This window comes from Erigeron canadensis, chromosome 7, assembly GCF_010389155.1.
Source record: "Erigeron canadensis isolate Cc75 chromosome 7, C_canadensis_v1, whole genome shotgun sequence".
Classification (NCBI taxonomy): Eukaryota; Viridiplantae; Streptophyta; class Magnoliopsida; order Asterales; family Asteraceae; genus Erigeron; species Erigeron canadensis.
The window spans coordinates 5,217,985-5,361,304 of NC_057767.1; the positions used below are offsets into that span (position 1 = coordinate 5,217,985).

At 33.7% G+C, this 143,320-nt stretch overlaps 14 protein-coding genes and 4 long non-coding RNA genes across 25 annotated transcripts; 9 read left to right on the forward strand and 9 right to left on the reverse strand.

The window, feature by feature from the left end:
• Window positions 1–8,147: 8,147 nt before the first annotated feature.
• LOC122607047 lies at window positions 8,148–15,484 on the reverse strand. 3 transcript variants are annotated; one of them, XR_006325015.1, is made up of 6 exons: window positions 15,303–15,484; window positions 14,446–14,728; window positions 13,355–13,510; window positions 10,457–10,552; window positions 9,393–9,543; window positions 8,148–9,082 (listed from the first exon to the last, which is right to left on the reverse strand). It is a non-coding gene; the product is annotated as an uncharacterized LOC122607047 (long non-coding RNA). The 3 variants fall into 3 exon arrangements; XR_006325013.1 differs by having other exon boundaries at window positions 13,355–13,520; window positions 15,303–15,483; XR_006325014.1 differs by having other exon boundaries at window positions 13,355–13,520; window positions 14,446–14,596; window positions 15,303–15,481.
• LOC122607045 (cytochrome P450 Tp4149-like) lies at window positions 8,181–9,921 on the forward strand. The gene is made up of 2 exons (XM_043779967.1): window positions 8,181–9,093; window positions 9,228–9,921. Exons 1-2 carry the CDS (start codon window positions 8,194–8,196, stop codon window positions 9,834–9,836), a joined length of 1,509 nt encoding a protein of 502 aa, XP_043635902.1. The 5' UTR covers window positions 8,181–8,193; the 3' UTR covers window positions 9,837–9,921.
• LOC122607046 (cytochrome P450 Tp4149-like) lies at window positions 13,231–14,974 on the forward strand. The gene is made up of 2 exons (XM_043779968.1): window positions 13,231–14,142; window positions 14,281–14,974. Exons 1-2 carry the CDS (start codon window positions 13,246–13,248, stop codon window positions 14,887–14,889), a joined length of 1,506 nt encoding a protein of 501 aa, XP_043635903.1. The 5' UTR covers window positions 13,231–13,245; the 3' UTR covers window positions 14,890–14,974.
• A 12,293-nt stretch (window positions 15,485–27,777) lies between the features above and the next one.
• LOC122608592 (cytochrome P450 Tp4149-like) lies at window positions 27,778–29,367 on the forward strand. The gene is made up of 2 exons (XM_043781688.1): window positions 27,778–28,677; window positions 28,759–29,367. Exons 1-2 carry the CDS (start codon window positions 27,778–27,780, stop codon window positions 29,365–29,367), a joined length of 1,509 nt encoding a protein of 502 aa, XP_043637623.1.
• A 4,547-nt stretch (window positions 29,368–33,914) lies between these two features.
• LOC122606605 lies at window positions 33,915–35,638 on the reverse strand. Its single transcript, XR_006324957.1, has 3 exons — window positions 35,586–35,638; window positions 35,392–35,503; window positions 33,915–34,195 (listed from the first exon to the last, which is right to left on the reverse strand). It is a non-coding gene; the product is annotated as an uncharacterized LOC122606605 (long non-coding RNA).
• A 2,459-nt stretch (window positions 35,639–38,097) lies between these two features.
• On the reverse strand, window positions 38,098–40,855 carry LOC122608612. Of its 6 annotated transcripts, XR_006325274.1 has the most exons (8): window positions 40,678–40,855; window positions 40,097–40,211; window positions 39,686–39,901; window positions 39,548–39,603; window positions 39,385–39,462; window positions 38,907–39,193; window positions 38,682–38,836; window positions 38,098–38,541 (listed from the first exon to the last, which is right to left on the reverse strand). It is a non-coding gene; the product is annotated as an uncharacterized LOC122608612 (long non-coding RNA). The 6 variants fall into 6 exon arrangements; XR_006325271.1 differs by having other exon boundaries at window positions 38,907–39,462; window positions 40,688–40,855; XR_006325270.1 differs by having other exon boundaries at window positions 38,907–39,462.
• Window positions 40,856–42,902: 2,047 nt separating this feature from the next.
• Window positions 42,903–45,177, reverse strand: LOC122608816 (transcription factor MYB8-like). The gene is made up of 3 exons (XM_043781898.1): window positions 45,069–45,177; window positions 43,962–44,091; window positions 42,903–43,542 (listed from the first exon to the last, which is right to left on the reverse strand). Exons 1-3 carry the CDS (start codon window positions 45,175–45,177, stop codon window positions 42,903–42,905), a joined length of 879 nt encoding a protein of 292 aa, XP_043637833.1.
• A 6,292-nt stretch (window positions 45,178–51,469) lies between these two features.
• Window positions 51,470–52,381, reverse strand: LOC122608817. The gene is made up of 2 exons (XM_043781899.1): window positions 52,018–52,381; window positions 51,470–51,852 (listed from the first exon to the last, which is right to left on the reverse strand). Exons 1-2 carry the CDS (start codon window positions 52,379–52,381, stop codon window positions 51,470–51,472), a joined length of 747 nt encoding a protein of 248 aa, XP_043637834.1.
• A 1,752-nt stretch (window positions 52,382–54,133) lies between these two features.
• On the reverse strand, window positions 54,134–60,958 carry LOC122607489 (ATP-dependent Clp protease ATP-binding subunit ClpA homolog CD4B, chloroplastic-like). The gene is made up of 10 exons (XM_043780468.1): window positions 60,826–60,958; window positions 59,536–60,117; window positions 58,976–59,091; window positions 58,734–58,856; window positions 58,462–58,647; window positions 57,099–57,314; window positions 56,792–57,009; window positions 56,519–56,594; window positions 56,352–56,441; window positions 54,134–55,484 (listed from the first exon to the last, which is right to left on the reverse strand). The coding sequence occupies exons 2-10, from the start codon at window positions 60,098–60,100 to the stop codon at window positions 54,300–54,302; spliced, it is 2,775 nt and encodes a 924-aa protein (XP_043636403.1). The 5' UTR covers window positions 60,101–60,117; window positions 60,826–60,958; the 3' UTR covers window positions 54,134–54,299.
• A 1,398-nt stretch (window positions 60,959–62,356) lies between these two features.
• On the reverse strand, window positions 62,357–68,392 carry LOC122608301 (ATP-dependent Clp protease ATP-binding subunit ClpA homolog CD4B, chloroplastic). The gene is made up of 10 exons (XM_043781390.1): window positions 68,289–68,392; window positions 66,651–67,232; window positions 66,403–66,518; window positions 66,164–66,286; window positions 65,893–66,078; window positions 64,978–65,193; window positions 64,671–64,888; window positions 64,401–64,476; window positions 64,237–64,326; window positions 62,357–63,749 (listed from the first exon to the last, which is right to left on the reverse strand). The coding sequence occupies exons 2-10, from the start codon at window positions 67,213–67,215 to the stop codon at window positions 62,565–62,567; spliced, it is 2,775 nt and encodes a 924-aa protein (XP_043637325.1). The 5' UTR covers window positions 67,216–67,232; window positions 68,289–68,392; the 3' UTR covers window positions 62,357–62,564.
• Window positions 68,393–71,795: 3,403 nt separating this feature from the next.
• Window positions 71,796–80,105, forward strand: LOC122608818 (AP-1 complex subunit mu-2-like). The gene is made up of 11 exons (XM_043781900.1): window positions 71,796–71,918; window positions 72,498–72,644; window positions 72,864–72,926; window positions 73,010–73,186; window positions 73,272–73,375; window positions 73,528–73,635; window positions 73,728–73,824; window positions 73,983–74,080; window positions 79,285–79,426; window positions 79,511–79,633; window positions 79,989–80,105. The coding sequence occupies exons 1-11, from the start codon at window positions 71,796–71,798 to the stop codon at window positions 80,085–80,087; spliced, it is 1,281 nt and encodes a 426-aa protein (XP_043637835.1). The 3' UTR covers window positions 80,088–80,105.
• Window positions 80,106–82,195: 2,090 nt separating this feature from the next.
• Window positions 82,196–88,111, forward strand: LOC122607564 (angiogenic factor with G patch and FHA domains 1). Its single transcript, XM_043780570.1, has 9 exons — window positions 82,196–82,384; window positions 83,320–83,425; window positions 83,523–83,685; window positions 83,798–83,855; window positions 83,943–84,058; window positions 84,144–84,227; window positions 85,972–86,444; window positions 87,057–87,278; window positions 87,633–88,111. Exons 1-9 carry the CDS (start codon window positions 82,281–82,283, stop codon window positions 87,744–87,746), a joined length of 1,440 nt encoding a protein of 479 aa, XP_043636505.1. The 5' UTR covers window positions 82,196–82,280; the 3' UTR covers window positions 87,747–88,111.
• Window positions 88,112–91,061: 2,950 nt separating this feature from the next.
• Window positions 91,062–99,004, forward strand: LOC122607004 (FKBP12-interacting protein of 37 kDa). The gene is made up of 14 exons (XM_043779920.1): window positions 91,062–91,172; window positions 91,262–91,313; window positions 91,416–91,477; window positions 92,665–92,732; window positions 92,858–92,894; window positions 93,337–93,424; window positions 93,559–93,623; window positions 94,104–94,181; window positions 94,948–94,995; window positions 95,558–95,611; window positions 95,907–96,068; window positions 96,864–96,933; window positions 97,554–97,609; window positions 98,655–99,004. The coding sequence occupies exons 1-14, from the start codon at window positions 91,146–91,148 to the stop codon at window positions 98,823–98,825; spliced, it is 1,038 nt and encodes a 345-aa protein (XP_043635855.1). The 5' UTR covers window positions 91,062–91,145; the 3' UTR covers window positions 98,826–99,004.
• A 1,624-nt stretch (window positions 99,005–100,628) lies between these two features.
• Window positions 100,629–102,886, forward strand: LOC122608320 (cytochrome P450 Tp4149-like). The gene is made up of 2 exons (XM_043781416.1): window positions 100,629–101,572; window positions 102,116–102,886. The coding sequence occupies exons 1-2, from the start codon at window positions 100,649–100,651 to the stop codon at window positions 102,725–102,727; spliced, it is 1,536 nt and encodes a 511-aa protein (XP_043637351.1). The 5' UTR covers window positions 100,629–100,648; the 3' UTR covers window positions 102,728–102,886.
• A 6,758-nt stretch (window positions 102,887–109,644) lies between these two features.
• LOC122607092 lies at window positions 109,645–113,410 on the reverse strand. The gene is made up of 7 exons (XM_043780012.1): window positions 113,128–113,410; window positions 112,949–113,035; window positions 112,615–112,827; window positions 112,068–112,232; window positions 111,921–111,974; window positions 111,561–111,707; window positions 109,645–110,266 (listed from the first exon to the last, which is right to left on the reverse strand). Exons 1-7 carry the CDS (start codon window positions 113,383–113,385, stop codon window positions 109,889–109,891), a joined length of 1,302 nt encoding a protein of 433 aa, XP_043635947.1. The 5' UTR covers window positions 113,386–113,410; the 3' UTR covers window positions 109,645–109,888.
• A 10,225-nt stretch (window positions 113,411–123,635) lies between these two features.
• Window positions 123,636–125,517, forward strand: LOC122608271 (plant UBX domain-containing protein 10-like). Its single transcript, XM_043781357.1, has 4 exons — window positions 123,636–124,329; window positions 124,623–124,796; window positions 124,884–124,952; window positions 125,028–125,517. Exons 1-4 carry the CDS (start codon window positions 123,766–123,768, stop codon window positions 125,256–125,258), a joined length of 1,038 nt encoding a protein of 345 aa, XP_043637292.1. The 5' UTR covers window positions 123,636–123,765; the 3' UTR covers window positions 125,259–125,517.
• Window positions 125,518–126,044: 527 nt separating this feature from the next.
• LOC122608721 (ankyrin repeat-containing protein ITN1-like) lies at window positions 126,045–131,908 on the reverse strand. Its single transcript, XM_043781814.1, has 4 exons — window positions 131,684–131,908; window positions 128,211–128,342; window positions 127,255–127,871; window positions 126,045–126,675 (listed from the first exon to the last, which is right to left on the reverse strand). Exons 1-4 carry the CDS (start codon window positions 131,814–131,816, stop codon window positions 126,058–126,060), a joined length of 1,500 nt encoding a protein of 499 aa, XP_043637749.1. The 5' UTR covers window positions 131,817–131,908; the 3' UTR covers window positions 126,045–126,057.
• LOC122608722 lies at window positions 129,068–130,626 on the forward strand. Its single transcript, XR_006325309.1, has 3 exons — window positions 129,068–129,113; window positions 129,793–129,856; window positions 130,511–130,626. It is a non-coding gene; the product is annotated as an uncharacterized LOC122608722 (long non-coding RNA).
• Window positions 131,909–143,320: the final 11,412 nt, after the last annotated feature.

Genomic DNA, 143,320 nt, shown 5'->3' on the forward strand with positions numbered 1-143,320 from the left:
TTTTCATCCATATTTCATTAACTGCAAAAACTCATATTTTCTCAAAACTCAATTTATCACATAACCTTATAAATTTCATAATCAAATGCATCCTATAACTTAATGACAACTAGGTTAACTAAGGAATTGGGGAAAACTAACCATAATTCAATTTCTAGCAAAAACCCCCAAATTGGTTCATTCATGAACCCTAATTTTCCAAGAAAGATAAAAACTAATTTAAGGCAATTCAATACCTCAAGATTCAATGAGCTAAATCAAGACTTAAATTGAAAATCCTATTTTCCCTTTTCTTCTTTGAAGTTTTTGGCCACCACCACACAAAACCCACAAACCCTAGCTTTTCAATCTTGTTGGATAAGAACTGATGGTGATGAATATTATGATTTTTATTCTTGAATTAGAGAGGATGAGGCTTGGTTTTGGAAAAGTTAAGAAGAATGCATGAAAATGAAGGAGAAGAAGAAGAAAAAGTGTAATGGAATATGACTCAAAAGAAAAGGAGGGCTGACACTCTTTGAAGATGCCACTATCCGCTAAAGTTCCAACTAAATTAACCCCAAAACCAAATATAAAATACTAGGAAATTAATTTAATATCAAAACTATAAAAGGGTTAATTTTTTTTATCTTAAAATCTTTGGGGTGTTACAAACCTGTTTTAAAAAATTAAAATATCATCATTTTAAAACCTCCAAATTTATTGCCGTTAACATAGTTGTTTGACAACCAACTTTTACCAAACTATTATTTAGAATCTTTATTATTTAAAGAAAATATATTTCAATTAGTAATAACAAATTATATCACAAATATATATATATATATATATATAGAGAGAGAGAGAGAGAATGAAGTATGTGGCTGTTAGACACTCAAGCTTGGGTGTAGAACCCCTTACATACTAATTTTTTAATATATTTATAAATGCTTGGCCCCCATGCTATTTATGGTTTAAAAAACAAGATGTGAGAGTTTCTACACCCAAGTTTGGGTGCCTAACAACCATATAAACCCTAACCTCATATATATATAACTATATATATATATTATATGAAATGGAATATATCTATATTACATTATAAATCATTTAATTCTTTCTATTTTTTCAACTAAGTGATTAATAACCCCAAAATGTCTTTTCCATTTTATTTACTATTTTAAGATCTCCATTTGAAATACTAAGAATATTTAGTTAAAACACCTATAATACTCTTAGTAACTTAATTTACAACATCAACTCTTAACTCTTAAATAATTACAATACTCTCATTTACATAACTACTTTTACATTAATAATCATACCGTTACCAGTGTCTCTGTTGCCACCCCGAACCACCACCACCTCCGTCACTATACCACTTCATTGCGCGGAATATGACTAGTTTATTTAATACAAAAAGTTATATCTTTATATTATTAAGGATTGAATCATGAACAGTAACGAGATGAATAGTAACCGCTTACGTGACAAGTTACTATTTGTTCACCACATATCCTAAACCACTAATCGAAATTTGTCATATCCCATTTTGTTCGAGGTTTCAAACATGAGTTACTTATTGGTTATTTTCACACTTTTTTTCTTTTTTGTTTCCAACCAATAAATTGCAACTTTTTCGTCATCATATCTCGAACCATTGTGTGCCACTATTTAGTTTTTCCCACACTATTTTTTTTATTTTATTAAAAGCTTTCATTTTAAATTATTTTATTTAATTCATTTTTGATTTTTGGTTTATTGCACGTATAAAATATATGTATTCGTTAATATAAATTTTTAGAATCGTTTATGGTTTTGACTTTAAGCAAACATGTATTTCATATGTTAAAATTTTTAATTAACATATATAGCGACACATCATCAATAACAAAGCCTAATCACAATAACTAAAATCCCGTAATGCACAGAAGTAACCTAATATGGTTTTGTCCTTAAATTAATATATTTGAAATAAACTTATTAATAGTATAATCATACTAATACGACGGTTGAGAGTTCAAGACAGTTATAGTATAATTTTCAATGGAATAGTTGAAGCCCTGCGTTATTTGATATAATGTTACTAATATTAAAGAACTACAAACAATTAACCTATCATTAAAATATATTTATATATACATATATATTACGGTTCATGGACATCTGCTAAACTAGGTGGCTAGGTGGTAGCGGCAATTTGTGGAAGCGTTTACGTACATGGGCATAGATTAAAAAAACCCAAATTTTTTCAAATACTATTAATCTAATTCAAAATAAAAAATAAAATTGTCATGTCTCAGATACTTATGACTTTAAAAAAAACACAAAAAATAACATGAAGTATTAATCTGATTAATTATTTAAAATATTAAGATTTTCATGTCTCAAAACTATTACTCTCAAAAAATACAAAGAATATAAAGTTATAAAAAGATAAAAATGTTTTTAAAAAACAAAATATATAAACCATATGTTATTTTTATAAAGTATAAAATTTAAGGGTAAAATTTTATAAAAGTTATAAAAAAAATCTAAAATTTTCCTCAAAGTATAAAAGTACAATAAGAATAGAAAATATTTATAAAAAACCTAAACATAAAAGTAAGAAAACAATAAATAATAATTCAATCAAATATAAAACTATAAGGTTATATATATAAATTTTAGAGGAGTAAAATGAAACTTTGAGATATTAAAACAAAAATAAAGTAGTAAAATTTTAAAAAGGTTGTCCGGATATAAGAGTACAATAAGAATAGAAAATATTTATAAAAAACCTAAACATAAAATTAGGACAACAATAAATAATAATTCAATAAGTATAAACTATAAGGTTATATATATATATATATATATATATATCCTAGAGGAGGTGAAATGAAACTTTGAGATATTAAAAAAAATAAAAAATAAATAGTAAAAATTTAAAAAGATTGTGCAGAATGAAACATGTGTTCATTTAATAGGTGGGAAATCTCACCATTCTATTCAACTCAAAATATTTATATTTTGTTTGCTTTATGTTATAGATTTATACTTTAGGTGCATATAAATACAGAATGGGACATGTTCACATTCCATTCTAATATTTATAGAAGGTAATAGGACTGCAAATAAAACATTTGATCAAGTGGCTTCAGCTAATGGAATGACAAGTATTTATTTCCGTAGACTTCAACCTATTCTCTTTTATTTATCTTTTTCGCTCCCTTGATACCATGAAACAAAACTCTTACGGATGCTAGTTTTATCATTTTGTGGAAAGCTTGATTCATACACAAAGTATTAGTAAAAGTAAAAGTAAAAGTAACTCACAATACCGTCTACGGTGTATGGGGGAGGTTGAGATGTAAAGAGTCTTACTTCGATCTACCAAAGGTAGAGTAGCTGCTTCTAGGTTCTACTAAAGGTTGAAAAAGACCTTCAACCTCGCTGGATATGAGGATCGAACACATAATCTCTGTCTCCAGAGACAGAGACTCCAGGGACTCCAACCATTGATCCAATCAGGTTAGTTACTTATAAATATCAATGTTTCATAAACTATCACTTGCTATATAACTTAACGTAAATGTATATGATATAACTAATGTACGTATGGCATCAATAACCGGAATATATACCCTCTACATGACTACATCAAATTTAAGAGTTGAATCAGTGTATTGAATTGTACGTATTATCGTATATCCACGATATCTCACTTATATTAAACCACGTACGTCAATTTTTATGTTTATATTTGAATGACAACTTGTATCGCTTATAAAAAGGGGTGTTGCAATGTATGACATAGGTACATCATAGGTAATAAAAAATACATCATGACCTAAGTGATTTCTTTTTGAAAAGTAATGACGTTCCACCTAGACCATTAATACCATATAGGTTTTTTTGGCAAACTGTCAGTACTTTTATAAAACCCAATAATATTCAACTGATGTTTACAATAAACAAAAAATCCCTATAAATAGATCCTATAACCACTAAAATAGAAAACAAAATAAATAAAAGATAAACACTAATTAAAAAAAGATTCAATAATTAAGGAAATAGATTTATTCAAATCTTTTGATAATCATCCCGCATTAGAAGCCTTAGCTGAAATAATAAGCACGAATAATATGCTATCATATCCCTTCTTAAATTAGAGGAGATATCCACCAGCAATATGGGTTATCCCATTTCCTCTCTTCCAAGTCATACTTACACTATAAATAGGGGAAGAATGAGAAGGAATTAACAAGACTATCAAGGATCAACCACACATAATACACACAACCTAATGTACCAATTATTCATGACGTACAAGAGGAAAATCTTACCGAAAAGGGAATCGCCAAAAAATCCCAAAACACCCCACAAAACCTCATCGAATTTCTATCCATCTCATTCTTCTCAGATTGGTTGTATAAACAATTACCGAAAAGGCTTCGTGCAGTCTGCGTGTAGTATTCGGCATCTTCCTGGGTATTGATGGTCTAAGTGGATACGTCATCAAAAACCATTGCAAGAAAGGTAACCAAAATATAACTATAAAATGCTTGTTATGGTTCAATTTCTATGACTCTTACATAATAAAGTTAATTACTTAATAAGTACATAACATTTATGCGATATTGTTGGCTTGATATTTTTCCTTTCTATATTACGCGGATCATACCCAACGTTTCTTAAACTCCACTCCGACCATACGGGAACCAAACACCGTTTGATGGCCGTTAAAATCCCCCCACGTGACTTGCACGTGAGGGGTAAAAATACTTTTTTGTGTTTCTAAATTATTTAAATGGTACCTAACGTTTGTACAATATTGTTGGTTTCATACCTAATGTTTAGTTATTAATTTTTTTTGTATTGTTTTGTATTTTTTAATTTTGAAAGATAAATTTCGCTTTAAGCTTCGTGTCGCGATAGATTTAACATAAATTGTTTTTTTTCCAACGACATTAAATATTAATTAAACAAATAAAATGCAAGTGAGAAACTAGCTTATACAATCCGAGCCAAATTAAACCGATTGGGAGATATTCGCCCCACTTATGTAACTTAGTGAGTAGAAAGGCACGTGACTTTTCTCAGTCAGTCTCTATAGTACCAAATATTATCAGCATTCAAATCCTTGTTTGTTGATAAACCAACATAGTATACGTTGTTTTAACCGGGTTCGCGCTAAAAAGTTCATTCGAAACAGAATCGTCTCCTCCAAGATTCAATACTGGTAGTCCAAGATTAGCATTTTATTTGTTTAGTTATTAATTAATGACGTTTAAAAAGAATAAACAACGTATGTCAGACTTTCTAATGTCGAATCACGACACAAAGCTTTAAGGGGATGTAACACCATGTGCCATGCATGTCATCAGTGGCGGATCCAGTGTAGAATGAGGGGGTCACCACCCCACCCTCAACTCATTTTTATTGGTGCTTTTTTTTTTCCTCTGGCGACGACGTTCATTTGTGTAGCAGCAGGGGAGGTTTTAATTGCAGGTATCTAGTCTAGGTAGAAGATAAGAACAACACATAATTCATCCATTTAGGTCCTTTTTTTATATCTAAATTTTCAATTTAGTCCCTAAAACTTTGAACTTGTTATTTATCACCTATAATGTTTTATATATGTTGGAAGAAAGATTTCTTATAAAGGGGTATCATACGTACAGCGGGCTGTACGTATGTTGGGTACATCCACGTTAAAAATCAGGGGACATTTTTGATACATATATAAATTTAAGGGTCAAATATAAAATCAGGGGGAATTTTTGTGTGTGTATCATTTTTCCTTCTTAAAACCCCTTATAAGTTAAAGGTTTCTTAATTCAACAATCTAAGATTATAGATTGCATAACAAATTAAACTATATTTTCACGTTTATTTTTGACAAATATATCATACAAAAATTTTATATATAAGAATACTATATGTATATCAATATATCTTGTGATCTTACTATATTTTTACATATCTATAATATATTATAAAAAGAATAGCCTTTTTTATTTTTGGTAATGTTAAAAATATGTAATATTTTCACTTGGCACCCTTTAAAATACTTTTACATACACTTCCTCCTTAACATTAATGATTAAATTACAATATCAATCCTTTATGTTTTAAAATATGTCCATTAACCATTACATCAATTATATACACAGCTCAACGTCGCTCCATCACCAACCGTCGCCCAACTATCACACCGTCGCCCCCACGACTACCGCTGCATCGCGCGGGTACCGTGCTATATAATACAATCATTATAAGGATGTGACGATTACTTCAACTAGATTATAACCCCTTAAAACTAAAGTGTTGTTTGTATGATATTAAACAAGGTAAACTTTTTCCGCCTCTGCATGTTCAACAAGAAACTTATGACCCATCATATTTATAAGTTTATATATTTCCTATATAGATTACATAAATTTGAAGAAATATAATAACAAAATAAGAAAAATTGTGCCCCCTTATATATAAATGTCTGGATCCGCCATTACATGTCATGGATGCTTTTGGTCATTTTACATTTTATAAAGATTATAGAAAAACTATATAATAAGTTGCTGTCATATAACCTTTTCTAAAATTGTATAATCTTAATTTAGCCCGTCAATGAAGAATACTGAGTTGATATTATCGTTTTGATATTTTATTAGACAAAACAATAAATAATAATGGCCACATTTGAATAATATAAGTTACATGAACAGGAGAAGTTAGAAAAAGAATGGAAAAATGAATTTCAATTTATATCTTTTGAACCTAGACGATAGTTAGAAGTTAAAACAAGAGTGTTGAAAGGGAATCTGGACTATTGTAATTTGTAGTCCATATTGCACTAACTGACTTAGCCAGCAATAGCCCATTAGATAACTGGGCCCAAGGTCTGAAGTTCTTCGATTTAATATATATTTGTCTTTCTTACTTTCCCAACGCTTCATAAAAAGAAAAAAAAAATACTCATCTATTGGTTGGATTTGGATCAGGGAGCCCTTGCCTCTACAGACGGAGGTTATGAGCTCGATCGTCATGCCCACCAAGACTGAAAATCCTTTTCTACCTTTGGTAGAACCTGTAAACAGTCTCTCTACCTTTTGGTAGGGGTAAAACTGTCTAAATTTCAACCAACCCCATACACCATCAAAGACGGTATTAGGACCTAAAACCAATGAAAAACGGCATTAGAAATAACTTTTACTTTTTTTTCCATCTATTAATAAACTAAAACAAGTTTTAAGCCTCTAATACATGACATGTGACAATATGACATTGCATTTAATTTATATTTATATCGTCTCATCGCATGGCTCATTTTGAGTTATGGGTCATAGGGTGGGCATTTTTATCTGATAGCTAAAAGAAGTAAGCAAGTCTGTAGCTGCTACAACCACAAACAAAAGATGGGATGACCTTATATATGGGGAAATGTTACTTTAGGAAACCAAAAAAAGAGTAATATTCTCTTGATGCATTTAGCGGAAAAGATTGACCACTAAGTCCTTGTCAGCGAGTCAATCGATTGGATGTTGTTCGCTTGTGAATTTATTCGCTTGATGATATACATTAGCAGAGTCCGTCCAGATGGTCCAATGAATCACTTGTCCAATCTTTGGATTAACATATAATACAAGAGATAATTTTATCTTTTTTTTTTAATCCTTAGTTAAGATGTCTTAATCTAGTTGCGGAGGTATTACCATTGCTCAAATAGGACCCATATGATGCAACTCTATATGTGTAGGTACTGTGATTAACCCACCTAATTTGACTTATATGTGTTTGTGAATAGACAGAATTGTGACGTTAAAAAAAAAAAAAACCCTAGTGGGTAATGAGTACAACTGGTAAGCACACGCCGGCATGCCCGTTGATTTGTTCAAGTAATTTTGTTTGCCTCAGAAAAATAATCAAACGAAAAACGTCTTTATGGGAAAAATTAATATTAGATATTGTTCGACTATTCATGTGAGTTGTATGACAATGATTCCATGTGTTGATAGCATCTAGCAAATTATTTATAATTATATGTGTATATTTATGAAACACTAAATAAGCTAGATACAAGACGTGTATTATATTATATTATATATGTGTATATATATATATATACACAGGTCCACATCAAATATATAGGTCCAAGTTTGTGGTTGCAGTAAACATAATAACACTTACTAATTTGCCATTTAATAGAATTGCAGAAAGAAGCTTGTAGCAATGTTTCTATACACAGAAATATCTCCTTTTATTTTTTCAATTTCTGTTTTTTTGATTTGGATATCATTCAAGTGGATTAGTTCCAAGTCTAAAAACAAAAGAAACTTACCACCATCCCCGTGGAAGCTCCCATTCATTGGAAATCTCCACCAGCTAGGAGGGAGCCTCCATCTGTCTCTCTTGGACTTGGCCAAGAAACATGGTCCACTTATGATGATTCATCTTGGTAGCGTGCCGATGCTTGTAGCCTCGTCTGCAGAAGTAGCTGAAAAAATCTTGAAAACCCATGATTTAGTCTTTTGCAGTAGACCCCATTTAAAAATCCCTAACGCAATTTTCTATGGTTCCAAGGATATAGCATTTTCTCCATATGGAGAGTATTGGAGACAGTTGAGAAGCATTGCAGTACTCCACCTTCTAAGTAATAAACGAGTTCTATCATTTAAAAAAGTCAGGGACGAAGAAACGGCTTTGATGATGAAAGAAATTGGAGAAAGTTGTGGTTCTATAGTTAATTTAAGTGAGCTGATAGTTTCGTTTACAAATAATGTGATTTGTAGGGTGGCCTTGGGTAAAACGTATCATGGCTTAAAGTTTAAGAACTTGCTGGCACGAATGATGGGTCTATTAGGAGTTCTTAGCATTGGGAGTTATATTCCATTGTTGTCATGGGTTGATCGTTTGAGTGCTTTAAATTACAGAACAAACGAAGTTTGTAGAGAGTTGGATGAGTTTCTTGAGGGTGTGATTGAAGAACATATAACTCAAAGAAGGGAGACAAATGATTCAGTTTGCGGAAGCGATGAAGGTCAAGATTTAGTAGACATCTTGCTTGATGTCCAGAAAGAAAATGCAGGTGGCTTCATCGTTGATAAAGATTCCATCAAAGCTGTCATATTGGTAAGATGTACTACTGTCATTCATCAACTACAATTTGTTTTGGAAAATTGTATAATATTACAGCATTTATGTGGGCAAAAATTTCTTCAAACAAAATATATAAAGCGCCCTTCAATATTTTATATTTCTTGTAGGACATTTTTGCTGCTGGAACTGATACAACATCCACTAATATAGAGTGGGTTGTTAGCGAGCTAGTAAGACATCCACGAGTGATGAGAAAATTACAACAAGAAGTAACAGATGTAGCAAATGGAAGATCTATGATTTCTGAGGAGGATTTAGACAAAATGAAGTACCTTAAGGCTGTCATCAAAGAGACGCTTCGGTTCCATCTTCCACTCCCACTACTTGTTCAGCGAGAAACCACTCAAGATGTGAAACTTATGGGGTATGATATTGCAGCACGTACACCGGTGGTTGTAAATGCTTGGGCGATAGCAAGAGATCCTGCAGTGTGGAAAGAACCAGATGATTTCAAGCCTGAAAGGTTCTTGAACAGTTTTATTGACTATAAAGGGCTCCATTATGAGTTCATTCCATTTGGCGCTGGCCGGAGAGGGTGTCCGGGCATTCAATTTGCTATAGTAGTTAATGAGCTTGCTTTAGCAAATTTGGTATACAAATATGACTTGGCATTGCCAAATGGAAAAGGAGGGGAAGAATTGGACATGAGTGAGATGTTTGGGATTACCGTGCATAAGAAATCCCCTTTGCTACTTGTGGCGACTCCTAGATTTTAGTCGTTACATGTAATTTAATGCTTTAAGAAGCTAAACATCTCTAATCCTCTATCAATACTAAATATCTTTATCTTATGTATTTGTATATGTTGTTGGCAAAAAAAACATGGAATAATTTTACTTAAAATGCATATATATCATCTCTAAGAATTTAACCTTGTGTGAATGCGGAAAAAAATAATTGTTAGATTAATGAACCCTTATATGTGAATCAGAACAACACCAGCCAAGGACCCTTAAAACTTTAAATGAAGGAGACAAGATAATCGCACTATAAACTCGGTTGTAAAGTACACTCAGAAGGAATCCCTTCCAATGCCCCTAGTAGGTGATCGGATGATATTAACCGTGTCAGTTGTATGAAGTATATACAAGAAGAATATGGCAGGACATTAACCCTTCATTCACAAAATAGCACTCGCTTTTTAAGATACTTCACATTATCTTACATCTTTCTACATAGAGGGGGAATTCATCTAACCCAATTTATATATAACTCTAAATTACATACATGTTTCACTAGCACTAAAATTTACCAATCAACCTGAACAAGATATAGTCGACTTATAGGATAATGATAGGAATAGATAACTTGTAAATATACGAGTTAGATACATGACCTTAGAATGTCCGCGTCAGTTCGGGTTGTCCTTCCCACAAACACTCAGCATGTCTCATCAATTTCCCATACATCCTTTCTACAAACATTTTTTTACCTACATTAATAACATATTCATCATTCAAATACCCAATTAATATATACATACAAACTAATACACAAACACACACACACACACACACACACACACACACACACATATATATATAACACAAACTAAAACTTAAATTTTCCAAAACACAAAGAAAATTTGATAAACAAAAAATAAATTCCATTCCCAATAGATCAAGCCGAGGTAGTAGACCAAATCGTCTAAGTAGCACTTCTGCTATTCAATCATATTCTCTTTATATTTTGTCTCTGGTCAGAGAGTGTTGACAAATCAGTCACTGACCCAAGGCTTCGACAAGAAAACAGCTGGAAAGAGAATCTAGAAGAAAGCACTCAAGCATCTGCGTATGACTTAACATGCTCTTGATGGTTGGGTATGATCAAGTCTTAAATGCTCTTGTTGGCTTCCCACCACAGGGTTAATGTTAAAGACTTGACTACATACATTAATTGACACGTAGTCTCCACTCGAGCATAAATGGGAAATTTTGCCTATAATTCTACAAGAAGAGTAGTGGGAGGGGGGAGTGAGAGAGAATAGGATTTAGATCTATTTCCATCTAAGCCGTCCTTTCCTTTGTACCCTACGGACTCACCAGGGACCCGCATCAGCGAGGGGTCATGGAGTCCAGGCGAGTCCTATAAATGTGTTCAAGTACTTGTCTAGGGTACCTTATTTGTCATTCAAATAGGTGTAGCTTAAGTATCGAGTGTCGAACTAAATCGATCACCACAACTGACCTTGTAATTGGTTGATTTTTTAATCAATATAGAATTAACCATTATAAAGAATATTTAAATGTTGTGCTTTGAATGTTTATTTCTGTTTTTGTTTATTTTACTTGGTTAACACAAATTCGGGAATGAACAATGCATCTTAGGCATTCGTGTAGTTTAGGAGTAACAGAGAAATAGTTTGTCATTCTAAAAAATAAATATTTCCACCTTCAAGCCTAAAACCCAAATAACCCAAAATATCGTCGATTCGGCCCCCAAACACTGATGATTAATACCGAGCAAGCATTATACAAGCTGTTATAGACACATGATGAGCAAAAATGACAGAAAAACGAGCAATTTGATTGCTACTGCACACCAATCAAACTAAGTAAAACCGATGTACACTTAGCTGAACAATGAGAATAAACTAAAACAAAATCTATGAAGCCTCTAGATCACTGTCCAATATTGACAAAAATTCCGGCAACTATATGTAGCCAAACTAAGAACCAAACTGGCAACAATCAATACTAAAATAGAACTTATTTATCAAAACCGAACTAAACACCCTTCAAGCACAACACAACCAGCAAAATAAAGTAACTCAAGATAATCAAAATTAGAATTAGGCACTCGATCAGCTACCTCTCAGCTACATTCAACATCTCATTAACCTCAAGCATATTCAGTTGGCATGCAATCACAATGCCAAGCTTACAGAACAGCTTTTTAGCAAACTAATTCAGCCAAAACAAAATTTCAACAAGGAAACTAACACATTCAGCAGAAGTAATCTGCTAACACAGATTTGTAATCAACTTAAAAAGAAATCACAGCTGAAATATGAACCGAAAATCAAACTAGCAATTCTTACAAACCGAGATGTATATATGATATAAACAATTCAGCATCAATCAAGCATAAGTAATCAGATTATTTAAGCATGAAAAAGTCACTTTAATAGCTAATTACAACTGAAATTCAAAAAAGGTATTACCGGATTATAGAAACAATTAAGAGGAGGAACAAAATGAAAAATGAACACAAATCGAGATTGAATCTTCTGCTCCAGTAACTTTTCCACTCTAAAATCTACTTGAGAAACATCGTAATCTATAGTTATGGAGGAAAATGAGTGCCGAGCAAAACCACAGCCAAAATCACTCGAATTGAACCAAAATTCAGGATAAATGGAGGATTTGTGCTCTCAGTGTGTTTTATTTAGGCAGTTTCAGATGAGTTCTTTATTTGTCAATTGAGCCCATTTTCTATTATATGGAATTGGGAGGGTATTTATACAGGTAGATAATATTACATGAAAAGTCTAAACTACCCATCCAACTTTTATAAATGCAATTGCTAAAACATTTACGTTTTTTTTTTTCCTGCTGACAAAACTAACTAAAATCTACTTAATTAAGATATTACAGGAGATAAGTATTTCTGGGTTTCTTTGATAATCCTTAGTTAAGGTGTCTTAATCCGGTTCAGGAGGTACTATTATAGTATATTTGTATACAAGTACCAGTACTTTACTCTAATTAGTTCAATCAGGACCCATAAAATGTGTAGGCTTTCAATATTGGATGATGCAACTCTATATGTTTAAACATTGTGATTTACCTATTTAGGTGTTGACTTATATTTGATGATGCAACTCTCTATATACTTTTATTGTCTAAGTATTGCAATTTTCCCCATTATTGAGGTGTTGACTTATATGTGTTAGCTTCTGAATAGTCGGCCTCCATGCCGGCCTCCACACATAATTGCATCTATCAAGTTATAGATTAATTGTAATTATATGTATTTAAAACTGTTTAATACACATCATACACTTTTTAAAAATCAGTAAATAAGCTAGATACAAGACATATGAAATTTATATATATATAGGTTCAACAGGAGTTGGAACCACACATACCAGTCTTATATCTGAAGAAAGATCAGATTGTAACGATGTTTCCATTCATACAGCAATCCCCTTTTGTTTTTTCAATTTCAGTCTTATTGATTTGGATATTGTTTAAACAGATTGTTTCTATGTCTAGAAACAAAGAAAACTTACCACCATCTCCGTGGAAGCTCCCATTCATTGGAAATCTCCACCAGCTAGGAGCAATCCTCCATCACTCTCTCTTGGACTTGGCCAAGAAACATGGTCCACTTATGCTGATTCATCTTGGTAGCGTGCCGATGCTTGTAGCCTCGTCTGCAGAAGTAGCTGAAAAAATCTTGAAAACCCATGATTTAGTCTTTTGCAGTAGACCGCAATTAAAAATCCCTAATGCATTTACCTACGGTTCCAAGGATATAGCATTTTCTCCATACGGAGAATACTGGAGACAGTTCAGAAGCATTGCAGTGCTCCACCTTTTGAGTAATAAACGAGTTTTGTCGTTTCAAAAAGTCAGAGAAGAAGAGATGGCTTTGATGATAAAAGAGATTGGAGAAAGTTGTGGTTCCGTATTTAATTTAAGTGAGCTGGTAGTTTCGTCTACAAATAATGTAATTTGTAGGGTGGCCTTGGGTAAAACATATCGTGACTCAAAGTTTAAGAACTTGTTGTCACGAATGATGCATCTCTTTGGAGTTCATAGCATTGGGAGTTATATTCCGTTGTTGTCATGGGTGGATCATTTAAGTGGTTTAAATCACAAAATAAAGGAAGTTTCTAAAGAGTTAGATGAGTTTTTGGAGAGTGTTATTGAAGAACATATAACTCAGAGAAGAGAGACAAATGGTTCTGTTAGGAGTGATGAAGGTCAAGATTTAGTAGACATCTTGCTTGATGTCCAGAAAGAACATGCAGGTGGCTTCATCATTGACAATGATTCTATCAAAGCTGTCATCTTGGTAAGACGTACTATTTTTCCATACATTAATCACAACGTGTTTGGAAATTTTATAATGTCATAATATATGTATGTGCATAAGTATGTCCTAACAATATTTTATTCATATATATTTAAAGCCCACTTATAATTATTGTAGGACATGTTTGTTGCGGGAACTGATACAACATCTACAAATATAGAGTGGGCAGTTAGTGAGCTAATAAGGCATCCTAGAGTGATGAAAAAACTACAACAAGAAGTAACAGAAATAGCAAATGGAAAATCCATGATTACTGAGAGGGATTTAGAAAAAATGAAGTACCTCAAGGCTGTCATCAAAGAGACGCTCCGGTTGCATCTTTCGGTCCCGCTACTTATTCAGCGAGAAACCACTCAAGATGTCAAACTTATGGGGTTTGACATTGCAGCACGTACAATGGTGGTTGTAAATGCTTGGGCGATAGCAAAAGATCCTGCAGTGTGGGAAGAACCAGATAATTTCAAACCTGAGAGGTTCTTGAACAGTCCAATTGACTATAAAGGGCTCCATCATGAGTTCATTCCATTTGGTGCTGGCCGCAGAGGATGTCCGGGCATTCAATTTGCTATAGTGGTTAATGAACTTGCTTTAGCAAATTTAGTATACAAATATGACTTGGCAGTGCCTAATGGAAAAGGAGGGGAAGAATTGGACATGAGTGAGATGTTTGGGATTCCCGTGCATAAGAAGTCCCCTTTGCTACTAGTGGCAACTCCTAGATTTTAGTCGTTACATGTAATTTGGTTATGCTATTGGTAAAACATGTAATAATTTGAACCTACGTGAATGCGGAAAAATCTTCGTTGGATGACACCACGGACCCTTAAGACTTTAAATGAAGGTACCATAAAACCACTATAAACTCGGTCGTAAAGTACACTCAAAAGGAATCCCTCACAAAGCCCCCACTAGGTGATCGGATGATATATATCATCCTTGTCAAAAGTATGAAGTATATAAATAAAAACCATTTTCACCAATCATCACAAGATCATTATCACCAATTGATATAATCAAAATCATCAACCAACTAAAGTTCCATCAAAGAATCTTGCCTATAACTATTAAATACAGTAAACTATTGCTACTAGGAACATAACAAGCTAATTACATATAAGGTGAATTAAGTAAATGATTACCCAAGTAATTAATTGCAGCCATAACAGCTCCAAGTGGGTAACTCCGGTGGTGGTGAATGACTCCGGCGACGGTGTGCTGGTGACCAAAATCGCTCATTTTCCCCGTAATAAATCCAAATATCCCCCCCTTCTTTTTTTCTCCCTTAAATGGATGTAGATTAAGATTAATTTATGTAAATGAAGATGGAGATTTATATATATATAAATAAAGATAAAGATGACGTTCCTAAAGAAGGGTGAGGGTGAGTGTTTCTGTGTTTGATGTATGTAAAAACCCAAAAAGCCATTGGAGTTTAAACAACTATGACTAAATGGTTATGTAACCAACTACTTGATTAGCTATCTAATGTAACCACCTTTGTTTTTTGAGTTATGTCATGTAAGTTACCGGCTACTTCAAGTTTCCATCCGGTTAAGCCAAAAATAAAGTTAGGGATAATGACACCGGAGTGTAACCAGCTATGAAAAAAAGGTTATGTTGTGTAACCAACTATGACCAAAGTTTATGTAATGTAATGAACTACTCGACTAGCTATGTAGTGTAACCACATTTGTAATTCCACTAACAAAAATAAAGTTATATAATTATTCATTTCTTTTGCTTCTTTTATCTTTTTCATTTCATCACACCGACTAGGGACTATGCAACTCAAACCAAAATGAGAATCTAAACCCAAATATATTAACCCACCTGATTTATCATATCATCATCAATATATATATCTTCTTCTATCAATCACGATATATATCTATATCTATATAAATTTCTCCTTCTCCGTCATAGACAAATGGTTTCACCATGCCGATTCATTCTATAATATTAATCATCACACTATACCATGATCAAATACCTCAATAGGTTTTGTTTTATTGGATTCCACAACTATTGTTAAAGATCCGAATGGCAATGGCTCAACTAAGGATGCAAAAGCTCAAAAAAAGTCTGATCATGCCGCCGGAATCTGCTAATGTTCTTCACTGTTGCTGGAATCTGATGTTGTTCTTCACTATCGACGGAATCTGGTGTTGTTCTGTAACACCCCAAGAATTTTAAGGTAAAAGAAATTAACCCCTTTTTATAGTTTTGACATTAAATTAATTTCCTAGTATTTTATTATGAATATGGGGTTTATTTAGTTGAAACTTTGGCGGATAACGGGTAATAATACCCACAAATTTTAGTTGGGTCGTGGCAAGCCAGGAAGGTGCCAGCCAACTTCTTTTTCCTTGATTCACACTTCCACCTTGTTCTTCAATATTTTCTTCATGCAATTCTTCTAGTTCATTTCAAAAATTAAGGCAATTCTCTCTTTAATTCAAGAATAAGAACATCCATATTAATCATCACCATCAAGTAATCTTCAATTAAGAATTCAAAAGCTAGAGTTTGTGGGTTTGGTGGTGGTGGCCGAAAATTGAGAGGAAAAAGGGAAAGAAATTGTGGCTTGAAAACCCTAATCTATTGTCTTCCATTGTTGAGGTATTGATTTCCCCTAAATTTAGTTTCTTCTTTCTTTTGAATTTAGGGCTCATGAATGAACCAAATTGGGGGTTTTGCTAGAAATTGAATTATGGTTAATTTTCCCCAATTCCTTAGTTAACCTAGTTGTCATTGAGTTATATGATGTGTTTGATTATGAAATTGATAAGTCCTATGTGATAATTTGAGTTTGTGAGAAAAGATGAAATTTTGCTATTTATTGGAATATGGATGAAAATGGTAGGATGAACTACCTAATGTTGATTTTAAAGATGAAGGTAGCTCAATGACAAATGGGTTGGGTTTTGGGTTTAGAAAAGGCTAGTGATTGAGTATTACTATGTTGAGTTAGTCAAGTGTGAATGAAGGCTTATGCATTTTTATGATATGATCATAGGTTGAGCTTGTGAGCATTAGCGTTTTAGCATTATTGTCCTTGTTGCGGAGGAGGTGAGTATATTTGCATAACTTTATGTATATGTTGGATCAATTGATCACACATGTTGAAGCCTTTTGTCCATGGTGGTGTCGACCACCATGTTGAAGTTTATTTGTCCATGTGTGGTAATTGATGCGTCGTTAGCCCTTGTGGGGCATAGTAGTTGTTGAGGCCTAAGAATCTACAGGGCCTAAGAACCCCGATAGTTGATCTATTGAGGCCTAAGAACCTCCGGTGGCCTAAGAACCCCGATAGATGATCATGATTATGTGTTTAGCTTATATGGATCCATATATGTGTTGTTAGTGTGCAAGGTGAATATGTAAATGTGACATGACGATGCCATAGGTTACATGTGAAAGTCCTTGTACTTTGCCCTCCTTCGTATCCATAGATGTATGCAAGTATATTCACTAAGCATTCGCTTACGTTTTAGTTGTTTCCTTTTTATAGGCGGTTCCGGAAGAAGGAACTAAGAACTTGTTGATTTGAAGTTGAAATTGCTTTTGGAAGACTTGGAGGTATTGCCATTCGTGGAAGAATGGTATTTTGTGTAGACACTTAGATATCCCACCTCATTATGGCTCTTGACACTCTTGAATGTTTTGCTAATCGTGTTTTTGGTAAATTTTTGGAATTATGGTCATGTTGGGTCTTATGGTTTCAAGAGTAAGTATGGTTGTTTTGTTTAAATTGTAACTTGGGTAAACGACCCACTTGGTTGTGTTTACGGATGTTGTTTCAAATAAATATCATAACTATGCTTGTAAATGGGTCAAATCCTTGTTTGAACTCAAAAATGTTGTAATATGAGGTTTGGTTTTGAGTTTGAGAAGTTACAAGTTGAGTCAAGTATCAAATTGGGTCATTTTGTTGTTCAGCACCAAATATGTGGCACGTACAGAAAGTAATGTGGCACATTTAAGGCTCTGTTCGGATTTGGGGTCTTTTGTGCGGCACACACACTTTAAGTGTGGTACATGGAAACTGAAAGTCAGGATATGTGGCACATGAAATTATGCATGTGGCACATATTTGCTTCTGATCTGATTTTAACTCAAAGATGTGGCACATGCAGATATGTGTGTGGCACACCTGGGTAAAAAAAAAAAAACCTTAAAATCGAGTCGTGTCGTTTCATGTTCTTCACTGTTGCCATTCATTATCTACTCGATAAATATCCATCTATTAATCTTGCCATTTACACAAATTTGATTTCTCAATAGAACCTACAAATCTTCAAACTTAAACTGATTGAAAAGATAGGTCGCTTGACGCCGAAATCTTCAAAATATAAAACGCCACCACCATGATCAATGTGGTGTATTTGATAGAGAAAATAGGTGTATATATATAATATATATAATTATTTATATATAAATGATTAGAATATATATATATTCTTAATATATGTGACACGTGACCCTTTTGTTTAATAAAAAGGAATAAAAATGAAAGTGATAATCGACAACTTGTTTTCCATCCGGTTGCTTACATTACATAACCCAAGAAACAAAGGTGTTACGCTACATAGCTAATCGAGTAGACAAATGAGAATGTAGTTGGTTACATTACATAACATTTTGGTCATAGTTGGTTACACTCCGGTGCCATTATCCCATAAAAATAAAAGTGGTAACCGACAACTTGTTTTGTATCCGGTTACTTACATTGCATAACCCAAAAAAAAAAGTTGGTTACACTACATAGCTAGTCGAGTAGTTGGTTATAGTACATAACCTTTTGGTCATAGTACATAACCTTTTGGTCATAGTTGGTTACACTCTCATGCCATTATCCCACAAAAATAAAGTTATAGAATTATTCATTTCTTTCGCTTCTTTAATCTTCTTCATTTCATCACACGGACTATCAAACACAACCCAAAATGAGAATGTAAAACCAAATATATTAACCTACCCAATTTATCATATCATCGTCAATCAATATATCTTCTTCTATCTATCACTATATATCTATATCTATATCTATATAAATCTCTCATTCGTCGTCGTAGACAAATGGTTTCACCAAGCCAATTCATTCTATAATATTAATCACCGCACTATACCATGATCAGATACCTCAATGGGTTTGCTTTATTGGATTCCACAACTATTGTTAAAGATCTGAATGGCAATGGCTCAACAAAGGATGTAAAAGCTCAAAAAAAAAAGTCTGATCATGTCGCCAGAATCTGTTGCTGTTATTTACTATCGCCGAAATTTGCTTATGTTCTTCAAAAATGAAAATGATAACCGACAACTTGTTTTTCATCCGGTTGGTTACATTACATAATCCAACAAACAAAGGTCTCTACATTACATAGCTAGTTGAATAGCTGGTTACATTACATAACTTTTTGGTCATAGTTGGTTACACTCCGGTGCCATTATCCCATAAAAATAAAAGTGGTAACCGGCAACTTGTTTTGTATCTGGTTCCTTACATTGCATAACCCAAAAAACAAAGTTGGTTACACTACATAGCTAGTCGAGTAGTTGGTTACATTACATAACCTTTTGGTCATAGTTGGTTACATTCCCGTGCCATTATCACTTTTGCACCAAAAAGACTTGCCCAAAATCTTAAACTAAGCAAAGGGAAGGATTGTTATTATTAAGGTTTTTATTCAAAATTCTTAATTGAGTAAATTACAATTTTGGTCCTTGTCGTAGGCCAAAAATTACGGTATTTATCCCTAAGTTTCATAAATTACCATTTTAGTCTAAATAAGTTTGCTCTGTTTACGATTTTGGTCCAAAATGCAAACGGACGTTAACTTACCAATCACGTGACTTGCACATGATGGGTATTTTAGTCTTTCATCAACACATGGACCAAACCGTAATTAACTCTATTAGTCTTTTAGTTTGCAGTTAATTTCGCTTTTGGTCCTTGTGTTGACGAAAGGACTAAAATACATATCATGTGCAGGTCATGTCATGGGTAAGTTAACATCCGTTTGCATTTTGTATCAAAATCGTTGACGGAACAAACTTAATTGGACTAAAATGGTACTTTATAAAACCTAAGATTGAAAACCGTAGATTTTGGCCCCCGACAAGTACCAAAACTATAATTTACTCTTTTTAATTTAAGGTATCTATTTAGGGATAAAAATTTTTAATAAAAATAATATTGTTAGTTTTTAATGTCAGATCTCAACTAAGTTTCATGTTAGCTTGCCACATCATTATAAAACCTGACGTAGATATACACCTGACAATGTAGTATATCTGTAATACACACACTATAGATATATTCTCTTACGAAACTTGAAAGCATGGATTCTAATAATTATTTCTGGATTCTGGTTATTGGGGAAGAGATGTTGGTTTCGGTCATGGAAAAGTCGAGGCGAAGGCCGGAGGCGTATTATGCTCACCGGAACTTCGCAGAGGATATGTGGCGGAGATGTGGAGAGGTAGGATTGGAGTGTTATAATGACCAAGTAGACAAGTAGTTAACTAAGGATTACGTGAGACGTGATTTGAGACCTAAGGGATTTGAGATTTCAAGAGGAAATATCGTTGTTACAACTCGGTTGATGTTAATCGTTGGGATTCTTACTCAGCAACAACACTCATTTTGAAATTTATTTTTGTAAATTTTATGGTTTTTCTTCTCATGATTTGGGTTTTTATTTTTATTTTTATAATTTAGGATTTTTCCCTTATTTTTAATTGCTCTTGTGAATTTATCTTGATAAGTGGTTTTTGATAATGATCATGTCGCACTCATATACTATTAAGTACGATTGATTTATGATTTTGACTAGTGGTTTTGGGGTTTTAAACAGAACTAAGAACCATGGACCAAAAGTGTTCCCAGACCAAACATATTCGGACTAAAACTGTAATTTATTAAACTTAAGAACGAAACTTGCAAGCTAGGTACCACGATAAGGACGATTTCTGTAGTTAATTCTATAATAAAAGATTTACCCACACCCAACTAACAAGATTGAGGGTTAATTACAAAAATGGTATCTGATAAAAATCTACCATATTGCACAAATCATAACTAGGTTTATTAATTACGTCCGTTATACCCAAACTTACCATTTTCCCACTCCGACCATACCTGGACCAAACGTCTGTTACCCGTGTTGTTAAATGCCCCCACTTGCCGTCCATGTAAGGGGTATTTTCGTCATTTGCCATGCTCTGTTTGAATTACAGGTCTAAAATTTGTAATTTTCACTATAGTTTAGATATCATCTATGTAATTTACCCTTATTATTAATATTTTACTTTATAAAGTATATTTTATCAATTAGTATTATTATAATCAATAAAAAAATTTTATTGTCAATCATACCCCTAAGACCCCTTTTATGTCACCACCATATTAGCGTACTAGATTTTAGACCCGTGTTAAATACATGGGTTTACAAAATTATCAATATGAGAATTAGTATATAAAACAAAAAAAATACTATAACATTTAAGAATGAAAAAATATATTTAAAAAAAAATTGAGATATTCAAATGTAAATACTGAATGTTAAATCATAAATATTAGTTTGTATTGATACAAATGTTAGTGCAAATTAATTATTTTTAAATCGGGTTAAAGTGAAAATTGCTGATGAAAAAACCAAAAAATGTAAATTAATTTAGACTTGTGTTATTTTAAGTTATTTTGATCAATAAACCATTAGATGAGTTGTTTTTTAATATATATAAAGATAAAAATAAAGATAAAGATAAAAGATATTAAGACTTCAAAAGTAATCATATTATTACTTTTTTAAAAGTTTTCCTTAGTAATTAAAATGACATATAAAAAAACAACTTCATAATAATAAACCTTAAGTAACCATAAGATATCATTTATAATATTGTAAAATAAGAATGTAATACATTATATGTAACAATAAAGATGATTTTTTAATATTCAAAAATTTCATAAGTATACCAGAGTTTACAATCTATATTTTTGCCCGTGTAAAATACAGGTGATATTTTTGACATTTTTAAGATAAGATAAACTTCTACATATGTAAATATAAATTTTAAAAATAGTAGGTAAAATCAAATTAAAAAAATATTAATCTAAAACATTGAACATATATATTGTATTTCATCTTTTGTAATATGTTATAATATATGTTTATATTTTTTTATTTGACATTTGTTGATTATAATCACCGTAAGCTACTCCGATTTAACTCGAAATATCGCAACGTAAAGTTGTCCGTGATTAAAAAATGCATTTAAGTTTATCAGTATCAAAAATAACATTAATCTCATATTTATGATTGCTCAATTATAATGCTAAAATAGAGAATAATAGAAAATAAATTAATTTGATTAAAAAAGGAGAATGATATTGCTACAACAATATTTGGTCATCTAAAACAACTGCATTATACAGTTGTACACTGTATAATAGAATTTGTACTATTGTTGTAGATAGTTAATTATTGTTGTAGAAATATCACTAAAAAAATGGAGAAGTCCCTATGTTAACCGAATATAAAGGGTCGTTTATGCTAATAATATATATATATATATATATATATATTATGGAATTTGAGATTAAGTAAGATTCATATTTAGACACCCCAAACTCAAAGTGTAACACCCCGAGCTAGGCTCAGAATATTACTGAAAAGATATAGCGTATGCATGGGATTATCGTAGAACATAAACTATATGAATAAAAGGAATTCGGTGAAACAAACATCAACAAACAAGTACATAATGCGTTAACACAAAATAAGGGGCAAATGAATCCTAGATTCATGCAAGTCCAATCCAAGTTCTAGCACATGCATCAATCAACCATCACCACTTGGATTCACTTGATTACCTGAAAAGTGCACTAAACAAAGTCAACACTAGGTTGGTGAGATCGTAACAATGGTTCACAAGGAGCCATCGTCAATAATCACGATAAGTATAAATAAGGTAAGCAATGGCTTACAAGTAGCCTCTAATAGGCCCAATATCAACCAAAATAGGTGAACTTATAGTAAACCTCATCACATAACAAGCTGATATTGTATCAACAATAATGAGGGATGCGTGTCATACATATGCATAAGTGTTGTTAATATCAAAGAATATGCGGAACAATAAGAATGTATGAAGTAAACATGCATGAGAAGTTGCCAAGCAATGTATGAGTGTATAATATGTGTGTCTCCCACGTCATCAATGTAACAATTAAAATAAGTTTGCGTGTGTACCACACAAAATAAAGTATGCTTGCAAGTGTACCACACAATTAAAGTATGTTTGTGTGTATCTCCGCACAACTAAATAAGTATGATTGCGTGTATCTCCACACTTGCTTGTATCTCCGTACAAATAAATAAGTGTGCTTTTGTGTATCAACGCACAAATAAGTAAGTATGCTTGTGTGTATCTCTGCACAAATAAATAAGTATGCTTGCGTGTATCTCCGCACAAATAAATAAGTACATGCGTAACCAAATCCATCCACAAGTCCATCGATCATCAACCATCAAACCAACCAAAACTATACGTACATACACTTAGGAGGATTCTACTTTCAACGAGTAGTAGATGCTTATATATAGGGTCACTCGCAACCTTTCCACCACATCTAAAACTCTTTGAAGGCATAACCGACTTCCATATATGTATGACTATCCTAATATAATCACAATATCACAATCATATGCGCCATCAGACAATCAATCAAAACCGTCCATCAATCAAACAATCAATCAAAACCATCCATCAATCAACAATCAATCAGTCAATCAATTAAGAAGTCGTCAATCAAATCAACCAAACAATCAAACAAGCACGTATGTGTACACTTTTCAGCCCAAATCTCAATTGATTAGGGAGCTACGAAACTCACCTGTGACGAGCAATGACAAGCCCAAGATGAAAGGAATTAGAACCGACGTCCACGATAGCTGAAACATCATGCACGTATCACATTAATCTTAAATCATAGCAAGAGGTAAGGTCCTATAAATATTGACCTAACATTACTATAAAAGCTTTATTATGTCCATTTTATAATGCTTTGATCTAACCGGGGTGAAATCATTACATTTTGTTTCACAATGACTAGTCGGGACATGACCACTATTGCTTAATCAAAACTTTTGAATTGTTAGACTATGTTTTGGACTCAAAGGCATATATCATTAGAAAGTAGACTCAATTACACATTCATGGCTGCTGGAATCGTCAAAAACGAACTTATGGTTGAAAAGATATTGACATTTGAAAATGACTTTCCTGCAAAGTATCACGACGCGATAAATTGACTTCACGACACGATATTTTGATAATATCGGCACGATTTTTTGACCTGAACACAATTTTCCAAGTTTGGCCTTAAATCGACCCACCAAACGTCAAAATCAAAGTTTCAAACTTTAATACAACATAATTCAAGTATAAACAAGTGTAAAAATCAACTTTTAAAGAAAACCCACTTCCTAAATCTCAAGATGGAAACCAAAACCCGTTTTTAAGCAAAAACAACAATTTTACACTCGAATCAACCTCAAATCGTTTAGATCTATTACAAGGAAGTATTCTACTGGTTAAGGGGTAATTTTGAGTTAAAGATCACTTACCAATTCGTTCCAAAGCTCGAAATCCGGTTTTGGAGCTCTTGAGGATGAAGAACACTTCCTCAAACCAAAAAGCTTGAAGTTTTGAAGGGAAGGATTATTGTTTAACTAATTTCTTACATTTTAGAAGTTACCCATAGCCTTAGATCCTAAATTTAAAGAAGAAAAGAGGGAGAAAATGAGGGTGAGGGTATTCTTGGATTATAAAGAGAAGGAAGAGAGAAAGAGTAAGTAGAGAGAGAAGAGAGTGTGATAAATGAGGGGAAGAAAGGAGGGAGGGAAGGTTTTGTTCCTCACTAACACTCTTGCATTCACTTCCGGCTTCTTCTGGAAGACGATTCGTTTACTTAAAACTTTTGACTAGAGATTCATTCAAATACTTCGTCGACAAAATCAAACATATTTTGGAATTACTCTTCTAATGACTATTCACATGCTTACCTTTTCATTATAAAAGTTTATTTACTTCAATTTAACAAATTTCCATTTTACGAGTTCACTAGTGTTGAGCGATTAAAGTGGCGGGTGTTACACAAAGATTTACATATAATTCGGCTATACTCAGGGCCGGCCCTGATGCCGGGCGAAAAGGACGACAGCCCGTAGCATCAAAAAAATCGAAAATCTTGAGGGCAACAAAATCTTTTCAGTCGAAGTTATGTAATATTAGGTTTTTTAGGCATCAAAGCCTTGGTATATATTGTTCATTTAAACATAGTTTAAAGGCTAATATTGAAGCAGGAAAAAAAAAGTTTATGAGTTTTAATGGCGGAAACGTATTGCAGGCGTGAGGAACTGAGGAAGACAACTAGACAAACCAACATGATGCTTTTTTTTCTTTCATTTTTTAATTGAAACCCTATACTTTTGAATTTGTTAAATCTAACCCTTCAAACTAAAAAGCTTTTCCATTTTAAACACACAATGTTATATGTTTCAGTGTGTTCTTAAATGAACTTAAAATATGTTGTCATCTTTATTTTTATTTTTTTTTATAACTAGCACGTTACCCGCTCAATGCGGCGGTGATCGTGACGGCGACGATGTGGTGGCAGGTGCGACGGTATGTGACAGATGAGGCGTCGATTGATGTAGATTATTGATATAAAGGGTTAATGGAGATATTTTAAAAGATAAAGGATTAATAGTGTAACGTAATCATTAATGTTAAGGGGTAGTGTAACTGAAAATATCTGAGTGCTAAGTGAAAATATTATATATTTTAAGGGTAGTAGATTAAAATATTACATGGAAGGGCATTTTAGATATTTCCCCATGTAACTTTTAACATGGAGTATTTTCTTTAATAAGTTGTATAGATAAAGCATAAACTAGGTGCCTTAGTGCTAATCATAAAATAAAATCGAAGCATCACTTTTACACATTGTAAATATAATATTGCTCAGATCCTAAATTTTCTAATTAACTCTATAAAATTATTTTAAGATTTTTGTTTAGTTAATTTGATATTCACATTCAAAAAATAATTACTTACACATACAAATCATAATAAAAAATATATTTATTAAAAAATCATACTCCATGCATGTAAAACTCCATTAAACTTATTTTGTGAAAACCCTTAAAGTTATAGAACTCCGATAAGATATTTCAAATAAAAAACGAATAACGGATTAAAAAAATGGTGTCTAAATTATTTTAGAGTTTGAAATTTTGTAAGATATAGTAATATATCAACATAATATGACTATCTAATTAATTTGTAATTATAACTCGGCTTGATTATCGACCCATTTTGGTTTTATTTTTGTATGTGCATATTCTGGCTATCATGCCCTGAGCATTAGATAACTTAGGATCGACTCTGGCTATACTCTATAATATTTAATTTACTTTGTTAACTAATTAATAGATGATGACATCATCAAAGGCTAATTTGAATAAACAGAGAGCTATATATTTCATATTTGATGACGCAACTGATATGTTTAAGCATCGCAATGTTATATTGAAGTGTTGACTTATATGTTTTTGTGAATTAGTAGACAGAATCATGACGTTCATAAAACATAGAAAATGTTGCATAGGTGATAGGTTTATAGTCATCATCCACGCCAGCTACGTACGATGTTGATTAATTCTAAATAGAAGTAATTTGTTTACGTTGAAAATAAAAGAATCAAACAAACGAATAAAGTCTATATAGGAAAGATTAAACATTGGATATTGTTCAATTATTTGTTTGACAAATTAATGATTCCATACGTAAATAGCATCTATCAAATTAAGAGTTAATTATAATTATGTATTTAAAAAAATGATAATCATGTATTTAAAAATGTTTGATACACATCATACTCTCTTGATGAAATAATTTAATAATCAGAAAGTAAACCACTTGGTTAAACCCCAGTGGCCAGAGGTGTTTCACTAAACCTGCTATGCGGGGCTCCGGGGGAGTTTACTCCAAGGTCTCGAGTTCGAGCCTTGGTAGGTTCTCCTCGACGGTATTTTCCAATAAAGAATGTGGTATGGTAAGAAAGACTATTTAAAATCCGCTTAGTGCGGGACCCTTTCGTTTTACGATTAGCACACATCATACGCGTCTAAGATAAAATTCACTTGTAAAAAAAAATAAAATCATAAAGTAAGTTTGATACAAGACACATGGAAATTCATATAAAGATTACACATCCATGTTAAAAAATTACATTTTTGGGATATGTCAATGGACCAATATATCCTTAATGAATTATATGGTCATTTATCTTCTAAAATATTCTCACTAACACTTTACATCAATTATCTACGCCACTCAACAGCCGTTTCCACCACAAATAGTCGCCCCTCCCCCCCCCCTCCCCCCCTCCACACCACACCGCCGCCGACACGCCCACCGCTGCATTGTGCGGGTACCGTGTTGATTCTATATATATATATATAGGTCGCGGTTCCAATGCACAAAACACTAACCATTCTTGCCATACAAAAGAATTGAAGGTAGAAAGATCAGCTTGTAGCAATGTTTCTATTCATACAACAATCCCCTTTTGTTTTTTCAATTTCCGTTTTATTGATTTGGATATTGTATAAATGGATTATTTCCAAGCCTAGAAACAAAAATAACTTACCACCATCTCCATGGAAGCTCCCTGTCATTGGAAATCTCCATCAGCTAGGCACGAGCCTCCATCGCTCTCTCTTGGAGTTGTCCAAGAAACATGGTCCACTTATGATGATTCATATTGGTAGCATGCCAATGCTTGTAGCCTCTTCTGCAAAAGTAGCTGAAAAAATCTTGAAAACCCATGATTTAGTCTTTTGCAGCAGACCCCAATTAAAAATCCCTAATGCATTTACCTACGGTTCCAAGGATATAGCATTTTCTCCATACGGAGAGTATTGGAGACAGATTAGGAGCATTGCAGTGCTCCACCTTTTGAGTAATAAACGAGTTATGTCATATCGAAAAGTCAGGGAAGAAGAGACGGCTCTCATGATTAAAGAGATTGGAGAAAGTCGTGGTTCTGTAGTTGATGTAAGTGAGCTGATAGTTTCGTTTACAAATAACGTAATTTGTAGGGTGGCCTTGGGTAAAACATATCCTGGCTTAAAGTTTAAAAACTTGCTGTCACGGATGATGAGTCTGTTAGGAGTTCTTAGCATGGAAAGTTATATTCCATCGTTGTCATGGGTGGATCGTTTGAGTGGTTTAAATCGAAGAATAAATGAAGTTTCTGAAGAGTTAGATGAGTTCTTTGAGGCTGTTATTGAAGAACATCTAATTCAGAGAAGAGAGACGAACGATTCTTTTTGTGGGAGTGATGAAGGTAAAGATTTAGTGAACATCTTGCTTGATGTCCAGGTAGAAAATGCAGGTGGCTTCATCGTTGACAAAGAATCCATCAAAGCTGTCATCTTGGTAAGACAACTATATATCCTGACAGTATTTTGTTTATATTTCAAGCCCCCTTAAAAAAACTTTATAAATCTTTAATTGTAGGACATTTTTGCTGCTGGAACTGATACAACCTCTACAAATATAGAGTGGGCAGTTAGCGAGCTAGTAAGGCATCCAAGAGTGATGAAAAAACTACAACAAGAAGTAACAGAAAAAGCAAATGGAAAATCCATGATTACCGAGGAGGATTTAGACAAAATGGAGTACCTTAAGGCAGTCATCAAAGAGAGCCTTAGGTTCCATGTTCCACTCCCACTACTTGTTCAACGAGAAACCACTCACGATGTCAAACTTATGGGGTATGACATTGCAGCTCGTACACTAGTGGCTATCAATGCTTGGGCGGTAGCAAGAGATCCCTCCGTTTGGACAGAACCAGAGGAATTTAAACCTGAGAGGTTCTTGAACAGTTCAATTGACTATAAAGGGCTCCATTACGATTTCATTCCATTTGGAGCTGGCCGAAGAGGGTGTCCCGGTATTCAGTTTGCTATAGTTGTTAATGAGCTTGCTTTAGCAAATTTGGTATACAAATATGACTTGGCATTGCCAGATGGAAAAGAAGGTGAAGAATTGGACATGAGTGAGGTGTTTGGGATTACCGTGCATAAAAAGTCCCCTTTGCTACTTGTGGCAACTCCTCGATTCTAATCGCTACTTGTAACTTGAAGCTTTATTGATGCTAATCATCTCTTTGTAAAATAGGACGCTATAATATATATCTTCGTACTGTATCTTTGTTTATGCTATACATTAGCAAAAAGTGAAATCAAGTACAATATTTGTCCTACAATCTTATAAACTCATCTATTGCAAGGACTAGAGGTGAAAAACTATGTTTAGCGTTTGATAATATATATACTAGGTATTGTAGAAACAACCGTCATGATTGAAGCCTCTTTTCCATTTTTCTCTTATAGGGTGACTCGTATCCAATTGTGATACCGGGGCTAAGTATCCCCGTTACCCTAATTTATATTCTTGAGAATTTGTATTCACTTGTTATTGTATTCGGGTGTATAGTTTACATTTGGTTATTGTACTCATATGACTATTGTTTAGGATCACAACAAAATTGTGGATTATCCGGTCTTATTATTCTTACATTTTTTTTTGTGGCATTACCAACTTGACTTGATTTTATATATAAGTGTCTAATAGTTGCCTAGACCTACTTCATTAAAGTTAAAATAAAAAGACAAAAGGAGAAAAAATAAAGAACGATAAATAGAACGATAAATGCATTAAGCTACATCATATTGTACCTTAAGCTGTATCACATTGGGGTTGGGAAGAGATGATTGTTGGGGTGGGTGCTAACGAGCCGAACTTTTTTCGAGCAACTCGAGCTCGACTCGATCGAGTCGAACTATTATCGAGCTCTAGCTTGATCTCGAGCCCTAAATTAAGGCTCGAAATAATTATCAAGTCGAGCTTTACATTGCTCGGCTCAAATACTTATCGAACTTTTCGAGATTTCCATATGTTATGTATATATTTATATATATAATTCTTAAATAGTAAATTTCTAATTCTACAATGGGCATTGTATATATTTTGTTATAAGTGATATATATTTTCGATCTTTTCGAGCCGAGCTCGAGTCATGTTTATACACACAAGCCAAACATGTTTATAGAACTGATTTTTTTACTAGCAGTTAGTTACCGTTACTAGCCATTAGAAATAGCCATTTCGGGTCCTTTTTGACCATTAGGAGCCGTTAGTTACGGTTTTTTTGACCATTTAATTATCATTTTGCCATCCTAGAACTTGTATATATATCTATGATTAGTTTCATTAGTTTTTACAATAAGATATCCATTCTATCTCTTACAAAAACACTATATTCAACATATATACACTATATATTCATAAATCTCTTACAAAATCACTATATTCCACATATATATTATATATATCACTAAATATACACTATATTATATATACACTATATATAATATATATATATATCAAATCTCTCACAAAATGGAGCCTAATTCCGCCTCACAAACGCTATCTACCGGTATTGGTTCCACAAGTGAGGGAACGGTGGTGGCTATATTACCAACTAAAAGAACGACGAGCGTGTTTGAACACTTTCAATTAGTTAAGTTGTCGAATGGTAATATTAACGCTCGGTGTAATTATTGTCACCATCTTTTTGTGAAAAATGCAAACTCGACATTAGGGAAACATTATAAACTTATTGTCCGGTGAGAAAAGCACAAGAAGTCGGTACCTCCTCACAAGGTCAACAAACCTTGGCAAATGATGGCACTATTTTTCATTATTCGACGAAGGCGGTTCGTGAGACATTTTCCCACCTTGTTATTCAAAAAGCTTGGCCATTCAACCATTTCGACGACGAGCGCGTATGAAAAATTGGGAAATCGCCAAAAAACTACTTATAACGGAATTTGAAAATTTAAATGGTAATTAAAATTTGATAACCAATATTTGGAGTGCTCCTGGTTTGCCACGACTTAGTGTTGAAAAATGCCACGACTTTGGTTTCGGGGGTTTATTATTCTACTAGTCATTTGCTGATTCATGAAACTTATGAGATTTATGAAAATTTGCTAGAATACGAGTGTATGGATGAAGGTTTCTATGAAGACCTGGTAAAAGCCATGAAAGAAAAATTGAAAATATATTTTATGGAAATGACCCCACTTTTTACTTGTGCCACCGCAATGAACCCCATTTTAAATGCTAGCGGCATTAAGGCACTTATTGAAAAAATAAGAAATAACTTGGAGTGTTGGGAAAATGATGTTAACTTTGCCATGAATGCAAAACATGACTTTAATAGGCTTTTAGAAAAATTGGTTCAAGTTTATGAAGATAATTATGGCACAAATTCTTCTACTACTCCTAGTCCTTTTGTTTCTACCAAAAAAAGCAAGGATTCAAAAATAAACCTATACAATATCGTTGTCCAAGCAACCACCAAACGACAAAGAAGTGGGTCTTCAAGTTCAAGCAAGAACAACGATTTGAATAGGTATACCGTAACAAACTTTTTGATAAGCCTTGGAGTTGATGCTTTCATGAATGTGGATGTATTGAGTTGGTGGAAGGAAAGGGAAAGTCAATTTCCCATTCTATCTATCATGGCACGTGATTTACTAAGCGCTCAAGCTTCAACGGTGGCTAGTGAATCCGCATTTTCAACTAGTGGAAGAGTCTTGTCCATAAGAAGAACGAGACTTATATCGGCATCATTGGAGATGTGTATTTACTACAAAGACCACTTAGATGCCATAGAGTGTAGACAAGACGTATCAAGCCTTGAAGATACTTTGGACCTTAAAGAACATATTCACGAAGAAGTTGAGGAAGGTTCATCCATATCACTTTCCGATGAAGAAATTCAACTAGATGAAGCACAAGCTCAACAACAAGTAACCCAACTAGACTCCGATTGAAGATGAAGACTTTTATTAGTTGAAAAGTATGTATGTGTTTCAAGACATTGTATTTATTTCAAGACTTTGTATTTGTTTAAAAAAAACCATTTGAAGACCAACCAAGACAAATGAAGACAAATTTGAAGACAATGAAGATTGAAGACTATTTTATTTGTTTAAAAATTTGTATTTGTTTAAATATATGTTATTTGGTTGAAGACATTGAATTTTGTTGAAGATTAAGATGATATATAATAAAAGTATGCATTTTCGATGAAAACGAATGAACTATTGTGAATTATAGTCTATTTTTTTCATTTAATTTTAAGTGTTTTTTGTGAAATAACTAGTTTTTTGTGTCAATTCACTACATATTATCATTTGGAAGGTATCTTGGGTCTTAGTCTCGAGCCATTAGCAACCAATTGGCCCAAAATCGATTTACGACGAAAAAAAGTGGCCTTAACGACCGTTAAATGAAATATAGTGAACTATAGTCTATTTTTCACTTAATTTTACGTGTTTTTGTGAAATAACTTGGAGTTTTTTGTGTTAATTTACTAGATATTATCATTTGGAAGGTATCTTGGGTCCTAGTCTCCATCCATTAGCAATCATGAGTCTGAATTTACGATGAAAAAAAGACCTTTAACGGCAGTTAAAGTGATCCTAACAGAACTGAACTACTTTTGCATGCACTCGCTTACGGCCATTACAAGCCCTTTAACGCCCGTTAAGTATTGAAAAGAAAAAAAAACAATTAGGAACCGATTCCGGAACTGGTTCGGAACCGAACCGATTCGGAACCTATAGTTTCGGTTCCTACCGGTTCGGGATTTTCCATGCAAGAATCGGTTCCTAACCGGTTCCGGTTCTAGTCAAAATCGATGTGTCTTGCGTTGACCAGAACAGGTTCCGGACCGGTTTTTGAGGGACCGAATTTTGCCCACGTCTAACTAAATGAGAATTGTTTAATACTAGTATCTGGATTCAAATGAGGTGATCCATGTCAACAATGATCCTAACTCCTTTAATTGTCCTATTTTGACTTATTAAGTCTTTTTCTTTTGACTTTGACCGTAAATATCTTTGTTTGTGTTATATGTTAGTTGATGAAAGTTGTATCAATGAAATGTACATTAAAAACTTAATCAATTAATATATGTTATATCAAGTGTTATATAAAACAAACAAAAACACTTACGGTCAAAGTTGAAAAAAAAAGACTCAAAATGTCAAATTAGGACACTTAATATGGGACGGGGGGAGTAGTTGAGAACGCAAAAGTAGAAAAGCTGTGAAAATCGAAAGAGAAAAAAACTCAAACGGCATTCGATATGGCGAAATCCAAGTAGTGATGCGGGGTATAAGATGAACCAATAAAAGAGAATACAAAATCAAAAAAAATATGGAAGAAACCAAGAAAAAATGGAAAAAAAGAAAAACTCAAACAAATCCGATATAGCAAAATCTGATATGGCAAAATCCGAATAATGATTCGGGTAAAATGGACCAATAGAACAGTGACACCGTGGCTTTTCATCACCACGCCCTCTAATGATAGTTAGACTTATAGTTGGAAACTAATTAAGTTTACGATAAAATTAATTAATTAACAACGTGCAATATATTATTATATTATATTTTATATTTTATAAGATATATATTAAATTTAAAAGATTAAGATTATACTAAATGGTACACGTGTCGATTAAAAGTTGTGCCATGTGCAATCACTATACAATCCTGTTTTAGTTTATTAGTAGATGTATATATATACGACTGAACTATATATCTATCTCTACCTTTACCTTCAAGATGCGAGTGATGCTGAGAGTGGCGGTAACCAGAAGTGGTCATGGTTGCTGGTTGGAACTTGGGAACACTTATGGTAGTGGTTTGTAAACAATGCAAGAGAAATCCATGACCAACATGGTATATGTAAAACGAGTTGTAGGTTGAAATTCGCAAAACTGTAAGATATCCATAACCAACCATTGAACATGATCTTCACTAAACCGGCTATTTGGTGTAACCGGTTCAACCGCCAAAAACGGTAGGTATCCCTAGCCCGATAGACAAAAAAAAATCAATGTTAGTTAAACCGGTCGAACGGCCAGAGCCCAGTTCAAATGTTCGACCAGTGTATGTAACTCTAGTTTTACTATTGATGTCCTTTTTAGGATAATTGTTAAATGTATTTTATTATTAACTAGATAGGTCACACGGACATTGCCCCGAGAGATATTACGTTTATCTATATAGTAGCCTATAAAATTAATAGGATTTTTTAGACATTTATTGTTTGCGATACTATGTAAAGACTGACAAAAAAAAAACACCCCAAATCAATTTATTTAGAGAAGAAAAGGATTATTTTATACAATGTCACAGGGATTACAAAATGTTAGTGATTTGTCATTGAATTGTAGTTGTCATCCAACATAAAAGTGGAAAAAGTCGTACATAGTATAAGTAGACTTTATTAAGTTAGAAATAATGTTTGATGTTAGTTACAAAAATATATCATTAATCAATATGTCAATTTAGAAACCTATATAGCATTTAACAATCGTTATAAGCCATTAGAGAAAAAGAACGTCATTTGCAGCATTTTTGTAACTCACATTAAACATTCGAACAGAGCTTAACGATCGTTAGTTGAAGAGGACCATTATTGTAAGAATATTAGACCATAAGGTCATATGTTAACGATCGTTAGTTGAAGAGTACTATTAATGTAAGAATATTAGACCATAAGGTCATATGTAAAAAAAAAAGGAAGAAATGAAGTAAAAAAAATAATAATAAACGCAAACCGATCCATGCTTTTTAGTATATATAATAATGTATTTTTCTTTTTATTATTGAAAAAAAAAACTGAATATGACCCAAGAGTGGGACAATAGTTATTAATTTTATATAAGCAGCCATTTGGGGCGGATAGGGTAATGAAAAAAATCTGGATTTGGGTCAAAAGAGGTCAGGCCAGGTCGACCCGTTATAATCTTATTGAAATAAATAAGTAGCTTAGTTATTAAATATGCTTATAAGAGGTCAGAAAAACACTTTGGGTTAATTTCACCCATTTAACATGCTCATTTGCTGAACCTGTTTCTGTTTTAGATACGTTTTTAAAGTGAACCCACCCAACCCTATTCAAATAAAGATCTAACCAAAATCGACCCACTTTCTAGTAAAAGGATAGAAATTGTATGCTCAGCCGCCCTATGTCCTTATAAAAGTGGTAAGCAATACTTACTCGTTTATGGAGATAGATGGCTAAATCTTTTGAGATGGCATACATTTGGCATGTGGTGTGTCAGAAATACTTGTTTCCTTCCTCACCAAACTTCTCGTGACATCTCACTCCTCTTGAAAAAAAAAAAAAGAAAGTCAATGCTTGAACCCATGATAGATTAAAAAGCAAGAAAGTTATGGCTTAGAGCACCGCACCAGACTTCATGCATCCAATTGGCAAACTTGAGCCAAAATCTTATACCGAGCAGCAAATACCTAACACAAGCAGATACCTAGCAGATAATGAACTGAGAAATAACTGAGCAACAGTACTGGGCTAAGACACACTGAGCAAATATGACTTGGCATTGCCAAATGGAGAAGCAACGGAAGATTTGGACATCAGAGAGATCTTTGGGATTACCGTGTATAAGAAGTCCCCTTTGCTACTTGGAGCAACTTCTAGATTCTAGTCGTTACATGATTAATTTTGTTATGAGATAAGTATCCTGGAATGTAACAAACTTTGGACGAACGTCTATAGTAGAAAATAACTAAAGTTTTGTGTATTGTATGTAAACAACTTTAAAAAATATTTATTATATATAAGAAAACATACGTGGCAACCATATAGAGGTGCCACTTGTCTGATTTTAATTGGTTGAATACATTTTCTTACATACAATAAACATTATTTTCGAGTTGTATACATACAATACACACAACCTTAGTTATTTCTTACTATAGACATTCGTTCAAAGTTACTTAAATTACAAGATACTTATCCCTTTTGTTATTTGTTTTAACACAGTATATCTTAATCTTCTATGAATTCATTTGGTTATAGACACTATTAGTTTGAGTAAAAAATAAATCCAAGCTTATATGGTTAGTTTGCTATACCATATATACCTTTAATTTATGTTCCTTTTTTTATGCCTACAAGTTGTTTACATATCGTTCGTTACATGAATTTATATTCACATTTTCTTCTTTCTTCAGTTTTCTAAATCTATCTCAAAATCAAGCCACACACGAGACAAACAACTCAACTGCAACACATGATCAAGCCCACCATTCAACTAAGATTGGCTACGTTGAGGTTCAAGAACACTGCTAATGTGAGGAGTTTTTTGGATTCTTGGAAGCTGACAATTGGTGTTATGCTTCAGGATGTCCATGAGTGCAATCAAGATTGAAGAGCTAGTGAGCTACTACTTAATAGTTTTGTTAGCTGATTTGTAGTTTGTACGTTAGTGGTTTTGCTAGATAATAGCTTGATAATATATATATGGTATGGTATATATGAATTGATATTGTATCCAACCATATCCCTTGTACAGAACACTTTATTTATTTGTTGTGATATACTACTCATCAGGGTAACCTTTACCCAAATAAATACATATCCATATCTATATATTTTAATTCAAACATAAAATCTAAATAAAATATTTTTATATACAAATATACCGAAGCTCTCTATTTAAACAATATATATATATAGGGGTGAGATATTTTGAGACCACCTCCTATTTTAGGACCAACTAGGATCATTGATTTTTGTACACCATCATCATCTACTACGATATACAAGACTTTTTTGTAAAACACTAAGACTTTCCGGCGACGGGCCCACCAGAAAATCATGTGTAAGTTACACACGCCACCATCATCATCTACTAAGATATACAAAACTTTTTTGTAAAAACACTAAGACTTTCTAGCCTACAAAAAAATCATGTGTAAGTAACTTACACATGTGTAAGTTAACTTACACATGATTTTCTGGTGGGCCCGTCGCCGGAAAGTCTTAGTGTTTTTACAAAAAAGTTTTGTATATCGTAATAGATGATGGTGGTGTGTAACTTACGAAAATCAATGGTCCTTTTTTGGATTTTTTTTAGTTAGTCTCAAATTACCTTTCCCCTATATATATATATATATATATATAATATTGTGGCTTCGAAATGTAATGAACTAAACACGAATGTTTATAAAAGATTATGCTTGATTATAGTGATTAATAAAGGAATTAACTAACTATGTGAAATGTGTGTTGCTTGTGTTTGGAAGGTTACAAGAGGGTGAGAGAAAGAAAGTGATATGAAAAGGATACCACAATTTGGCAAAGTTGAAATACCAAGCAAAATAGGCTCGGTTATTTAACAAAAATAACAACATACTAATATTAAAAACATTGGCCCGGTTTTCACTTTAAACACAAATTCACCGAGAAGATTATGCTCAGCCTTTGGCTAGTTTAAAAACCGAGCAAAGTAGTTGCAGTGTTTGATTGAGCAAAAAACTTATACCGAGCAGCAAATACTTAACACAAGCAGATACCTAGCAGAATGGTAATGAACCGAGTAAATAACTGAGCAACAGTACTGGGCTAAGACATACGCTAAGTGGCAGGCAGACAATCAATTCCGAGCCAAACTAATACTGATCAAAATTGGTTCGGTATATATGTAAAAATGACTTGAACTCTGAAAGCTTGTAACCTAGCAATACTAACAGAGCAAAAAGATACTTCTAACTGAGCAAAAACTAAGCAGGGAAAACACTAGCAACATGCATTTTCATTCAGACATTTAATCTAACGAATTGTGTGCAAACGATATTTCCAACTCAATTCAACTAAACATTATATTCATACGTCATCATTTTCATCTTAATTCAACAAACAAGCAGTTTTCTCAACTAATTTAGCAAAAGAATATCATTTCGAGAACCCAAATCACAAAACTAATTGAATTTTCAGCAATTAAATTCACAAAGCAATGGTGTTTTGAGTGAATTAATCAATATAAACGAGTGGAAACACTTTCTCAATGGAACTGATATAAAATCACAGCTTAGGGCTGAAGAGAATAGTACCGAAATTGACCTCGAAAAGATTTGAAATCAACTTTAATGGAGGATAACAACTTTCGAACCAAACACAGCCTCTGTTTAACCAGATTCCACTCCAAAAAACCTAATAATCTGGCCTTTAATCATCCCCATAGCTCTGATCCCAATGGCCTATAACCCATTCTTGCTTAAACACCATGAAATTTTTAGGTTGAAATCTTCCCTCCTTTTATCCCTATGGAGGAAAACCGGATCCCGATCCACCTGGCCAACTTCTCCGCAGCTTCCAAGTTGTACTCTTGTTTCTACCAATCTTCTCTTACCATCAAAATAAAAACACCAAGGTCATTAAAACGAACAAAACCGCACAATAGATTAATAATAGTCAACAAATTAAACTCAAATAAACTTGAATAAAAAAAACTAATGAATTGTTGAAACCCAATTAGTTACCCGGCTGAGATGATGTATCATAATTCATAAACCCGGCTGACAAACTCGAGACATATACAAAGTGGCTTTGGAGCAACAATTGGTGGTTCTCTTTGTATGAGTAAAGAGATGCTGGGCATAGAGAGTGGCGTATTGACTATTGACCCATGGAACACCTGCAAGTAAAATAAGTTAATTAAAAATCAGCAGGTATCAAGATATAAATTAATGGACATAAAAATTTACCCTGGCTGTCAAGGATCATCTCAAGCTGAAACCTTGTAATACATGACCCAAGAAAACCCAACCTTCATGCCTCTGCTATGACCATCTATGTGTAAGGTTATTTATAATGCATGACATCAGTGTGAAAGGACAGGGATATCCACCACATCTATGCTCTCAAAAGTAAGCAACCCACACGTTTTACACCATTTCCATTCTCATTACCAAAGAATGTCACATAATCGGAAGGAATCTTTATAAAACTAGCAACTAAATAGCATATCATACGAAATGACTAAGATTCGCACCTATCGACCAAAAAGCAGATGTGTCAAAATGGGTGTCATAGGCCGCTTGGCAACAGGTAAATATGGGTTCGTGACAAGATAGGTAATTATCTAGTAAATATCAAAACGGGTGCGCCAAGTTGACCCTGGTCTCTTACTTTCAAAAGATAGATTGTGACGTTTAATTTATTTAAGAAGTGACAAAGTTCAACCTGACATGAAGTGGACAAGTTCAATTTGTCAATTCTTCTAGCGATCAAACACTACCCCAGAACCTATCATGAAGTTTTCTATTAAAAAAAAAACAAAATAAACATTAGTTGCATTTTCCGTAGTAATTATGTATATAGCACCAGGCTGATGATGGTTACTTACGGCCAACGATGTTTACATCCTAACTTTTGACAATTTTCAAATACTGATCCTCCCTCCTAAGTGACAAATAGTAATAGTAATCCCGTAATAGAATTAGAACCAAGACAAATTCAAATTAGATAATATAAATTAGATTACCTTGTCGCCAGGAAAAGTAACCAATAAATAGCCTGACTTAAATTGTCATGGTCGTTGACATCAACGGAAATCAAGGAATTCAAACTCTTTGGCTGCCTTCATTTGTAGTTACCAGCCAATGGTCAACTATTAGCAAAAAGAGAGCGTCGATGTGTACTCACATTTTGAAGCTTTCCAACCCAAATATTCTTCCCGTGATCCAACACTACTCGATAACTGATCATGTTGAAAATGTGTTATGTTAAAGTTATGAAAAGCGATATCTTTCAGGACCAATGTTTGGTTCATATTCATACCCAAATAGTTACCAGTATCTCCTAAACAAATTGGATATGAATATGAACCAAACATTGGTCCCGAAAGATATCGCTTTTCATAACTTTAACATAACACATTTTCCACATCAATTACCTGATTTTGATAAAACATCCAAGTAGGGAAGAAACTAATGGAAGGATGCATTCAATACTGAACATTTAGTAGATGCCGAGAATGTCCTACAGAACTCGGTCCGTCAAATATATACCTGTCCACATGCATTTTTTTAGATTAAATGAAGAAGATAAATTATAACAATAGCAGGTAGAAACTTCATTAAGAACCAAGAAGATTATGCTCAGTTTTCAGCTTGTTTAAAAACCAAGCAAATTAGTTACAATATTTGATCAAGCAGCAGATACCTAAAAATACTAAGCAACATGCATTTTTCATTCAGACATTTAATCAAACAACTTGTGTGCAAACAAACACTATATTCATACGTCATCATTATCATCTTAATTCAACAAACAAGCAGTTTTCCTCAACTAATTCAACAAAACGATGTCGTTTCGACATCTCGAATCACAAAACTAACTAAACTTTCAAAAATTAAATTTCACATACAAGCAATGTTGTTTTTGTGAATTAATCAATATAAACAAATAGAAACACTTTCTCAATGAAAATAATATAAAATCGCAGAATAATATTAGGGTTGAAAAGAATAGTACCGAAATTGACCTTGAAAAGATCTTAAAAAACTTTAATTTGGTCAATAATCATCTCCATAGATCTGATCCTAATTGTAGGATCGAAATTATATTGAATTTAAGCTTGATTATGGTAATTAATTGAGGAATTAGGTCACTATGTGAAATATGTGTTGTGTGTGTTTGGACGGTTACCAGAGGTGAGAGAGCAAAAGTGATACGAGTATGAGAAGTGGGTGTTTATAGTTTATACTTATTGAAATATAAAACTTGACAATTATACCCCTTGTAAATACAAAATGTTTCACATCAATCACTATAATATATTGTTTCGAACAGTTATTGATTAAATAATCGTCATGGATATGGTTTGATAACTTTGATTCTTGGATCATTCGTTGACATAGAGAAGTTACCTATTGGTTAGTTTAACCATTAGTTGGTATCAATGTATGGGACTTTTGTTGAGATTATTTTCATTATCGGGAGGAAAACCCATCAAATAAAGCCCAAAATTCAAATCCATTGACTCTTGTTAACTTGTGATGCTAGAACACAATTAATACGAGTATATGTTTTGGGCACTCACTTACTATAAGGAAAAAATAATAGAAGTGAGAGAGTGAGGCAAACAGAATGAGATTTTTATCAGCTTGTTTTTACATACAATAGCTCAGAAAAGTTTCGATCCCCGGAGATTGAACCGTTGGATCATCCTCATTGTAGGTATTCCGCATTTGTGTTTATCGTTGTGGTTTTTATTTCCCATCAAATTAATCCTTTCTCAAATGTTATGAAGAGAATCTTTACCGTTTTCATAATCAGAAAAACCTGAATTAAAAAAGGGTCACTAAGACAAGAACTAGGTAAGCGAACAAGGAGAGGCTAGAAAAGGCAGGGCGGGGACCTATAAAGCCACCCAGCAAACCAGAGAGGACATGGGAACCAAAATAATTACAGTAGTGAGGTTCTTGAGTTACAACACCACTCCACGAACAACACCACCAAGGAAAGAAAACCCCAACTATCTCAACCCATCAATTTGAACCAGGATTAAGTTAGCAGGTCACAAATCAATTTTTCCCAAGAGAAATGAATATCCTGCATCTTTTCGAAAGCAAAGAAAAGACAAACACTGGATTCGACAGAAAACATGTTGGTTTGCATTGCAATGGCTTGTAACTCTTCAATCTTTAGCCAACCTTTTCATGTTCTGTCGGGTGGTGGTCCAACGCTTCATTTTCAAGAATATCTTTCTGTACATATTCACCAACAATCATTATGAGATTACAAAACAAATAAACAATACTAGTCTACAAGTCTGATCAGCTTTCCTTTACCGTCATTGAGGGAACTTATAGTCGATTAATCATTAATTAGTCATAAGCCTTATATCATAGAAGGGTCAAACATTGCATAGAATGTCATAGAATCATTCAGTTCTAAGTAAAATACTACATTCTGGCGGATGCATCATACCGGCCTTACAGTCTAACTGCATAAAATATGTCTAATGCAAAATCATTATAAATTTATAATGAGGTAAACAGATTTGTGACTTACAACATACAGAACAACTGCTGGGTTAATCTTGATTTTGGAGTCGGTTTGGGTCATGACAACAGGCTGGAAGCAGGTTTAGCATTAACGGGTCAATGAAAGAAGTGGTCAAATTGACCAGCTCAATGGGATTTAAGGTGTGATCATGGGGTCATGGTGGTTTGTTTAGTCTGAGTTTAAGGGCAGGTTCAGTTTCTGTTATCTTGATCTTCCTTCTGGTAAATTGTAATCCTATTTAAGGCATGTTTTTTTTTCAATCAGAACCAATTAGTGAGTTTGAGTCTAATCCAGCAATAACTACTTGTATTTCATAATGACCAACAATCATGAGATAAAAATAACAAGTATCACCACGAGTATATATTTATTCTATGTCGAAGTATAACCCTCAAAGAAAATGTCACTCACACCCTTAAACCAAACAATCAAACACAAACTGTTTACTCTATAGCAAGATCAAATTACTAAGAAGGAAAACCCGCAAACACAATATAAATACTCAATGCCCATAGACACGAGTCTTTTATTCTTGATGTCAACATAGTAGTAAAGCTTGACCCTATTGCACATATGCCACTCTGTGTTTGGTAACTGTTACCATAACTCAAACTCTTATGTGTTCCTTGGTCATATATATTCGATCTATTAGTAAAAAATATTCAGGTATTCTCCTGGATGATCTTGTATTAGCAACTCCATTTGGCAGACATTGAAGTCTTCTGCATTAAAAAAACATGTTCCTCCGGCAATTCTTGCCATTGATCACTTCCATTCCACACGTCATACCTGTTACTGTCGTTATTTGTTTGAAATTCTGTATAATGATTGTGGTTCATGTGTGAATTGCTAGTAGAACTTGAACTCTCTCTTGACTCGTCTTTTACAAATGTATCCATGATCATTCTCGGTGTCAAATTATCAGAAAAGGTGATACTTGAAGACGTTTCACAGTTCATGTTTTGGTATTGAGCTAAATTATTGCAATCAAAGAGAATAGGATTGATACCCATCTCATGTTTTTCTAATAACAAGTTATCTGTCATGATATTTTCTGATGATGTCAAACAACCATTCTCGTTTTGATTAAAATCTTGCAAAAATTCAGCCGGCATGGCCATTGATGATGGTAACGAATGTGGACAAATATCTGGTTGTCCGTATGCAAAACTAGTGTTATTGTCATTAACTTCGTTAGGGACATTAAGTCGTTGGTGGGTCTTTGGATCAACCCCTTGTTTGGTCAACATCTTCTTCATATATGAGTTCCAGAAATTCTTGATCTCGTTATCTGTTCTTCCGGGCAAATTTGCTGCAATCTTAGCCCACCTGAAATGAAGAACTCAATATTAGGATATCATAATGTCAAAAACCAAGACAGAAATCGTTGACTGTAAAAAACAATTATCTACATTTTTTGGGTCAAGTTAGAAGTGGCCTATCTGTGTTTTGGCCAAAGACCAGGAAACTTATGTAGAGAGAATAAAATCCCAGTGTTTTTAGGTTAAAACGTTGCCACCGATTCATTGTATTACAGTTATAGCGGTTCAACAATAAATCACAAAAGACTATTTTAATTTGTGACAAAGTTTTCGTCAACTACTTGGTATCGAATTGAATGCCTTATTATATGAAGAACGAAACAGGACATGGGTTCAACACGTCAATATATTGCACGAGATCTTTAATCAGACGCCAAAAATCAGAAAAAAACATTCGTGTTCATGATCACTGATCAGCCATTATACCTATTGCCAAGAATTTGATGAAGAGTAAGTATGATATCTTGTTCCTGTTGGGAGAAGACACCTCTTTTGAGATCAGGTCTCAAGTAGTTAACCCACCGCAGTCTACAACTCTTTCCACACCTCTGTAGCCCTGTCGTTAATTCGAAATAAAAAACAACCAAAACTTAGTGATATACTAATTTACATCATTTTGAAGATTTCTTTTCGCTTCGAGACTATAGAAACCATACATATTTACCGTGAAACACCCAACTCTACTTTTTAAACCCCATTGAAGGGATACAAGACACATAGAAAATACATTACACACGCATACATATTGATACATTTCATATACATCTATAAGTATACAATGATATAGATTTGTGATTCCTTCCTAGCTTTCATGCAAAAAAGTGTAATATTTATAATAAAATGGAATTTAACCTCCTATATATGTAGAAAATAGCCTCCCAAAAGGCAAGAGTGCTCGTTGGTCGGTTTGAACTTTGAAGCGACCTGCATCGCTTTCGTGCTTTGTACATGGGTACGTCAGTTTAGCGACAAGTAAAGGAAAGAGCTATGTGGGTCCACCCTCAATCCAACCGTTTTGGAGAAAAATCAGCACCAACTATCTAGGGTTGGGTTGGGGAGGCTTGGAAGAAAAAAGGGTATATGCATAAAATCTAGTGAGTGTTAATTCTTACTTTAACTTCGAAATTTAATGTTAAGCATTATAGATTGGCAAATTAAAAACAATTTAGACATTAACAACACAAATGATCGAAGCGTTTAATTATTAACTTTTTGATGCATAAATTTCTTGAGAATCACAAAAAACAATTGATACATCTATTAAAGATGTTTTTGTATTTAACATAAAAGCATCCAATGAGTAAATCTTCTTCTTTTTTTTCAACAATTGTGACATATTGCATCAATGTGATATTTAAGCTATAAAAGTGCAAATTACATTAAGTAGCTGATTATCATTATAGAACTCTAATTTTTTAAGTGTTCTTACCATTTACTATAGTAAAAACATTTTTTACCTAATTACAACAGTATATTTTATATTTTTATATTTATAATTGGAAACGTAGAAAATGAGAAAAAGGGGGAGATCACCAGCAAGTTGAGGAACAGAACTCCAGGAGCCAACACCAAATTTAGTAATGTAGGTGTAGAGCTTTTCATCTTCTTCAGGAGACCATAGCCCTTTCTTTATTTTCTTCATCACCTTATTGTGATTAACATGACAACAATAATGATTAATCATTTTTGGTTTTTGTTTCTGTGAGAAGTTTTTTGCTTAGCAGGTACTTAACTACTTAAGTGCCATTCTTATAACCCAGATCATATATATACACATTGGAGAATGTTACTGTAAGTAACTAAGTGTACAAATGTTATTACTCGTATAATTATATCAACTTAAAACCAGCAAAGGTTTAATGAGTGGTTAACATCTTTGTGTCTAGGGATAGAGGTTGGGTTCTATCATCATGTCTTGCAATACTGGAGATCATATTTTTTTTATCTTAAATAAAACTTGAAGGCAACCTATTTACATCAGGTAAGGTTGTTGTGTACATTTCAACCTCCCGGTACACCGTCGAGAGATTGAGACCAATCTCATGGAAAACAGCATTTGGTGTTTACTTTACTTCCAAAGTATATCAACCTAAATTATCCATTTTACATTATTCATTACTATAACTAGTGGATTTGGGCCCCGTGCTACGGGCTTCGGTTATCATGTTGATATGGTATCATTATGTTAGTGTATTCGTTGAATTTACAACACTCTATTTAAAATCTCATTCTGTCATGGATATAAAAATATATAATTATTTAAAAGTATTGTCACAAAAGCTTTGAAAAATTTAGAGCATCGAAAACATATATGCAAGAAAACCAAAAGAAAAAAAAATGAAAACACAAATGCTTTTGCAATATCGAGCACATATATTACTATATAAAGTATATCAACCTAAAACCAACAAGGTTTGATAAAGTGGTTAACATCTTTATGTCTAGAGACAGAGGCCAGGGGTTTAATCCCCATGCCTGCAATGCAAGCGGTCATTTTCTATCTTTGATAGAATCTGAAATCAGCCCCTTTACACCGTCATAGTAAGGGTAAGGTTATCTACATCTCAACATCCTCATACACCGTTAAGATATTTGGGATCCAAACCCGAGGAAGACGGCATTGGGTGTTTACTTTAATTCCAAAGTATATCAACCTAAACTATCCATTTACATTATTCATTACTATAAACTAGTGGGTTTGGGCCCCGCAGTGTGGGCTTCAGTTATCGTGTTGATATGATATCGTTATGTTAACTAGTGTATTTGCGTTGAACCGGTAACAAATTGTCATATATATATAAAAAAAAAAGATAATTATTTAAGAGCATTACCACAAAAGCTTTGAAAAATCTAAAGCCTAGAATACATATATGCAAGAAAAATCAAAAACCAAAAGTAAAAAAAAAAATATATATATGCGAAAACCACAAATGCTTTTGCAATATCAAACACATACATTTAATTTTTGGAAATAAACCAAAAATCAAAAAAGGAGGGAAAACAAAATGGTGAATAAAGTTTAAATATATTACTTAAAAACATAAAAGCAAAAAAAAAAAAAAAAAAAAAAAAAACTATGAAGAAAACTAAGGCCATGTTTGTTTTCTTTAAGAGATTTGCATCTAAATCTGAATATCAATTCTGAATATTAAAAGATGGTTTAAACGTCTGAAATCTGAATAAATATAGTTGTTTGTTTTTCTAAAAACATCCGAATACTCATAAGTATCTATTTTACCATTTTATTCGTTCGAATGTTAACATAAATACACCATTACTTAAATAAGTAATAAATAAATGTGATAAAGTTATATATTTTACAGTTACTAAATTAGTTCACAAAGCCAATGATGACTAGTCCAACTAGTCAGAGGCACTCCCAGGTTTTACCCAAGGTCTTGAGTTTGATCCTTAGGGATGACAAGTTTCGAGGGGTTTTCCTCCCAATACTTGTAACGGCCTATAGTCAATATCTCGTTGTCTAGGGTACGTGCAAGACTTCACCATTATACGGTGAGGTTTCCCTGATGTCGTGTACCGATTGAATGTTCGAAAAAAAAATTAGTTCACAGAACTCATAAGAATTATACATTTAATAATTTAAATAATCTTTGAAGGAATGCAAAACCGTTTGATTATATCCCACAAAAGTACAAAACCATGTTTTCTATTTCACAATCTCTCTTTTACATCTACAAGACTTCAACGTTTCATCCATTCAACTTTAAATCTTCTGTTTTTTATCATTTTAAATAATCATCCATTCAAAACAAAGGTTAAAATCGTGGGTGGTTGGTGGGTATTGATCGACACAGAAGACAACGGAGAACGACAATAATGGATGAAACCGGTTGTGAGGACCCAAGATGATTGGTGGTGATTCGTCTAACCCGAATGGTGATTGTAGAATACAACCGCAAGCTATGTGAATCTGACGTAGGGGTAAAGGTTGTGATCAGAAACCTGCAAATGGTGTTTTTTCGAGCAGATCTGTAATTGATGGTTGTGACTTGTGTAATTGAAGAATAGAGTGGTGGTAGTGCCGGCTCAAGGCTTTTTGGGGCTTTGAACGAGACTAATTTTGAGGGCCTCCTTTTCAAGTCTAAAACGACTATTTTGGTGGTTCTACACGAAATCAATTTTGAAATTTTCATCAACAATTTTAATCCACATGACTAACAAAATCACTAATTAGGTGAGCATAACACATGAGAGCATATAAGTCTTTTAAACTAAAGCCAATTTGTTATCGATGCTTTCAAGTGTCATACGCAATCACTAATCAATAAATTAAAACTACCCACCACACATATATACATACGCGTAAAAATCTTGTATGAATGTACAAACAAAGCCCACATGAGAAATCAATAGAAATAGAAAATATTCAACAATTATAACATATAAAATGTCTTTCAAAATTAAAAAAAAAATTACAAAATAGATAGAGTCAAATAATCTCATAATGTTTTATAATACACAACATACTTATTTATAAAATCACTAAATCAAAAACAATAAGTAATATATACATAATGACAATAAAAAGACAATTAAAAACCTTTAAACATACTCATAGTCAGTAGTATATATATAATGATAGAAGAGTTGTTTAGGAAGAAAAAAAAAATCAAAAATCATTGATAAAAAAAAACATATAGAAATATTATTATTGTATGAGTTTTTTTTGCCCCAAATTATGAATGGGAGTGGAGCGAAGATATCTTAATTTTATTTAATAAGAGTGAAGAGTAATTATAATAAGCCCAAGGCCTAAATACATCTCTTTCAAATTTTGGGGCCTCAATTAAATGGGGGCCTTAAACACTTGCCTAACCCCCCATACTAATTGAGCCAGCTCTGAGTGGTGGTGTGCGTGGAAGAGAGAAAGGATAGGTCTGAGTATTCTCAGACTTTTTTTATTCTCTTAGCGAATTGGAAGTTTTCAGATCTAAAACATCTGAATTTAAAAGAAAAAACAAACACCTCTGGATATGCAAACCTCTGACCGAATCAGAGGTAAGAGGTTATTAAGAGTTTTTTAAGAAAAACAAACATGGCCTAAGAAAAACCGAGAGAAGTCAAGCTCAAACGTCATCTGATATGGCAAAATCTGAGTAGTGATGCGAGGTGTAAGATGGACCAACAGAGCAATGACACGCCCAATATATTAGTCGAGAACACAAGAGCAAAAAAACTGTGTGAAAAAACTTTATCACAAATACAGTAATAGATCTGGATATTTTTGTTTTGCAAGAGTGATATATATTACAGTGATATTATTATTAATATTATTATTATCAAAACAATAGATCGATCTGGAGATTCTTCTTTTAAAGAGAGATTGTATCTTGTAAAAGTAGAAGTATTAATGAATATTTGTAGTGTGTAAAGAAGAAAAGGGCGTGAGGGTGAAAGAGAGGAGGGGATTTGGGGAAAAGTTGGTTGCTGAATGGTTAAGAAAGACTTTGAAGGTGGGATGGTTCAGCATCATTTGGATTTTCGTTCAACATGGTTTCTTATTCAGATGGGCATTCTTATTCAGATGGGCAAACTAAACACTTTGAATGTTGACCGATTCAGCACTCAGTACTAAATGGTGTCATTCAGTTGCAATCAAACACACCCTTAGTATTTGAACTTTGAGTTATTATTATATAATTTTTATTACATTAACACCCTTATAGCTAGATTTGTAAATCGACCTTTATATCTTTCATATTAGTTGTTTAACAATATAAACTGAGAATTTTTTTAATTTACTTTAATTATTAATTAATATGTTAATAAATTAGGTCTCAAAATTTAATCTTGTTTAATATGACTAAAAACCTTGACTGCTAACGTGTCAAAAGTTCTACGTAGTTCGTTCCAACCATATAACTTTGTTATCTTCAAATTCATCAAACTTCATAATTAGTTTGAATTGAATTAGATATACCGTGTCAAAAGTTATACGGATACAACTATATGACAAAGAATTGTAATTAAATCGCCAACATGATGTGTTGAAATAGTTCATATCCCCAAAAAGTATATCTTGTCGGCGTGTAAAAGGTTTATGGTCGTCCCATGAAACTTCATATCATCTTTTCTGTTGTTTTTCGCTTTTTGTCTTTTTAAATCTTAATCAATTCTGTTTTTTTACATTTTTTTTAAAATATAAAATTTTCTTACAAATTCCCTTTACTGATCATGTTACATTGTTACCTATCCTCTTTAGAAACACGTCATTGTCTAGGCAAAACTACAAAGGAAAGGATTATTTGCACAAGGATTATTTGGTAAGGTATGATGATAAGTTATAGTAAGATATCAATGACTCATTGTTAAGGTATTTACATTTTGAGTTTCTCATAAAAAAAATTGAGTATCACTCTTACAATTTGTGCTGTATCTGGTGTATTCGTTGTACGTATTTTTGGAAACCTTGGGTCCATACGCATTCAAGTAAAACTATGATAGTTTGTCAATAAATATAACACTAAAAATAACAATGTATTCAATAACCTAAACATGGACACTTTATGTTATATTCTAATGTACGTATGTCATCAACTCTATAACTATAGTCATTGTTTGGTAACCTTTCTCAAAAAGAGTGGTATTTATTATAAGCTAATAGTATATCTGTGAGATGCGGCAGCGATGACCGTAACGAAAGTGGTGTTGCGGCGTCGACGACGGATAGTGGTGGCGGGGACGACGGGACGGGTAGTGGTGATGGTGGTGTGATTATTAATATAAAACTAATTGATGTAAGAGATTGCTAGTAGTTATTTATTCTAGGACTCAAGAAGTTTATGTCGTAAATTATTTTATTAAGAATATATATTATAAGTGGAGATGTGTAATGGATTGAATGAGAAAGGAGGGACAAAAATCGATATATCAGTAGTTATTCTGCGTAAAGGGGAGGAAATATGAAAGAGTATAGATAATAGTAGAATGAAGGAGTAAAAACTTAGAAGAAAAGAAAGAGTGCTATTAATCTATTTACACCTCTCATGTGTTTAATTGGCTTGGTAATAAAGTATTTGACAAGATAAACGCCACTAAATTTAGAGGTGATATATGTGGGTCATCATATTACTTCATTGACTTAGAGTCTTAGACATATGATTTCTTCCTTGATTGTTGGTAAATTATCATTTTGGGTTTTTTTTTTTTAAGCTTTCATAGAGTCAAAGAACCACCCTACTGCCGCCAAAACATACTGGAGTATAACTAATTATTATCCCTCTTTTGTCTCTTAGCTCATGATTCCGTTCATTTTCATTGGACGACATATATACACTATTGATCAAACACCTGAAATCATAACTTTGAGAGAGTATTTATTAGGAATAAGGCAACCCTACCGTTTTTATTAGCTCACATCAGCTTTTCTTTCTCTTTAAATTATCTCTTCCTCAACTTTTATTTATTTTTATTCTATACTTATTTTAAAATAAAATAAACTTACTTTTTTTATAAAAAAACATTACATTAATAAAATAAAATAAACTTAATTTTATTTATATAAAAAAAAACATTACATCTAAAAAACACAAAAACAACACGATACATAAATAAATAAAAAAAGAAAGTTTTACATTATTATTAAAAAAAAACAAACTTCAACGTTGACGATGGTGTTCCGGTAAGTTCCAAATGTGTTCGACTAGAGTGCCTCGAAAACGGCTGTGAGTCGCTCGATCACGTAATTCCCCCATCATACGTAACTGTGTTCCAACTCATTCGTCCCAAGTACGAACTGGTCTCTCGGGTGGAATTAACTCCAAATCGAGCGGACTAATTGCACGATTGTTATAATCAACGACCATGTTGTGCAAAATCGCACAAGCGTACATCATACGTTTAATTTCTTGATAGCGCTTGAACTTTGTGGTTTTGGCGTCCATGAGACACTTAAAAGACTTCACAAGTGTCGGTCATTCAGGATAAATACCGTCGGCTAGATAATACATCTTTGTAAAGTGCTCACCATTAGCGGTAAAGTTGACCACAGGAGCTCTATCTTCAAGGAGTTGGTCGAACAAGTCAGATTCATTGAGTACGTTGATGTCGTTGTTCGAACCAGTGGGTCCAAAGTAAGCATGCCAAATCCACAAATCATATGAAGCAACCGCTTCAAGCATAATCGTCGGGTGTCCTTTGTCGCCACAAGTGTGTTGGCCTTGCCATGCAGTGGGGCAGTTTCTCCATGGCCAGTGCATACAATCAATGCTTCCGAGCACACCCCGGAAACCATGCACCTCCAAATGATTCGCGGTCACTCGATCAACATCTTCTTGTGTCGGTTTTCTCAGGTACTCTGCGTGATACAACTAAATAATACACTTACAAAAGTTGTTCAACGCTTCGTATGACATTTGTCGACTCATTTCCAAGTACTCAACTAATTGGTCGGCGTTGGCACTGTACGCCAGCTGGCGTATAGCGGATGTACATTTTTGAAAAATGTTTAAAGTGGGAGTACCCACAACATCGAAACCAGGATTGTGAAAGTATTGAAAGTGTTTTAGTAATGGTTGTATGGAGTTAAAGGTTTGTATGTCTTTAACTATACTAATAAACATTTCCTTAGGCATTCGAAAACGCCTTCGAAAATAATCAGGAGGATAGACGGGCTCCGGGGCAAAGTAATGATTAAATAAACGGGTTGCCACTTCGGCATAGTTTCTGGCTATGTACCTTCTTGGTGCTCTTGGTATGTTCACCCGTGCAGAACTTTCGGTTTCTCTTTCTTCATCTTCCAAAAACGTAACAAATGTGTTCAAAATTTCTGGATCAATTGTATACCTACGAATGTATGATGTTGAATTTTTGTCAGAACTTGACATTTTTTGTTTTAAATTTGTAGGTGTGTGTTTTTTTATAATGAAATGGAGTGGATGATAGAAGAGTATATGTGGGTGTTGTTTGAAAGATATGTGTTTTTGAAAGAGTTGAATAGTATTGTTTAAATAAGGGTGGTAAAGAAAGAAAAAAAAGAGAGAGAAGGAAAGAACCGTTACATTCAATTTTGAAAAAGAAAATGCTTTTTTTTTAGTTAACGTTGCATGCGGCCTCACAAGTCTCGTTCTTACTCGGCGCTACAAGAAAGTGGGGAACAAGGAAAAGACCACGCCGAGCTCACTGCCAATGCAAGAAGAGCATGAGCATCCCATGCCAAGCAACCAACGTCGGGGTTTGCTATGGCCTTATGGTCAATTGAGATTGGGGGACCCATGCGTTTTACTTTTTCTTTTTTTTATTTTATTTATTTATTATCTATATCTATACTATCTAATAAAACAAACCAGCCTTTTTTTTTCATTAAACTTTCTGTCTTTGAAAAACCAAAAATACTATTCTCCTTTAATCACTAATTTAAACATCTCAATCTAATATACCTATATTACCCTTAATGAAATAGTTTACAATATAGATCCTCCAAGACTTAAAATAAGTACAATACCACCTTTAACATCAATTATTTTTACATTCACCACCATCGTCGCCCCCATCACCGTCCCACTGCCGTCCCCACCACCGTCACCACCACCACATCCGCCATCACTACCCCCACCGCCGCCGCATTGCGCGGACATAAGTCTAGTTTTTCTAATGGTAAACAAATTTATTCTTAGTTCTAAATTACACGTATATCTAAGATGGAAACCAAATTTGATTAGAAAAACTTCCAATAATCCACTCCTATCAATGTAGAAGTGAGACTCAAATCCTGATAGAAATACCCCAAGGTTAAAGTCCTTCCTCACGAATCAGCAACCTCATTTGTCTTCTTTTAATTTATTTTTTTTTTAATCAAAATGTTTCCATTATTTCCAACTCGTCACGAAAGGATGAATTTTATTCGGAGATGAGCAAAAACATCAAGTTTGTGCTACCTTAGAGTGACTTTTTAAGAAAAAATCTCATAAACATGTTAACCTTAATATTTGGGTGAGCAGTGAGCTAGTCATTTCTTTCATGTCTCTCGCCTCTCGACCCCATACATATACCACTGCCCCAAGGTGAAAGATGTAGAATCGGAAATTGAGTCTTATTTTTTATTAGTTGTCGTAGTAAAAACCGAAAAGTGATGTCATGCGAATGTAGATATTCAATGTCATATTGTCATTGGATCAACGGTCCCTTGATTTTCTTTTCACTTTCTTTTTTCCTTAAATTATTAAGATATAACGCCTCTTTTTTTTAATTATTAAGATATAACGCCTCTTTTTTTTAATTATAAGTTAACAGTGATTCTAAGTACTATAAAATCCTTCTAAATGATACCCTTTTTTTATTTTAACGACTGCACATCATTCATATGTCGAATTACTCTTCACATGGTTAGTCGGCAGTCTCCTACGTCTGTAGTCTCCTACTACATCCAAACCTACCTAGGTATACTTTAACCACTTAGAGAATTAATTGGGCCAAATTTGCGTTAGGCAAGATTTGAACGCCCATCTAAGGTTCTGATTGAATTTGATATGAAAGATGGTTCATGATAAGTAATAACTAATGTAATACCCGATGTATATATACATTTAAATATACAAATACAGTAGTTTTAGAAAGAAAAACCGGGAACCAGATACATATACTTTAACACATGTTTTTATTACTACAATTGCAACATAAAAATCCTTAATTCTAAACCCTAGTAGGTCCAACAATGGATATGCAAATTCAGCTTACGAAAATTTGGAATTTAAAGCATATCACATTACATTATAATACAAACAACATACTTTTTGACCAAAAGTTTTACACTTCAATTGGCTCTGGCAAAGCCTCTGGTGGGGGCGCACCACTGCTACCATTGAGGACCGTCACATTTCCATCGGCATCAACATCAACAATCACAGAGTCCCCCTCTTTAATTTCGCGTGCAAGCATCTTTTCTGCCATACTGTCTTCAAGAAGCCTCATGATGGCTCTTCTTAATGGCCTAGCACCATAGCTCGGGTTGTAACCTTCGTCAACCACCCTGTCCCTAAACCTCTCGGTCACTTGAAGTTCGATTTCTTTGATTTTTAGCCTCTCGAAAACTTCCTTCAACATGATATCAGCAATTTCTTTAACTTCCAACTTGGTTAACTGCCTAAACACAATCATTTCGTCTAATCTGTTCAAGAACTCAGGTCTGAAATACTGTTTTAGTTCTTCCGTCACCAAGCTCTTGATTCTGTTGTAGCTGCTGTCTTTCTCATCATAGTCAAGGTCAAACCCGATTCTACGCCCACCTTTTTCAATAACACTGCTACCGACATTCGATGTCATGATTAAAAGAGTGTTTTTAAAGTCAACGGTTCGTCCTTTGCTGTCAGTCAACCTTCCATCTTCGAGAATTTGAAGCATCATGTTGAAGACATCAGGGTGAGCTTTTTCGATTTCATCAAAGAGGACGACGGTGTAAGGGCGTCGTCGAACCGCCTCAGTTAATTGACCACCTTCGGTGTAGCCAACGTAACCTGGAGGTGAACCAATGAGTTTCGAGACGGTGTGTCGTTCCATAAACTCGCTCATATCGAGCCGGATCATGGCTTCTTCTGAACCAAAGTAGTAGGCAGCTAGGGATTTAGCGAGTTCGGATTTCCCAACACCAGTGGGTCCAGAAAAAATGAAGCTGGCGATGGGGCGGTTGGGGTTTTTCAAACCTACTCGGGCTCGGCGGATGGCTCTGCTTATGGCTATAACTGCTTCATCTTGACCAATGATTCTTTTGTGGAGAGTTTCTTCCATTTTGAGGAGGCGATCAGATTCATCAGCAGATACTTTGTCTACTGGTATGCCAGTCCAGGAAGAAACAATATGCTGAATGTCCACCTCTGTTACGGTGGGACCTTCCTCCCCTGCTTCAGTTTCTGCCTTGCTCATCTCCTTGGTTTTATCCACGAGTGCTGATATCTGAGTCTTTAGATCCATTTCTCTATCCCGCAACTCACCAGCCTGTACACATCATAAAATGAACACTCCAAACTAGAGGTGGCAATATCAAACATACACTAACAATATAGGTCGATTTGGGTTGTGTTTTACCACAAAAGGGTTAAACACGTCAAATCAGATGTTTAGCCTAAAGGGAGGGGTGAAAAGGTAAAAATCTCTTACCAGCTAATTTTTTAAGGCACTCAACTTCCTGAATCAGTTTAATTTAACTAGCCTTGTACCCGTGCTATGCGGCGGAGCATAGGAAAAAACGTTGGTTAATTAGCGGTACCCGCGCGATTTCCGGATCACCGTACCTATGGCTATGTGTGTATTAGACGGCGGAGACGACGGCGGTTTTGGGGGGAGGTGGCTATGTGTGTTTTAGAGGGAGGCGGTTCTGAGGGGATGTATGGGTGTGTTTTTTGGTATAATATGTGAGTAGCTTTAGGAGAAGGGAGACAAATTGGGCGTAAGGTTTTCAAAAGGGTATTTTTGATATTTCAGGATTAAAGTGTTTGGTGGTAGTGTAAATTAAAAGGGTAAAATAAGAAATTTGTAGAGTGTTTAATTTGGAGAGGAGTAGTTTGTTTATATAGGGAGTATAGATGATATAGATTATTACTGTGATACTACTGCTCCTCTAATCCATAATTAACACTTCATATATAGACCATAAACAATTAGCCTGTAAAGTGTTGAACCAACCCAGCCCATCCAATTTTACTTAGAATTGATTATTGAAAATTCACTTGCCAGAAAGTCTTTATAGGGCCCTCCAACCCAACCTGGCTCATTTTAAACCATACTAAATGATGGCAAATTTGACCCAAACCCATGTTGATCCCACTCGAACCACCCATCCTCCACCCCAAAAGATATAGGTACCTTCTCGAAATCTTGTCCCCGAACTGCTTCATTCTTCTCTTTAGTTATCTGCCTAAGCTCTTTCTCAAGTTCTCTGGCTTCCTCTGGGAGCTACAGGCCATAGATCATTAATGCAAGGCCTAACAAAAGCTAAAGAGAGTAGAAGAATAACATAAGAAAACACCTACTTGTGCATGACGAAGTCGAACTCGAGAGCCAGCTTCATCTACCAAATCAATCGCTTTATCTGGAAGGAATCGGTCACTGTTCGTATATACAGAAAATCAATAGATGAATATCCAAAATGAAAACAATAAATTCAGCCTAAAAATGGGTCAAACTCGTCGAAAGTTGCCCGCTGTATTATTTTAAAAGCATACAAGAATACAAACTTTTCAATTAATTTATTCAAAGGACTTTTGAGCCTGTCTCTTGTGACCCATACTAAAAACTCCATGTACCTTATGTACTGGTATGATAATTGCGCTGCAGCGACTAATGCTTCGTCGGTGTAACGGAGCTTATGATGAATCTCATATCGTTCACGAAGTCCTTTCAAAATTAGTATTGTTTCCTCAACTGTTGGTTCCGGTACCTTAACAGGTTGGAATCGTCTCTCTAATGCTGGGTCCTTCTCAATATGCTTACGGTATTCGTCAAGTGTTGTTGCACCAATGCACTATACCAATTACAATTGTAAATAGCCAAGAAAGTAAAAGGAGTATAGATGCCCATAGTACTACCATAATTGTGTCACTTGTAACTTACCTGCAATTCACCTCTAGCAAGAGCTGGCTTTAAAATGTTAGCAGCATCAATAGCTCCCTCTGCAGCTCCGGCTCCAATGAGTGTATGGACTTCATCAATAAATAGAATAATCTCATCACTTTGTTTAATTTCCTCCATCAACTTTTTCAGTCTCTCCTCAAACTCTCCACGGTACTTCGTACCAGCCACAAGAAGACCCATATCTAGAGTTATCACCTGATAAAGCAGAGAAATAGCATAATATTGATTAGCAAGTTTCACCTTAGGTACTGATCTACGTGACTTGTATCTAATCAAAGTCATTAAAAAATGTAAATTAATGCAAAAATTTTATATTGGTAAACTCATATAAATACCATAACACCCTTTATACTTCCAGAAGTACCCTACACCAAAGCATATTTTCGACAAACTTTATATAAATTTGGCCATTTACCTATTAACATTGGAATTGGTGACCAGTGGTGGATACTGGTCACGCTTCCTCTGTAACGAATCAGATAGTTGAAATAAAAAGAGAAAATTCCATAAAAAGGTAACCTATTTCCATGAAATTCCTATTAAAGGTAACCTATTTTGTTTTCGTCTATTTAAAGGATCTTGTTTTCAAAAAATTCCTAATAAAGGGTATATCGTTAGTTTTTGACAGACGGAGCTCGTTAAGTGCCACGTCACCGATGCCACGTCATTAATTTTGATGACGTGGCACTTGACTTTGACCGACTCATATATATATATATCGAAATTAGGCCAGTCAAAGTCAAGTGCCACGCCATCAAAACTGATGACGTGACATCGGTGACGTGGCACTTAACGAGCTCCGTCTGTCAAAAACTAATGATATACCCTTTATTAGGAATTTTTTGAAAATAGGATCCTTTAAATAGACGAAAACAAAATAGGTTACCTTTAATAGGAATTTCGTGTAAATAGGTTACCTTTTTATGGAATAAACCCAAATAAAAAAGATCAGCTAAACAAAACACATCAAAAGTGCCCCAAAGTGTACTTCTAATACATCACACCTACCAACACTTCAATAAGAAAACTTAAGTACTGTTGTATTAGTAATAGTATAACTTATGAATCATATTAGAGAGATGGACCGATCAAGTACGTCAAAAGAATTTCCGAAAGAATCTGACCGGATCCAACCTGTTACCCTACCTGCCTATTCGCCACTTCTATCTTTACAACAAATACATACTAAGTGGGCCTTTTGGCAGTACAATCTTCTGGAAGTATGAAGCAGTTGTGGTTTTTAAAAATTTAGAGCATAATGCGCATCAGATTCCAGCTTGGGTTTATATGGTAAAATCAATGTCATAAACAGTAAAAAATAATGGAGTAATGTGGCAACCACCTTCTTCCCCTCTAATGTTTCTGGAACATCACCACTTGCAATTCTCTGGGCGAGGCCTTCTGCAATAGCGGTCTTCCCAACACCAGGTTCTCCAATAAGGCAGGGATTGTTTTTTGTACGCCGTCCCAAAATTTGAGTAACCCTTTCAATTTGTGGTTGCCTTCCCACAACAGGATCCAACTTACCCTAGATAAGTGAAGAGAACCAATAGTAAGCAACACATGCATGAGGAGTGAATGACTATGGACTCGTATAACTTGCAATAAACATACCTCCTCTGCTAGCTTTGTCAAGTTGGTACCATATTCCTCAAGTGTCGGCATTTTGTTGTTTGAGCTCCCACCACCTACTCCAGCACCCACAGCTTCTGCACTCTCACCAACCATTCTAATAACCTATTCAAACAATTGAAGATTTAGATCAAAGAAATAAAAAATAAGCAATAGTTTGGACAAGTGAATCACAGGTTTATACACAACCACAGATAAGTAATATACATAGCATTAGAACTTGCCTGTGTGCGGATGTTATTCGGGTCTGCACCCAAATTCTCAAGAACACGAGCAGCTACGCCTTCACCCTCACGAAGCAACCCAAGGAGCAAGTGCTCAGACCCGATATAATTATGACCTAAAACATTTGGTAAGATATTGGAATAAGTAAAGGTAACCAGTTGGGTCAGTCAACAAGTTGAATATCAGGTCAAAATGGGTTTGGTTGACATGTAGCACTTTAAATATGCATCTAAATGAACGGGCCGGGTTGAATTGACCCGCAATATTTATCCATTTTAAAACAAAAGTAACATTCATTATGCTTCTATAACAAATAATATATAGCTATAAAATCTTTTAAAAGCAGCGAATTAGAATTACTGTGATATTTTCTTTCTAAACAGACTCAATCCAATTGACCAACTCCCTTTTTAGCTAGATTTTGATATTTGGCCAACATAACCCAAGTGGACCAGTTCATTCGTATATCAGCCAACATTGACATCTTTTAAAATCACTTTCATGGAGCTAGTTATATTATGACAACAAATAAGTTTTTAAGAGAATGAAAGAGAGTTACCAAGTTGGCGTGCCTCCTCTAAAGAGAGTTCCAAAACACGCTTTGCACGAGGTGTAAATGGGATCTCAACAGCAACAAATCCACTGCCCCGACCAATAATCTTCTCTACCTCCACACGTGCATCTTTCAAATTGATTCCCATTGACTTCAGCACCTTTGCTGCGATTCCAGTGCCTTCACCAATTAGACCTAATAAGATCTGTTCAGTACCAACAAAGTTGTGACCAAGCCTTCTTGCCTCCTCTTGTGCAAGCATGATAACTTTGATAGCTTTCTCCGTAAAACGCTCAAACATGGCTCTTGGCACGATTCTCGAAGGCTTTGCTTTTCGAACACAGGTGGCGGCTGCAACCTTTGAATGGAAATCTTGGCCCCTTCTTACCAAGTTATCTAAAGCATTGGTTCCTCGTAAACCAGAGAAATTTGCCACTCTCATTGAAGGAGTTTGCACACTGTACATCATCTTGACTTCTCCATTTGTTCTACCAGATCTTTTTGAACGAACCTTGCTTTCACCAGTAACCGTCGAAGGAAAGCTGGTTGACTGAACCAGAGCCCCAGCCATGTTTACAATTAAATTTTCTGCAAACAATGCCTCGGTTAGTTGTATACCCTAATTATAACTAATATCACAAAGCCAAAATAAAAAAAGCATATAGACATACACCAGAAATAATAGTGGTAAAATAGAAATTCCGCAAAGACTAGCCAGCATTAACTGAAGTTTTTATAAAACTACGTGCTTTTGCCTACTAGACAATAACTTCGAGCTAGAATGTCTAGATACCACTACGAAAGCACGCAGCTTCCCACTAGAATGTCATAAAATCCCGAATCTTTCAAATTACACGTATAAATTACGATTTCCGCTTGCAGATAATCGGCAAGATAATCTATCACATCCTCATTTCAGAGAACAAAAAGAAAATTACTTAGCCTATTACTAACATTAAACCCGAAAACGGGGTTTTCATAAACAACACAACTATTTACACAATCAGACTTGAAAATTACTTAGCCTATCACTATCGGTTTAGACACTGATATATATATATATAAATATATATATAATATTTCCTAAAAAGGAGAATTCACTAATCATATTCTTAGAATAGTTAAATTAAAAGTCACAACAACAAACAACATATATTGAATAATTAAATTAAATACTATATCAATTAATGATAATCTTATCCATAAAGTTATCCATTTTAAACAGACATTCATCAAAACAATATCATAATCATCAAATTAATTAAGGTGGAAAAAAAAAAATAAAAAAAAGAGTACCTGAATTGGAGTAGCAATTTTGGGACAAGAATTATTATTAAAATATTAATTTAATATTTATGGAGAGAGGAAAGGAGAAAGAGAATAGATGTGGAAGAAAAAATGATGAGATGATATGTGTTTTAATATGATTTTGATTTTATGAATTTTTTTTGTGATCAAAATGTTGGTTGGACACGCTACTTAATTGGGTTCCATGGTTATAGCCATATCTATATCTATATCTATCTATATCTATCTATATATATATATATATGAATAAGGGAAAATGATCCGTACTGCAGACTTTACCTAAGCTTAGGTACCTTTGAATTTAATAAACATACATAACCCCCTGAATTTTATATAAACTCCCCTGAATTTTACATAATCACCCCTGCTTTACCTAAAATAGGCACTGCATGTTTTACCTAACTTTTCTCCAATGAATAATAATAAGATCGAAAATATTAGAAATAGATATTGTGATGTAACAATAATGTGATTTTTTTAATGTGTGGGTATATAAAGTTATAAACCATTCTACTTTGTAATTTGGTGAAAGCCTTAAGCCTTTAAATGATAGAATTATATTTTTAAGATTTTTTCTTTTATTACTTTTTTTTTCTTTAATAACTTTAGTTTTTATAAATATTATTTAAGAATAAGCTATAAAAAAATACATAGTTAATGTATAAGCACTTTGAGTATAAGTTTTCAAAATACATAGTTAAATGAAACTTTTTGAACCAAGAATATATTAACTATTAAGAGGCATCCGACAAGAGAAGTATATCCTTAGGTGAGCAATGAGTTAGACATTTCCTTCATGTGTCTCCAACTCTCGACCCCATATAGATATCATTGCCCCAAGGCGAAAGATGTAGAATCAGAAAATGAGTCTTCTTTTTATTTACTTGTCGTGGGAAAAAAACGGAAAGTGATGTCATGCACTCATGCACAGTAGTGGATATTCAATATCATTGGATCAACGGTTGCTTTTTTTTTCTATTATGCAAATGTTGGAGGGCATTTGCTACCACTTAGGTAAAAACTGGAGGTAACCCTCTCTACTTAGGATAAGGTTTATCTACATCTTAACTTCCCCATACAACATCGAGGTATTAGAGCTAAACCGCAGAAAGCAACACTGAGCAGTTTCTTTCTTTCTTTCTATTTTCTTTATAAAGATATAAGTCTACTTTTTTTTAATTATATGTTATGATACTGATTACTATAAAATCCTTTCACATCATACCTTTTTATTTTATTTTCTTTTAACGGATTCACATCATATTCATTCATGATGTCGAATTACTTCTCATCATGAATAGTCGGTAGTTTCCTACTACATCCAAAGTGAGTTGGTTGTTAAATTTGAGAATTACCACTTCAGAATTAACTGGGCCAAATTTGTGCTTGGCAAGATTTGAACCCCCAGCTAGGGTTCTAATTGAAATAATATGAAAGATGGTCCACAATAAGTAACTAATGTACTCGTAATACCTAATGTATATTTATACATTTAAATTTAAATATACAAATACAGTGGTTTTAGGAAGAAAAACCGGAAATTAGATACAAATACTTTAACACATGTTTTTATTACTACAATTACAACATAAAAATCCTTAATTCTAAACCCTAGTATCTGGTCGATCTCCAACAGTGGATATGCAAATTCATCGTACGAAAATTTGGAATTTAAAGCATATCACATTACATTATAATACAAACAACATACTTTTTAACCAAAAGTTTTACACTTCAATTGGCTCTGGTAAAGCCTCTGGTGGGGGGGCACCACTGCTACCATTGAGGACCGTCACATTTCCATCGGCATCAACATCAACAATCACCGAGTCACCCTCTTTAATTTCGCGTGCAAGCATCTTTTCCGCCATACTGTCTTCAAGAAGCCTCATGATGGCTCTTCTTAATGGCCTAGCACCATAGCTCGGGTTGTAACCTTCCTCAACCACCCTGTCCCTAAACCTCTCGGTCACTTGAAGCTCGATTTCTTTGATTCTTAGCCTCTCGAAAACCTCCTTCAACATAATATCAGCAATTTCCTTAACTTCTAACTTGGTTAACTGTCTGAACACGATCATTTCGTCTAATCTGTTCAAGAACTCGGGTCTGAAATACTGTTTTAGTTCTTCCGTCACCAAGCTCTTGATTCTGTTGTAGCTGCTGTCTTTCTCATCATAGTCAAGGTCAAACCCGATTCTACGCCCACCTTTTTCAATAACACTGCTACCGACATTCGATGTCATGATTAAAAGAGTGTTTTTAAAGTCAACGGTACGTCCTTTGCTGTCAGTCAACCTTCCATCTTCGAGAATTTGAAGCATCATGTTGAAGACATCGGGGTGAGCTTTTTCGATTTCGTCAAAGAGGACGACAGTGTAAGGGCGGCGTCGAACTGCCTCAGTTAATTGACCACCTTCAGTGTAGCCAACGTAACCTGGAGGTGAACCAATGAGTTTCGAGACAGTGTGTCGTTCCATAAACTCACTCATATCGAGCCGGATCATGGCTTCTTCTGAGCCAAAGTAGTAGGCAGCTAGGGATTTAGCGAGTTCAGATTTCCCAACACCAGTGGGCCCCGAAAAAATGAAGCTGGCGATGGGCCGGTTGGGATTTTTCAAACCTACTCGGGCTCGGCGGATGGCTCGGCTTATAGCTTTAACTGCTTCATCTTGACCAATGATTCTTTTGTGAAGAGTTTCTTCCATTTTGAGGAGGCGATCAGATTCATCAGCGGATACTTTGTCTACTGGTATGCCAGTCCAAGAAGAAACGATATGCTGAATGTCCACCTCTGTTACGGTGGGACCTTCCTCCCCTGCTTCGGTTTCTGCCTTGCTCATCTCTTTGTTTTTATCCACGAGTGCTGATATCTGAGTCTTTAGATCCATTTCTCTATCCCGCAACTCACCAGCCTGTACACATCATAAAATGACCATTCCAAACTAGAGGTGGCAATATCGAACATACACTAATAATATAGGTCGATTTGGGTTGTGCTTTACCACAAAAGGGTTAAACTGTCAAATCAGATGTTTAGCTTAAAGGGAGAGGTGAAAAGGTAAAAATCGCTGACCAGCTATTTTTTTAAGGCACTCAACTTCCTGAATCAGTTTTATTTAAAAATATAGATTACAATTGTGATACTACTGCTGTTCTAATCATAATTAACACTTTATATATAGACCAAAAAGAATTAGCCTGTAAAGTGTTGAAACAACCCAGCCCACCAATTTTACTTGGAATTGATTATTTGAAGATTCACTTGCCAGAAAGTCTTTATAGGGCCCTCCAAACCCAACCTGGTTCATTTTAAACTGTACTAAAAGATGACCCATTTGACCCAAACCCATTTTGACCCCACCTGAACCACCCATCCTCCACCCCAAAAGATATAGCTACCTTCTCGAAATCTTGTCCCCGAACTGCTTCATTCTTCTCTTTGGTTATCTGCCTAAGCTCTTTCTCAAGTTCTCTGGCTTCCTCTGGGAGCTACAGGCCATAGATCATTAATGCAAAGCCTATTAAAAGCTAAAGCAAGTAGAATGACATAAGAAAACACCTACTTGTGCATGACGAAGTCGAACTCGAGAGCCAGCTTCATCTACCAAATCAATCGCTTTATCTGGAAGGAATCGGTCACTGTACATATATACAGAAAGTCAATAGATGAACACTCAGATTGAAAACAATACATTCAGCCTAAAAATGGGTTTAATCGGGTCGAGGTTGCCCACTGTACTATTTTAAACCGTACAAAAATACAAACTCCTAATAACTTATTTGAAGGACTTTTGAGCCAGTCTCTTGTGACCCATACTAAAAACTCCATGTACCTGATGTACTGGTATGATAATTGCGCTGCAGCGACTAATGCTTCGTCGGTGTAACGGAGCTTATGGTGAATCTCATATCGTTCACGAAGTCCCTTCAAAATCAGTATTGTTTCCTCAACTGTTGGCTCCGGTACCTTAACAGGTTGGAATCGTCGCTCTAGTGCTGGGTCCTTCTCAATATGCTTACGGTATTCATCAAGTGTTGTTGCACCAATGCACTGTACCAATTACAATTGTAAATAGCCAAGAAAGTAAAAGGAGTATAGATGCACATAGTACCACCATTATTGTGTCACTTGCAACATACCTGCAATTCACCTCTAGCAAGAGCTGGCTTCAAAATGTTAGCAGCATCAATAGCTCCCTCTGCAGCTCCAGCTCCAATGAGTGTATGGACTTCATCAATAAATAGAATAATCTCATCACTTTGTTTAATTTCCTCCATCAACTTTTTTAGTCTCTCCTCGAACTCTCCACGGTACTTCGTACCAGCCACAAGAAGACCCATATCTAGAGTTATCACCTGATAAAGCAGAAAAAACAGCATAATATTGATTAGCAAGTTTCACCCTATACACCTTTGGTACTGATCTACGAGACTTTCTTAGAATCAAAGTCATTCAAAAATGTAAATTGATACAAAAATATATTTAGGTAAACTCATATGAATATCATAACACCCTTTATACTTCCAGAAGTACCCTACACCAAAGCATATTTTCAACAAACTATATATAAATTTGGCCATTTTACCCATTAACATTTGAACTGGTGACCCGTGGTGGATACTGGTCACGCTTCCTCTGTAACAAGTCAGATAGTTGAACTAAAAAAGTTCAGCTATTCAAATCACATCAAAAGTGCCCCAAAGTGTACTTCTAATACATTAAACCTACCAACACTTTATTAAGAAAACTTAGGTACTGTTGAATTAGTAATAGTATAAATTATGGATCATCTTCAAGAGATGCACCGATTAAATAAAAACTATCGTACGTCAAAGAGTGTCTGAAAGAATCTGACCGGATCCAACCTGTTACCCGACCTGCCTATTTGCCACAGATACATACTAAGTGGGCCTTTTGTCAGTTTCAATCTTCTGAAAGTATGAAGCAGTTGTGGGTTTTAAAAATTCAAAGCACATTGCACATCAGATTCCAGCTCGGGTTTATATGGTAAAATCAATGTCACATACAGTAAAAAATAATTAATTGGCACCCACCTTCTTCCCCTCTAATGTTTCTGGAACATCACCACTTGCAATTCTTTGGGCGAGGCCTTCTGCAATAGCCGTCTTTCCAACACCAGGTTCTCCGATAAGGCAGGGATTGTTTTTTGTACGCCGGCCCAAAATTTGAGTAACTCTTTCAATTTGCGGCTGCCTTCCTACAACAGGATCCAACTTACCCTAGATAATTGAAGAGAACCAATAGTAAGCAACACTTGCATGAGAAGTGGATGACTATGGACTCGTATAACTTGCAATAACATACCTCCTCTGCTAGCTTTGTCAAGTTGGTACCATATTCCTCGAGTGTCGGCATTTTGTTATTTGAGCTTCCACCACCTACACCAGCACCCACAGCTTCTGCACTCTCACCAACCATTCTAATAACCTATTCAAACAATTAAAGATTTAATTTAAAGAAATAAAAAAACAATAGTCTGGACAAGTGAACCACGTGTAGATACACAACCACAGATAAGTAATATACATAGCATTAGAACTTGCCTGTGTGCGGATGTTATTCGGGTCTGCACCCAAATTCTCAAGAACACGAGCAGCTACGCCTTCACCCTCACGAAGCAACCCAAGGAGCAAGTGCTCAGATCCGATATAATTATGACCTAAATCATTTGGAAGATATTGGAATAAGTAAAGGTAACCAAATGGGTCAGTCAACAAGTTGAATATCAGGTCAAAATGGGTTTGGTTGAAATGTAACACTTAATGAAAGAAAGAAAGAAAGAAAGAGTTACCGAGTTGACGTGCCTCCTCTAAAGAGAGTTCCAAAACACGCTTTGCACGAGGGGTAAATGGGATCTCAACAGCAACAAATCCACTGCCCCGACCAATAATCTTCTCTACCTCCACACGTGCATCTTTCAAATTGATTCCCATTGACTTCAGCACCTTTGCTGCAATTCCAGTGCCTTCACCAATTAGACCTAATAAGATCTGTTCAGTACCAACAAAGTTGTGACCAAGCCTTCTTGCCTCCTCTTGTGCAAGCATGATAACTTTGATAGCTTTCTCCGTAAAACGCTCAAACATGGCTTTTGGCACGATTCTCGAAGGCTTTGCTTTTCGAACAGAGGTGGCCGCTGCAACCTTTGAATGAAAATCTTGGCCCCTTCTTACCAAGTTATCTAAAGCATTGGTTCCTCGTAAACCAGAGAAATTTCCCACTCTCATTGAAGGAGTTTGTACACTGTACATCATCTTAACTTCTCCATTTGTTCTACCAGATCTCTTTGAACGAACCTTGCTTTCACCAGCAACCGTCGAAGGAAAGCTGGTTGACTGAACCAGAGCCCCAGCCATGATTACAATCAAATTTTCTGCAAACAATGGCTCCATTAGTTTTATACCCCTGATTATAACTAATATCACAAAGCCATTATAAAAAAGCATATATCAGAAATAAAAGTGGTCAAATAGAAATTTCGCAAAGAGTAGCCAGCATTAATTGAAGTTTTTTTAGACTGTGTTTTTGCCAGCTAGACAATAACTTCGAGCTAGAGGGAGTAATATAAATGCAAAAATGTATAGATACCACTACGAAAGCACGCAGCTTCCCACTAGAATGTCATAAAATCCCGAAACTGACAAATTGGGACTCTAAATTCTATAACATACTAGTACTTACACGGTTAAATCACGATTTCAGCTTGCAAATAATCAGCAAAATAATCTATCACATCCTCATTTCAGAGGAACACAAAGAAAATTACTTAGCCTATCACTTCCGGGCATCCTAATTCTCGTTTGTAATGACCTCAACGAGAGGAACTTACTTATATTTACACCGATTCCTAACATTAAACACAAAAATGGGCTATTCACAAACAACACAATTATTTACACAATTGGACTTGAACACACAACCTATCGGTTTACATATATACACACATATTATATATGTATACACACACATATTATATATATATATATAGGAGCTCAATTTACCTCACACCTGAAGCAAAAAATATCCTAAAAAGGAGAAATTTTTTTAATTTTTTTTTTAGAACAGCGTATTAGTTGGTTAGTGGCTCGAACCTAGCAGTGACATTCAAGGTGACAGTATGCTAGAGGTTGGAACCCGAAGGCATCCCTGGAGACCAAGGGTGCGATTACACGGCCAGCACGCGTCGGAAGAGGTAAATGCCCGAAATCATGGGAATTGAGATTCGATGAGAATTCACTAATCATATTCTTAGAATAGTTAAATTAAAAGTCACAACAACAAACAACATATATTGAATAATTAAATTAAATACTATATCAATTAATGATAATCTTATCCATAAAGTTATCCATTTTAAACAGACATTCATCAAAACAATATCATAATCATCAAATTAATTAACAAATTGATAAAGTGAAGAAAAGAGTACCTGAATTGGAGTTACAATTTTAGCACAAGAATTATTATTGAAATATTAATTTAATATTTATGGAGAGAGGAGAGGAGAAGAGATGTGGAAGGAAAAATGATGAGATGATATGTGATTTTATATGATTTGGTTTTATGAATTCTTTTTTTTTTTGTTCAAAATGTTGGTTTGTACACGCTACTTAATTGGGTTCCATGGATTGTCTTTTAGTAGGCAGGACATACGTAACTATACGGAATTAAGGTTACATACATCGAAAACTTCCAAATCCAATCCAAATTTAGTATCTTTGATTTCATTATTATTATATTATTATTACAGTATTATTGGACGATAAAGTTTTTATAGAAATTTTACCATTTTGCTAGTTATTAGAACTTTTATAGAAAATTTCATTTCTAAAAGCTTTGATCTAAACTAATATACACAATAAAGGACTAGACACATTCTTCCGGGATGCGGCACTGGGATTGTGATGGTAACGTGTGGTAACGGCAACAATGGGGCAACGGAGGTGGTTGCATTGGGCGGTATCGACGGGGACAGCGACGATGGTGGTGTTATTAGTAATGTAAAAGTAATTTATGTAAAATGGGTTATGTATTTATCAAACAAGTTGAAAAATTTATATTAAAAATTAATGGGTATTATAAGTATATTTTGTAGAAATATTTATAAATATTATATGCATTTTGCCATAATCTCTCTCTTTCCGAATGTGTATTCCCTATTTGTAGTGGTTAGATTTTTAAGAATTTCGTTGTTTGAATTTTTTATTTTTGGGTTATTATTGAGTCTCAAAAAATTTTGATTTCATCCTTCTTCTTTCACTGTTTATGCCCTCAAGTCATTTTTAATTTTTTTTATAAGTAGCAAAAGTTTTTTCTATTTGAAAATATATCACATGATATTTGATGGATTGTTTATTTGTTGGTTGTGTCATTTTAAGCCTCACATAGTTTTAGTGACATGTTTAGTTAAAGCTTATCATTTCATGTCATTGTAATATTTAACACCTTTATAATTAAGACGTAGCATATATTTTAGTCTCATTACGTGTTGATATGTAAAGACGTTAATTTTTTTGTATAAAACTCCAAAAGAATTGTTGCTTTTGTATGGTGTCAAAAAGTCCAAGAAGAAGAAACTTGGATAAACCATGACCACTGATCGGATTTTCATGCAATTCTCGTCTTACATCAAATGATGGGACAAATTAAACTCCTAAAATATCATAAGTTATGCGACCAAAATATCAATCCTTTTGGAGGTTGTTGGTTCATACTTGACAAAAGTGTTTGGTCTTTAATGATAAAATTATAGTTTTGAGATAGTTTTCCTTTTTATTTTCCTCTATTCTATAACCTTTTTATTATATTTTAAACTAAAATATATATATATATACACTTCTAGGGTAACATTCCGGTAAGAACACTTTTAAAATAAGAACGGTGAGAACACTTAAAAACATCATTTTGATGCATTAAAAGTCCATAAAACTAACATAGTGCATAACTAATTATCATTATTTAAGTGTTTAACAACACATTGATCCTTCAAAATAAAAAAAATCACGTTTTTTTTTGTGCATCCATCTTAGATGCATATTATCAAAATGATGCATCCAACAAAAAACGTGATTTTTTTTTATTTTGACGGGTCTATGTGTTGTTAAACACTTAAATAATGATAATTAGTTATGCACTATGTCAGCTTTATGGACTTTTAATGCATCAAAATGTAGTTTTTAAGTGTTCTCATTTGTTCTCATTTTAAGTTGGTTCTCATTTGATTGTCACCCTATACTTCTATACTACTATATATAACCTTTATGTTAAAAGTTTACAATACTGGGACATGCGAATTGACTAAAATACTCTTAATGAACTAAATCACCATCAACCCTTAATATTAAATTACACCATTAGTCTACTAACTCCTTTAAATCAAATACTTTTACCTACACCAATAGATGTCGCCATCACCATCATCGCCGGCTCGCCGCCGCATTGCGAGGGGTACCATGCTCGTGTATATATATATATATAGACTTTTCATATTTTGAAAATATTTTTTTTGTAAGAACCATGAGAACTCTTAAATTATATATCTGTTCAGATATTTTTTTTTTCATTCACATGTGAAATGATATTAAAATGAATGTTATAGAAAAAAAATTTTTAAGAAACCTTAAAAATAGTTTTTTGTGAACTTGTGAATGAATTTGTTCACGTTTTTTTTTCACATGTGACAAACGGCTATATATAAGGTTTTGAAAAAAAAATTTCGTATGCCACATATATTTTTATAACGTTCATGTGAATGAACAAAAAAAACATGTGATCCAATATGAAATTTAAGAGTTCTTACGGTTTTTTTTAAAAAAAAATTGGTTCTTAAAATAAAGGTCATATATATATATATAAAATAAATAATAAAGTAATATAGGTAACCATGATCATGTGATGTATATAATTTTAGAAAAATGACTAATCCTCTTAATAAAATAGCCTAAAACTCCTCCTAACACTCTAAGAAGATTACATGTGGTATCTACTAATTCTCTTTTCTAATTTTGCCCCCTGATTTTTCCACATGTCATAATCCAATAGTTAGGAGAATTTTTAAGATATTTTATTATGAGGATTAATCATTTCCCGTAATTTTATGAAAGGAAAATGATTAATTCTCCTAATAAAATAGATTAAAAATCTTCTTAACTTTTAGATGAGGACATGTAGAAAAATCAGGGGGTGAGATTAGGAAAAAGAATTAGTGGTATCCACATGTTATCATGTAAAGCTATTAGAAGGATTTTTAGGCTAAATTTTTAGAATGATATATCATTGAGGAGTTTTTAAATCCATCATGTTTGAAGTGATGGATTTAATATATATTTTTAAATTTTAATTTTAAACATTTTCTATTAAAAATAAAATCATTCATTAGTTTATACTCAAAACCCATAAAACAAACACCCGTCATTACGGATGTAAACTAATATAACAAAAAAGAGTGATGATTCAAAAGTATACATCAAAAATGATTATACTTCGTACCAAGTCCAAAAATCATTATTATCACAACATAGCTTAAACAATGTTCAATAAGAAAAATATAGTTAGTAAAAAAAACTAAAAAATAAATTGAGGTTTTCATTTCTTATCAAATATAGTTATTTCTTGCCATTGAAAACAAAAGGTTAACGCATAACTTAAAAAAAAAAAAAAAGGTTTGACCATTTTGCGTTATAATCAAATACAGTAGTTAAGTGAAAGTATAGGGGGTCAAACATAAATATTACCCACAACAGTAATTACCTTACCCATTACATTCATTTTTACAATTTTGTGATCATTAAAAAAAAAAAAAAAACATGAATTTGTTGTGATCTGCAAGATTCTGTTGATTCAACTGCATTTTTTTTTGCATATCAATACTTGAATTCCTTACCATTTTCATGTTACATCGTTCTCGTCTTTGTGGTTCATTTAACGTTCAAATGATATGGCGGTCTCTGCAGTTTTCATTCTTGATATTAAGGGACGTTGTTTGATTAGTCGTCATTATCGTGGTGACATTTCATCTGTTGAAGCCGAAAAATTCTTCATCAAGCTTCTTGAAAATGAGGTAACATATTACACGTACGTTCGATATTAGTATATATATGATGGATCCAAATATATGCAATTATATTTTCTCGGTACATATTTTTTATCTTATAAAGTAATCCACATGCCATATTATAACAATGTAATAAGTATAGATGGTTGGTGGTCTGTTTTCGGTATTATACTCAATAGTGCCTAACTTTGCGACAAAGGTGCGTTTACTTGTAGAAACTGGAAGAATTGGTTAGATTAATTTACAAGGAAAGCATGAAAAACAGAAAATGTGTTCTAAAACGATTATTCTAAAATAGTTTTCATTGAAAAATAAAAAACTTTGTTTTTCAATTATAATTACACCTTAGAAACCTGATTTATAAAGTTTACTTTCCAATATTTTCACAAATGATAATACTTCAAGTCGGGCCGCCTTTTCCCATGTTTTCTATCTAATAAGGATCCATATATAAAGTGATGATGACGAGTGTGTTAGGATCACCTAGTTAATTGTTTAAAGTGTAGCTATGTATTGTGTAATCATAATGATTATATACTTGCATGTTGATTTGTGAATAATTTCCGATGTGATGAAACTTGTTAGGAGGATATAGAGGCTCATGGTCCCGTAGTTATTGACAATGGTGTTTCTCACATATTCATTCGACACAACAATGTCTACTTGATGGCCGCATCCAGGCAAAACTGTAATGTTACCAGCCTCATTGTTTTTCTCCACCGTTTGGCCAGTGTGAGTTCGCTTAATTCTTTCTGACTCAATAGTAATAGTTATTCTATTAGGATTTGTCTAACCAGCCCAGGGCACAAGTTAAGGTGTATATAATATGATGCATGCGGATCTTTTTCAACTCAGAAAAAATTCAACGTATCAAATGCACCTTAATATGTGCGCTTACATATATTATACTATTATTGTCTGAAGTTGATGCTGCAAGGTCACTCTATTTAGGTTTTTGAATATTATTTTGAAGAATTGGAAGAGGAATCGCTAAGAGATAACTTTGTCGTAGTGGTACAGATGAAACCTTTCTCTGCCTTCTTTGATTATATATATTAGTTTGAACATATAAGCTCATGCTTAAAAATATATGGCAGTATGAATTACTAGATGAAATGATGGACTTTGGTTACCCACAGTATACTGAAGCAACGATTCTAAGTAAGTTTATCAAGACCGATGCTTATAAGATGGAAGTTATACAAAGGCCTCCAATGGCCGTAACCAATGCAGTCTCTTGGCGAAATGAAGGAATATATTACAAAAAGAATGAAGTATGAACCTTTTTTTGGTCCTATAGAATGATATACTACATTGCAAATTTGCAATAATGTTCTTCTTTTTTCCTTTTGTTATCAGGTATTTCTAGATGTAATTGAAAGCGTTAACATACTAATCAATAGTAACAGACAAGTTATACGTTCAGAAGTCGTCGGGGCATTGAAAATGAGGACATGTTTAAGGTGCTCAAAAATTATACAGTAGTTGTTTTAAAACATTTAGCACACAATGCAATGAAAATTAGTTTTTCATATATTTTGCTTTTGATACTATGAAAAGATTTGAAAGCACACATTTTGATTTGCCAAATTAAACATGTTTATTTTATGTTTAGTGGAATGCCTGAGTGCAAACTTGGGCTTAATGATAGAGTTTTAATGGATGCTCAAGACCGAACACCAAAAGGGAAATCCATTGATTTAGAAGACATCAGATTTCATCAGTAAGCTACCTGGAATTTAACGCTCTTTATATGAATATACTGCTCTAAACATAACTCTAAACTTGGATATTACTTCCTTTTGCTTTTAATAGGTGTGTACGTTTGGCTCGCTTTGAAAATGACCGCACGATATCATTTATTCCGCCTGACGGGTCATTTGATCTAATGACATATAGACTTAGTTCTCAGGTTATCTTTATTCTTATCATTGCTCCTTCATCCTTGCTTATTTGGTGTATTTGGCGACTCAAATGAGCCTCAGGCTCACTTAATCGATTCCATTTTATGTGATTGAACTCATTATTTGAGATTTGTCTTTTATTGTTCAGCTCTCTGTATGTTACTAGGTAAAACCTCTTATTTGGGTCGAGGCTCAAATTGAAAGGCACGCCCGAAGTAGGATGGAGATGCTTGTAAAAGCAAGAAGCCAATTTAGGGGGCGAAGGTATTCCTTATGACACATGACAACAATCCATGGTTTTTCCAAATTCAATTACTAATATATTATAGTATACTTTAACAGTTAATAGAGATTCTATGGAATTTTTAAAATTGATGTATGAAAGCATTGGTATTAGTAACTATTATAATTTAAGTGTATGTATTTCACATTGAGGGTAATACAATATATAGATATCTAATTTACATAAAGAGAATGCAAGAAATAAATAAGTACAAGTTAGGCACCTACACAAATAAAATCGGTGAGATAACAGTATTATCTAATATCCCCCCTCAAGCAAGATGGTGGTGGACCCAGACGAAGCTGCTGTCTAAAGAATTCAAACTGAGCAGGAGGAAGGCTCTTTGTGAAAATGTCAGCCACCTGAAGCTTGGTTGGAATGAATTTGGTGTGCAATTTCCCATAGGTAACAAGCTCTCTAATGAAGTGATAATCAAGATCAATATGCTTGGCCCGCTTATGGGAAACAGGGTTCTGAGTAAGAAACAAAGCACTACTGTTATCACAGAGAATGGTGGGACGTTCTGGTGGAAGCGCATGTAATTCTTGAAGTAGATGAGTAATCCAAACAATCTCTGCAGCCGTATTAGCCATTGCACGGTATTCAGACTCACAACTCGATCGAGAGATGGTCGGTTGTTTCTTAGCACTCCAAGATACCAGATTCCCACCTAAGAAAATAGAGTATCCATATGTAGATCGTCTAGTGTCTAAACAACGAGCCCAATCAGCATCCGAGTAGCCAACAATAGTTGATGTGGAGGGGCGACTAAAGTGAAGCCCAAAGCTAAGTGTTCCTTTCAGATAACGCAAAATGCGTTTGACTTCTTGATAATGAGATAGAGTTTGTGCATGGAGAAACTGGCTAACTTGATTGACGGCGTAGGAGATGTCTGGCCTGGTAATTGTTAGATATTGAAGAGCACCTACAATCGAACGATAATGAGTCGGATCTGGATATGGGGTACCTGCAGAAATAAAAGAGACATTGGTGCTTAAAGGTGTTGGAGCAGATTTAGCATCCAACATCTTTGCACGGGTTAAAATTTCAGTGGCATATTTGGATTGATTGACGAAGAGACCGTTTAAGGTATAGGTAACTTCAAGTCCCAGAAAATAGTTGAGCTCCCCCAGATCTTTGATGGCAAATTCCTTGTGCAGACGAGAGATAAAAGTTGATAGAACAGTAGCTTGGTTACCGGTGAGTATAAGGTCATCAACATACACCAGCAGATACATAATACATGAGTCTCTTTTGAAGACAAAAAGAGACGGATCAGCACGACTACAAGTGAAACCATTGTTGATAAGAAACATGGTTAAACGATGAAACCAAGCACGTGGAGCTTGTTTAAGACCATATAGTGCTTTGTTTAATTTACACACATGATTAGGAAATTTGTGACTAACAAACCCTTGCGGTTGTTCCATGTACACACATTCAGAGAGATGTCCATGGAGAAAGGCATTGTTGACATCTAATTGGTGGAGCTTCCAGTTGTTTAGAACCGCCAAGCTGAGATCAATTCTAACGGTGGAAGCTTTGATGACTGGGCTGAATGTATGAGAGTAGTCAAGACCGGGAACTTGACTGAAGCCTTGAGCCACAAGACGGGTTTTGTGACGGTCAATGGTGCCATCAGAGTGATATTTAGTGCGATAAATCCATTTAGCACCCACAATGTTTCGATTTAGTGGACGAGGAACCAAAGTCCAAGTGTTATTCCGATGAAGAGCTTCTATTTCTTGATGCATAGCTTGAATCCATTTAGCATCTCTAGAAGCAGTTTTGTAAGATTTTGGGTCAGTAGATGATAAGAGAGCACGATGAAGAGGTAGGTCTTGAGTGTGAGATAGATCGGCTCGGTGACGAGGTTTAAAGATACCAGCTTTGGAATGAGTAATCATGGGATGGGAAGGAGGAGGTGGTGGTGGAGGATGATGATGAGGAGTGAGAGCGGAAGAAACTGAGTCTGGTACTGAGGAGTTGGTTATTGGAGATTCAAGTGGTGGTGAAGCTGTAGTGTTTGATAACAGAGGGGAAGAAGTTGGGCTATGGAATATAGGTGCAAGGGTTGGTAAAGGGGCCGTTGGCGAAAGTGGGAAAGGATCAACACAGCTCGGGCATGGCTGTGAAGAAGATGGAGGAGTGGTGTGAGATTTCTCGGCAGGTTTTGGAGGCTGAAAAGAATTACCCAAAGAACTATCAAGGAAAGTGGTGATTTCAAGAGCAGAAAGTGGGGTCTTATGGGATGAGTCAGCAAAAGGGAAAGAAGTTTCATCAAACCTAGCATGTCGAGAGATATAGACACGAGCAGTTGATGCATCAAGACATCGATACCCTTTGTGCTTTGAACTATAGCCAATGAACACACAAGGAAGACTGCGTGGAGAAAGTTTATTAATGGCATACTCACGTAACAGAGGATACACCCGACACCCAAAAGCACGAAAAATAGTATAACTAGGTACCCGATGATACAAAAGCTCAAATGGTGATCTCCCATTGAGTAGAGGAGTGGGTAATCTGTTAATGATGTAAATGGCTGATGAAAACGCATCAAGCCAATATGTAGATGGTAACTTGGCATTAAACATCATAGCAAGGCCGGTTTCAACAATATGTCGATGTTTCCGTTCAACACACCCGTTCTGCTCTGGTGTATAAGGACATGATAAGCGATGCAATGTGCCATTTTGTTCAAACAGTTTGCGCACCCTATGATTAACAAACTCGGTCCCACCGTCACTTTGAAAGATTTTAATTTTCCTGGAAAATTGGGTTTGAACAAAAGGCACAAAAATGGAGAGTGCATCATAAAACTCAGACTTTGCACGCAATGGGTAAAGCCATGAGAAGCGAGAATAATCATCAATAAATAGTGCATAATACGAGTAGTTATCAGACGACTTGACTGGTGAAGGTCCCCAAAGGTCACAGTGGACTAATGCCAATGGTTCCAACACACGTTTATTATTAATATCAAAAGACAAACGCTTTGCTTTCGCAATTTGACATGGGGAACACAAGCCTGGCTTAGGCAAAATAGAAGTCAAAGATAGATAACCAAGTTTTCTTAACATAATAATAATATCAAAATGGACATGTCCCAAACGAGAATGCCAAACTTTATACGAGGCCTTTGGAATGGAAGACTTAGCAGCAAGGGCTTCATGCTTGGTGCTGTGTAAAATGAACAGGCCGTCTTCACGGCAACCCTGAGCGAGGACTTGTTTGGTGTGACGGTCCTAAACGTAAAAGTAAGGATATGAGAATAAAACATCCACATCATTATCTGCAGTTAATCTGCTGACCGAAAGTAAGTTTTTAGTTAAGTTGGGAACAACCAAAACATCTTTCAGTTTGAGGGAATCCATAAGTTTAGAATTACCAACATGAGATACTGGAAGGGTGTTGGCATTACCAAAAACGACCTTTGGATTACCTTTGGGAGCCGAAGGGTTTGCCACGGTCGCGGATGAGGGAGTCATGTGATCAGATGCACAAGAATCAAAATACCAATCAGGTTCATGTGATGTAACATGGCGCTGAGCATTAAAAGCATTAGCCAAATGAGCATCGGTTGTTGTTGAAGGAGTAACGTTAGCAAAGGATGGCAGCTGCGGACAAGCATTTGCATAGTGACCTTGAGTGCAACATAGTTGACAATGAGGGGGTCGTCTAGGCCGAGTGGAAGAACCAAGACTACGGTTCATGTGAGTGAACGGTCCACGACCACCATGGCCACCACGGCCACCACGACCACTACGGTTCCTGTTTTGGACAGAAGGCGGTGGCCTGATAGAAGTAGAGTGTGCCGTGAAGGCAACAGATGGAGTTGGCGAGCCGTGGAGAGCCTTAACAAAAAGCTCATGACCTTCCGCACGAGCCAAGAGAACTGAAAAGGTAGGGATAGGGCGGACATCACGATTGGTTGTGGAGAAGCTTTCAAAAGATGGACCGAAACCACACAAAAACCAATGTAATTTGTCAACAGGATCAACCGGGTGTCCAATAGCAACAAGTTGGTCACAGAGAAACTTGAAAGATTGACCAAATTCTGCTACGGTTTTATCGCCTTTACGAAGGAGGCGAAGTTGATCCCTTAAATTTTGAACCCGCTCCACTGAGGAATTGCTGTAGGCGGCTTCAAGAGCACTCCATATTTCACGTGCTGTAGAAAGACCAATAATCACTGAAATAGCTTCTTCAGTGAGTGAAGTATTAAGAATAATAATGGTTCTCTGGTCAGCAGCGAGCCAAGCCGAATATGCTGGGTTGGACACCTCCTTATCTCCTTGAGTAATAAGAGCAGAAGGCGCTGTCTCAGTGCCATCAACATGACTAAGAAGATTCTGAATAGTTAAGATGGGTGTCATTTGATTTTTCTAATATAGGTAATTGGTGGATGATAGTTTGATTGATAGTATATGTGCTAAGGGAAGAGGATCGGTTGAGGAAGAGGCCATAAGGAAAGGCAAAAAAAAAAAACACAGAATGGAAGATGAAAAGAAGTGAGAGGAAGAAGAAACGGATGAGACAAGAAAAGATAGGTGGGGGAGGTCAACCACTTTTAGGCTGATACCATATTATAATTTAACTGTATGTATTTCACATTGAGGGTAATACAATATATAGATATCCAATTTACATAAAGAGAATGTAAGAAATAAATAAGTACAAGTTAGGCACCTACACAAATAAAATCAGTGAGATAACAGTATTATCTAATAGTAACCCCTTGTAACCATTACCCTTGGCGGGTATATTGGAACGTAGTGGACTAGAGGTGAAAATTTTGATGTGTTTGTCAACAGGTTGCAAAAGTATGAGTATGGGGTTATTTATAATGCACAAAATTGTTTTCATTGTTAGATATAAATTTGGAAGGAATACACTTTGAAAGCCATCAAGAGTGTATTCAGATGTATAAAAACTCTGAAAATGTTTTATTTAAAAGAAATCGGGGTACTATGATGATGACCAAGTTTTTGTCATCATATTGGCATATTGAACCAATTCATTATGTACAAAGTTTTAAAAAATAATAAAGAAAGCGTCTATGATTTTAACAACTTGATCTAGCCGCTTAAATCCCCCGTGCATGCCCATTCTGCTACATGTAAGTATTCATGTTATGATGAGTTTTTTAGAGAACTTCAGAGGTAACAAATTTTCAAAACAGCAATGCAACAGATGTCCACATTAAGATACCTGTTCCGTCCGATGCTACAAAGCCTATTGTTCGTACAACAACGGGAATTGCTACATATGCTCCTGAACAAGATTCGCTTATATGGAAAATTAGATCCTTCCCCAGTGACAAGGTAAGCAATGGATAATGACTATAAGCTTTTTCTGCAGAACTTCACCTTGTTTTCTTAACACCCTTTTATTATCAATGATCACAGGAGTATATGTTAGGTGTTGAATTTAAGCTTCCGAGTGTGGCTTATGAAGATGGAACTCCTGATAAAAAAATTCCTATACGTGTGAAGTTTGAAATACCATATTATACTGTATCCGGGATTCAGGTATGCATTTATTATTCTACACGTATATATTTGCAACCTTATAAGCATGACCTTAATTTTCCAAACACCAGGTTGGATAAGTCAGGTTGGATAACATGTCAAAACGGGTCTAATAAGCATGGCCTTAATTATTAGTATCAGAGGATATGGGTTAGGTAACAATATACCAAACACCAAATACTTGTTGCTCCTGTGTTAATGCATATAGCCCACTTGACCCATTCCCTTGTACTTTTTGCTTTGGCCCGTTTGAGATTAATAGATTCAATACAATCCCAAGTCGACCCATTCATAAAATTATTAGTTAATGGTTTAAAATTGTCATCTCTGCTAATGTATATGTTAATGCTTACAGGTTCGTCACCTTAAAGTTATTGAAAAGAGTGCATATCAGACGCTACCATGGGTGAGATACATAACAATGGCCGGTGAGTATGAAATAAGGATGCAATGAAGATCCAATAAAATTTTATCTTTTCCCATTTTGCAAAGCCAAGTGAGATGTTTTTCATAACACGCAAACCACCAAAACAATGCGCAAGTACAAAAAGCCATATACTGTATTACTACTTACAAAGTCGACCTTGGGTCAAACTTGAGGCTCGTGAACTGACTAATATTTGCAGATGCAACAAGTATCAACATTTAGCTACTTATTTTGCTACTATGGTTTATATCTGGTTTGTTTACTCTAAAGGCTTGTAATTGGTAAATTAATATCATTAGACCTTAAAACTCTTGATGGCTTAAGATATACTCGAAAATTTCCACATTTTGACATACCAGAAGAATGAAGATGTTAGTAATAATATCATTATTATCTTTAAAACTCACAAAGATGTGAACATTTTATTCTTGCAGACTGATCACACATCAATTTGTGAAATTGATGACACATAATTAATTTGTGAAAAGCCTGAACTTCGTTTTACATGTCAACATGCTAATACTCATATATTGCATAATCATCTCAGCATCTTTCAAACACGTAGTTACTATCTTATGACCACGAATGAAGCTTTCACAATCGGCAACCTTCTCCCTCACTCTTCAACCAAGCAAACACTACATGAAAATTTGTAAAATTAGGACGCATGTGAAAATTGATTTTGGACAAGTTTTATCTCAAGAGGATCACATCGATAGATATAACCAAATACACGGGTCGAAAGTCTAACCAATAACTACAGTTTAGTTTTATTGCATGAAACCATTTATTCAGACTCAACTTAACGCCAGTGGGGAGCCACAGTGTGCCTAGAGAGGGCCATGGCCCATCCCAAATGAACTAGCACATCAAGTATTATATACTACCTATTATATCATTTGATCCATTGAATATTAATTGGCCCATCCTATTTTGCTTGTTAGTCTTGACTTATTACTATTAATTGGGCCCATCTTATTTTGTTTGTTAATCTTCGGTATTTGTATCTTGGGTATTATAGTATCATTTTTACATTTCTTTATTATTATTATTATTATTATTATTATTATTATTATTATTATTATTATTATAATTTATTGCTTCGGTAGTAACTAGATTATGAAAAATTCAATTTTATCATCAATTTTGTTAGTACTATTTTAGTATATCATCTTATCATATTATGAACCTATGATTTTATTTTAATATTAACTCATTCATTATTAATTAATGATTATAATGTAACTAATAAATTCTCATTATCATCAATACTTTATATAATTTATTCTAATGATGTCATTGTTTTGTTATATGTTTGTATTGCTATATCTTTGCTTTGCTATACTTTATGGGGATATACTAGTTGCAATCAACTGCATATTTATGGTTACAGTTTCAGAGAGAAAAATACATGAAATTGCTATTTTACCCTTTATAAATTTTGATATTTACAAAATTACCTCTCTATTTTCAACACAACTGCACCTATCATAGGTGCAGTCAACTGCATACTTTATTTTTCCATACTTTATATAGTTAATGTAGTTTACTAATTTGTTTTCATTCTTCTTACAGGTAATAGCTAGGGTGTTATGATGACGTTTTTTAGCTATTGTAATGTTCTTGTCTTTATATAGTTTCACAATTATATTGATGTTATTTGTGAGCTATGTGTATGTTGTTTATGAACTAAATTGATGATGTTTTGCTGTCATTTTTCGACTAGCGTCCAAGTTAGAAAAATTTGGCCCTTCCTAGATTAAATTCTTGGCTTCGCCACTGCTTAACGCCATGACTATTAAGATTATAGTCGTATCAACAACGTATCAATTTACTCTTAACCCTATAATTTCTTTTTCAGTGAAAAGTATATCTACACCACTCAACGCCGCTGCAACCACCAACATTTGTCACCAGTAGTACCAACCGTCGCCATCACCAACGTGCTAGTAAATGATAACAAATTGATTATTCATAAAATTTCAGCTTAATATGATTTTATTTTATTTTTAAGTAAAACCGTCTATTATTAATTTTTCCTTATATGATACTAGGCTTTTATTGGACTTCTTAACGGGCTGAATGGCCCTTTATATATGATAACAATTAGACCCTGGAAATACTGCGCAAGGAAGCACCCCCGGCCTCTATAAATTTTCCGACCACCGAGAGACGGCGGATGGCGGAGGAGATAAAAACGGGATTTATTGGAATTAAGAAATGGCGGAAAACAATGAAGTGAAAATTGAAGAAAAACAACAACAAGAAGAAGAACAAGATTTATTTAAATGGGATGAAAATTCACAATTATATTACCATGCCAGGTTCATTATTTTTTCACTTTCGTTAGTATATGTTTTTTTCTTTTTTTTAGAATTTAATTTTAATGTTTAATTCTATTATTTTTATTCTCGTCTTCCACATTTTTCTAAGATTAATTCTATCATTATTTAATTTGAGATTAACATTATCTTTAGTTAAAGTGAAATAACAATTCAGTGCCTTTTAATGGAACATGTCAACAAGTGAAGTACTTTTTTATGCAATTTGATCTATACTGAAAGATAATGCTAACTATTTTCGGACGGTAGATTAACTTCTTGTTTTCTTTAGCTTGGACTAGTAATTAGTAACTCCCAATGCCTGTCTTCCACGGGTTTTGGGTCCCAATACAGCCTTCGACGGTGTATGGGGGAGGTTGAGATGTAGACAGCCTTACCCGTACCAAAGGTAGAGAGACTGCTTCGAGATTCTATCTAAATGATAAAAAAGGACCTCCCGCCATGCTGGGCATGAGGATCGAACCAATGACCTCTGTCTCCACATGCAAGGGCTCCAATCACTGATCCAACCCAGTTGGTTTTAGCTTGGACTAGTGTCATTGGTAACTTTTTTGAGGTCCCAAGATGTTAAAGAGATCTCGTGTGGTTGCATCTTTAGCACACTCTCAAAGACTGACGTGATATCGATGAATGAAGCTCATTCCAACTTAAGAATTTATTTTCCGTTTCTTTTTATAAATTAAAAAAAAAAAAAGACAAAAGGAGAGGCTATAACTTGAAGTATATAGTAAGAATCATAAATGGAGTAAATAATTTTGCTTGAAGTTTCAAAGGAATTAACCGGAGTTTAAAGAATAAGATATACTAGGTTAGAATCTTCATGTTAAACTTGAGTGGCTTCATTTTAAATTGACAATATATTTGTTAGGTTTTCTAGTACAATATTAAAGTGAAAGCACCCCTTTGTTTTGTTGCAGTAGTGGGTTTTATCATGACCCGGCTGCAGGCTGGTATTATAACAGCAATGATGGTCTGTATTACAAGTTCAAAAATGGGAGTTATATGCTGTGGGATACGGGCCAAGTAAGTTCAACTATTTCTATTTTGATTTTCAGGCTTTTTCTGTCTATATTTCATGTTTGTTGGTTTTGGTTCCTATTGAGATATTCCGGTATTTCAGGCTGATCAATCCAATACTAATGAGAGAATAGTTTCTGTTGATGATAATTGTACTCATGATGAGCCTCACACGCATGCCTCTTGTGATAAGGAGAAAATTGAAGATGGTGAATTTGAAGGTTATGTAGCAGTATCAGAGGAAGTGATTCCTCATGAACCGATAGGTAATTTTTGAAGATGGTAAATTTGAAGGTTATGTGGATTTGTGCGTGTGTTCACGCGCTTATGTGAACTGCTTAATTAGTTGTAGAAATTTATATCATCTTTTTTTCGCAGCTGATACAGAGTCCTTAACCAATGATCTTCCTGAAAGTGTACCGCCACCTTCTGAATGGTACTTTGTTTTCTCACTAATTCTCTTACTTGGAGAATTTAGTTCTTGTGATTAGATCAAATCTCTCTAAATATCTTTTTATTTTAGGCTCGAAGACACACTTATAGAACTTTATTTGTCGGGTTACCCCAACCAAACAACGGATGGTGCTTCTGCTGCAAGGACGCCTGAAGATGACACTAGTTTAAGTATTCCTATTGATGGTTTGTCAAAGATCTTTTTGTTGAATTCTGGAGAGGCATTGCTATTGGTTTGGCCAAGATATAACACAGGTGTAGCTTTGTCCAGGTGTAGGCAATGATAATGATGATGAACTGGAAGAGGGAGAATGGATCCCGGATGAGACTCATGAAGTGGTTGCTTCTGATGAAGGTTTGCTTGAATTCCCTGAATTCGGTTCCTTGACATTTAGACTCTTTATAGTATTAAGCATAATAAGTTGATGGTAGATCTTTAGAGGTGCCAATTTGGACTCATTTACTTTGGGTGGAATGATCAGTTAGGTTTTGTCTCGAACGAGTCAAATGGTAGAAGCAAAAAGGTTAACAAAAAATGAAATGATTTGACCCAAAGCATATTTCTAACCTGAAACCTTCTAAATCGATTAGTATAGAAGATTATAATTATTATGGAACTAATATATTGGTACACAAAACATCATTTGAGTATTCTAGATATGTATTTAACTAATACATACCTATACGACCCTACCGAACACCAATGCTTATTATCAAGCATCAAAAACATGCATTTTGACTTCTCAAAACTTTACAAATATGTACATTATCAACACATACCCCAAACAACCATAATATACATTTTGAGTTTTGACTATCATTCTACCAAAACCATCAAAAGAGCATACGGCTTGTTTACAAGCCAACATTTGGGCAAATTATAAGAAAGTCAAATAACAATGGTAAGTTAAAAGGTTCACTTGTTTACCCATCCGCAAGTGAGAATCCACATCACCCCTTCATACTTCCCTTGTCATCCCTAGGATCATCTTTAGCACCTGAACCACTTGTACGAGTTGTACCTAGAACTTGATTAAAATCACCGTTTGTATTTTACGGCCGTTTCAGAATGACTGATTTTTTGTAAAAAGCAGCCCAAAAACGAAATTACCTAAACATAACTTTAAATCAACTTCACTTCCTATTTCACATATCCACAACCAACTTATGTCTTCTTCACATACTAGTGATCTTTCCAATAACTAAACATCTTTTAACAATTTATAGATTATTAATTTAGTACAACAACTTGACATCATTTTACCCAAGTTAGTGTTTATCCAACCCGTCACTTTACTAATCTTATTCCACCATGAAAGTTTCTAAGCTTTTGTAAAGAACTTGTTAAAAATCACATCGCTTTAACTATCTTAAAGATTAAAATCAACTTTCATTATCTATTCAAATTTCCGTAAATCTTAGATTTCATGATTTAACTTGATCTAACTCATAACAATAAGAATGAAAAGGAATTTACTTTCTATATATGAATTGATTGACATATATTCCAGCTCTTAATCACCTCAAAATCCTTGATCTGAAGTTTGAAACTCTTTCTGTGTCCCTTCTTGATGAACAAACCTTATACACATTACACACATACACCAACTTGATTTTGAGATTTTCTAATTCTTTCTAGATAAACTCCCTCCATCTCTTTAAAAACTGAATATTAATGAAGTTTCCATCAATGACAACCATAGTTTTCAAATATTATCCACTTCAAAAAGACTTTTTCAAGTTTTATAACACTTGCATTTGGTGTATTGTTAGGCAACTACTTACAAATACTTCACCGTTTCTTTAATTTTAAAACTTATAAATACATTTAGTTATAGTTTAGGATTTTGGATTTTTTAATCAATATTGACCCGCTAATTATTTAGAAAACAAAAATCTCTTGGGCAAAAATATTTTGGGTCAATCTGAGCTCACTGCCGTAGCATAAATGATACATAATGACCCAATTATCCTGTTTTGCCACTTCTAGCTATTACATGCCACGAGAGGAAGTAACAAACTCTTTTGGCGTTCTTACATTTTATTTTGCGGATTTACCATTTAGTTATTTGATTCTTGTTATGTCCGTTGCTTCATAGATGCTTTTGCTGAGGAAGAAATGTGGCGTGCACAATATGGTCAGGCAATTCATTTAGACAAATTCCCTGTATCCGATTACCCGGTTGTGGACTTGTGGGATTGGGAAATGGTAAAAGAAACCAGAAAGGGCCGAAAACGTCGCATACGAAGATTAATAGGACGATTAGTGAAACGGTCCTCTAAACTCCACCCTTCAGTGCCTGCAAGTGGCCGTGTACTCAAAACTGCTCCAATACGTGAAGTGCATCTTGATCTTGTACGAGTTAGATCAGGAAAGGTATACAAGTTGAGGAATCCAAAAACTTCATATATAGCTTCATTGTCATCTTATGATTCCTCAAATCCGACAAAAGGTTGGGGGTTCCCGGAACTATCAATGGAGAAGAAAGTCAGTCAACATAATGAACCTAAAAGGGAAGAAGACTATGTTGAAGAAGTTGAGTCAGAAAAGGTTCTCTCATTCAGTGAAAAGGTAAAATTTTAAAAGTAGTCTCAAGCGTACAAAGTTATATATTTTGCAAATCGGGTATATGCTATGTTTCTAGATTTAGGTATCTATAAGACAACTTTATGTAAGTTAACAATTTTACCCCTTTATGGGTAAAAGTGTCGATTCAAGCTATACTTTGTTTCTAACATGTATAAGTGGGTAAAGTTTGAAAACAATAGCTGAAACGGAAAGGGTTTGAACAGGTAGAAAGTCACCTAAAGTTACTCAGTTTGTAAACAGGTCCTGATTCACTTTCCAACCCAAATTGGCCCATATTAAGAGCTACCCATTTTCCCTACAAGCAGGACCCATGATTCAATCCGCTCAACCTGTCTATTAGGTCATAAGCTTTACAGTTAAACAGTGATTTAACCCTACACAATGTTTAAGACTGAAAGATCAAAGCTCGAGTTTATGCAGAATGATCATGAAATATGCCGAGTGGAATAATCATTTACCAATATCTAAGCATTTGGTGCATGATTTTATTTAGTAATTTTTTGACCATCAACTGCATCAATTATAAATCATGTCTACTTTGTTATCTTCATGTCTATTTATATTTAAGGTCTTGTACCTTCGTTGTGTTTTCAGCATAAAGACCATACGTATAGAGACAGAGCTGCTGAGAGAAGAATCCTGCATGGTGGTTTTGGAGTTGGTCCTGGTCAAAAGAAATCAGTGGATGAAGTAGATTCTGGATCTTCATCTCCTGTTTCTCCCAATCCAGAAGAAGCTGCAGCTGAAGCCTTGCAAATATCATTCGGAGTAGGTAGTTATGCTAGAAGAATGTTGGAAAACATGGGCTGGAAAGAGGTAAATGCAAATACTCTACAGTTTATTAAATATTGAGTAGAGTTGCAAATTTCAATCCATTTACTTATTAATGGGTTGATTTTAGTTATGCTTTATCTCCAACGGGTAAAATCAAAGAATCAACATAGAAGGAACCGGTCAGATGGGTCAAAAGATGCCCAATATGTATTTTTAATCCTTGAAACCTCCTAGATTCTTTCTTCACAAAATAAAGAGTTTTATACAAAACATCTTTTGGGTCAACTGTGAGTTCCAAATTTTTTGTTAGGACCCGTTACCCAACCAACCCATTTCGTCATCTCTATATTGTGAACCTTGAGTGTTAGATGGGTCACCCTCTTCTACACCTTGCAGGGAGAGGCACTTGGAAGCAGCATGAAGGGATTAACGGAGCCATTACAAGCAGTTGGAAATAAAGGAGGTTCTGGTTTAGGATGGAATCACAAGTCCAACTGGAACCGCATCTGATTTAATCAAACTACTATCCAGTTGTTGCTATCAAAACAAAGCATATCGGTCCAAACATATGGTTCTCTCCTGGCTTCTAAATGGTATGGTTTATCTATATCCAGCTTCTCCCAAGGGTCGTTAACCACTTAACGTGTGGTCACTTTGCACGAATTATCCCCTAAGCTTATGCAGGTTGGTGGTTGCCGCTATAAAAAATGAGTATTAGTCAGTGTACATATCTACTTATGCTATGACTTTGTATATGAACCCTGCTGTTAGAACTTCTCTAGTTCTCAACTTACACAAAGTGTACCAGTCTATGTATAGTTAACTTTTAGAGTAATTACAAAAATCGTTGTGCTCTTCGATCTTTGCATGTATCATCCTCCCCAGCAAAAGCTGCACTAGGCATCCTCCCAGTGGCATTTTTCATGTAACGGTGTTAAGCTTTCACCTTTAAGTCTTTAACTTGTGTCACGCGAGGACATAATTATTGTTTTAACTCTGCTATATTTTTCAAGTTTTACAGCTTTTTTTTTTTCAACGTTACACCATTATAGTTGGTATTTCTTTATTTTTTTACTTTTTTTGAAAAGTAACTTTTATATATATGTTACACCATTATAGCTACTAATTGCTTTGATCTCATAACCATATACAAATTGGTTTGTGAATCCCATAGGACTGCTACACGGTAGCAGGATTCTTTTAGATCAAAATCTAAAACTAGATTTAAGTTTCAACAGTTCAAATATATTTTTCATTAAAGTGGAAAAACAAATGATAAAAACCCTTTATCAAAAACCATCATCGGTTCCGGTTGGCTGGCGATCAAAATGATCAGTATTGCCATTGACTTTATGTTTCGTCATTCCAAACTACACACAGGATTGTCTAACAATCAAATTTCTTACAATTTATTTTTCCTTACTTCTCTTCTACTTATACAGGAAATATTGTCTAAAATCAAAATAGTGTTGTAAACTATATTTCAAAGAAATGAGTCAAGTTGAACCATTTAGGGGGTGTTTGTTATTGTGATTATAAAATAGCCTTTGCGTTTTCAAAATAGATTATGCGTTTTCAAAACTGCGTTTTGAAAAAGCAGGTAGGTACATGGTTTTTCAAAACGACGTTTTCATAGCAAATAATCACTTTTCCACACAAACACTTTTTTAGATTATTTGCGTTTTACGAACGTAATAATCAGATAATCACTTCAAAATGCATCCCCAAACACCCTCTTATAACACTATATAGTTAAATTCAATTATCACGTGCCATATTGAAGTATTGGGTAAAAGGGGCAACTGCCAAATTTGAAAAAGAAATATTTAATGTCAACCGATACAACTTTTTCTTTTTTTTATTTTAATTCATCTTATTAAATTCGTGAAGTTTTTTTCTTTATCTTTTGGATTAATTCAATGCATTCATCTACCAATGCTTAAAATTCTGCCCGGATTTTCTAAACACTTTAGCACTAATGGAACATATATGCTCTATATACACCATCGAATCTTCCACCTTGTCATTTATGTTCAAAAACGGGCTTACAATGCCTAATACACTACCCTTGAAGAGGTGCGAGGGTCAACCTGGCCACAACGCCACAAATTTTGAGTGTCATGGAACATAGGTACGTACATCGATGAATCCATGGTGTCAGTACCAATTCAAACGAGGCCCCCTCTTGTTACTATCAATATTATAGAGTGTTAGAAATTAAACATCATTAATATAAAATTGTTGAGAATACAAGTATATTTGGATCAATCAATCACCATTATATTCTTTTTATGACACTCCATAGATCACGCCCGTTAGTTAGATATATATTGACACACAACACAAAATATATAAAATACAATTATTCTTTCGTCTCTATCCCTATTTATTCTTCTCGTTTCTTATTTATTTATTCGTACATATTATTGTTGTTTGATTGTGGATTCATGATCAAGTTTATAACCAAAAATTTCAAGCGATGTAAATTAGAGGAGAGAAATAAAAGAATTCGATACACTTAGAATATTAAATATCAATTTGCAAAATGTCTTCCTTCCCCGTCATTAGTGGTGAATTGCAAGTTTGTAAATTAAAAACCTTTTTAACATTCATTGAAGTTCATATGAAAGGTTGGGTGGTAGTAGACTTTTGAAATAATTGAGCCCAATAAAGTAGCACTCCTTGCACATGTCAAGAGTGAACCCTGCGTATGGCTTACCCGACATATGTGTTGTGGTTCAACTTATTGTTACAAGTATTTCCAATTGTAACTTTTTAATTATCATTACTTTTTAGTTATAATTTTTTAATTATTCTTGGTGGTTTGTTTTCATATATGTACTCTATTTGAGACCCACAGTAAATGTTATATACCTAAAACTTTAAACTATGTATTAATAGAAACATAAGTTAATAAGCTAAGGGAGAGGATTCCCTCAAGTTATTTTCTCAATTTGAGTCAAGTTAAGAAAATCTTAACCCTTTATTGAAAATCAAGAGACAAGATTCAAAGATAATCAAGAGTCAAGATTATCCTAACATGACTAATCATGTTAGGATAACTTAAGAGAATCCCTTCCCATAAGGTAACCGGTGAACATTCTTAATTGGTGTAAATAAATGTAGGTTTTAGGTAAAATAAAAAAAGTATTAAAGTAAAATAAATAAAATAATAAATTTCTCTTCACTGAAATCACCGTGAATCATGAAAATCACCGTACATTAATTGCTTCGTTAATCTTCGTGCACCAATTTAAGCATAATATAAAGGTTAAGATCTTGTCATATTTATTTTACTTTAATACTTATTTTACTTTAATACTTGTTTTTACAGTATCTCACCTTAATAAATCTAACCTTTTATCATTTTTCATTAAATGGACTATTGATAATAACAAGACTATTTGTTACTAAAAGTTTAGACTATGTATTAATACGCCATTGTTGTTCTTGTAATCTGTAACCGATATAGATGATTAACTTGCCATTAGAATGATAGCCTAGTGGTTAAGGAGTTTTTCATTTTGTGGTTTCTTTTTAAGGGTCATGAGTTTAAATTTTGCTACATGTAAATGTGGTGAGGGGCATTAGCAATGCTATACCCATCTACACATGGGAAAACAAACCTTTAAGGCATTGTCAAGATTTGAACCTGACATAGGACATCAAAGTTGAGGGTATTAGCCATTTATTGCTCTGTCTTTCAAAAAGAAAAAAATTAAAAAATTAACTAACATATCTCTATCTAATGATCCATAAAAAACGTGACATAAATAAATTGACATATATACAAGTCAAGAAGTGTTATCCGTTTTCACTCCTTTATTACAATTCGTTTTACTCATATCCCTCTAAATTTAACTTTATAAAATTCAAACCCCAAAATTAGGGTTTAAAGAAAACCCCCAAATGGCATCTCGCTCTCATTTAGACGACGTAAGTATTTATATTCTTATTTATTCTACAATTAAATTAAACTAAATTACATATTGTTTTACAATTAATTGAAAATTATATTTTTTTAGGATGATGATTTCGGTGGCGATTTTCCTGGAGCTAACCCTAATAGACTTTCAGGTTTTTATTTTATTTATTAATTTTTTAGTAATAAATTATCGAGTGTGTGTGTGTTTTAAAATTTAGGTTTTGATTTTTATAAATCTGTATTTATTTTTTTAGGGACTAAAAGATCGTTTGGAGATATTGATGATGATGAGGATGACATATTTGGTTCTAAAAAGGTTTTTTCTTTTCTTTTTTTTTTTTTTTCTTTTCTTTGATTTGCCGGTTTGTTACGTATGGATTTATATTGGCTCGTTTCGGTAATTAAATGTGTGCATTGTCAAAATTAGGGCATAGGGAGTAACGACGTGTTTAGGATTTTGTGTAATTGATTCCGTAGTTGCTTTTGATTAGTTTTTAACTGGATTTAGCATCGTAGACGTACAATGTGTGTGGCCGTGGATATTTTCTCGTGATTTTGAAATTTAAGTTTAAGTTAGAATATAAATTCAGAACTAAATATGCAAAATTTTCAGCATGGACCCATGGCTTGGAAGTATGATATTGTGTGTGTAATTTTTTAAGCAGATTAGTAATATAAGCAAACCCAAACATTCCTTGAGTACGTATAAAGATATGTTCGCCTTATTATGTATTGATATTGTGGGTATCATATTTCCAAACCGTCTTTTGTGAGGGAAAAAGTTTGAATTTTTGCTGTCGTACGTACCCAGTGGCGTCTTTATCGAGTAACATGTAGCTCTTAATTTTTTTTTTTGCTGACGTGACCATATATAAGCTGTCACGTCATCCTAACTTGTGTCATGTCATCGGCTCACATGTTTTAGGAGGTTAGATACCTACAATAGCAAGGGTCTAAAGTTCGTCACATACTTGCATACAAAGGTTGGGTGGGAATTATTATACTTGCAAAATAGCAAAACATGATAACCTGGATATTTTGGTGTACTTAGCCGTTGTAAAATCTATGGTATTTGTTTTTGAAGTGTGGTTTATTCATAGGTGATCTAGCAGCTCATTATCTATGCTCTCTTAATGCAGACTATGCTCTGTATTTACCATCTGAGAAGTACCTCTTCTACTTGGGCCCTGTTTGGAAACACTTGTTTCCTTTTTTTTTCTAAATAATTTTTATAATGTTTTCTATAGATAGGAAAGAACTTCTGGTTATAACTTCTAAACTTTGTTTTACATATATTTTAATGTTTTCCATGGTATTAACTTGTTTAGAGGAAAATAAGCTGTAGTTATTTGGTTTTGATTAGGCCGAACTATCAAACCTATTGGAGTTCAATTTCTGTTTTTTTATTATATATATATATATATTTAAAAAGAAATAGTGTTCCTGTGTATATGATTCCGATGTGATGCTTGATTGCTTGCTGTTACTTTTTTAACATCTCAGGCTAACATAAAAGTAGAGGAAACTGCACCAGGTGTGACAACTGGGATGATATTATCTCTGCGCGAAAGGTATTGCCAATTGATCCTTCTTAAACATCCAGTGTTTAGGTTTTTGCTATTTCGTAATATTTTCATTGGACTTAAACATAAAAATCTACTTTTGCATGTCTCATTCTGTGCTTTGACTTCTGTAGCCTCCAGAGTTGTCAGGATAACCTTGCAACATGCCAAGTATGTAGCAACTTATCTTTATTATGTAACAAGTTGTTTTTAAGTTGAAATACTAGAGGGTGCAATTTGCCCGATCTACTTATTTATTCTGGGTTATTGTTTTTATTTCTGATGGATCAAAATATCAAATTGGATAGATAAAAACAGCGTAAAAGGAAAAGGTTTAAATGGGTCGAAAGTCGGCCAGAGTTTATTTTTAAATCGTGATTGGTGATGCTCATTTTCTACTAAATCATTTTATCATAAGAAGTTATAGTATTACTGAAATATTATGCTTTCGGTAATCATATGTGACACTACTTGATTGTCATGAAAATAACAGTCTGAACAAAAACTGTGTTTGGTCAACTCAATTTTACCTGACCTTTTTTGACCTTTCATGCATGCCTCTATCCTCTAGATGATTAATTTTATTTTATGATTAAATCGATTTTGGTTATAGTCGGAGCTCGAAGCTGCAAAGTCAGAAGTTCAAAAGTGGCATTCTGCATTTCAGAAGGAGTCCTTCATTTCTACGGACTCAACAGTCGGTTGGTTTCTTAGATTTTTTTTTTGTGAACACTTTAAAAGATAATATATGACGTTATGTATGTTTATTATTGATTATTTAGAACTGTTGTCATTTACGTTATAATGATTATTGATGCTTATGCTATCTGTGCAGAACCCAGAGTAGTTATCAATTATCTCCAAAACTTAAAATCTTCTGAGGAATCACTTCGAGAGCAGGTTGGTTGTAATGAAATGAAAGTAATGTTTTTGTAGTAGAAGTGGCAATTTCGACCCATTTTCTTTTTGAATGGGTTGATTTGGGTTTAATCTCTATCGGGACAAGTGGGTATAAAAGTTATCTCTAAAGTTTTACATGGGTTGAAAGTTTGCCATACTGCATAATATCTTCTAAATCAGTTTTTTCAAAAGTTGGATTATTATTTATTAATGAATATTTAGAATTTTGTAATCTATATAACTCATTAGTTGTTTCTATAAAACATAGAATGTTTTGACAAATAGTTTTTCAAATCAACCCGAACTACTAGAAATATATGGTCTTGGCGAATATTGCTCAACGCAAACACTCAACCTGCTTCTTTTGCCATCTCTAGCTTGTGGTGGCAGCTGGCAAGTTCATGCAAATTATTGCCACTTTGTGAAACTCAATGCCAATGAATTATTGATCCGATGCTTTATTTTATTTGCTGTGCTCAGTTAGAGAAAACAAAGAGAAAGGAAGCTGCATTTATAGTAACCATTGCAAAGCGAGAGCAGGAAATAGCAGATTTGAAGGTGTTTAATTTTCCGTCTTCATAATATACTCTTAATTGTTTACTGCTTTGATTTTATAACACACGTTCAGTTGTGATATGGAACTTTGTTGGATCTTATTGCAAAATAGAAAGTAATGTTATTAGTCTTTTGATATACTTTGGACTAATCATAAGTATTTGCTATTTTGCTTGTTATATAGTATATATAAAGGGTCGGGTTAGTGTAACTTGGAGGTATTTAGGTAAGGTAGATGCAGTAGCTTTTAGGCCATTGGATCACTTTCAATCTGATCAATAACGGAAGGATGCAGTGGCATTTTAGCAATTAACCCAGACTTAAGCATTTTGTTGGGTATGAAACCAAATTTTAGTAAGCAAAAATAAGTACACACACAATACACAAGATATTGCACCAAACAGTAGACGAATTGTAGTCGGCATGGTTTGGAGTACCAAAGAAACTCCTACAACTCTACTCTTAATTTTCTGAGTGAATAATCATGGTGGCTTTGAAGCCTTGTTTAACCAAGTTTCTAAACCTAACTTGGTGCACAAGGAATAGGAAATTACTAGGAAATTACTCGAAATACTAAACATACTCTTTCTTCTGTTTCTTTTTCTTTTCTCCATTCATCCGAGTTTCTTCTCTTTTCTTTTTTATATAAACTTCAATTTGGTGTTGATTTGTATCACATTTTTTTTAAGGATGGATGTATTTGATTGAATCTCTCTCTCTCTCTCTATGTATGTATGTATATACTGACAGTTTGATTCAAATTCTTTAGTCTGCAGTTCGAGATTTAAGGTCACAACTGAAGCCTCTGTCAATGCAGGTACACCGATATTCTCTCTCTTTCTCTCTACCCCCCTCTCACGAAGCAAGTCTCATTCTGCAAAAAGTCTGAATTTGTTTGAACCAATTTACATACTGTAATTGTATATGTTTCTTGTCACAGTTTTTTGTGCCATTTACTTGTGAATGGGGTTAATCTGGGTTATGTGTGATGTCAAATGGGTCAAAATAAAAGGGCTCAGCTAAAAGAGTAATGGCTCATGATTTAAGCAGGTTGAAGGTCGCCCAATGTGTAATTCTAATGATCACAACCTTCTGTATCCCTCTATTCTGCATGAGTTAATAAAATGTCAAACGATTTCAGTGAAGGGCTCCAAAGTGACTTTGACAAATCAAATGACTTGTATTGCAACTTAGAGTGCTGGAATTTGTAAAATACATTAAACATAACAAGCATTAAAATTAAAATTTATAGCAAAATTAAGTTTAACTTTCTTGTTCATTTTATATAATCTCTTCTGCTTTTGTCTTCCATAGCATTGTAGCATTTTTTGTTGGCTTGCTTTATGTTACTCAACTTTCCGTTGTATTAAAATTTGCAGGCAAGAAGATTATTACTTGATCCTGCAATTCATGAAGAATTTATGCGTTTGAAGGTATCAGGATTGACAATTCTTGAACACTTCTTGATATATTGGCATATTGCTATGATTAGACTTCAATATTTTTATATACATTTTATTAAACACATGATATATACACTCAACCATATAAGGTAGAATGTTTTATAGCACGTATCACTAAGGTATTCTCACACTCAACATATTAGAACAAATGTGCATTTTTAACATTCAACGTTGCTTGAAGTTTTAGTGTATGTTGTACTAGTATCTGACTATTTCAGATTTTCTTTTTGTATATCACTAACAACACTTGCCTTTGCAATTTCAGAATTTGGTAGAGGAGAAGGATAAAAAGATAAAGGAACTACAAGATAATGTTGCTGCTGTGAACTTCACCCCACAAAGCAAAATGGGGAAGATGCTAATGGCTAAATGCAGAACCCTGCAGCAAGAAAACGAGGAGATAGGGAATCAAGCCAAGGAGGGAAAGGTTAGTCATTAGTCATTATGCACAACAACGCTACTCAATCCTTCCGATGGTAGATACGCTACTTCTAGAAGGACCTATGGCCTCATTAATCATTATGCATTTTTCGTAAAGTGTATATTTCTATCAATGTAGCTGTAAATGGTTCCTTTTGGCTTCTATTTTGCGGACAAGGGGATAAATTTTGTGAATTAGCTAACAATGAAACGGGTCAGAACCCAAAAGTCACTGAACGTGGACTCAGATTCTACGAGTCTACAACGAATCACAATTATCTTAGTATTTTAATAACTGTAGTTTTTTTAACAAGATCGACTAAATAATAATTTACATAGTACAAAAGTTGTGTACACTCCAACGTAAAACCACTGCTTTCAACCTGATACCTACCCTTTCTATTGTTTTACCATTTATTCCTCTGAACCGATATCTATTGTGTCTTTGGACACATTCAGTGAGTCCTTAATCTGGTGAATTTTTTTTTCTTTAGAAAATCTTGGGCAATGATTCCATTTCTCTTATCCTTAAAGTACGCTTAAAGCCTTAAAGTACATGGTTAAAAATTGGAACGGGTCAAACGTGAGCTAACATATAGTTAATTTCTTTTATCCTTTTCGACTGCCTTTTTCAGTAACTTCTATTAGTGTTTTTATAGCATTATTTTCCTAATCATATGCAGTTAAAAAAAGCTACAAATAAATCATTCTGGGTTAATCTAATCTTGTTGTTAGCTCTCCTCCCTTATGGTTAAAAGTCAAACGGTGTGGTTTCTAACCTTTTCATATTTCTGGTTTGCAGATACATGAGCTGTCAATGAAACTTGCTATGCAGAAATCTCTGAATGTAGAACTCAGAAACCATTTTGAAGGTTGAGTTGCTTATTTGTTATATTGCTGATGTAAAATTAATAAACATGTCTCTTGCATCATAGTTCAGTCTCACATTGATTAGGATACTCAAAAGAATAAAATGTTACCATGCTCTTTCAGCTTAGTATGTACTTAAAAGTTTTCTGAAGTGAAAGGATATTTAAAATCCCTTCTGTCGCTAGAACTTAGAAGTAGCTCTCAATAGATTCTCAAATTTCACCATAGAATACAAAAGGTATCTCAAGTATGTGTTTTTAACACGGTTGGAATAAGGTTATACACTTCATGTTTTGTTTAGGAACTTAAATCGCCATATTTTTTAATAAAAAATGGCAGGATTTAGTAAAAGACATTGAGGTGATTGTATTCATTAACAATATACACTCGGTGTCTTTTGGCTAGTTTATTCTTTTCGACTCATTTGACCTGTTTTAAGCAAACTAATTTGATTTTATTTGAGATAATGCATATACCAAATGGACCCATCCATAAGCAAACAGACTCAAAGTACTACTTGTAGTAGTAAGAGCTACTCCATAAATGTGTCTAATTGCATCACATTACCATGTCCATAGTTTTCATGGTTAAGTGTCATTTTAGTTTTTGTTTGCTCATGCAGGATTATGCAAGCACTTGGAGGGACTGACAAATGACGTTGAAAAATCGAATGAAATGGTACATCTTTCTTCTAACCCTTTGTGTTTGTGATTATCTCAAACTTATCTTCAACCATGTCATTTTTCATACAAGTTTCCATATAACTACGTTGTGATTCTGTTGGTTTTTGTGAAGTGTATGATAACAAGCGTAAATTTTGTTCATCAATTTACAAAATGAAACCTGGAAGTTTATACAAACTATAATATGTTACCATGTGCATGGTGTTGGTTTCATGGGAGCTTGCTTTTTATTGCAACTGACGTTCCGAGTAGTACTCAAAAAAGGAACTCCCAGTACCGTCTTCCACTGGTTATGGGCTCTAATAACGTCTTTGATGGTGTATGGGGAAGGTTGAGATGTAGACAACCTTACCCCTACCTAAGGTAGAGATGTTGCTTTTTGGTTCTGCCTAAGGTAGTAAATGACCTCTGGCCTTGCAAGGAGCAAGGATCGAACCCTTGACCTCTGTCTCTTGAGGCAAGGGTGTAACCACTTGATTGAAGCCTTGCTTGTTAACTGTTTATCTTAAAATCCAATGAACATTTACTTTGTTAGTTTGTTTGATACTAGAGGTGTAAACCTTGACCCGGGTTTTTTACGAAGGGGTCAACGTAAGATCTGTTTCATCTTAAATAGCTCAAACATTTTTTGGGTCTAATGAATCAAACAGCTGAAATGTTAATGGAAATGTTTTCAGTGTTTACAAGCTCGTATAATGTTTAGTATTGAGATATGTTTGATTATCTTTGTTTTTATAATCATAATTATTTTTTCTAAAATGAACAAATTTGTGTTTCATGGTCAACTCCACCAAACTTGGCATATATATTAAAAATGACCCGTCTTGAGCTGACTTGCAAGTTGCAACCCATCCTACCAGGCTACCACATCTTTGCCATCTTATTTTGACGCCCAACTACCAGAATCTGTGAATATTCTGTTCCTGTTTCTGCAACTATTTACCATCTCATACGGGCATTCCTGAGGAGTAATTCTGCATCTTACTTATTTTGCTAGAATATTTCATATTGACTGACATTTTGGGGTTGGCCTTGTTTAGGTGCTAATCTTGGAAGAAAAGCTTGAAGATAAAGAAGCTGAGATACAGAGATTAAAGCAGCAGTTGCAGCAGAAGAGCACCACGACAAAAGAAATAACCGAGATAGTTACTGATGATAAAACAGACACTGATGAGGAGATTATAGTGTCGATAGGAAGTCCTGAAGGTTAACACAATCAGTATTTCTTGTATGTCCCATGTATGTGTACATTGTACGTACATCAAGTCTTTGTGGCGCATCAGATGTGAGCATTCATGTTTGGTCAATGATTTTCTGTGGGCTAAGATGAACTATTTGTATTATCTGAACCCCCATGTTCTTAAAAATATAAGCATAATTCTAACTTTTAGGCATGGATCATAAAAGAGGATATAGTTGTAGTTACTGAAGCCATGTAGTTTACTTGATCGGTTGGGTATAACTGCTAGCTGTTCAGGACTTCAGGTCTTTTGGTTTGCGTAGCCTTCTTTTTAATATTTATGCAAATCTTATATGAAAAGTTGTCAAAAATAACAAAATACCTCATCTTTACCAGACTCTAGTGTTTCAATATGATTTTCAATTTTTTTAACTAGTATGGTGCTTATGCTCACCAATAAAATCATTATTTTCTTCTGATTTTTTTCTTTATAATTCTATATAATATACGTATTGATTTTTTCCTATGCATACTATTGATATCATTCGATTTATGTATGTTGTTTTTTTAATATGTCAGCTCTTGGAAATGTTTATAATACTAGACAAAAAGATGCATGATTACGCCTACATGTAAAATACTATTGCGAATATAGTCATTCGTATGTAAAGATGTCTTTACGTGAGTTATGACTAATAAGAGGTAATACTGTTTATAGTTCTGATATGTGCACCAAATAACTTCTTTTAGATCGTATATATAGACTTTATGTTTCAATAAATTTTATAAGAGTCGTGTATTACACAAATCTGTTTGCTTCGTTTTTATTTTCGGTTTTAGTTTTTTTTAATTTTTAGATCATGCTTTTAAACAAAATAAATGTGTTTTTATTTACTGTATTTTACAATACAACAAATATAAACACTTTTGATTAAGTTAATACAATCGTTTGTTGTTTATTAAGTAAAAAACACGTATAGTCTAAACACCTGTGCCGTGTAACATGTATACCTCCTAAAACCGTGAAGGAAAAAAAGAAAGTACCTAAAACCGTGAAGGAAAAAAAGAAAGAAATTTTTTTTTTGTAGAATATAAAGCATCATATGTCAACCCAAGATCACTCAAATAGAACCTATTTTTATATCTATGTATATAAGCGCGTCTTCTTTACATTTCATATCAAACACATTTGGAACAAAACGACTAAATTAATTTGATAATGTGATAACTTATTGTTACGTGATGACCATAATATTTCAGAAGAGAAAAACAAAAAACAAAACAGTAAAATAGCTACTCATTTGCGGCAATTCGGCAAATAGTCGCTTTGCCTTCTTCTTCTGAATAAGATACTATAATCGTTGTTAACTTGAGATCGATTAAAGATTGATGAATAACGAATGTGATATTGATAAACTCATCTAAAATGGAATCAATCGTGAGTACAGCATGATATACGCATCAAGGCCATAGAAAATGTATCAAGGAAGTACTCAAAGTATCAATGAGCTTTTGGTCTAGTTTTCTAAAAGGGAGGTGACCCAGGTTCAAATCTAGACATTACTGTTTTAATTAGTTACAAACTTGGAAATATCTCCGAATATATTGAAAAAAAAAAAACTTCTAGAAAGAAGGTTGTTCTATGAGAAAAGATGTTTGTATAAGCGACTTGATCACCTGACTCGATCGTGTCTTCAATCTGTCCATTCCTTTTTTTAGGCCACAAATAATGATCTTTAGGAAACACTACGTATTTATTATTGGATTCTAGATACACCACTTTCTATATATGTATTCACTAATCCTTGGGTAAGACATGTAATACGTACAAGTGCACTAGCTATTGATAATATCATGGAATCCTTGCCAATATTATCCTTGTCAAGTTTACTCTTCATCACTAATTTGTTAGTCTCTCTAGTTTTGATGATTATATGTATTCTTCGTATGAAATTGATTTCATTTCAATCGAATACGAATAAAAACTTACCACCGTCACCACCAAGACTTCCGATCATTGGCAACTTCCATCAATTAGGCTCAAACCCGCATTACTCTCTCAAAGAATTGTCACAAAGACACGGTCCAATCATGCTTCTTCGCCTTGGTAGCGTACCTATGCTTGTAGCATCTTCTTCTCAAGCAGCCCAAGAGATCATGAAAACCCACGACATATCATTCTCTAGTCGACCCAACTCACATATCCTAAACATATTGTTGTATGGTTGTAAGGATATCGCGTTTTCTCCAAATAATGAATATTGGAGGCAGTTGAAAAGTATTGTGGTGTCACATCTTTTAAGTAACGCACAAGTTAAGTCATTCCAAAAGGTGAGGGAAAAAGAGATAGGTCTTGTGATCGAGTCACTTAACGATAGTTGTGGTTCTTCGGTTGATATGAGTGCGTTGCTTGTTTCTCTTGCGGAAAATGTGATGTGTAGGGTGGCACTTGGGAAGAAAATTGATGGATTAAAGCTTACAAGTTTGTTAAGAAGGTATCTAAATATGTTTAATCTTTTTAGTGTTGGGAGTTATATTCCATGGTTATCATGGGTAGATCAACTCACTGGTTTAGTAGGCAAAGCGGAAAAAGTTGTTAACGAATTTGATGAGTTTCTTGAAGATGTTATTAGAGAGCATGAGAACAAGAAGAAATTAGATGAAGATAATGTTGAGTTTGAGGAAGGGAAAGACTTCATCGATATGTTACTAAGCGTCCAAAAAGATGTAACGATGGGATTTGCTTTTCAAAAAGACACCATTAAAGCCGTGATCTTGGTAAGAGTTTAATTCTTGTTCAAAATATATATAGCTAGAGAGAGCCATGGCGGCTACACCGTATAGAAGTTACATACCACATACTATTAAGGCGCGCGGTGTTTGGAATTGTGTTTTGAAGAAGTTATCTAATTGTTGCGTTTGCAAAACACTAGCTAGTAATAATAATAAAAAAAAAAAAAACGTTTCACTGAAAAAATAATTATTTGCGTTTCATAGAGAACATATATAATTTTGAAAAGCAGGGAAAGACGTCGTGCTTTTTAAAAACACAAAATTTATATATTTTGAATATACTAAAATTAATAACTAACAAAAACCACGCACCTTAATTAATTAAGAGTTCAATTCTTGGTCTTTTTTATAAGGTTTAGCTATAACCCTTTCTTTAATTAATTTGATATTGATTTGTTATAATCCTAATTATATTCCTATCAATTTGTGTTTGATTGCCCTTGTTTTTGTTACCAAATGATATCATGATCGATCTTGATGCTAATTATATATGATTGTGTACGTTCAATTCCATGCATGTACGTATAGGACATATTCGGCGGTGGAATTGACAGTGTTTTTACAAGTATGGAGTGGATAATGAGCGAGCTAGTAAAACACCCAAGAGTAATGAAAAAACTACAAAAAGAAATAACGGAAGTTTTGCAAGAAAGATCAGTGATTTCCGAGGAAGATTTGGAGAGAATGCAGTATCTTAAAGCAGTCATAAAAGAGAGTTGGCGACTACATCCTCCAGTTCCAACTCTTATTCCTCGGAAATCAACACAAGATGTTAAGCTAATGGGATATGACATTCCAGCCGGCACACAAGCTATGATTAACGTTTGGCAAATAGGAAGAGATCCGGCCTTATGGGAGGAACCTAACGAGTTTAAGCCAGAAAGGTTCTCAAAAAACACTATTATTAACTATAGAGGTCCTACTTTTGATGTGCTTCCATTTGGGGCGGGTCGACGATCATGCCCAGGTACTCAATTTGGCGCAGCTGTCATCGAACTTGCTATAGCAAATATCGTGCAAAAGTTCAACTTTGCGCTGCCAGATGGAGTTAAAAATGAGGATTTGGACATGACTGACAAATATGGTATTACAGTTCATAGGAAGTTCCCTTTGCAGGTTATTGCGAGCCCGCGGTTCTAGTGTTTGTTTTCCTAGCTAGCTAGACTTCCATATTATGCATGCTAATAAATGCATGAATTATTATCGGGCGATCAATAACTATAATAAGGAGGATTCAGATTTCTCAAGTTATTATCATGCGATCAATAGCTATATATAGCGGTCACATCACAAAATGATCGAGAGTGAATTGAACATTTATTTTAACGTACGTACGGTGCTCAATCCAATCAACCTATCTGCGCGTAAACTAACACAATGACGAGTTAATTATTAATGATAATGCAATAACTAAAAGCTGGGCCGGTTGGGTCGATCCCTCCTGCATGAAATTTATTTTCAAAAACACAAGTATAGACGAATCATGAGATAAAATTTTAATTTTTTCTATAATTTAGTTCACAAAACAAATTATCAATATGATGCAACTACATACGAATTCATTATCACAATGCGGAAATCATATTCCGTAACAAAATATATTGTTGTTCCAGTCCATTGTTAAAACGGTAATGAATTGCCACAAATTAAAAATATTAATTACATATACATCTTTCATCTTTTTTCTATATATATATGTGTGTGTTTCGTGTCAGCAATTCACAAATCTACCGCGAATTCCACAATCCGGTAAAATCTGCGCTTCTTCAAGTTCATTCACTGTAGGTTCTCTTACGGGATATTTTTATAATACTACTCGTAATATATATATGTACCTCAAGATAGTTGGTTTAAAGTTAACTGAGTAATTAGAAGCTTCAACTTTATTAAAATTTAGCCTCGTCTAAATAATAAACCAAAAGAAGAAAAGAATTTTATACATATACTATTGAATTTCGTAAGTACACGATAAACCCGCATTAAGATTAACCCAAGTCAAGTATTCAGATACGATAAAATATTGGATTTACCCGCATTAATTAAGATGCTTCAAGGACATCAATTGTTTCATGAGCATTATTCGTTATGAAATCATCACCAAATGGCTTACTGGTAAAGATGTTTTATTCTCACAAGAGGTCATGGGTTTAAATTGGAAGGAGATTCCCTTGTGTTGAAACAATTTGATAGATCAATCATTGAATCTTGGCCCTTGATTTTAATCCAAAGGTCATGATCGATTTTTCTAACTTGACTCAAGTTAGTATTGTAACTTGAGGGAATCTTGTGGGGTTTAAATTTTACCATATTTAAGGTGACCACATGTATTTAATTTTTATCTATGCTGGGCCTACAGATGTCATCGAAGGTTTAAATTAAAGATCTATTCGACGAGTGGCTCTATAGCGCGAGCTCGATTAAGACAAATAATGTTAGACCTCCTGATATTTTCGAGTAATTCACATATTTTTTTTTAAAAAAAAAATTCTATTTTTGAAGCTTGAACCCACTACAAGCATCTTTTACCAACACCTACCAACATATAAAGTTGATGGACGATGAAGTCGGTTGCTAGATCCTTTTAGCCAATTATATTAACCGATGACTATCCATCTCATGGCCTAATGCATTGCACAGACATAACATTAGTGTTATATATATATATGGAAATGTAAATGAAGCTAAGCTAGATACTTCGGGCTTCATCAAATTCTGGAATAAGTGATGTCTTAAATGAAAACACAAAGCGATTTGCATAGCCCCTATAAGATTAATGAAGCTATAAATCAATCCATCTCTTCGGCGGTCAAAAATTCGGCAGCCTAAAGTCATCAAACGGCCTAAACACGACAATATTGGCGGCTTGGTGTGCTAAACCACATCTTGAGACTTATCTATCTATATTGAAGGTTACGGGTATACTTGACGCTTCTTATAAACTGTCTTAATTATTGTGGAGTTTTTTTTTTTTTTAAATTTTTTTTAATTATTCAAAAATCCTTAACTTACTTACAAACCAAATAGAACTTTAATATCAATCTTATATTTTGAAAAAACTCTTTGATGTTTATCAAATTTAAATTTGGATAGCCTAACTTAATGAATATTAAATATTTTCTAAAATTAATTTTCTTTTGATAGTTTATAATAATATAGTGAATGTATATTTGGCACCCCTAAAAAGGCCTAAAACTCTTTCTAAATTACTCTAGAGTTTTCTCCTTTTTTTTCTTAATTTTTTTTATTTTTTATTTGTTATTAAATTATGAATAATTATAATTAAAGCTCTATCATAAATCTTGTTCTATCAAAACAAATCTTTTTAAATTTTAAAGATATATAATATTCTTAAAACTCTCAATAAATGATTATGTATACAACCTAAATTTTTATTAATCATATCAATCTAATTCACATTGTTCATCCCCTTCATATCTTTAATAAACAAACATTAAAAATAATGTTACATTTATTCACATTTTTAGTTAGCATGAAGAAATTAAAAATTTTATCACGCTTTTATGTGTGTAAAAGTATGAAGAACTAAAAGTGTGTATAAATTAATCTACACTTAAAATTGTGAAATTTTAAAGTTCACACTTTTTAGTGTAGACTTTCATATATAATTTGTAACACCACATTTGTATCCACTAACTAAATATGTGACGTGGACAAATGTGGTGTGACAAATTAAATATGAAAATCCATTCTAAAAAGTGTGAACTTTTAGAATTCCACAATATTAAGTCTGGATTAATTTCTACACACTTTTGGTTCTTCATATTTTTACACATATAAAAGCGTAGAAATTTTTTAGTTTGTTTACGCTAACTAAAATTGTAGACAAATGTAATATTATTTGTAGTGAAATCAAGTTCAATAAATTTTTCAACAAAAAAACATGCGGTCTTTTTTATATCACTTTAATTTTATTTTTTGTATTTTGTTCGTGTTTTTTTATATTATTATTATTTATCATCTCTTTTAATTTAATTTATTGTCAATTTTAGTTTGATTATGACTTCTTTTTAGCCTACAAAAGGTTTTATTTTTTTAAATTTGTTTTGTTCTTGTTTAGTTACTTTCATCTGTTTTGTTACTTATTATTTTGATGTGTACCTTTGATATATATTTTGAAACTAACCGTCTATCGGACGGACCTAAATACTAGTTTGGCATATGAAAATAGTTTAAGGCTTAAGCCCAGTTTTGTCAAACTGTATTTCGGTTTGTATAAAAGGGGTTCTAGCTGAAAAAAGAAATAATGAAAAATAAAAGAAAAATAAGAAGGATTACTATATTGGTTTGTACCTTAGGAAAATATAAAATAAATAAAAATGGGTATTATAAGGACTTTAATTTTTGTAAATTGTGTGGGTTTATATGTTGACATTATGGGTGAAAGACAATAGTCGAACTAAAACTGAATTAACCAAATTTATATAACCCAACCAATATAAGAACGAATCGTTAGATATTATTTTAAGTTGACCAAATTAGTGGTTTGATTATGGATTTTATGATTATATGACAAAAAACTATACTATCATGAATTAATTGAACCGAAATCTTTACGATTGGTCGAAAAATAGTTAAAATTGTTTTTTAGGATATATAAAGAGATGAAGATAAAAATACGCGTTGGCCGGTATATAAAATAAGTTGATACTTTTAATCAACAATAGCCGCAACCTTTTCGCTTTTGTTTTGTTTATGCTATTTTAAAAGCTTTAATATGTTATACGTGTATCAAAATGCTTAGTAAATTGAAAACGTGGGATGAAGATTACTTTAACAATGCTATTTTTTTCATGGTCGTAATCTCGTAGATACATTGATACACTCAAAATTCATTATGTACGTCTTGGAGGTGAGTTTTTCTTGAGATCTTGGGTTTGAGTCTTGGGTTTTTAATCTCAAGTTATTTTCCATGAGGTGGGGATGAAGATCAATCAAATTGCTGGCTAAAATGGCCTCCAACATGTCTGAATCGAAACTAACTTAAAAAATATATAATAAAAATAAATAAATTAAAAATACACTGATACACTTAGGCTCGGGTATAAATATAAGCCGGTGCATGCGGCTCAGAGGCACAAGCCTTACACCAGAATACCAGATAGGCCTCTGTACAGTCGCCCAATTTCATGTATACATTTTAGCCCAAAGTGTCTTGGCCCAGCCCATATACTCTTTTTAAGAAGAGAAACTTAACAAGGCCCGTATGTTTTTTAACAAGGGAGTGAGGGGACGGAATGATCACAGTTTTTAATTTTTTAAAATTAATTAAAATTCAATCCTAAATTAATTTACATTTTTTGATTTTTTATCTCTTTAACCTAATTTAAAAATAATTAATATTTTATTTCATAATGTTTGTAGTCAGACTATACTTAAGATTATCATTATTATTATTGTTAATTGTAATCAAACTATATTTAGGATACAAATTCTTTTTATATAAAATGAAACCTACAAATAAAAGCACCACACACGAAATCATTGAAAAATCCACAAACCAGTTGCTACTTATTGTTTTTAACAAACATGACTAACGAAAATAAACTTACTGGTAATTGATATGATTTAACATTTACTATTTACATATGAATATCTGAATATCTTTTTTAGTATGAGTATATTTTACACTTAACGTATAAGTTTTTTTTCTCAATATATTAATTTTTATATTGATAATATTGTAAAACTTGTGTATTTAACATGAGTCTAAAATCTAGTAGTGACTAAATGATTAAAATCATTAAATAATATCTGTATGTAGTCAATACAGATCGATTTAATGATCTTCTAATTAATGATTTAATGGTTTTAAACTAAAGGCACCTTATAATAATAATTAATCTAATATTCATAATAAGGCCTTGAACTGAATAGCTCGTCCCTTTGAGATAGAACTAGTAAAGTGAGGCCTCACATTACGGGGCTTCAATGATCGTATTGAAACGGTTGTTTATTTTAGTGTATTTTGCTAAACATTCAACGGCTTAATTAAGAAGTACGGAGTATTAGTTATTGATAGGTTTATTTTTAAAATATATATTTATTAAAAGGCAAAACCATATTAGCAATGTCCTTTAAAAGTTTTACTTTTTAGCAATGAACTTTCATTTATTCCCGGAAATAGTAACATTTGACACATGTACATGATGACGTGGACATTTTTGATGACATGACATTTTTAGTGACATGGCTTTATTCTTTTAATATTTATTATGTAATTTTTATCAGATGTGTCATTTCCCAAAAAAAAATGACAAAGCTCGGTTTCAGTTTCGGTTTCGGCAATGTATTTCTTCTCGTCGTTTTCTTCTGAAGCCAATTTCAGCCCGATTTCATTGATTTTGTAGAGTATCTTCCATTTTTAAGCATTGAAAAGTCATATATGAATTTCTTAAAGGAGACATAGATCTAGCCTTCTTCGTTTATCTCGAGATTAAAAATCTTTAGAATTAGATGCCAATACGTCATTGTTTTAGCTGGAGGGGGATACTGATGATGTTCAAGGTGAGACTCGACTCGAGAGTTTCATAGGCCGGATCTTGACCGTTTAAGAATAGTTCGTCGACAGATGACATAGAATCAGATAGCGGAGGTCCAGAGATTAACTTGAACTCGAACAAACCGTCGACGGCTTCTAAATTAGTTGAAGATATCGAGAACAAACAACCTGCACCTCCAACACCGCCGCCATCGGTGTTGGAGTAATCCAACAATAAATGAGAGTTTATTGTTAAAAAGTAAAACTTTTAAAGATCACTGTTATTTTCGTAAATTGATCTAAAGGTCCTTTCTATTTTCTGTAGTTATAAAGAATGTCACATTATTAAATAATGTCACGTAATCAAAAAATGTCCATGTCACCATGTAAGCGTGTCAAATGTTACTATTTTCGGGACTAATTGAAAATTCATTGCTAATAAGTAAAATTTTTAAAAGTCACTGCTATTTTCGTGAATTGATCGAAAGATCCTTTCTATTTTTTCCGATATCCTATTTTTATAATGTTTTTTGAAATTTAATGTTGTCTCTGTCCGTATATATATGGGGTCCAAAAAAATCTAGTACGGAGTATTTATAAAATATACGTAGTATATATTGAAAAATGAATATGAATATTTATTTTTATTTGCCAACACATGCACATTATGCAAATAAACTTATAAATCATTAATTTCTATGGAAAAATTGTACCGAAAGCCTAGTTAGGTCTTGAACCCCATCTATGGATTAAAATCCCTCAAGCCTTCACACTAGTCCCCAAACAATTGTCAGCTAATCTTTCAGTACCTGTAGAGTTGTTTGACCATAAAATTATAGATATAACTAAACTAATAAGTAGTCTAAGTTAGGTAGATGTTGGTGCTATCATTGACTTATTAGAAGTAATAAGACATGGTGGTGTTTTTTCTTTGAAATTATTATAAGAGACAAAATAAAATCCTGGAATTATGTTTACAGTCCACTTGTATTATGCAAATAAACAAGGTTGACTGTGTAAACACAGTCCAATTGTTTGGTTTGATAACTGAGATAGTACTAAATTATATTATCATCTTATTATCTGTTTTTAGACTTTTGGGTTTTCAGAGCTGTTATATTCTATATAAAAACATCCAGTAGTCAGCTAATTATCTGCAAATTTCAGTTATTTTCCCTCTCTAATATCTATGTTTCCTCACATGTGCCAATCTATGCAACTCTCATGAGTCATGACTTGGATTCTAATATAGTTTTGTTTTGTTTTGTTTCTAAGTTATTTTTTATGTTGGCTTCAACTTCCAAGTGATTACTGACTCTAGAGGTGTCAATTTCGACCCAATTCTTGGTTTATTTTTATCTATATACTCTTTCGAATGGGTAGACCGATCAGAAGAGACCCAAAGAAGTTACCGTCGAGACGGATCAGTAGGGACCACCAGTGAGTTGGTTATCATTATTTCAAATGATTAGCTTGCTACCTTTCATTATGAAACTGCCTTTTTTAGTATCAAAAGTAGGACTCTAGCTCTTGACCTTACTTTTAAGATATTGTCAAATTTCAGTGGAAGACTTACATGTCACATTCACAGATAACTAATATCAGTAAGTTACAAAATACAAATCATAATAATATATATATTACTATAGATTAATTACTCCTAATCCTAATATACAAAAGCCCTTAATCTAACATAAATCAAAAGGATCTTTCTCTAGACCATATTTTTAAAAAAATCCTATTAACTAAAGAAAGAATCAATCATGTAATGAAAATGGTTATTGTACTATGCAATATTTTCTCTATGGACAACCTGCATTCCTTCCAGGACCTCCATAATAAATATAATTCCCCCATACATTATTTTTACCCGCTTTTATATTGTAACAGTTTGAATGATCAGCTTGTAGATGAAGATTTGTTAAAGGTAGTAAACTATTGTCCCAATCAACAACCTGCAAGTTACGGAAATAGGCAGCTTTCCTGAAACCTTCATCTGCGAAATGACCACTGCCCATTTGGGTTGATGTGTGAGAACCTCTTGATCTTGAGTTCACTATCTCCCCTCCAAATTGTACCATACTTGCTTGCTTTTGCAAATGACTAAACAAGAATGATGGCCAATAGCCGATGAGTACCCCGGATCCAAATTGGAGCCACCAATGTCCATGTTTAGGGTCCTGTAGATATGAACAAAGAAAATGATAATTTAGCAGATGGCAAGATAGAGAGGTCATGTGGTTATGGTGCAAAACAGGTTCAGGCTAGAACGGGAAATTGTCAATGCAGGTCAAATGGGACTTGTCAGGTTCAAGAGGTTGCGTAATGGGTTAAAGTATAGTCAAGCTTCAAATGCATCATTTTTATGATAGTGGTCAATATTGGTTTGGTCAGGTTGGTTAACATGTCAAAATGTTTTCACGATGAAATGGGTAACGTAGGGTTGGGTTGACACACAAATACTTTTTTTCGAAGTTTGAATAAACTCATTTAGAATCTTATCTGCACTAAAACCAGCATGAGCAACTTTCAACTCGTTTGATTCATTGCCCATTTTCACCAAAGTACTTCATATAACTAGCTTAAATAAAAATGCATCCAAAATCGACATATTCATTATTAAATGGGTCGGATTAGCCATATTTACCCAAATCTATTGTTTAAACAGATATGCATAACAACACGAGCTTCTATTTTGTTTGAATTTTACTTCCATTTAACAGTATTGTAAAAGTTGAGTTATGGAAACAGTGCTATAGAAACAAAACAAAAATCAGGAACAAATAGGGACATGAAAGAAGAAAACAATAAACCCTTTTGCATAATTAGTCCAAAATCCAGATAGTATCAAAATTAGTTATAATCCAAATAATTTAATTATTTTAAGTAAAAGTTAAAGGGAGTCTACACATGGGAGACACTTCCTAGAAATGGAGAACAGAATCTTACATTTTTATATTCAACAATCTACTTTACAGAGTTATCTTAAAAAACAGTGGTACTTTAAACTTTAACAATAAATATATCTGAAGTACTCAAATTACTTTTTTTCTTTTTTTTTTTTTACAGATTAGAGAAAGATTCTTGTTTGAAAAATATATATTTCAAATTGAGTGTTAAATCAACCAAAACCAAAGTAGCCTACTGGTTAGAGAGCTGATGTCGTCACAAGAGTTCTTAAGTTCGAACCTTACTATGTAAAATACACCAAGGAAGGTTTGGATGCAGCCACAAGAATAATATGGCTAGGGCGCGTACATCCGAGACAAAAGACTCATCTTCCCCGGATAATCTGAAGAGGAAAGACCTCATTTGTTTATCCATTTTTTTTTTTTAAATTGAGGGTTAAGTTGTTCAAAAGTTTGTCTTGGATAAAGTAGGTTAGCATAAAGCAAAGTAGTATGAATTTAAAATCAGTCAAAATCTTTTATGATAACCATGCAACTAGGATTTACTTTTAGGGGTAGTGGTTACCTTCCATATCATGATACCAATATCAAACTGTTTGCCATTGTAAGATGACCTTGGAGATATTGCTGCACCTATTGCAATCCTGTTGTTTGTTTGAACAAATCCTGAGCATAGCAAGTTATAACACCCTGTGGCTTGGTATGCATCAGTCTGCATATATATAATAGACATATATTAGCCCTTTCCTGTAAACTGGACGTTGCAAGATGGACGGGTCGGTTGAGTTGGTAACGGGTCGAGTTGAATTGGGTCATTTTTAGTACAGGAAGAATCGCAAACCCAATCAATCCATTCATAACTAAATGTGTATAAATACTATAAACATATGTAAATGCCAAAATGTAAAAATTCGATAATGCTTACCGTCCAGTAAGTGAAAAACCTAGGATAACCATCTCCATATAACTCCGGGCTAACCTGAAGAGTTATGCATAGCAGTTCATTATATCAATATAAACCCTGCCATTGTCATTGCTACAATGTGGAAATTAATACATAAGTATAAGTTACCTGCCAGCCAGCTTCAATGGTATTAAGATCATTGCCAAAAGAGCCTGATATGACCCATAACTGTGACAAACTAAACTCGTATGGATCACTAACCGCAGGAGTCCATACATTTAAACTAGCTTTGGCTCCATAGTACTGATCTCCATTTACAAAAGCAACTGCATGCTACAATTCAAAAGATTGTATCTTATTAGCTCTTAGACATTAGAAAGTATATATGATCATGCATTTTACTTGGCTTTTAATTTAATGTTGGCAATTAGAGTATAATATTACAAGCAATTATTGCCTAACACCCAATCTTAAGGATCATCTTTCTACAAGCAATTATATAAACATTACAAAAAGGTTACTATATATAATGACTACTTTAACTTGTACTATCAAACCGAAAAATCCAAGCATCCATTTAAGTTGTTCTATAATTGAAACTTTTAAGTAAATTTAGTCCATTACAAGTGATGAATTAGTATAACCATATCATATGCATTTGTATATTTGACCCAAATAAAACATGTGTGTTTTTTTCTCTTGGCAAAATACTAACCTCATGACCGCCACTCGATGTGTCACGCCTCACACCTCGTCTAATCTTTCTTCCAAATCTTCTTAAAGAACTTGCTCTTAAAACATCTTTTTCACTTGTTCTTCTAATAGGAATAGTCCCTTCTGGGCAAAATTCCAACTCTGCCCATAACTGAATTGTATCAAATATTTCATCACTTGAGTTATGCCCTTTTGGCCTCTCACTTGGTGCTTCCTGTAAATTCAAGAAAATCACAATAAGAAATGCACAGCCAAATTATAATAAAAAAAAATGCATATAGTGATTATGCATATAAGCATAAAGATATATAGTTGTGAAGTTATAATATATATACCAATGGCTTTTGTCCTCTAAGCTTAGGATGATCAAAAGCTGGTTGAAGATGAGAAACAACACAATCTATCAAATCACCATCAGGGCTCTATTTCAACATCAAACAAAAACAACCCAAGTTATACAAAAGCCTCAAAAAAGTCAACAAAAGTCAACATACCAAAAAGTCTGAGAAAATACCTTAATAGTCTTGACTGATGGTTTGTTGATCTTCTTTAAATGAGCTCTTACTCTTTTCATCTTCTTTAACCCATCCATTGGATTGATACTAGTTTCGTTTGTCGATACGGATTCCGTAACAAAAACAAACAACAACAAGATACAAAGAAATGTGAAAGTAGTTGGAGATTTGCAAGAAAAAGATGAAATAGAAGAAACCATGTTTGCATTGGTATTTAAGAAATAATATCTATGTTTGGTTGTATTATGGTCTAACATGGTATCAAAATATGTTATTGTATGCAAAGTAAGATATTATATGATCAACAAGAAAACAAGAACAAAAAACAGATACAATTGGTTTTATTCTAAGTTTTTGTCCAAATCAAAGTACTTGAAAGACAAGAGTTGGTTACTTGTGTATAGAAAAAATTTGAGGGAAAAAATAACTTTGTGTCTAATTTTAAATGAGTAAAATGGTGAGATAACTATATATATATAGAACAGATGAAGGTAGTCAACGTGATGTAGACCCTGACACAACTCAACCTGTTGATTTACGTGAATATCAAAAATAATTCTTTTAATATTCGTTAGATTCGAAAGAATGTCGATCATCAAGGTGATTTTCGCACAAAACACATTGTTGTGAATAGTAATTTGGGAGAAAAAGATGAACTTTCATAAGAAATTTTTTTGGTATTTACGTGAATTAACATGTTCATTTATGTTATTTCATCTATGGTCTATTACACTCGTACAACTTAACTGGTTTGAATCTCATAATTTAAAAGTGACCGAAATAAGTTTAAATTTACCACATTATGTCATAAGGAAGACTCACACATCAAGATAATTTTTTAAAAAAAAAAAAAGAAGAGTCGACTTTTCAAATATAAAAATAAATAAACCTTATGTTTACTTATTTATATTTACAATTGGGTAATGATCAATCCTCTTAACTTATTAGCCTAAAAATCTTCTAATTAATAAGATTGTAACATGTAAAAAATCAAAGGGTGAGATTAAAAAATAAAATTAGTGGTATCTACCTGTCACCTTCTAAATCTATTAGGAAGAACTATTATGAGAGAACTATTATGAGGATTTGTTGGTTAATTTGTTATATTGGATTTCTCTTCTTACTAAAAAAAATAACAAAGATTCCATGTTGTTGTGTTCTGACACACAGAACCAGCTTACATTACATTAGAGATGTGGGGCTGAAAACCCATTAACACAACCAGTAGTCAATTTTATTTGATTTATTTAGCCTATTTTGTTTATACTTTTTTAAATTTCTTTTTCTAAATGACACCCACAATGTGTGTGTAAATGTGTGTCAGATAGATTCCACTTGGTCTTCTATATACCAGTGGTGGTGGAAAACACTCAGAGATACAAACTGTACTTATAGAATAGAACTTGTAATCTTAAATGATTAACTCATTTAACTATCATTTTTGTTATGAATGAAACTTACACAGCAACGAATGAAGGGGAAATGATTTGTTAAGAAAAACTTACAATTTATTACTTAAGCTTGGATATATCTACACTAAAAATATCCCCATGAATGAATTTTTTTTTTAACGTAAATTTACGTTCAGCGGCATGTCTTTTCATATACTAATTCCAGAGGAAACCCATTATGGGAAAACCCTTATCTCAATTCCTTACACTAAGATTTGAACCCAAAACCTCTCAATCTCAGGCTTCACCATATACCAATCCATCTATTGATGATTGGTCAATGGACATAAACTCACACCGTAACTCCATTGGACCATGATTGCAAAATGTTGTAAGATTTAGGGTCAAATTAGTAATTGTTTTACATTAAAGACGAAAAGTGTAAAAACGTGTCAACTTAAGAAACAAAAGGTGTAATTTACTCTTAGTTGTAATTTCACTAATTTTTTTCTAATGGCAACTCTCGAATAATATCTGCCTCCAACCATTCAAAGTAAATTTTTTTTTTAACGGCTCAAAAGTAAGGATTTACTCGGATCAAAGTAGATTTTATTAATGGGTAATGATCAATTCTCCTAATTCATAGATGGTGACATGCGGAAAATTAGGGGTGGAACTAGGAAAGAGAATTAGTGAAATCCACATGTCATATGTATATAGCTTTAAGATAGAAGAATTTTTAAACTAATATTTAAGAAGATTAATCATTTTTTTTAATTAATATAACTATTGGTGGTCTAAAAAGCTAGTTTGGTATCACTGTAATTTTAACGTATTGCGTAATGAGAATCAATCCGAGTGCAATACTTATGTGTTAATGCAATTACAATTCAAGCGACGAATAATTATTTGTTATAAGTTTCGAAAGAAGAAACGTATAGTATACGTTTTAAAGTTGTTTATTTGATGTGATTAAATAGTTCAAATAAAAAAAGGTAATGATATATATTCTTAAATATAGGCCTAAAAACATGCTTAATACATTATATAAGTGACACAATAATATCACTCATTCTCTTTTTTAATCTATACCTTTAATCATGCCTTTCTGTACATTCAAACAAATCTTGTGTAGTCATATGTTGATATGTAGTACACAATAAATTACCTTTGGCATTTTGTTTCAAACTTTATACTAGAAACATTTATGTAGCTTCTAAAAGGGTTGGTGTAAAAAATTAATATTGTCAAAGAAAGATAGAAAGAAGGAAAGAAAATAATTGTGATATCTCTATTTTGAGGAAAAGCATCAGATTTTTGTATCTTTGCGTGTTTTGAGTACTTTCCATTCACTAGTCCAATGTAGTTATTATTTGATAGTGAAAATTCTAGACCTAACATATAAATAAATAATTACACATATACAGTCATACATATACAAACTTATGAGATATCAACAACTTTTATTTTGTCTGAATATGACCTCTCTAAGATGAAATAGTACTCTATTCATTTATTTGGTGCAACTTTTTTTTATTGTTAAATGTAGTAGAGGCTCTTAGGTTTTTAATATATAGTTTTTAATATATAATTTTAATAAAACGTTATTTGGAATGATATGATATGGATAATATCTATGTTGTGACCTTAATTTAAAACCTTAATTAGGTTAATCTAGGAGTGTAATATACATAGAGACGATTATATTTGATTATATTTAAAAGAGAAATGTCAAATGCAGCCCTAAGGACTCTATTTTTTACTGCATTTGACGACTTTTAGGTTTTTAATTGTTTTTTGTTATAATATAATATTAGTTCTCAGTCTCACAAAATTTAAACATTGTTTTCTAGTAACTATAATTTTATAATTGTAATACTTCTTTTAAGTTTATCTATTGTCTTACAAAATATTCAAATGGACCTATATGGTGAGGTTTTTTTGAATGTAAAACCTGATTGAATATTTGAAAAAAAATATATATGTACATAATTTGCTGTTATAGCAGACTTTAGTTTGACTACCATGACATGATGGGCAACAACTAACAAGCTTGTGCGATTTGTGGATTAAGCTTGTGTGATTTGTGGATGTCATGGTCATATGTATTCAGATCTCTTTCTATTTTTAGTAACATGACAATTGTTCGTTGTTATTATTGTGATATTTAGTTTATAAGTTCAAAGATACTACATAGTAGTAGTTAAGAGCATGGGAGTGTCCTTAATTGTCTATTAATATCATTTGTCATTGAACTTTGTTCAAAACTAAAAAAAATTTGGTATATATTTTTACATAAGGGCATGCCCTTGAAGCCCCAAGTGCTTTTATTAAGGTGCATTAAATAGTTGTACATTTACCATAAAAATCAGGGGTTAGCTTTTGATATGTAAACGTACAACCTTTTTATGCACGTTAATTTAGCATTTTCCATTTAATATATAAGGATATGTAAGAACTTTTTGGTGATGATATAGAAAATGTAAGGATATTTGTATGATTATAGATAAAATGATAGAATTTGAATGATTTATAAGAATATTAAAGAATTTGTAAAGATATTATGTGACAGTATCCTTAGCATTGAAGATAGCCTCAGTTTTAGTTATATGGATTAAAGTTAGTCACCTTTGTATAATATACGTTTTTTTTAAAAAAATTCATTTTATTTAATATACTTTTTTTTAAAGTAATTTACTGTCCTTACATATAGATCACTTTTTGGAATGTAATTTTCAAAAAAGTTCACTTTTGCTTTTTTTTTTTTTTAAAATACATTAGTGTAATTGCAATATTAGTTTATTTTGTGTAATATAATTTCCAAAAAACTTCATTTTGTGTAATGTACAAATTCACATTAGAAACCATTAATCTTTCAAGGAGTATTTCCAGAAATGTTGAAAGTTTGATTGATTTTTTCTAAACATCGATTTTATTATAAAATTAACGAGGAGCTAGGGAGAAAATTACAAACCAGAAAGATTAGGATTTTGCATCCAAATTTTTGATTGATTTAATTAAAGGTTTGGAAGAGAACAACTTATGATGCGTTTGATAGTATTTCAAACTCACATTCTCCAATCCGAATACAACTTTTGAAAAATACCCTCATATGTAACATATTTAGTTTCATAAGTAATTTATTACTTTGTTGTAAGCGGTAGTGTTTTTATACTTTTCCTTTTCTCGAGATTATTTAAAAGAGGGTGAAAACTTTAACTTTTGCATTGACATAATACGATTAGTAAATATTCTGTACATTTTTAACCTTCTAATTTCACCCAATATAAAACAAGTAAAAACTCAATACCGTTTTTTATGAGTTTTGGGTCATAATAATTCGACAATGTATGAAGGAGGTTAAAATGTAGACAGCCTTACCAATATTATCGACGGTGTAGAGAGATTGCTTTTAAGTTTTATCTAAAATAGAATAGGACTTCCATGTTGGAATCACGTTAGTATGACCATCATTGATCATCCATCATTCCTGATATGATAATTGAAGATAACTGAAATCTCTACGTCCAGTAAATATATAATGGGGGTATTTACTCTTAAATACATACTATAGGGTTTCCCATTAGATGATTGGAACTATGAGGACTAATGTTACACATATTAAACATCAGAGGGGTTGAATGTGTAAATACTCTCATTATAAATAGAGAGTCATTAACCCTAACTTCACGTTAATGAAGAATCACTAATCACGCATAACTGTAACACCCCAACTAGGCGGAAACATGGGGCATTAATAGAAAAGCTCAGCACGACATGGAAATTAAGTAGAGACGACTAAATGCATTCAAGGATTAGAGCAATCCATACATAATTCAAATACGATTACAAGTTTCGGATCAAATAATGCACGAGGAGCACAACACCATCAATAGTTTACAAAAGATAGTTCAATGATGGCTAACGATCCTAGGCATAACCCATGAACGGGTGCAATGAATCACGGATCCATAAAAGTCCAAGCTCAATCCTATCACATGCAATGCAATCATCCATCACGTCTTTGATTCACTTGATTACCTGAAAAGTGTACTAAAATACGTCAACATAAAGTTGGTGAGTTCATAGGTTTTGACTATAAGAGCCAAGTGTCGGGATAACAACCGTTTAACCTTGATACGAACAAAATTAGATCATTAAATGATCATAAAACCTTGAAACCTTGATTTGGATCGATAAACGATCACACACGTTGAAACCTTGATTGGGTCATTAAATGATCTCATAATTGGGATCGTTAAACGATCACCAAGCCTTAAAACCTTGATTGGATCATTTAATGAACCTCATAACCTTGATACGAACATATACAATCACACAACCTTGATTCACAATCCAAACGAGCACCTAACCTTGATAAACTAGCCAAACAATCATACGACCTTGATTCACAAAGCAAACAAACACATAACCTTGATAACTAGCTAAACATTCATACAACCTCGATTCACAAAACAAACAAACACATAACCTTGATAAAATAGCCAATCATTCATGCAACCTTGATTCACAATTAAACGAACACATAACGATCAACAAAACGAGTAAACACGTTGTACACTTTCCACCCCAAAGTCATATAGAGAAAAGGGGCTACGAACTCACCTTAGCTTTAGAAGTTGTTAGAATGAGCTTAAGCGGGTGAGCGGGGAGCACAACAATCACAAACCTATTACATCAACATCTTATCGTCACATTATATCCTACACTATGCCACCACCCCAAGAATGGTTTATAAGATGGATTTAGAACACAAAGTTCCATAATTAGCAAATATGTGGCACGCAGGAAATGCATGTGGCACATATTTGGCTTTTTCAGATTTTTGGGCAAATATGTGGCACATGCATACATGTATGTGGCGCATATTTAACTTTGTTGAGACTTTACACAAAAACTGTGGCACATGCATTACTGCATGTGACACATATTTAGCTATTTCGGATTTTTGTCAATTATGTTGCACATGCACACATGCATGTGGCACATATTTGACCCTGTTCGGAATTTACACAAAAACTGTGGCACATGCATACCCAATGTGCCACACCTGGGCATGTTCTTGCTAAAAACGGGTTTTGACACTAAAATTGACCAAAAACTCATTTTCAAGCTTGAATAGATGAAATTGAACATAGACAAACATAACCCACTATATAAATTTGATTGATAACACCAAACCTTGCTCAAATCGATCCTTAACCCATTTCAACCCTAATGGAACCCTAGTTTGACCCAAATTCATTTTTGACTTGATTCTTGACCCAAAAACACTTGAATGTGACTCGAAACATGATTATAAACATGAAATGGTGAATATGAGATAGTTTTACTTACCAAATCTTCCACCAAAATGTCAAACCCGAAATTGACCCGAATTGGATGATTTCTTGCACTTATAAACCCAAATTTTTGATATGTTGATAAGATGATGATATAGATGAATAACCCTAACAAAATCTTGTTTGAAACATTTAATTTGATGTATTATTTTTAGAGAGAAGGAGGAGAGTGCAAGAGAGTTAAATGCTCTTGCATTTAAGAGAGAGAAAGAGATAAGGAAAATGAATGAATGAAAGGGAGAGGGGTGTAAGACTTTGGTTGGGTCATGGGTATGGGTCTAGGATATGGGTTGACCCATGGATAGTTCATTTACTTAATCAATCTAGTTACACCACAAGTTAGCAATCGACCGTTACATTAACGACCATTCGATCTCACAAAACACCTTGAATATCATGTAAACACAACTTGACTAAAAACGATCATTATATATATAAAATGCATATTCACCTTGAACACAATTAAATCATAGCCAAACTCGATCATATATAGAGTAAATGATCATCATTAATCAAATGTACACAAAACTAACGGGTCAACAAAAGTCAAATTTCTCGAATGTTACAATAACACACATTAACACCCTCCTTAAATTCGTGTGTCTTCCTCATCATATTCGTGCATAACATCAGCCGAATCTTCATCCCATTATTACTCGATCATTTTTTTTGGGAACCCAAAATCAACATTAAGTCCTCTTTGGATATCGAACTCCTTTGTGGGACTACCATTATCCCCAAATCAACATGCATGCCACTTCGTCTTACAAGCAGGTTATTCGGTGCATTTTTTCTACTTGGTGGTGGCTGTTATGGAAATACACAAAACCAAGCAATATTCGAGTTAAAGCATGACACCAGCGAGAGTGTGTTTCATTCTATTGTCTCTATTTCTTAGTTATGGTTGTCGTCTCGTTGTAATAAGTTTAGTTTCGTGTGGTCATCATGGCAAGTTAGTCCATCTTGTCTAATGTAAGTTCATTTTATCTTCGGCATCTCGTCGAAGATCTTATTAATAAAATGTCCGCTATTCAAAAAAAAAAAATAGCAATCATGCTTAATGTTCTTACAGCTTCTACGGAACGATCTGGAATGTTTTATCACTCGAATCTAATCATGTTTATTCCAACATTTTAGTCTTACAAGACATGAGAATATAATCCTTGAACGCTACTTTCAAAGCTAAAAGTGTTAACCATGTATTTAATTTTATTGGTTTTTAATTCCACCCAATGTGATAGTGTAAATTGTACGTTGTCCATGCATGATTGTTCATTTACTTGTTAAAAATCACAAACTTTTTAAAAGTAGATAATAGAATACTCATTTGAGCAGTGGCTCACTGGCTTGCCACTATCTGAAAAGAGGATACATACAATGTTACTTTTTAACCTTCTTTTAACCTTATCAAATATTCAAATTAAATTAATACTCTAATCTTTAATTCCAAATGGTTTTTTAAATTAAAAGGTAAACATAAAACTATTAAATTGGGGAAATGAAATTGATCATTCTAATAGCAAAATGAATAAAGCACGTTTGATGAAATCATAAGAGTAAATAGACAAAGAAAATACGTGAAATTTATATGTTATTATTGTATGATATGATTATCTTGCAAGTAAAATGTTTGGAAATTTTAATCATTCCTTTTGTTCAGAATTAAAAATTTAAAATCCTCCATGTTGTACAACAAATGATGACATAGCTAGTGTTGCAAAAATTCATATGTATTAAAACTTTTATCACTTGAAGAAAATTAGTTAACTTGAAATAGAGGGGCAACTGTGCTTCCCACTTTAGACTTGTACTCTTCCTTTTTTTTGGTCTCCATTCTTTTTTACAAACACCCCATGCTTCAAGAAGAGAATGGTGCTATATTTGAGAATTTTTTGGCCCATAAAGGGTCATTTATTCATGCTTTTTGTAAAGGAAGCATTTCCTTTGCTAGAATTGATTCTCACACTACATTAAAAATTGGTATAGGGCATATCTTTGTAAATTCTACAAAATCCAATGCAATGTAGATTGCTATTATTCCTTTTGTTCAATTGTTTAACTTCAACCTAGAAAAACTTGGTTTCTTTTTAGGTTTAGAGCTTTGTAACCAATTCTATGGGAATTACTTGTATCATTTATGTAAAAAGATTTGATGTTATGCTAATATATTAACTTGTACGTTATATAACATAAACGGGCTATTGAAGGGAGATCCTTGTTCGATCATGCTATCCGAAAAGAGTCAGAGTTTCTAACCATGAGGGTGGTAGTTCAATGATAAAAGCTTAGTATTTGATAATGAAAATACCTAGAGCTCCTAAGTTCAAATTTTAGAAGCAAAAAAGTGTATCCCTCGTGGCCATGGAGGCTCACCAACGATGACTCTGAGCTACTCACAGACGTGGGAAAGTCGGCTCACAAAGCAAGTCGGACACCTAGGCTAATAAGAACAATTTCTTGCCTTTGATGTGCACCCAAAATGTTTTATCCGGGAAAGATTTGAACTGGTGACTCTTCTTGGAGTATTTCCATGGCTCCAATGTAAAGTAATGTGTGTGATATATAATTTGTCACCAAATGTGCATTATACTTGTACAATAAAAACTTGTATCATATGCTCAACTATCTAATCAAATAAAGCTGCCTTATGCAATTTCTATGATCGATAATGATTGTTGTAGAAATTTGGATAGAATAGATTTTACAATGTGATCAACTAATCATCATATAATATAAAAAGACCATCATTGCATCTAACAAATGTTGGTAACTACTTTCACCAAAAGTAAAAAAGTTCCATTAATACTAGTTGTAACTCATGCAATATAAGTTATATATAAAAAGGGTGGTGGTGGTAGTACTAGTGGATGTTCAATGGTCTATGTGAGAATCATATATATTTATCATCTTTATGGAACAAAAAAGATATAGTGCTTTTACTAGTTGAGATTGCCTTCAATTGGAAGGAAAGTGGCAGGCAAATGTGATTTGAAAGATATGGTTCTGTGTATATGCATTTGTGTTGAAATATGGCATGTGGACTTTGATAGTTCGAATCATTGGACATAAACTTAAATTTGTAAAACTAGACCAATTTAACATGTATTTCATTTAAAGCGAGAATATAAAAGGGTAATCTATATCTATATTACAAAGAAAAAAAAATGGCAAATTGTAAGATAGGCATAATTGATGCTAAAGTGTTTACAACATGAATCACTATATTAACAAAATGTACATCACGATTAAACAAATACTCTGTTTTTACCCAACAAGACGAGTCTTGATACATGTTAAAGTTTGCCGCGTTTCACTCGAAACCCTTTTTACACATTGTCCAACCTGGCCATGCCCCCAGTTTATGATGAGAATTTCAACCCATTTAGTCACTAATGAATCCATCAGAAAAAGAAAAAAAAAAGCAAGAAAGTGTTACATATCGCCCAATTAGACCAACCCGTACAAAAAAAAAATACATGTTATGACTACATACTCAACTTGTCCAACTTGCCAATTTTTACATATTTGTCTCAAATGATCAGAATTTTCAAACAGGATAAAGATTTTGGTTTCTAGGACCTTAATCAGTTAAATCTTGATTACACATGAAAAAAGAAAACGTTAAAATTCTTTTAAAAGAATCTAAATCATTAGATATCACAGTAAAAATAGTCAAATATTATCACTTTTTATAAAGGCCAATTTATAAAGAAAACCTTCATCATGATAATAATTGACACTATAGCTAATTGATCCAAATAGTCAAAAAGTAACAATCCTTAACTACATTGGATTCCAACTTGATTGAGATCTCAATTTTTGATCACTCAATGTACTACTACATATGTTAATTTCTAGCCCAGGTCATGTGGCTTGAGCCAAAATGTCCAATCCACTTGACACGTTGGAAGCCACATGTACTGGGCTAGTGCGCAGAATGGTTCGCCTCCCACGAACCATTTCACGAGCAGTAGACCAAGGACTAAACATCATGAAAGCTGAAGAAAGGAGAACAAACAGCCACCATTTCCAGCCACCAAATGTGCCTTTCCAACAGAACCACCACCAGCCTCTATACCAGCCCTTTCCACAACATTTTCAACCGGATTTGGGGTTTCTAGCCGGTTTTGAGCAACAATATGGGCTTGTGCACCCATTTTTTTACTCGTGTAGGTTCATAGAGGTTCTAAAGATGTCTCAAAATGAACACAAGTTAGTGTTCTTGTACTTGCACTCACCTGACCACCCTTTTACACCACCTTTTTGTAAGAATACTTTGTGTTCTGAGGTGGTCGTTGAGTTTCTTGATGCAAACTTTGTGTCATGGGGCGGCCTTGCTGATAGAAGTGAGGGCTTGCATCTGGCCACGACATTTAGACCAGCCAGTTTTCCATTTTGTGCAATTGTGGCCCCTAGTCTAGATGACAATTTAGACGTCTTACAACAAGTAAGTTAGATAATCTCGATTTCTTGTCATATTGGTTGGCTTATAGCGATGCCAAAATGGATGGGTCAGGCGGGATGGGTAATTTTTAGTACAATTCGAGTTACCCTGAAGCATTATTTTTACTCAAATTTAATATTTATATAAATAGTTAGTCATTTATGATCAAGAAAGTCATGTTGTCACAACATAATTTGATATATTGATTGATATTATTGATTTACAAGATTAATGATAGTATTTGAGGGACTTTGACCCATTTGATCTGCTTCTTTTTTCTTTGTTTTTTTTTATAGATGGAAGGGCCAGTGACCTCCGAGGAAATAGTTGAGGCACTACAGACAACACTGGAGGAACATGGACTGGCATTCGGTAACACAAGGGCAAAAGAAGAAGAAAAGAGAAGGGCTGATATTCGGTTGAGACAAGAACAAGACGCCGCTTATTCTGCATCTCTCCAAGCCGATCAGGTGAAGTTAATCATGTTTTTATTGTTGATTTCACGGGTCTGAGACTCATATCACTTGCATTACTGATTTATGCTCCTACATTTTCAGGAGAAAGAGAAAAAACTAGAAAAGAAACAAAAGAAACCTCAACATATTGCCAATGCTAAAAATGCCAAGGTTTGTTTACAAAATTACGTCACGGGTGGTGTAATTAACTTCTGAACTTGTACTTGATATGTGTTTTCTGAACAGATACTACTAAGATTTCCAAATGGAGATAGGAAAGAACAAATTTTCTCGTGCATCGAAAAAATTGAAGCCATTTACAAGTTCATTGATTCACTAGGCATCCCAGGAGTAGGTAGAAACTACAAACTTGTATCAAGTTTTCCTAGAAAAGTTTATGGCGTTGATCATATGGGAATAACTCTCAATGATGCTGGATTTTACCCTGAAATAACTCTATATATTGAGCTTGATTAGATTTATGATCCAGTATTGTAGTGAACGAATTAAGGTTCTAGTATTTATCTTGAAATAATGTCGCATTAGCGCTACTAATTAGCCTAGCACTATTCAAGGCTATGCAACATGATTAGCATTATTAGTATAGGTTTGTTTTTAAGCCGTTGTCGTAGCACATTCGAGGCAACGTGTGCAACTATTAGGATCTTATGAGTTCAGATCTTATACAGTAACATGTATTGAAAACACGAATGTATAAAGAACTAGTGGTGTGATAGTTGGATTCCATAAACAAAAATTACAAATTTTCGAGATACAAAAGATAATGATTTGAAATTTAAGTTTTTGTAGGATGTTATGGAGTTCTAAACTTTAAATGAATGAAATGAATTCCTAACACTTTAATAATACGGTCCTAATAAAAAATAAAGTCCTAGTGCAGTGTTATCGCTTAGTGAATAGTGGTGAGTGTAGCTACTTTGTCAATACATGATCTTGATTTATTTATATTTATCCCAGATGTTACTGGGCCAGTAATGAAATTGGGCTGCCAAATGTAGAATATTGTATAGATTGAAAGGCTACAATGCAAGAGAACCAAATTTTAAAAAACTGTAGATTCTGTGACCGACTCCATGTCTTCACCGTTTATCTCAACTCAATTACGACTGCTTTTGCGCATACCACAAGGAGAAAGAAAGTGAATACTTAAGTTAAAGAAATATGAATGTTTGACGTGACACCCGAAACATTAACAAATTATGGCTTAAAAGTTAAAACATAAACTTATAGCAGATGGCCTTATTACAGAAGTACATCAATCCGAATGAAACTTCCTAGCAGAAGCACCTGTTTCGTAAAGCATTCTAAAGCCACGCATATAGCGACCTAGGAGATGATAATTTGAGAAGACAAAAATTGCATACCCAATGCAAGTTAAAACGCTGATAAGAACCGGCATCCAATGATAATAAGTTGTATATAATAAGAAAGTGTTGATAAGAAAAGCAATGCTAAGGGTTACTATAGAGATGAAAACTGATGCTAGACATATTATCAGCCTTTTGGATAGTGATACTAAGAAGTCATATTCGTCATACTTAGATCCCAGGATTGATAAGACCATAAGGATTGAATTTGTAGAGCATATAAATGAGAAACTGTCACATATAATGAAAACTTTAAAATGAAATTTTGGGAGGAAGATAGGAAGACCAGTTAACTGATCATAGCCACCTGGAAAAGTAAACAATGCTGCAAATGAGATAGTGGCTATGAGTGCTGCAACCACCATTAGTTGAGCAGCTATTTCTTTCATCCACTTTTCGCCTTTGGAAAATAAATCTTTGTTGCTGTTCATAAATGCTTCATAGGGTGTTAGACCTACCACGTTCTTCTTTTCTCGAAGACAAGGAGGTATTAAGGTCTCTATTTCCTAGCATCACAAAAATATATCACCATTATGAACTTATGTAGGATCAGTTAACCAGGATGTATTTTTTAAAAAAAAAATGCAATTGTGGTTCTCTAAATGCTAATTTATAACCACAAACTCATGTATCCTTGGGCCTTGACTCTTGTGGTATGTGTGAAACACGTCAACCTATAGGTTGCGGGTTCTAGTCCCATGTATGGTGGACACTTTGTGAATTAATTTGTGTAGAATCTGTTTGGATTTCTTCAGTTGTCTATTTAAAAATAAAACAGTCAAAACAACCGACTCGTGAATTCTAATTTACTTGAAGTCTGTATGGCTTTTTTGGACCTATTTAAAACAGAATATCACTTCAGATGTGTGACTATATATTAACTGGCATTATAATATAGAAGTTGAATCTTTGTTCCATGGACAAAAAAGTGTTCCGGTTGCATGATTGCTCCAAAAAGTGATCCCATATAGACTGATAAGAAAGCCACGAAAAGAAAGAAATCGATATACCAGCTGATAACTAACAATTAGAACCTGAATTTCTACAAATAAGTAACAAACTAGAACCTCCAATGAAAGACGTACCTTGAACCATAATAGTTCTGGATTCAATCGCAAACCCACCCCTTGGATGTTCTGTAGTCTCTTAGAAGCAGAACTCCTCCCAACTAAATGCAACATATTGTTCCCATTTTTGTCCTCACGAGCAACTATCAACTCGTTGATTGAGCCCATCTCATATAAGAGTTTGTATATGCCTTCATGACCATTTAAGACAGCAACATGGAATATACTTTGGTTATTTTCATTCACCTCTGTAACTAGATGTGGATATTGCTTGATGACCTCTACTACAAATTCAGTGTTACCTATTTCAGCAGCAACAAATAATACTGGGGAAGAGTACCTTTTATTTGCATCTTTTGAAGTGGTCGTGTTATCAGCCCCATTTATTTTGACTTGATTAGAAATATTATCAGACATTTTTGCAACATCTCCTGAAAGGGTACTTTGCAGTAATGTTTCTTTCATTTCTTTTTCACAACCTGTTTGTTTTTTCCCTTCGTCTGTCTCATCGGGTGGCCCCATTATTATGTCATCAAATTTAGCCATTGGCAATTTCCCAATCTCTGTCAAAATGAATCGTAGTAAACGCAAGGCATGATTTTCTTTGTCAGGAATATCTACCATATGATGAAAGACTGCAAAAACAACAAACCAAAGAAGATGATATGCAACCTCATGATTAATCCAAACTCTGAAACGCATTGTCAGGATTGATAGAAAGTACAACTTAAATTATATGTTCATCTTTTGCATTTGTTGTTTTGGTCCAGTTTCTTTTAACAGGAATTCATGAAAAATTAAACATCAATTTTTGATTCTTGTGATGGAGAAATTTTGGTGTGTGAGGACAGTGGGGTTGCCAAAATTGTAATTATTATCGACAAGAAAATGCTGATTCGTATGTTAGAGGTATATATCTTAAACACGCAAAAAAAAGATTTATAACCTAATAGAAGGATCGGAGACATTCTTACTTGAGCGCATGAATCTACATATTATATTAGGTCTTATAACATAGAATGCACCACGTTTTCGAGCCAGTAGGCTGAGTACACTCCCATTTGTAGCCAGTTCAGGATGATCAGTACAAATTTGTAATGCGACATCTGCAAAAACAACTGATTGTTATGTAATTTGAAAAGCTATATACCAACGGCAACAAAACTATGTAACCAAATGTTGGTCACACGGTTTTACAATCTTTTTCCAAAAACATTGTAGACATACATGAATAAGTATATTGACGTCATACAAATATCTGCAGGGCTATAGTCTCAACTCAAAACATCAAACTAGAAGCTCTGGAGCAAATCTTTGTGTAACATTCGTGAAATTTGACTTTAGTTGACCCGTTAAATATATGTACTCTTGACTTAATTGGTATTAATTAAGTGTTATATGATCGAGTTGCTTGTGATATGATCGTGTTCAAGGTGTTTATGTGAATTAAGGATCGTATGAGTAAATTATATTCGTGGACTAGTCAAGGTTGTTAGTCATTTGAGTTGATTGTTTAATGAAATGCTCAAGGCTAGTTATGGTGAAATTTAATTAGTTAGGTGTAAGGACTATCCATGGGTCAACCCATACCCATATTCTAAACCCAACCCTATCCCTTACACCCTACCCATCCTCCCACTCACTCATTTACCTTATCTCTCTCTCTCTCTCTCTCATCTCGAATGCAAGAACTCTTACACTTCTCTTTCAACTCTCTCTCTCTAAATTAATTCACCATATTAAATGTTTCAAGCTATAATTTGTTAGGGGTTTTCATCATCATCATTCCTCCGACATATCAAAAGTTGGGTTGTCAAAGTGCAAGGAAACTCCTCATTCGGGTCACTTTCAGGTTTGACACTTTGGTGGAAGATTTGGTAAGTTAAAACTATCTCATATTCACCATTTCATGTTTATAATCATGTTTCTAGTCATATTCAAGTGTTTTTGGGTCAAGAATCGAGTCAAAACCAGATTTGAGTCAAACTAGGGTTTAAATTAGGGTTTTGGTTGAATTAATAGTGATTTGGACTTGTGTTAAGGTTATAGATGGATTTTTGATATGGGTTATGTTTGTTTAAGTGTAATTATGCTTCAAAATGAGTCTTGGAACCTCCTAAATTGATTTCAAGGTCAAGAATTGAGTTTGGTTCGTGTTTGGCTTTTTTGAGACTGATCTGGGGCTTGGTCTCGTCGAGCCCAATCTTGGGCTTGTCGAGATTGAATTTCAGAATGAAAATTCAAGTTTTGGTACTGGGCTCGTCGAGCCCAATGTTGGGCTTGTCGAGTTCGTGAGGCATTATGAGTCAATGTTGAAAGGGCCACAACTTTTAAACTGTGTGTCCGTTTTAGGCGTGTAAGCTATCGTTGGAATCGTACGAGAGTCTACCTTCTTATGGTATCATCCATTTGGGGTGAATCTATCCCAATTTCTCCGGGATTCTGTATTTTCCAATCATTTGCTCGTTTATTCGACCGTGGGGGACTTGGTTTGGCCTAGGATGACTTGTATCGTAATGTAGACTATAGCATGATGATTTAATATTGATGTAATAGGTTTGTGATTGTTGTGCTCCCCGTTCCCCCGCTTAAGCTCATTCTAACAACTTCTAAGGCCAAGGTGAGTTCGTAGCCCTTTTTACTTTATGTGATTTTGGGGTGAAAAGTGTACAACGTGTTTTCTTGGTTTGTTGATCGTTATGTGTTCGTTTGCTTTGTGAATCAAGTTTGTATAATTGTTTGGCTAGTTTATCAAGGTTATGTGTTTCGTTTGCTTTATGAATCAAGGTTGTATGATTGTTTGGCTAGTTTATCAAGGTTATGTGTTTTCCTTTTGCTTTGTGAATTAAGGTTGTATGAATGTTTGGCTATGTTATCAAGGTTATGTGTTTGTTTGCTTTGTGAATCAAGGTTGTATGACTGTTTGGCTATGTTATCAAGGTTATGTGTTCGATTGAATTGTAAATTAAGGTTGCATGGTTGTTATGCGTTCGTATCAAGGTTATGAGGTTCATTAAATGATCCAATCAAGGTTTCAAGGCTTGGTGATCGTTTAACGATCCCAATTATGAGATCATTTAATGACCCAATCAAGGTTTCAAGGTTGTGGGATCGGTTATCGATCCAAATCAAGGTATCAAGGTTATATGATCATTTAATGATCTAATTATGTTCGTATCAAGGTTAAACGGTTGTTATCCCGGCACTTGTTTCTTGTAGTCAAAACCTACGAACTCACCAACTTTATGTTGACGCATTTTAGCACACTTTGCAGGTAATCAAGCGAACCAAAGGCATGATGGATGATTGCATTGCATGTGATAGGAATGAGCTTGGACTTTTGTGGATCCGTGATTCATTGCACCCGTTTGTGGGTTATGCTTAGGATCGTTAGCCATCATTTCATCTATTTTTGTAAACTATTGATGGTGGTGTGCTCCTCGTGCATTATTTGACCCGTAACTTGTATTTGTATTTGAATTATGTATGGATTGCTCAATCCTTGAATGCATTTAGTTATCTCTACTTAATTTTCATGTCACGCTGAGCTTTTCTATTAATGCCCCATGTTTCCGCCTTGTTGGGGTGTTACACTTTGCTTTATTAATTTCAACATGCATTACTAGCAATTTTAGCTTTAATTAATTTTATTTTATCCTCTTGTGCGAGTTTTAGTTTACAATTTCAGCAAATAATTTTCAAAAAGACAAAGATTGACACATCACATAATAATTTACACTGACATCTACCACGACCTCTTGATTAATTACGTGGCCAACTTGGATGCCGCTAGGTTGAGCTAGAACCTACAATTTTATGCATCTTCCTTTCGAAAAGTACTTGTTCTACTAACTAATTTAAACAATTGTTCGGAAACATGTAAGATTTTCTAGTTGTAGAAACATAAGGCCGTTTTCTAAAAACTGGGAGTTATCGGTGATTGATTCAACGGATTAATAACATGTACAACTGAATTTCATATTTTCATTCATGAGTTAAATTTCTAGTCAATATTCATGGTTAGGGTAACAAAACATTTCATAAGATAGAATTTACCAAATTTAGAGTATAATTTTTGAGCCGATTTTGTAGTTTTCAGTTTTCATTCCAGAAGAAAAAAAAAACTTTGATGTTATCTCAATATAAAATTGAAAATATTTAAACGTTTTCAAGAAAAATTTCTATTTTAAGCGATAAAACGCACCTATCATTTCTTAGGAAAATACAGATAAAACAGTTCAAATAAATGCACTCGTAAAGTTTTGTCCAATATCCTTTAGTTGATACTCGTGATCATTCACCGAAGCATGTCAACCCATGCTGTTAGCTTGTATTATGGGGTGTCAAGTTTAAAATTTAATTTAAATGGCTAAGGCAGAGTGATCGGCGTGTCATCCTTCACACTTCAAGGACCATAACGTAATATAGTGTGTTGTGAATTACTTACCAAATAGATTAGCCTCGACACATTTCAGAAGAAGCCAACCCTGTTTCTCATGTGTCCATGAATGACTGGTCAGATTCTGATAATTACTGTACAGATACCTCACCATATCATGCTTTCCAAATGAAGCAGCCATGTGTATTGGTAAATTACCTTGATAATCGGTAATATTCAACAGACTTTCATTCCTTTTCAGCAAAACTTCAGCCACTTCAACATTACCAGCTATGGCTGCTAAATAGAAGGCAGTTTCACCATTTGCATTACGAAGTTCCAACTCCTCATTTGTCATCAAACTAGTCAGATATTTAATAAATCTGTATGATTTTCCTAATACTGCAATGTGAATTACTGTGTCATAACTTTTAGTTATGCTAAAACATAGCAGCTCTCGGCGATTTTCAAGGATGACTTCAGCAGCTTTTTGGTTGCCAGCTAATGATGCTTTATACAGTGGAATACAAATCTCATTGTAGCCATTAGTTGATCCTTCAAAGTAAATTAAATATTATCAGTCTAATGCTAATCTTTAAACATGCTTTAAAAAACATATATGCACTGAATAGGCAAAAGAACACATTTGTAGCAACTAGCAAAGTATATGATCCAAGTATCAATTAAAAACAAAATGTATTAGCTAAAGTGAAAGAAAATATACAGTTGGGATTCATGCATACAAATTGGGTTCCGATGTAGTTATATCGATGTTTGATTTACATATTTTCTATTTTTACTGAGTAGCTAACACTCTTGTCTCTGGACACAAAGGTCAAGGGTTCTATCCTCATTCCTTGTAAGGCCGGAGGTCTTTTTCTATGCTAGAACCTGGAACTCTGGAAGCAGTCTCACTAGCTTAGGTAGGGGTAAGGTTGTCACCTTCGTAGACGGTATTAGGACCCGAAACCTGTGAAAGGCAGCATTGGGTGTTCCTTACTTCTATATCTACCGAGTAGCTGAGAAGACCCGACACTAATGAGGTTCATTGATTATGAACAAAAATGATTGAAAGTCCAATGGATTCCTGGTATGAGAAAATTGTTATGTTGGATGGAGCAATCAATTAACTCGAAGTGTCTGAACTCCTATTCTAGAAGCATGTGCTTCAAAAGTCATCTTGTATTTTTCTACGTCAAAACAAGGTCTAACAATAATATCAAAGTTTACTTTGAACAGCAAATTACATATTACATTTTTTAAGGCAGCAAGAAACATGAAGACTAATCTATAGTCAGCCCAATCAATCTAGAATGCTTGTGTCTACAATTAACCCAATTAGAAGAGAAGAGTTTACATCATCAATCAACTTAGAAGCCGAGGAGTGGGTACCATTAAGACAGATGCAGTTTCTATTTAGCCAGAGAGTCCTAGTAGCTGTTTGTACAGCAACATCCAGAATCAAAGAAGAAGATTTGGGCAGTGAGCAGTTATCGGCTCAGTTGAGAAGCCCATTGATCAAGGGATCATGCGGTTAGAATAGTTGGTCAGATCTCTGAAGTAACTCCAAAGGTCAACAGCCGTGGTACAGTGAAAGAATAGTTGGTCCGAAATATGTTGTCACAACTCCACATTGAGTGGAATCAAGATCAATGTTGCGGTGATAAAGGTTGTAACGGGTTAGTAATATGTCAAGAGAAAGTGTCGGGGAATGGATGTTGATTTTAACGAGTTGGTATAGTAATTGATCATTCATTGTATCATAAGGCTAGTGTCTAAAAGTTAGGCGAACCATATAATGCAAAAAAAAACATGAGAGATTCAAAGAGATACAACCGATACAATAAAGAACCATATTAGGTGTCCTGAGCTCCATTTTATTGAACGGAAAACCGGTTTTGGGAGAACTGGTGTCGAAAACTCGAACCGAAAAAAACGGCTCTAGAAAAACTGTTGGTTCCAAACCGGTCCCGGTTTCCAATTTCTAAAATTGGTTTTTACCGCTTCCATATTGGTTCGTTTTGGTTTTGGGGAAAAAACCGAAAAAGAACCGGTCAAACTTTTGACCAAAACCGGTAAATCGGTTTTTGATTACGTTGACAAAAAATAATTTCGGTTTGGAACCGGTTTTGGAGAAATCGATTTTTGGTCACGACTATCGTTCAATATCTTGATGCAATATACATGATAATATATGTTATTATTTGATGCAGCGAGAAAAAAGATAAATAATCGAACCGGTTGATTCAAAGAATACCCCAGAACAATTCTTCTAATAATCGTTGATTCGATAGAATATCAATAATTAGGAAATTTCACACACACTAACACACACTTGTGATAGGGATAGAATACCAATAATTAGGAAATTTCACACACACTTACACACACTTGTGATAGGGAGGAAAAACGAAATTCATATATTGATCAAAAACTTAACTAATAACAAAGTTTTGGTCCTAATTTATAGATGAGAACATAACAAGAAACTATAAAGTTTAACGAAAGCTAAAGAGTCAAAATAAATGAAGTTGAATATCAAAAGGTTCTCCATCATTCTTCCCCTCTTGAAGAAAACTCGTCCTCGAGTTTTGACTCGAACTACTAGGATCAAATGAAAGTATATCGTTAATGCCATTAATCTCGGACTTTTCACATCGAGAAATCTTTTCTTGAACACCAGGAACAAGATTCAAGAATTGCAGAAATTTTAGAAAATCATAACTCCTTGCCGAAAACTCCAATCGGAGATCCCAACGGTTAGACCGTGCATCAATGAGTCTTGAACAACATATCCAAAAATCTGAGCGATCCAAAGGTGAATGAACTCGTGCCGTCTGTTTTCCTACAGCTGCGCAGATATGGACGAACATAAACGGAATTTTGGATAAAATTTGAAACAACACATGATCTTCTTCATTGATCTTCTCATCATATGAACAATCATCAAACCCAAACCAGATATACCAATCCTCATCCTTGTATTCATCATAGATGGGTGGATAATCATAGATTATATCATCATTTGAGTGCATCATCATCAGGATTTTCGGCTTTGTTACCAAATGACGCAGCGAGAAAAAGGGATAAATAATCGAATATGTTGATTCAAAGAATACCCAAGAACAATTCTTCTAATAATCGTTGATTTGATAGAATACCGTTAATCAGAAAATTTCACACACACTAAGACACACTTGTGATAGGGAGGAAAGACAAAATTCATATATTGATCAAAAACTTAACTAATAACAAAGTTTTGGTCCTAACTTATAGATGAGAACATAACAAGAAACCATAAAGTTTAACGAAAGCTAAAGAGTCAAAATAAATGAAGTGGAATGCGAAAAGGTTCTCCATCATTATTCTTTCATTTGGCAAAATAAATGAAGTGGAATGCGAAAAGGTTCTCCATCATTATTCTTTCATTTGGCCCATGAGAAAAAAGCCAACAAATAGGCCCAAATCCAAGAGTCATCTTGAGTTGTGTTGACTTTAACTCGGTTGGCAACTTGGCATTGGCAGAAAAAAATAGGGCAACCACTACTACATCAGTATTAGTAATTCAGTATTACAATAAATAAAACACTAACCATCTATAGACTGATTGGTACTTGAAAGGGCTTGAGACTTATAATTTTTTAGTTCAAATCCTAATGTGAGGAAGTATACTCTCAGGAGAATGGGAAAATTCCTTGGATTGAAGTTACGTATATAAAGAGGTAATGCCGCTAAGTCCAAATCTATCGTTCGAAAAATAATTATATAAGAAGAGAAAATAAAACCTAATTATCTTTTTTCGCCTACGGTAGCTCCAAGGACCATTGATCCCTATATATTGATACGTCGGAATTTCCTCATTTTCGGAAGTAGCCTCGCAGCATTTGGACCAACATTTTTTAATTTTAAATTTGCCTCATGTTGTCCGAAAGTCAAGTTACAGGGTTTGGAACAGATTGCAGAAAATCTAATGATGTTTTTCTTTTATTTGTCATGTTTTAATTCCGTACATATTCAAGTTTTATTCCAAAGTGTATAATGATTGTTGTATGCCTCTAGTTTATCAATAGAAGATCTTATTGTATTGCCTCATTATTTGTAGTAGTGAATTTTAAGAGGCTTAAGGGTCGTGCGGTTTTCTACAATCTTTGTGAGAAGTTCATGCTCAAAGCTTTGTCTATGTGTGTATGCTTGTTTGTTGATCTTTTTAGTGTTTTGGGGCTATTATGATTGCAATTGGTATTCCCGATTAAATTACTCTCCTCAAAGGTTCATACAGGTTTGGGTCAGTGTTGCCAAACAAAGATTAATTTTGCATATATGTTTACCGTTGTGTATTATTCTCCATCCGAGTGGTATTAGAGCCGGTTCCTTATTTGAGAATCAGACACGTATGAACGTTGGAAACTAAACTAAGTAGGGTGATTAATTTGAATGTTTCTAACGATCATGCTTGGAAAGCAAAAATATAAGACCTTTATGTGAAAGTGTAACATCCGCAAATTTTGACCCTTTGATTTTTATGTAAAATGCTAGTAAATTTAAATAAAGAATGATTTAGCTCCTTTGAGATTAAACGATGGGCAAAACGTTTAATGGGTCACTTGACCACTCGTTGGATTGTATGATCTTGGACAACAAAAGGCAACAATTTGATTGAGCTAGTAATGTGTGAGAAGGGTCAACCCATGACCCAAGACCCGTGACCCAACTCTTACACCCACCCTTATCCACCTCCCACCTTATTCCTCCATTCATCCATTCATCCTCTTCCACTTCTCTCTCTACAATTTGCAAGAACACACACACACACACACTCTCACTATATTTCTTCATCATTAATTGTTGTTTGGGTTAGATTAGTGCTAGAATCTTCATCCTCATCATCTTCTTAACAACATATCTCAAATTTGGGTCACAAGGTGCAAAAAAACTCTTCCATTTGGGTCAAAATCGGGTTTAACACTTGGAGCAAGATTTGGTAAGTGGAACTCATCCTTTAATCATCATTTCATACTTATAAACATGTTTCTAGTTGTATCCATGTGCTTTCGAGTCACAAATCGAACCAAAAGTCGATATAATTCTTGTTAGGGTTTGTAATGGGTAAAAATGAATTTGGAACTAGATTTGATGTTTTGGGAGAAGATTATGAGATGGGTTATGTTGGTTTATGCTTATATATGTGTATTTATGCTTAAAAACGAGTTGGAAAGGTCCTTGGGTCGATCATTAAGTCAAAAATGGAGTTTTGGGGTGTTTTAGCTCGAAACCTAATGTTGTTTGGCTGCAGATAGAGCTCATTGCGGTGCAGTGGGAGGTGCCAGACCCCACTGCGGCGCAGTGAAAAGCTGCTGAACCGAAAACTCTCCGTCAGCTTCAAACGCTTATAACTTTTGATCCGTAAGTCCAATTGTGACATCCGTCACCAAAACTGGTAATTTATTGTAGTCTCTAACTTACATTCCAAATTTCTTGACTAGTCAATATGCCTATATAGTATAACAAGCATAGAAATGTGGTGATCATTTCCAATATGGGATTTCTATTTCTTGAATTTCAAAAGTTTAGGATTGAGATATTTGATCTTCCTAAACATAGATGACTATAACTATCCCCGTAATTTCTAGACTTGTAGTTGTTAGTCATATTTATTTCTAGACATTGATAAATTAGTATACGCTATTTAGTGGTTAACGAAATCAATAATTATGAAAATAATATATAATTAGTATAAGTAGTAAGATGATAATAGTAATAGTAAAATATCATATGTTTAGTAAAAAATTTTAGTCATATATATATTACAACAATTTATGGTGAGCAAGGAATTTTAATTCCATTAGAATTCTTATGTTGCATTAAGTCTAATCATAAACTAACTAAAACACTTATCTATATATATATATATATATATATATATATATATATAATAACTATACCCTAAATAATAATAAATAAAAAAAAACCAAAACCTTTTTTTGATTCTTTTTCTTCTCTTTGGTCGATCAACACCAAAGCACCACAACATCAAATATTTTTTTTAATTTTTTTTATTAATCATCTCATTGTCAAAGCAAACTTTGGTAAGTTTAATTATAATTCTATTGAATCTTGATTTAAATTACAATTAATAATAAAATTCTTAAAGATTATATTTTATTCTTTTTTAAGGTATCTAAGAAGAAGATCATCAATCTTGGGGTAAATCACTTGTATATTCTTTTCATATATACTTTTCTTATATATTTATATATATATATATATATATATATAAGCATATATTTTTTATTTATATAAGTAACCTATTTGATGATATATATTATGGCAAATTTATAATAATGAATGAAAGGGTTTTTTTTAAGGTTAAATCAAAAGTTTGAAGTATAAATCATATTAATGTTAAAAGTTTATGTATTTATTGTATTATAATAATTAATGTAATTAGAGAAATTCAATTATGAAGGCATGGAAATCATAATAACAGATGTAAATAGGTGTTGGAAAGATTTGGAAGTTTTTATATAAGTATTTAATTGTAGAAGTCTTTAAAACTTTAAGTTGGGTTATTTCAGAATCTGGACAGATTCAGTTTACTAACTTTAAGAGGTCGTATCTTGGTCATGGGAGATGGTTAAGTCACGTTTTTGGTGTCTAAAATTAAGTTCAGGAAGTCTACTTTCTGGTAGAAGTGGTTTCGTGTCAAAATATGAGGTTAAGGTTGTCAAACGAATTTTATAACAAAACTGCACAAAGCTGAGTTTCCGAACAGATTTTGGTCGACTTCAAATAGTCATATCTTGGTCGATTTTATGAACTGGAAAATTATTTTTTTCCAGAAACATTTTTAAGATGTTAAGAGTGTACAGTAAAAATTTGGATTTTTTTTGAAGCTTTGAAGGCCCTTAACTTTTATAAAACTTTTCTGCGCGCAAACAGTGAATTTTTTGACTAGTATGTGATTATGGAATTTTTAAAAATATATAACGTACGAAATAAATTAAGTAAAAATTCATGTAAGTTTATAACACTCTAAGGTTACAGTAGTTAAGATTTGAAAACTTGAATTGTTTGTCTCATCTTAATAAAAAAAATAGATAAGGTTACCAAAAATTTTAGCGAATAAGAGCTTGTAGAACTAAATCATAAATCATTAAAACAAATACTCTATATTAAGTTATGTGACTTGTAACTTAATAATAGATGACAAATCAGTTGGGAATATTTTGAAAGTAGCCATATATGTATATATCATCAAATACGGGTTACAATGGATGGTTCTTGACCATGTCCATAATTGTAACTTGTTCATATATATGTTGTGTAGATTCTAGCGACCTTGTTGGACTTTGCATAACTACTTGCTTGTTGAGGTGAGTTTCGTGGCCCCTTTTTATATTATTTCTTTGGGGGAAAATGATGCTCAAAACACTTTTCATTTCTTTATTAGCTGTGTCAAAACTTGCTTGATTTCATGGACAAATACGTGTAATTATGAAATGTGTATGCTAGCTTGCTTGTATTGATTTCTTTGATGCAATAGATGTCTTTTGATATCTATTGAAGACTATTGGAAAAACTATCGACCAACTTTATACTCCAACTGGTAGTTGTTGGTATTTAAAGCATGATTGAGTTGTTGGCAGGAGTGATGGGGATTGTGTTGTTGGATAACTATGATGGCATTAATCAGTATTTAGTATGCTACTACATGTTTATATTTACACTATTGTCCAAAACTTGATATATCATGCACAGCAAACTCATTTGTATTTCTTTAAACCTACGAACTCACCAACGTTATGTTGACATTTTCGAGCATTCATTTTCAGGTGATAACAATGCTTAAGAAGATTGAGCTTATGGACTTTAGGAAGACCAATAAAGAGATCCTTCATGGACTCCTAGATTGCATGTGAAACATTGAACAATATTTGCAATTGTTACTTCTTTGCTATTTGAGGCGTGTTGCCTAGACTTTCCGTTTGTGGAAATTACATTTATTTGAATTTCATTTAGTATGACTCTATTATAAAGTCCATGTGCTATAACTATATCTTTTCGTCATATCCTACGATTCCGCCTAAGGTGGGGTGTGACACTAATCGAGTCATATGACCTATCGTTGGAATCGTATAAGAGTCTACTTTCTTGTAGTAACATTCATTTTTCATGAATCTTTCTCCATTTTTAAAAATGTCGAGTCGAATGTGTCTTGTTCTTACGCGGGAAAGCGGTTAGACGTCTAAGAGTTGTGACTCGACCTTAATCTTACCAAACCAACTTGTTTAGGATTATAGAAGCTGACTTTGATGATAATATGATATTTATTGCTAGGGTGCGGACTTGTAGCGGTTGTTGAGCATTTATAACTCTTTATTAACTCGTTATCGTAGCTTGGAAGCCAAGGTAAGTTCCGTAGTTCCCTACTCGCTTGAGATTCGGGCTGGAAAATGCATCCTTACGTGTTTAATTGTTTGATTGATTTATTGATGGTTGATGGTATTATTTGATTTATTTACACTTGTTATGATTAAATAATGTGTGATCAAATGTCGATTGAATTGTGGATTGATTGATGGATTGTTTGATGAGTTGTTTGATGGATTATGCATGTGTTTGGAATATCGTGGTTATTTAGGATAGATGTACATACATGGAAGTCGATTTCGCTTTCTATAGGTTTGAGATGTGGTGGGAAGGCTGCGGGTGACCCTATATACAAGCATCAAGGACTCTTTGCAAGCAAGCCCTCTTAAGTGTATGTATGTATAGTTCGGTTAGATGGTTGGATTGATGGATGATTATTGATGGAATTGTGATAGTGGCAACACACTTAAGCTTTGAAATGGATATTGCCTAGTTTGTTGGTCATTGTGGTAAACCAAGGCTTGGGGTTGTTCGGGGAAATGCATTTGGGATTGCATTGGTTGATTATTGATGAAATGATTGTCTGATGAGACAAATGTTTATCCGGGGGTATAGACATATGCACTGGTGTTGATCGGGTATATAGACGTATATACGCCGAAGCATTTTTGAGATGCCACATTGGTCATGATGACATGTGGGTATCGTTGCATAGATGGCCATACATATCATACGCATCACGACATTGGCATGCATGTCATACGCTTTATGACATTGACATGCATACGATTCCTATTTGGCATTGGCATTATATGTGTTTACCATTACACGCTTGTTATATTGTGAAATCTTGATGTGTTGATAGAGTGGCACGTGAAGGCTACTGCTATGCTTGATCTTCCTTATATGTATTGTGATTATTGACGATGGCTTCATGTGATCCATCACTACGAACTCACCAACCTAGTGTTACCTTGTTTAGTGCACTTTTCAGGTATTCGTGTGAAGTTGGAGTATTGATGGCTACTTGTTGATTCTGCTAGAGCTTGGAATGGGACTCCCATGGATCTGTGATCCGTTGTCCATTTAGGGTTCTCGTTTAGTTACTTATGATCTTAATTGTAATGCCTTGTTTTTAGTCTCATTCATGACTTTTTGTTTACCTTGCATTCTTGCACCTTAAATGTTGGTTTGGATTCTCCGAATCCTTTATTTTCATGAAGTATATATTCTACGATAATTCCATTGTGTGCTATATAATTTGAGTGATATTTCGGGTTCTAGCCGGGGGTGTTACAGAAAGATTGTAAGTTCCCTATATTTCCTCCATAAAAACAAACCTGAAAACAAATTCAGAGTAGGTGATTTTGCATACAAATGTCTGTAAGTATATTCGGCAATGTGTTCAATCATATAACTGGAAAGACACAAGCTCGTACTTTGTGGAACAAGATTGAATAATTGTATGCTTGAAAGACCGGGAATAGTAAGTTGTTTTTTATCAAGTAGTTGATCAAATTACAATACATATCACTTGAATTCGATTCGGAGTATTGTGAATCAACTTATAGGAATGGGTATCAAGTTTAATGATGAGATTCAGGGTCTATGGCTACGTGGTACGTATCAGATTGTTGGGAGAGTTTTTGGACATCTCTCTCTGCTCAAGATGGTATTATCACTATGGAATTGGCTAACAACAGTATAATGAACGCAACAAACAAAGAAAGAGAACCCTAAGTACGAAAATCAAAAAAAAAATGATAGTGGCAATGATAATAAAAATATCTACGTGTAGTAACATCACACATAGCAACACTATCATCAACCCAACTCGAGTCATCATGAGAATAATTGAACATATTAAAATCACAACAAACAAAAAACTCATTAGTGATAGCATTTTCATGTGTTTATATAAATGTTTATACACTTGTACGTGGTGAATCTTCCTAATGGTCAATATATTATCCTATTTGTTTTACCATAACTAACCACTATCTTTTTCTTTCTTTCTCCCGCTCTATCTTTCTCTCTCTCTCTCTCTCTCTATATATATATATATATATATTGTGATGGAAATATAAGGTCGTTTAGCACCTAAGCTTAGGCACATAACACTCCCATACTAATTATTTAATCCATAAAGTATATGGGCGTCGAATGATTTATTCATTATACAAAAATTATTAAAATATTAGTATGCAAGGGTTTCACACATAAATTTAGGTGTCGAACAACCTTATATTCACTTTTCCATATATATATATAATACTACATAAAGCATCTCACCTCGCCTGTTTCCAAATAAGATGTTGAACTACCTAATATATTCTTTACTTTTATTCACTATTTTAAACATTTCCACTTGATATACCTATAATACCTCTATTAACTTACACTATCTACTTTTTAACAGTTTAACCTTTAAAATAACTCTTTTACATTAATTCCCACGCTACTCCCTACGCCGCCGCCGCCACCAGTCGTCGCGACTACCACACCGCGGCCATCCATTGACTATCGGATCACGCGGATACCAATCTAGTATATATATGTACAAGGGGAGTACAGGGAACGGTTACTGAGCTTAATTATTACTAATATACATCTTCTTTATCAATATTTTTTTTACTCTATAGTTTGTTGCTGCATATATTTTCTAAATAAAAATATTTTTCAATTATCTTATTTTTAATGTTTGTTACAATTATCTGATCCGTGTAATGCACATGTTTAATTTGATATATTATTATAAAAAATCAGCCTAATAATCCTATTAACCATTAGATCATGAGTCATGACATTTGATAAAATCAAAAGATTGAAATTAAAGGGAAAAAATAGATGGATTATACTTGTTTTTAATCAAATTGTTAGGAAAACTATTAAAGAACTTGTTTAAATGATATATCGTTCCTAAATCTGGTAACATATACAGGAAAAGGTTACATATATAATTTCAACTGTTATGGTGGTCAGAACCTCCCCTGCTTACGAATGATGATATAAAATTAAATAAAGCATTAGGAACTTACCATTAAGAAGATCTTTACGCGGTACATTTAATTGTGGCTGCTTTGATTTATGAGTATGAGAAGAACTTGGAATGTTAATCTCGTATTGCTGATTGATGGGATTCCACACATTGATTAAACCTCTGTTACATGTTTGGCTCATCTCCATCAATATGTGTATATATTTGAAATATAGAGACACTGTCTCTTTTATATATATATATATATACAAAATGATGAAGAACTGAATATTATACGGAGTAGAGTCAATGATCAAGCGAATGTCAACTTGAAAAAAAAAAAAGAAAAATCAATGTCA

What these genes read in the sequence shown, in the direction of transcription:
- LOC122607045 (XM_043779967.1), top strand. Translation starts at nt 8,194, where the DNA reads ATGTTTCTATACACAGAAATATCTCCTTTTATTTTTTCAATTTCTGTT. An exon ending in CCATCAAAGCTGTCATATTG is followed by an intron (nt 9,094 to 9,227) that starts GTAAGATGTACT and finishes TATTTCTTGTAG; the next exon opens with GACATTTTTGCTGCTGGAAC.
- LOC122607046 (XM_043779968.1), top strand. Translation starts at nt 13,246, where the DNA reads ATGTTTCCATTCATACAGCAATCCCCTTTTGTTTTTTCAATTTCAGTC. An exon ending in CTATCAAAGCTGTCATCTTG is followed by an intron (nt 14,143 to 14,280) that starts GTAAGACGTACT and finishes TAATTATTGTAG; the next exon opens with GACATGTTTGTTGCGGGAAC.
- LOC122608592 (XM_043781688.1), top strand. Translation starts at nt 27,778, where the DNA reads ATGTTTCTATTCATACAACAATCCCCTTTTGTTTTTTCAATTTCCGTT. An exon ending in CCATCAAAGCTGTCATCTTG is followed by an intron (nt 28,678 to 28,758) that starts GTAAGACAACTA and finishes CTTTAATTGTAG; the next exon opens with GACATTTTTGCTGCTGGAAC.
- LOC122608816 (XM_043781898.1), bottom strand. Translation starts at nt 45,177, where the DNA reads ATGAAGAAAATAAAGAAAGGGCTATGGTCTCCTGAAGAAGATGAAAAG. An exon ending in TTCTGTTCCTCAACTTGCTG is followed by an intron (nt 44,092 to 45,068) that starts GTGATCTCCCCC and finishes AATTAACGACAG; the next exon opens with GGCTACAGAGGTGTGGAAAG. An exon ending in CATCAAATTCTTGGCAATAG is followed by an intron (nt 43,543 to 43,961) that starts GTATAATGGCTG and finishes TCTTCATTTCAG; the next exon opens with GTGGGCTAAGATTGCAGCAA.
- LOC122608817 (XM_043781899.1), bottom strand. Translation starts at nt 52,381, where the DNA reads ATGTCAAGTTCTGACAAAAATTCAACATCATACATTCGTAGGTATACA. An exon ending in TCCTGGTTTCGATGTTGTGG is followed by an intron (nt 51,853 to 52,017) that starts GTACTCCCACTT and finishes TGTATCACGCAG; the next exon opens with AGTACCTGAGAAAACCGACA.
- LOC122607489 (XM_043780468.1), bottom strand. Translation starts at nt 60,100, where the DNA reads ATGGCTGGGGCTCTGGTTCAGTCAACCAGCTTTCCTTCGACGGTTACT. An exon ending in AAACATTAGAGGGGAAGAAG is followed by an intron (nt 57,315 to 58,461) that starts GTGGTTGCCACA and finishes CTGCTTTATCAG; the next exon opens with GTGATAACTCTAGATATGGG. An exon ending in TTCGACTTCGTCATGCACAA is followed by an intron (nt 56,442 to 56,518) that starts GTAGGTGTTTTC and finishes TATGGCCTGTAG; the next exon opens with CTCCCAGAGGAAGCCAGAGA.
- LOC122608301 (XM_043781390.1), bottom strand. Translation starts at nt 67,215, where the DNA reads ATGGCTGGGGCTCTGGTTCAGTCAACCAGCTTTCCTTCGACGGTTGCT. An exon ending in AAACATTAGAGGGGAAGAAG is followed by an intron (nt 65,194 to 65,892) that starts GTGGGTGCCAAT and finishes CTGCTTTATCAG; the next exon opens with GTGATAACTCTAGATATGGG. An exon ending in TTATCATACCAGTACATCAG is followed by an intron (nt 64,477 to 64,670) that starts GTACATGGAGTT and finishes ATATATGTACAG; the next exon opens with TGACCGATTCCTTCCAGATA.
- LOC122608818 (XM_043781900.1), top strand. Translation starts at nt 71,796, where the DNA reads ATGGCGGTCTCTGCAGTTTTCATTCTTGATATTAAGGGACGTTGTTTG. An exon ending in GAGATAACTTTGTCGTAGTG is followed by an intron (nt 72,927 to 73,009) that starts GTACAGATGAAA and finishes AATATATGGCAG; the next exon opens with TATGAATTACTAGATGAAAT. An exon ending in AGCCAATTTAGGGGGCGAAG is followed by an intron (nt 74,081 to 79,284) that starts GTATTCCTTATG and finishes TTTTCAAAACAG; the next exon opens with CAATGCAACAGATGTCCACA.
- LOC122607564 (XM_043780570.1), top strand. Translation starts at nt 82,281, where the DNA reads ATGGCGGAAAACAATGAAGTGAAAATTGAAGAAAAACAACAACAAGAA. An exon ending in GATTCCTCATGAACCGATAG is followed by an intron (nt 83,686 to 83,797) that starts GTAATTTTTGAA and finishes TTTTTTTCGCAG; the next exon opens with CTGATACAGAGTCCTTAACC. An exon ending in AGTGGTTGCTTCTGATGAAG is followed by an intron (nt 84,228 to 85,971) that starts GTTTGCTTGAAT and finishes GTTGCTTCATAG; the next exon opens with ATGCTTTTGCTGAGGAAGAA.
- LOC122607004 (XM_043779920.1), top strand. Translation starts at nt 91,146, where the DNA reads ATGGCATCTCGCTCTCATTTAGACGAC. An exon ending in ATAACCTTGCAACATGCCAA is followed by an intron (nt 92,895 to 93,336) that starts GTATGTAGCAAC and finishes TTTTGGTTATAG; the next exon opens with TCGGAGCTCGAAGCTGCAAA. An exon ending in ACTCAGAAACCATTTTGAAG is followed by an intron (nt 96,934 to 97,553) that starts GTTGAGTTGCTT and finishes TTGCTCATGCAG; the next exon opens with GATTATGCAAGCACTTGGAG.
- LOC122608320 (XM_043781416.1), top strand. Translation starts at nt 100,649, where the DNA reads ATGGAATCCTTGCCAATATTATCCTTGTCAAGTTTACTCTTCATCACT. An exon ending in CCATTAAAGCCGTGATCTTG is followed by an intron (nt 101,573 to 102,115) that starts GTAAGAGTTTAA and finishes ATGTACGTATAG; the next exon opens with GACATATTCGGCGGTGGAAT.
- LOC122607092 (XM_043780012.1), bottom strand. Translation starts at nt 113,385, where the DNA reads ATGTTAGACCATAATACAACCAAACATAGATATTATTTCTTAAATACC. An exon ending in CATCAGTCAAGACTATTAAG is followed by an intron (nt 113,036 to 113,127) that starts GTATTTTCTCAG and finishes ATGTTGAAATAG; the next exon opens with AGCCCTGATGGTGATTTGAT. An exon ending in GGTTTTTCACTTACTGGACG is followed by an intron (nt 111,708 to 111,920) that starts GTAAGCATTATC and finishes ATATATATGCAG; the next exon opens with ACTGATGCATACCAAGCCAC.
- LOC122608271 (XM_043781357.1), top strand. Translation starts at nt 123,766, where the DNA reads ATGTCCAATCCACTTGACACGTTGGAAGCCACATGTACTGGGCTAGTG. An exon ending in ATTTAGACGTCTTACAACAA is followed by an intron (nt 124,330 to 124,622) that starts GTAAGTTAGATA and finishes TTTTTTTTATAG; the next exon opens with ATGGAAGGGCCAGTGACCTC. An exon ending in CATCTCTCCAAGCCGATCAG is followed by an intron (nt 124,797 to 124,883) that starts GTGAAGTTAATC and finishes CTACATTTTCAG; the next exon opens with GAGAAAGAGAAAAAACTAGA.
- LOC122608721 (XM_043781814.1), bottom strand. Translation starts at nt 131,816, where the DNA reads ATGGCTGCTTCATTTGGAAAGCATGATATGGTGAGGTATCTGTACAGT. An exon ending in TGTCGAGGCTAATCTATTTG is followed by an intron (nt 128,343 to 131,683) that starts GTAAGTAATTCA and finishes TTGTTTTTGCAG; the next exon opens with ATGTCGCATTACAAATTTGT. An exon ending in CAGAACTATTATGGTTCAAG is followed by an intron (nt 126,676 to 127,254) that starts GTACGTCTTTCA and finishes TTGTGATGCTAG; the next exon opens with GAAATAGAGACCTTAATACC.